At 45.5% G+C, this 141,744-nt stretch overlaps 9 protein-coding genes across 18 annotated transcripts in view; 4 read left to right on the forward strand and 5 right to left on the reverse strand.

Moving 5' to 3' along the window:
- tjap1 (tight junction associated protein 1 (peripheral)) overlaps nt 1–8,629 on the forward strand; it is a 25,022-nt gene extending 16,393 nt beyond the window's left edge. For both annotated transcript variants that reach the window (XM_062463807.1, XM_062463808.1), the window contains 3 exons: nt 472–579; nt 1,267–1,350; nt 6,236–8,629. In XM_062463807.1, the coding sequence (XP_062319791.1) occupies nt 472–579; nt 1,267–1,350; nt 6,236–7,747 (1,704 nt within the window). In that variant the 3' untranslated portion in view covers nt 7,748–8,629. The remainder of the gene's footprint in view (nt 1–471; nt 580–1,266; nt 1,351–6,235) is intronic.
- A 5,514-nt stretch (nt 8,630–14,143) lies between these two features.
- lrrc73 (leucine rich repeat containing 73) lies at nt 14,144–18,865 on the reverse strand. 2 transcript variants are annotated; one of them, XM_062463794.1, is made up of 6 exons: nt 17,787–18,865; nt 17,133–17,293; nt 16,838–16,960; nt 16,232–16,332; nt 15,184–15,295; nt 14,144–14,572 (listed from the first exon to the last, which is right to left on the reverse strand). In XM_062463794.1, exons 1-6 carry the CDS (start codon nt 18,056–18,058, stop codon nt 14,508–14,510), a joined length of 834 nt encoding a protein of 277 aa, XP_062319778.1. In that variant the 5' UTR covers nt 18,059–18,865; the 3' UTR covers nt 14,144–14,507. The 2 variants fall into 2 exon arrangements, with proteins under 2 accessions (XP_062319778.1, XP_062319777.1); XM_062463793.1 differs by having other exon boundaries at nt 15,091–15,295.
- A 324-nt stretch (nt 18,866–19,189) lies between these two features.
- On the reverse strand, nt 19,190–22,683 carry yipf3 (Yip1 domain family, member 3). The gene is made up of 9 exons (XM_062463820.1): nt 22,429–22,683; nt 21,703–21,912; nt 21,217–21,323; nt 21,078–21,123; nt 20,852–20,944; nt 20,618–20,749; nt 20,395–20,508; nt 20,099–20,222; nt 19,190–20,018 (listed from the first exon to the last, which is right to left on the reverse strand). The coding sequence occupies exons 1-9, from the start codon at nt 22,498–22,500 to the stop codon at nt 19,888–19,890; spliced, it is 1,029 nt and encodes a 342-aa protein (XP_062319804.1). The 5' UTR covers nt 22,501–22,683; the 3' UTR covers nt 19,190–19,887.
- Nucleotides 22,684–23,468: 785 nt separating this feature from the next.
- On the forward strand, nt 23,469–31,251 carry ncoa4 (nuclear receptor coactivator 4). 2 transcript variants are annotated; one of them, XM_062463823.1, is made up of 10 exons: nt 23,469–23,623; nt 25,633–25,765; nt 26,665–26,805; nt 27,028–27,119; nt 27,388–27,496; nt 27,971–28,066; nt 28,180–28,305; nt 28,465–29,535; nt 29,644–29,736; nt 29,837–31,251. In XM_062463823.1, exons 1-10 carry the CDS (start codon nt 23,586–23,588, stop codon nt 29,840–29,842), a joined length of 1,905 nt encoding a protein of 634 aa, XP_062319807.1. In that variant the 5' UTR covers nt 23,469–23,585; the 3' UTR covers nt 29,843–31,251. The 2 variants fall into 2 exon arrangements, with proteins under 2 accessions (XP_062319807.1, XP_062319808.1); XM_062463824.1 differs by lacking the exon at nt 23,469–23,623 and adding an exon at nt 24,239–24,454.
- A 1,455-nt stretch (nt 31,252–32,706) lies between these two features.
- timm23b (translocase of inner mitochondrial membrane 23 homolog b (yeast)) lies at nt 32,707–39,163 on the reverse strand. Its single transcript, XM_062463825.1, has 7 exons — nt 38,611–39,163; nt 38,350–38,408; nt 38,094–38,187; nt 37,907–37,991; nt 36,626–36,684; nt 36,369–36,479; nt 32,707–33,473 (listed from the first exon to the last, which is right to left on the reverse strand). Exons 1-7 carry the CDS (start codon nt 38,720–38,722, stop codon nt 33,361–33,363), a joined length of 633 nt encoding a protein of 210 aa, XP_062319809.1. The 5' UTR covers nt 38,723–39,163; the 3' UTR covers nt 32,707–33,360.
- A 219-nt stretch (nt 39,164–39,382) lies between these two features.
- On the forward strand, nt 39,383–44,620 carry LOC134022360 (zinc finger protein 429). 4 transcript variants are annotated; one of them, XM_062463828.1, is made up of 2 exons: nt 39,383–39,503; nt 40,824–44,620. In XM_062463828.1, the coding sequence occupies exon 2, from the start codon at nt 40,922–40,924 to the stop codon at nt 42,338–42,340; it is 1,419 nt and encodes a 472-aa protein (XP_062319812.1). In that variant the 5' UTR covers nt 39,383–39,503; nt 40,824–40,921; the 3' UTR covers nt 42,341–44,620. The 4 variants fall into 4 exon arrangements, with proteins under 4 accessions (XP_062319812.1, XP_062319810.1, XP_062319813.1 ...); XM_062463826.1 differs by having other exon boundaries at nt 39,394–39,514; XM_062463829.1 differs by lacking the exon at nt 39,383–39,503 and adding an exon at nt 40,362–40,421.
- Nucleotides 44,621–49,990: 5,370 nt separating this feature from the next.
- On the reverse strand, nt 49,991–103,496 carry LOC134022362 (KH domain-containing RNA-binding protein QKI). Of its 4 annotated transcripts, XR_009930638.1 has the most exons (8): nt 102,764–103,495; nt 88,409–88,551; nt 81,107–81,223; nt 73,289–73,432; nt 60,382–60,469; nt 59,170–59,466; nt 56,446–58,354; nt 49,991–52,578 (listed from the first exon to the last, which is right to left on the reverse strand). XR_009930638.1 is itself a non-coding variant. In XM_062463834.1 (7 exons), the coding sequence occupies exons 1-7, from the start codon at nt 102,903–102,905 to the stop codon at nt 56,441–56,443; spliced, it is 1,011 nt and encodes a 336-aa protein (XP_062319818.1). In that variant the 5' UTR covers nt 102,906–103,495; the 3' UTR covers nt 52,603–56,440. The 4 variants fall into 4 exon arrangements, 3 of the variants coding, with proteins under 3 accessions (XP_062319818.1, XP_062319817.1, XP_062319815.1); XM_062463834.1 differs by lacking the exon at nt 49,991–52,578 and having other exon boundaries at nt 52,603–56,520; XM_062463833.1 differs by lacking the exon at nt 49,991–52,578 and having other exon boundaries at nt 52,603–58,354.
- Nucleotides 103,497–130,088: 26,592 nt separating this feature from the next.
- Nucleotides 130,089–134,953, reverse strand: LOC134022363 (uncharacterized). The gene is made up of 5 exons (XM_062463835.1): nt 134,712–134,953; nt 132,637–132,778; nt 131,974–132,389; nt 131,603–131,831; nt 130,089–130,831 (listed from the first exon to the last, which is right to left on the reverse strand). Exons 1-5 carry the CDS (start codon nt 134,817–134,819, stop codon nt 130,716–130,718), a joined length of 1,011 nt encoding a protein of 336 aa, XP_062319819.1. The 5' UTR covers nt 134,820–134,953; the 3' UTR covers nt 130,089–130,715.
- Nucleotides 134,954–135,125: 172 nt separating this feature from the next.
- Nucleotides 135,126–141,744, forward strand: part of prkn (parkin RBR E3 ubiquitin protein ligase) — a 38,233-nt gene continuing 31,614 nt past the window's right edge. The window contains exon 1 of the mRNA XM_062463836.1: nt 135,126–135,263. Coding sequence (XP_062319820.1) covers nt 135,257–135,263 — 7 coding nt within the window. The 5' untranslated portion in view covers nt 135,126–135,256. The remainder of the gene's footprint in view (nt 135,264–141,744) is intronic.

Raw genomic sequence — 141,744 nt, forward strand, 5'->3', positions numbered from 1 at the left:
GAGATTTAGCAGACTGAGATCCAGCATCCACTTTTTCACTTCATAATGCGCTATCGATCGGTTCATGTAGGACATTTCCTGCGCTTGTACTGTTTTACTTTCTGTCTAACCACACTGCTGAGCGCAGCGGACAGCCGATAGCCAGCCGTAGCTTCAGCAGGCCTCCCAGCCCCTGTGCTGTGTCAGCTGGGAGAGAGGACGAGGGAAGAGATGGGCTTGAGCTCCAATCAATGAGGAAGTGACTCCCACTGCACTTACTTAAACATGGGAGAGCTTTAGCCTCCGCCAGCCAATGTACTATCACACTGGCTGGGGGTCAACCTACTCTGAACGTAGCCCCTGCTCCAGATTCAGCCGACTGGTTGTATAAATGTTTTAGCCTCGTTTCATTCAGTGTCACCCGGTTCAACAGCCAGGCGTGGTTGAACTCGACATGATCTCTAATGCTGTGTTTCCCGCCCTCCTCTTCAGCTACGGAAAGTGGAGAGGGACAAGAAGACCATGGACCAGGAAATAGTTGAGCTCACCAATAAGCTCCTGGATGCCAAGAACACCATAGACAAACTGGAGGAGCTCAATGTGGGTGTAATTTCAGGGTGTCTAAATTAAGACCCCTGAGTCAGGTCATTTACGTAGACTATTTCAATTCAATTTGTTTATTTGATCAAGAGGGACAGTGTACATTCATAAACATTAAAATGTAATGCACCCAATTATAGCCAAAAGGCTAATTTCCATTGGCAGTCCCTCTGCCAGAGGGAAAAAGGCTATACAACCTAAAAAAAAGGCATTAACGTATATCAAACATAACATTGACAATAAATACAAAAATAAAAATAAAATAATAAACAATAAAATTAAATACAATCCCAATATACAAGTTCTACTGCTTACCCACTAGTGATCACATTTTTGGTTATTTATCAACCATTTGAACAGCTGTGTGTAAGTATGTGTGTGGCCTGTGCCAGGTTTGAATCCAAGGTAACACTTATAAGAATTATGAGGCGTTACGACAATGTTATAGGAAAATGACAGATTACTCATTTCAAGTGCACTCATTGTGTGGATTTGCACGTAATAATCATGGTTATTAAATGTGAGTACAGTAATATGTTGGAGTACCTGCTTTGTTCTCCAAATGTTCGTTTTTTTTGGCTGATTGCACTTCTATTTAACACCTGTTTCCCCACCTCTCCTTCTTTCCCCCCCACCTTCCTTCCACTTCTCTCTCTCTCTCTCTCTCTCTCTCTCTCTCTCTCATAGGAACGCTACCGTCAAGATTGCAACTTGGCTGTACAGCTGCTAAAGTGCAATAAATCCCATTTCAGGAACCACAAGTTTGCGGACGTAAGTATAACTCTGCTCCTGCATGTTGCGGAAGAGGGGGGATGGATATCGAAGCTCCCATAAAAAGAAATCAGGCTCTCTTGTGAAGGCGGCACCTTTTGGAGCTTGAATGTATTTTGCAATCCACAGTGACACTCCTGGACGATGGGGAGAGAAAGAGAGAGAGACAGAGAGAGAGAGAGAGAGAGAGAGGGGGGCGGTCGTCCGGGTGACTTTTTGAAAGGCCATGGAGCGCTCCGCTTTGCTTTTCCGACTGGAGTCGGCGAGAGAGCTAGGCCAAAAGAGAAAAAAAGAGAATAGAAAGAGAGGATGAAAAGACCAGGTTGAATGGAAGGCTTTTAAAGGGTGGGAAGGCTCTACGTCTGTGCATGAGTGCATGCACTCTGTGGAAGATTTGGTACTATGTTCTATGGGACTCTCAGAAGGACTATTCTGGGCCTGGTATTGATAACTTGCCAGTCTTTATGCCCGTCTGGCCTTAAACCAGTGACGCCCCGGTAATCAACCAATTACCTCAGTTCGAAAGAGCTTGAAGCCAGTAAAATGATTGAATACAAAGTGCTTGTATGAATGCTGTCTCCATCAATTAAGGTTCCTAATCCACCCCCTTTAAGCTCAATTCAAACATTGAGCCATGTGCCATATGTTTGACTCTTAACAATGTCATCATGTTTGAGGAAGCATTGTGCTGGCAAGAAACAGATGTGTAAACACAGATTTTTCGAGTACTTAACTAGTGGTTGTAATGTCTGGATACAATGTACATACTTATGCTGTAGGGCCCTTTAGATTAGAAAAGGCCTGTAATAACAACACAGTTCATAAATGCAGTTTCATTCAATCTTTGTTCTTTTTTATTTGACCAAATTCTCTTATTGAGTGATGAATAAACAGATACTAATGTGAGTGTTTACCAAGGTTTATGTTGTTATTGGTGGAGGCCATGCATTGTTCTTAAGGTGTCTAAGGCTTGATCATCTGACCAAATCATCTTTTACACAAGTCTCAATGATACCGTGGCCATATTTTCTCTTAGTCTATCCATCCTTTACAGTAGGAGACCCATGGGGACTGAGAAACATGTTTTGGGTAACTTGTTGGAACACAACTGGGTCTTGATATGGAAAAATTCTAGTGGCACTGTGTAAATTTGAATAGTCAAGAGATGGCGGTTACAATAAATGTATTTTGCTTGTACAAATCAAGATTGAACAAAGTACTTTGTGATCAGTCTAACGAAGGAGGTGCTAGCCACAGGTCGTTCGCCAGAGTGATCCAGAACAACCCCAAAACCCTGCCTTATATAAACTTTAGATCAAATGGTTATTCTGAACTCTGTGATTGGTCAGCACTGCTCAGTGACAGTGACTTCATATCAAGTTCCCACGGTTCTTTATTGTGGCCTCTCTCCCCAAACCAGTAGATAGTAAAACCACAGGGGTTCACCAGTCAAATGGTCAACTGTCCTTTGTGTGGGCCACTTCAAACAAGTCTACAGGAAGGGTCAGAGCAGCAGATCACAATAACAATACAGTTGAATCCACATTTGTCTCCAGACCAACTGTCTCTTCCTCCCCAGGTGACAAGAACTCTCTCAGGTCACCCAGACTTCCCGTCTCCTAGTTATAAAACTGCAAATGGCATCTCTACCAAATGTAGTTGACTCTTAATCAACTTTAGACTTCCGTTAAAACACATTCCTCATATATGAAACACACACATTATAACTGTATTCCAAAATTTCCATGACAGTCTTGACAGTCCATTCATCCAAATGGCTACTGTGCTTGCTCTACTCCCCCTGTTTCCTTCTGTTTGTTTGTGTGTGAGATGACAAGGCTGTCTTACCCCCCTGTGCCCAGGTCCCTTGGGGACTATTACAGGCAGCAACGCTCGAGTTTGTCGCTGCCAAGGCCCTGAGTGACAGGAAGTTAGGCTATTTTTAGGGGTGGTGGTGGTGTATAATTCATCCGAGCTGAATAATCTCCCAGTCCTCCTGCCATCATTCTGGACTGTGTGTGCCTTTAGTGAAACACAGCATTCCTGCCTTCTCTGCTGTAATGGATCATCTACCACCAGCTTGTCCTCACTCGCCCTGTTGTTCCATGGTTCACCTGCTCATTGAGCTCTCAGGGAAGTGGTTAAGGCTTAGGTGTGCCATTAGCCGATGGGTTCAAGGGACATTTTGTTGCTGTAGGGAATTTAAACCTGGGTCACTCAGTGTAGTGCTTTTTCACATGTCAATGATTTTCGCACGTACTGTATTGACATCGATAGATTTGACAAATTTGGGCAGACCTAAAATGATGGCGACCGGTGTCTGGAGTTTGGTGGATACAACAATGTCTGTTGTGTGCTCAGAAACAAGAAGCCCAATTTGTAGCAGAGCCCCAATTTCAGACACAAAGTCGGGTTTGCATGTTCAATGCCAAACATTAGGAAAACAATTATGAAAATCAAAACACTGGGCGACATGGACCTTCCTTTTCCCCTCTTGAAAACGTCTGTGGAAGAGAGAAATAAGAAAAAGAGAGCAGAGAGAGAGCAGAGAAAGAGCAGGGAGAGAGCAGAGAGGGAGAGAGCAGAGAGAGGGAGAGGAAACGAAACATGCCTCCGACTCAGACCGAAGCTCAGACCAAAGAGATACAAGTATAACCATGGTTACGAGAACCCCTGGGAATAAATGGCTGGCAGAAGTATGGATAAGGGAGGTTGAGGCTGTGCATCAGGCACACACGCAGGAACACACACGCAGGAACACACACGCAGGAAAACACACGCAGGAGAGCGCACATAGAAGTACACAGCATATAGAAGTACACAGCATGGCAGGACAGGCAGGTAGACGACATCCTGTGTCCAGATGAGTCTGTGCCGGGAAGGAGGCCGGAGACGCGCTGGTGTATACAAATCATCTCCACGGTGATCTTGTGAGGCGGGAGCCATCTGTGGGAGATTTGATGGAGTCTGGAGATTGCCTCAGGAAACACAAGGCAATTATCCAGCATAGCAGGAGTCTTCCATCCCTGGAGCCAGTCCATAGGACGCTCTAATCACTGAAGTGTATTGGCACCGCCAGCACCAATTCACACTGCTGCACATGGGATTGTTCTATGACAAAGCTCAGTGCTTTTGTCTCCAGGACATTATACCAAGTACAGTATATATCCAGTTGAGCCTATCTGTCCCTTCATTGTTACATTTATGCTAATTGGGTGAAATTGCACAGAGGCTGCAGTTTCCACAAAAGCATGGAAATGACCATGACCATGGCTGTGAATGGATCGGGGTAGATTTGCATTCCTGTGATTGTCTGCGGGTCCAACAATTGAGTCAGCGTTGAACAGAGGAGGACAAAGCTTCAGATCAGGGAAGAATGAGAGACACTGGCTCAGTCTGGAGATGTTCAAGGGAGAGCCGTGTGGAGCAGTGCTGTCGGTGTGTGTGTGTGTGTCCCCACCGTATAGGTACTAACCCTCCCCTGCCGTGTGGGTACTAACCCCCCCTGTCGTGTGGGTACTAAGTCGTGGATGCAGAAGAGCTGAGTGCTTGTCGGCAGCATGTGACGAGTTTGGCGCTCTGCGTTGTGCCGTGACGGGCAATCGGAGGGCCGTTGTCGCTCGTATGCCGCGCCGCGCCTGACTACTGACCAGGAGGGCAGTGCGGGAGTCACCCTGGCAGCCCAGCCCATGGGTGCCGCCCTGGCATCGATCGTGCAGCGCTGCACCGAGCAGGGCTGTAGCGTCAGCGGCCAATTGTTCGGGAGATCGTTAGTTCATCGGGCAGCAAGGGATGTGGGATTGCTTCTTGTCCATTTTCCACAAATCAATACATTCTCCCATCAGCTTGGCCTCCGCCCGACCTCAACCAATGGGGATGTCGCGGCGACATGGGAGGGCCTCTTTTAGACGCCTGCCATTTTTCCTTTCCTCTCTCTTCCTTTCTCTTTCTTTCTCGCCATACTTCAGTTGTCATCTCATTGGAGGTGAGCCTTTTTTTTCTTCTTCTCTCTCAACATTGTGTGTTTCCTGCGAGCTGGATAAGGAGACATTCGGTGCCCCCAGACTGAAAGGTAGCAAGGTGACAAGTGTCCCCATCACACAGCTGATTGAGGTGGAGATAGTGTTCTCTCTGACTGGCCCTGGTAGATGGGGACCCTTCTCTCCTCGTCCATTCTCATCTCCTATCAGTGGGGTGTCTGACCTGGCAGCCTCTATCTGTTAGTGACACGGCTATTAGAGAAGAAGGTCTGTCCATGACGGGAACGTATTGGTCCTGGTTCCAGGGACACACTGATCTCTCCCGTTACATGGACATCATTAACAAATGTGCAGGCTCAACATCAGTTGAATCAGGCGTGTAGTGTGATTCGAGCAAAAAAGTCAGACTGACAGAAGCCCTAAATTTAGGACTAGGGAGACCAGACCCTGTGATGATTAGAAAAAGGTGTTAGAATAACCTGAAAAGGTGGGAGAACACCCGCTACCTTAAAGAGCAAGTTTGTTGTCCACTGAAGTGGAGCACAGTGCCCCAGCATAGAGGGGATAAAGAGAGATGATGGAAGTCTTTTCTGCTTGCTTATCAAGGGGAAGTTTGTTCTTATTGAGTCTGACATGATCATCTCAACACTCCCAGAGAGAGCTCTTTAATTGAATGTACGCGCCGTTAAAAAGCCTAGCGAGTCGAAGAAGATTTGTCATCACCAGGCGAGACGCTCTTGAAAGACGCTTTTTAAAGTCATCGCTCCTCACGGTGAGAATACGGAGATGCTGATGCTGATTACTCCTTACTAAGTAACGTGCTGTTCAAGTTCATCAGTGACTCGAGTGTCTTGGCCTGTGAAACCTGTCATGCTTTGTCTGTCTTTGTGTGTGTCTGTCTCCAGCTGCCCTACGAGCTGCAGGACATGGTGAACAAGCACATGAAGAGCAACCTGCCTGAGAGGAGCCCGGGCCCCCAGGGAGCCCAGGGCCAGGACCCCGACTCCCTGAGCCTGACCCCAGCCGACGTGGTGCCCACCTCGGTCATCGCTCGCGTCCTGGAGAAACCCGAGCCCCTGGTGCTGAACTCGGCCCAGTCCAGCAGCAGCGCCGGCCGACCGGTGGCGGAGGACGTGTTTGTGCACGTGGACATGACGGGCCCTCAGGCCGAGGGCGGGGGAGGAGGAGGGGGGCGGGAGAACGGCGGCCCCGCCCACAGCCGAGGCCCCTCCCAGAGCGGCAGTGCCGGCAGCCAGAGCCTCCTCCAGCAGAACGGCGTGTGCCGCAGCCAGAGCAGCCTGGATGGCCAATCGGGAGAGGAGGGCGCGGCGCCCTCCTTTGAAAAGCTCAACCCGTACCCCGCCCCTCCTCCGCCCCACCCGCTGTACCCGGGGCGCAAGGTCATCGAGTTCTCGTCCGACGACAAGGTGAAGATCCCCAAAAACAGCCCGCTGCCCAACTGCACGTACGCCACGCGGCAGGCCATCTCCCTCAGCCTGGTGCAGAACGACGAGGAGGCCGTGGAGCGCCTGCGCACCGGGCCCAACAGCCCCGCCGTGTCCGACAGCGGCTGGCGCTCCGGCGCCTCCTCCTCCTCCGGGGGCGGCGGAGGGCGGCGGGGAGAACGCGGGCCCGCCCCATCGCAGCCGGACGTGGCCGAGCCCCTCTCCAGTCAGTCCAGCCCCTTCAGCAGCCCCCCGCAGCCTCCCAGCGCCTTCGCCAGCTCGGGGAGCTCCGAGGAGGACCTGATGGCCAACTGGCAGCGGATGTTCGTGGAAAAGATGGCGCCCGCCTCCGAGGGCACGCTGGTCAACCGCACGTCCTTCAGCAGCGAGACGGTGAAGGACCTCCCGAGGAGCCGGACCGCCGCGTCCACCGGCGGAGGGTCCGACCGGGGGGTGATGCGGGGGGCCTACTCGGACGGCGAGGAGGGCTCGTCGACGCGGAGCTGGACGGCCAGCCGGGAGTCCAGCCTGGACACGGACACCAGCAGCATGGCCGAGCTGCGCACCAGGAGAGGGCAGTATGGAGCCGACTTCTCCCAGGAGGAGAGCGAGCAGCTGCTGATGACCCTGGACGCCCTGGACCCCCTGGACCACGAGGACGACGCCAGCGGCGACACGGCCATCACCATGGGCGGGGCCAGCCCGGCAGAGAGCAAGAGGAAAGAGTTTGCGGGGGAAACGCGCTCGGCGGGAAGCTCAGCCGAGGAGAGGGACGTCGTGCCGCAGGACTTTCCTGTGCTTGCCCCTCGGGTCGCAGCCAGCCTGGAGGACTACTCCGACACCCTGCCTCTCGCCGCCAACGCCCCCGCCTCCGGAAGACCCCAGAAGAGCCCCAAGAGGATGGGGGTGCACCACCTCCACCGCAAGGACAGCTTGACCAGAGCCCAGGAGCATGGCAACCTGCTTGACTGACACACAGCAAGGGAACTCCCTCCTGTCATCTCCAGTGTGGTGATGACCTCCGCTCCACCTTTCACTATGGATGTCTTAAGATGATTGGACCAGCCTAACTATATGCAGTCCTGGAGCCTCTTTGTGCTGCTGTATCTGACTGGCTGGGTCAGGAAAAAGAACCTCCGGACTTCTATAGTATCTGTATTGACACTGTCCAGGAACTTGCTCTATTACCTGGTCTGTCTGTGTGTAAGTCCTGGCTCCAAGTTTGACACTGTTCAAAGAGTTGTTTACCTCTCTTAGCCGTGTGAGCTGTGAAATGAAACAGTCTGTAGTAACAGATCAGAATTTCAAAGGCCCTCCGGAGCTATTAAGTCACTGAAGGAAAGGTAGTTTCTTTACACTCCCGCTCTACCCCGCTGCAGATGGTTTCACAACGGAGGTGGTGACTCCAGGATATAGCCATACCTTATTGTTTTCTTTGTGCGTGTGTTTAAACACCCAGCCAGTATCTCTTCTATGGAAATGACTGATAGAGCTGCATTGTTGAAGCTCAGTCCTTGGAGACGGCGGTTAGTGTGCCGAACTGGAAAAAAACGGAATAGATGGTGTTTCCTTCGTCGCTTTTTATGTTTATTCTTTGCCACCCCCCCACCCCATCACCTCCGACAAGTAATATGGAATGCAGGCATCTAAAATCAAATCTGAGAGTGGCAAGCACTCAAATCCCCACCTCCCTTCACACACACACACACACACACACACACACATACTCCCCCCCCCTCCCCCCAGTGCCTATTCCTCTCTGTATGAGAGAGGAGCACTAGCCCCCTTTTGTGATCTCCTAAACATACAGTATAGTTTAACCTTCCTCTGAAGGTTACCAGTTAGTCCAGCAGCCTTCAGGCTCTCTCCTGTGATTGTCATAAACACACTGAGAAGGTTGCGGTCAATCAATCCACAGAATTTCACCACTGATATCCTGTCTAGTTTTGTCTAAATTGTATAAAATAACCATTGTAATGATGTTGGATTATTGTTTTCTTTCCTTAATTATATGTTTTCAAGTTTACTGTTTTAAAATGTTTTTGTTGAGAAGATAATTCTTTGTCATGGTAAACACAAATCTAGTAATTTATTTTGGACTGTCTTTAAAATGATTACGGAAAGAAGGATAGCAATTCAGTTCAAGTAAAGCCCAGTATTCCGAGTATAATAATGTGTGCAATCTAATTTCCGTATCTGTTGAAATGGGCCAGGAAAGTCATGTTGGCCTCCGAATTATGGATAATTTCACTACTGGAGTGTTATTATGAATTTGGGTTTATGTATTTCCATTTGGCGAAAAAAACAACACTTTGTTCACCTGGCGACTGAATGCAAAATCCTAACCTGATGACAGTATTTTTGGAAGACACACTGCTTGCATAAAAAATAGTGTAATAATAGATGATTTGGACATGTTTTTGAAGTATTCACTCGGCTGAGCCCCAGAAAACTCCTGGAAGATGCCTTCCAACACATTTAACACAACTCCTCTATGTAATATGTCATTGCGAGCTAGCATGCTAACTGTAAATGTCATGTCTAAAACATCTGAGTATCTGAAAGTATGTATGATATGAGTGTGGTGGCAACCCCCCCATCACCATATAGCAAGCTATACTCTAAAATAGTATTTTGATAGGTGTAGACTATTACACCGTCAAATTGAACTCATCGTAATCCAAGCATTATGAAAGAGTCACAATTATGTGACTCTTTGTCTCTGTTCAACCAACTGTACAACAGTTTGAATGACATGTTCCCACATCTGTCATACTTTGAAGCCACATCTGTTCACAGACTTGCAAACTCTGTTTGAATGTAATCTGGAATGTAATCATGATTTATGCAACATTTTATTTAACTTTTGATTCCATTTCTTTCACATTGCTGTACTTAACAGATAGGGTGTATGTATCCGTTCATCAAGAGATTGTGTTCGTCTTACAGACTGATTTTATTTGCTTGTGTTGTTTTGTAAAGTTTCCTTTTTGTCCCGCATATTCAGTGGACCTAGCAGTCGTTTGTCATTGTTCCATTGTAATCTACCTAACATTGTTCATTCTGTCTGGAGTGTCAGTTATCCATTCAGTTCTTCACTGATTCACTACGTAGCATTACCACTAAGAGTCATGCTTTACAGATCTCTAACAGATCTACTCTCTGCTGCACATTTCAGTTTGCAGACATGGTCGTCGTGTGGCCTTCCTAACTTCGGGTTGGTTGTGTGGTGTTATTCAGATACAGTCCTGCTGTGCTATTGATGTCTCATTGGCTTCTGAGAGCAGGTGCCCTGCTGTGGTCTTCAGCATAGAGCTCTGCTAGCAGCTAGCTGTGTCACTCCAGCTCTCATGCAGACAGTGTTCTTCAACTATGGTGTGATATCATCGTTTCAAGTGTATTTACGTGCAGGAACATGGACACCATCTATGGTAGAATAATACCACTTAGTCTCTTTTACCTGTCTTCATATAGAGAGTTTCAGCCACCAATTATAAATGACACTTCTAAGAGTGAGGTACTTGACATATCAGGAAATTGGCAACATTAAGTAACGTAGCCACCCTCCTGTTACTGGGGCCATGTTTAAGGGGGCTACATTCCCTCCAGAGTACGATTCAGTCCCCAGAAAGACGCTGGTATGAAAGTCCCTATTTCCACACACTGTAGGCAACCAGTGGTAAGCTTTCTGTTGCACTTCTCCTATTTGAATAATTCATAATTTTTTTCCTCCAATGTGATGAAGGGACAGGTTGGTGAAACCAAGGCCTTTAGCCTCACAAATCTTCCAAATTAACCTCTGCCACCCTCTTGCTACTCTTAACTTCTCTCTCTTTTTTCCGCTTTCAGAATGTTTGTATTGTTTAGTAACTAAACAATACATACAATACATGACGAACTAAAGTTTAGTTCGTCATGTATAAATGTTCCGTCGAAATCTCCCATAATAGGAGCAGTGGTAACATGCCTTGACTAAATAATTCATGTTTTATTACCCTCAGAAATAGGTTTCTAATACTTCAGAAAGAGTGAGGAGAGAGAATAGTCTGTCATGGTCCGGAATGTGGTAATGTACATTTTTAATATTTTATGGGCTCATCAGATGTGCTGTAGACAAGGTTTCGTGCAAATACAAAAAGAAAATGGGAGGGGTGGGGTAAAGACAACGGGGGGAAAACTCAGGTCCCACTAATGTACTCTGCGTTTAAATATAGGCCCGTACATCTGGTCTCCTGCAACTTTAATGACTCCTCTTTCATGAAAATAATTGAACACATCACAGCCTGACATGTCCCTTCTTTGATCCAAGGTCACCTTGCTAGGATGCTTCACACCAGCAGAGAGGAATTTGGTCTTGTTTTTTATTTTTTATGTCAGTTCTTTCTGATGTGTAGGAATAAACACAAACACACTGTTTATGATCAAATCTCTGTGACCCTTTAGTCGGGGGCATAAGTGCTGTTTTCACAATACTGTGTATTCTGATAATGACGAAAGCACACATGATACATGTACTCTGAGGATTGGATTTATGTTAAGGATATTCTGCATCTAACAACTGTAGAATTGATTGAATAACTGTGTTGACACATTTAGAAAAAGCATCCTCATATACCAGATATGCACTTGTAATGTAATTCTGATGCCAACAGCTATAATAGTATGTCAGATATACTTTTAAAGGCCCATTCATGAGCTCTGACATACAAGAACAACCGTTCAAGGATTTCTCTTCAAATAACAAAGCTAGGTTCTGCCCTACAAGGAAATATATATTAAAGTGACTCTGTCTCTCATCATGGCATCCATTGCTTTAAATAATCCGGTCTTAAACACCATGTTGTTTTGTTGTGTTTGAAATGAATGCTCTCAGCAACATGTTTCTTTCAGCACTTTAATGTGTGTCCATGGTGCAGTTTCCTGTCAATGAAATCATGTTATTTTTTATTATGAATGGATGGGGGAAGTTGGTATTTAAATTGGACACTTGATTCTATGGAACACTACTATGGGATGTTTTTAGTTTTGAGGGCCCCAAGTCAAGTTCCCAGGAGCAGTGACTATTGACTCACTTTACCCTTAATTTGTCACAGGGCTCACAGTCTGTTTACCAGTCTTGCATGGAGTGACAGTTTGATTATTCTCTCATACTGAGATGTGTGAACACTGTTGTTTTCTTTGGTTGCATATTCATTTCACCCCTGATGCAGTATCACTTATTTCATGGCTTTGTAGATTTCCATTGATTTTGATGTAAGCGGGTAAGTTTCCATGGTCATGTAGCTGTACCATGTGATTTTATTTCTTTACTGTTATAAAAACAAAAAACATTCTAAAAGAAAAAATCTAGTAAAGACTGTTAAACCAGTACTAATTTTATTTTCTGAATTTGTAACTGATGTATATTTTAAAGCAAATAAAATATTTTAAACTTTGCAGTTTGGCTACATGGGGTCTTCTGAATGTTCCCAGTTGAGTTATTTATTTTGGGGGAACATTCAGCAATTGTTTATTTCAATTTTACATTCAGTAGAGCACTAGTCTTACCCAAGTCAGCCCCCTATAGGTGAGAGGACTGGCACTGAGGGCCTGTGTTAATTAAGGAGCCCTCATCTAATTGGAACTATAGATTTTTACAATAATGGTGACCTAAATTAGCTCTAATTAGTCAAGTATTTTTCTCTCGTCATTAATGTGTGAATAACATGCACACATTCATGTTCAAGTAAAAGCATTCTTTGAAAATTATAACTGGAAAATGCACGTCTCGCACGCTAAAATATATTCATAAAGCCTTGTCATAAGAAATGAATTCCCTTCGGTGATCAAGAACCATTAACGAATTGAGATCTTGTTGCATTTCAAATTTGATTCCACTTCCTGAAATTATGCCTGCATTGTCTTGGAGACTAAGGAGATGGCGATAAAGGTAGTTGTTATTGAATTAAGGGTCCATTTAAGAGATGAGAGATTTTCCACAGTCAAGAGTGGCATCAGATTGCGAAGCAGACATTCTGTCATCTGGCAGCTTTCTTCTGAGGCAGAACCAAGCAGTGAACCAGCATGCTTCCCGAGGCTCTCCTGGCCACTGAATATTATTAGCATTAATGGCATGTACAAATATGTCGTTTTAAGAATTTAAGAGGCTTATTAGTTGTCAGTTTGGTAAAGGTGTAATGACAGTCATGATCTAATAATTACCTGTTTATAAGGATATTATGTTGATGTAGTGACAAACCACGTGCGGTGTTTAATACTCTTCCCTTGATGACTTTCATAATGCCAGGTGCACAGTCAAAAGCACAGGCATCTGTCCAGCGAGGTAGGTTCAAGTGTAACAAGATCAGATCCTTTACAAAGGTTGGACATGTTACACGGAAAAACAGCCTGCTGTTTATCCAAGTCCCATAGCAACTTGGGAGATTGATCCTAGATGTCAATGAATTATAGATATTTCTTAACAGTCATTATCAAGATGAGCTGGCAGCTCCTCGTCCTGGGAGACAGATCACCTTCGGTTGGTGATGTTGATATATGCATATCATATATCCAGTGTGTTTATCATATTGCCCCCTAACCAACTGAAGGCTGTCTCATAGGATTACTCAGTAGTAGATCACTGATGTGCATGACCATGCCATGTGAAAGTGACTACCCAACAAACTGAATGTGACATGGAAAGAGATGGGAGAGATTAGAGCACTCTTGCTATACATAGGACATCTGTTGGTCTGTGTTAAGCATCGCACAGAATGACCTCAGACCTCTTTATCTGTGTCCTAGTTAGCTGTGTAGAGATTCCGTATCCTTGTCAGCCATGATAGAATGACCTTGGTTGTTTTGTACTCTATATCCACAGTATAACAATGGAGTGGAATGATTTGTTAGGGAACTTTGCACCAAGGTTACAGAGAATCCAGAGCTCAATGGTGTAATGTTGTGTAGATGATGACTGGAGTTAAATATGTATGGAACACATAGAATCTCAAACAATGGGATTCGGAGGAATAAAAGCTTTCTCCAATAGTAAGCAGGACAATCAGCTTTGGCATAGAGGCTACACTGACTGTTGTGTGTGCTAGACAGAGGAGAGTGAGTGAGTAGGGGGTGTATGGGATGAAAGGGGGGATGAGAGGGGGGGGGATGAGACAGTGAACCACTGCATTGTCGTCATGATGCTGCTGAATTGCTTAGTGCTCGGATGCTCGTTACGTTTCATTTATCTTCTTTCCTAAGGACTGCTTACGCTGACTCCAAGCAGATTGGACAGGATATTCACAGTCTACATTTCGACATTTTGTATCAAAATGGAGAGAGCCAGTTAGGTCTGAAAATGAATGACGACCAATTAAAGTGCAAATTAGTAAACAGTTTAAACAAACAATAATTTTTAAGAATATGTAAACAGATTTATTTTGATATCAGATCACAACAATCCTGTATAGTCTATCAGAGCATACAAACATTCATTGATTACATAATCTTTAAACGTGAACTATAAATAGACAGTACATGTTTAAAATAAATAATTCACTATTACCTATAAGTCACTTGGTGTGTATTAAGGTACTGTGCACGCTCCAAAAAAGCTATTTTATGTACAAGTGCTACAGGTCATGCAAATGTGATTGGTTGCAAGATATCTAATATTGTGAGTTGTCAACTGAATCAAGTGCAGAGGGAAAAAGGGTCAAAGGAATACAAATCAAACTGAAGTAGGAAGTGTGTGGATTCACATCTCAGTCTCAGCCAGTAGGCTCTCACCTAGACCTGAAGTCAGCAGGATCATCTGGGAGTCTGCAAGGGTCAGAAACAATGGGAGACCGGTTTAGGACTACAACTCTACAGCACTGCTGAAATAGGAACAAGCCCCCTAAAACAATTGGATCTCAAAGGAAAATGGTGTACAACAGCTTACACTAAATGCTCAAATTTTATCTGCAAGACTCCAGTCCTCCCAAGCAGAGGAGCCTGTGGACCTATTTTATAACAGATCAAAACATGGATCTACCCTTTATAGAATATCATCAATGATAGGAGAGGACAGGAACACAGAAGGATAGGATATATCCTATTCTACTGTTTGACTAATAGGCCACAGATCCACAAATCTAAAATGAGGGATAAACGGATCTGACACAGCTCGACTAGAACAAAGGACAGGCCACAGATCCCTCCTACTGCATCTACAGGAAGCCAAAGAAAGACGGGAGAGATCGATCTGCCGTGTCTAGACAGCGACATGACCAATCTGACCTAGGATGGAGAGGACAGGGGAAAGCATGTCGGTTTTAATCGGCCAGCTCAGCCCTTACTGCTGTGGGGGAGCCAGGTGCTTTTCTCCCTGGTGGGGAGCAGGTTCCTACTGTGCGGCGCTGCCTCAGCCTCCATGTCTTCCTCCTCCTCACCCTCGGAGAGCAAATCGGAGATCTGCTGCTGCAGCTCAGGGCTGATGGCGTTCTCGGCCAGGACCAGCACGCGCAGGCACGTGGGGTAGTTCTCCACCATGTCCAGGAAGACCTGGAGAATGGGGGAGCTCTGAAGTAAGTTCATGCCATTTGTTGTGTATGCCCATACCACTTGAATAGTATACGTTCCAAATAAATAGATCCTTTTACAATTAACAGAAAGGACAATCAGTTGACATGTGGTTTACTCGAATGTTAGAAAATAATCTGCTTTCATGTTGAAACCTTAAATAAATTGCTATGCCAAGGGCTCATTCACAAGCATACAATGACAACACGGTCTTTTCACATAGGCATACCAAGGCATACCAAGGACAGACCCTTTGTAAGTGTGGAAGGAAAACGGATGCAAAAGGAAACTGAAAGGCAGCAGTGATAGGCGAGTTAGCCCTGAAAACTGGAGCACATTTTCAATCGCGGTAGCTGTTGAGTTGACTACCAGACGGCTGAGGTACAGGTGGGGAGAGAGGAGTCTCCTCTAGCAGTTGGGAGGGGGGGGGAAGCACATCTTTAATGCAGATGAGATTCAAGGTGAGGGGTCAATACCAGTGAGACTAAGAGGGGTAGGGAACAGGGCCGGCGAGCTGTCGAGATGAAAAGCTCTCTGATCAAAGACCAGGAGGAGTCCTCCCAGTCACCAGACTAAGACTCTGCCACACTAGCCCTGGGCCCTGTTCAGCTCTCCCCTGCCTTGTCTTGCAGTGATCTGAATGGACATGAAAGGCCATATTTCATCTCCTGAGAAAGTGGATTGACTTCTTAATTAGAGTGTCTTGGAGGGCTGTGATGTGGTTTTCTATGTAATAGCACCACCTAGTGGACGTTTGCTAGGCCTCAAATTGCAGAGACTCCTGCATTGTAATTTTATAGAAAAGTGTTATTATGTGGAAAGCCTTGTAACCATAAGATACGACCACAATCAATAATCCAATCAAATTGGACTGTCCTGGCTATGTTTCAGTTGTATGATGGTGTGGCTGTTACAGACCTGTGCCGACTGGTTAGTGAGTCCGGTTCCCTCCAGGTCCAACACCTCTAGAGTTCTACTGGAAGCCACAGCCACTGCTAGCATGCCTGCTATCTGGTCCCCTGGAGACCCAACAGAACCCAGAACCATGCCATGAATATATGAACCCGAGACCCGAGACCACAACCATTGATGCTGCATGAAATTAAAGGACATTTTGGTGCCATGAAAACCGTCCAAGTGAGATTGTCATTCTTGTTATAGATGGATGATTTTTACTGTGCCATATTTCCCCCTAACTTTGAAATTTGAACTGGGAACAACCTGTTCCACAGAGGACCTCATTTTCTCTAGTGTGAGCAAGCAGAAGGTTGTCATGGAGACACGCCAGAATAACACTGATTGGACATTGCAGGAGGCAACCGGCGAATACGATGAATATCATTGGTATTTCAAGAGTGTTTGCTTCTTTAGTAAACCGTTATTCTGCCTATCAATAATTCAAACACGCTTTTTATGGAATTAAATAATAAGGTATATATTGAGTGATGGGGCTGATTGCTAGATGAAAACCAGAGGTTACAAATAGATCATATGTATGCATGGTAACAGGTGCTTAGTGCTTACCTAAGGGATTATAGTCCAGGTTGAGGACTCGTAGTTGGGAACTGTGGGCCACAGCAATGGCCAGTCGGGCCCAGCCCTTGGTCGTGATGCCTGGGTTAGCACTCAGAGTCAGCTCCCGTAGACCTTTAGACAAATGGATACCTACCATCAAATGACCTTCAGCATCTCAAAACCATGCAGTCACTGAATTACAGGCTGAGCGTGGATTCCACAGTAATGACGTGTGATTATGCATTTATTTTCATATTAAACAATAACACCTATTCAAGTAAAGCATGTGTGAACTAGGCTGTACCTGATTTGGCCCCATCTGGGGGCAGCATACCACAGATGAGCCTTAGTGCCTCATCCCCCAGTAGACAGTCACCAAGGTCCAATGACACCAGGGATGGATGAGTTGACACCGCTGTGTTCAGGGTGACTAGTCCTGCATCTAGCAAGGGGCTGCCATGGAGACTGCGAGAGAGAAATAGGGAGACATGCAAAAAGTGTGTGTGTGTGTATCATTGTAGCTGCACCTTGACTTTCACATGACACATCATCTAACAAGTTATTTGTAAATATTACTTAACCCTTGTGTTATCTTCGGGTCATTCTGACCCATCAGTCATTGTGACCCACCGTCGTATTGCGACAGATTTACCGCATACAAAGACAAAGTGAAGCATTTTCTTTTAACCGTTGGGCTGTCTCAGACCCCCCACATTGCAAAGGTTAAAAGAAAATTATTTTAATTTGTTTTTGTATTGGGTAAAATTGGGTAAACACAACGATGGTTCGTTATGAACCTTTGGGTCATGTGACCCGAAGGCAGCACAAGGGTTAATAATTTCATGGGGGGGGGGGGATAAATTTAGGGTTCAAGCGCCCCAAAAACATTTTAAACTTTACTGAGACAACTGATGTCTTCCACTAATGTATTCAATATAAAATAAAATGTCCTACTTACAATAAAGTCTGAATTGATCTGTTGGCCTTAAGAGCATCGGCAAGATGTTTTGTCCGGTTTATGCTCGAAACCACACCGAGGTTCAGGTTGAGTTGAGCCAAGGAGTGTGACTCGGCTACACCACGACATACCCGGCCGAAGTCGCGGTCTGAAAGCTGGCATCCTCTGACAGACAGAAGCCTAACGCTATTCTCTTTCAAGCTGTCGCATATGTCCTTTACTTCGGCCCCCGACAGTGTCTCTCCAGTTATCTGAATAGAACCTGGCAGCATTTTGGTCAAGTCGTGTACATTCAAGGTTTGAACCCAGCTGAGGTAGCCTGCATTTTAGGCGTAAAAGTCAAAGTCCAAATGTAACGATTATATAGCTATAATGCAAATGCCGGCTACATTAAGGTTATTGTCCAAAGTTGTTCAATAGCTGGCGAATGTGCTAGCTATATGGCATGGTAAAGCAAGTTATATCAACCAATACCTTATATCAACCTTACCTGCACATTAAAACTATTAATAGTGCAATAGTCATTAACAGGCCTACGTTCTTTCCCAAGGGATATGCGAGGTATCCAAGTTAATTTGCACAATCTTCTCAGCTGCTTCACGCGGTGACATCACCCACCTACAACGCTATAACGTGGCTAAATCTGCTACTCCTACTGCAGGCCATGCAGGCTATACATACGTTGGTAGATTGTTGTCACGCACAAATACACTCGGTTTTGTTCCCAGTTGAATGTCCTTTCAAGCGGCACAAATGTTTAATCCTCTAGTGAGGTTCGGTTTTTAAACACAAGGAAAGACTGTCGTTTGTTTGCCCCCGTCGCAGGTGTCGGTTACTATGGACACCCTCTTCTCGATGTCACCGTAACAGGATGAAGTCCTTACTGCCTGATTGTCACATGTTGCTCTCCAGCTAGAATTATTAATGCACGGACAATTCTCTCAGGAGTAGAGCAGTGTACCCCTTTCCCCGAGGCGCTTCCATTGCTGGTTCGTTAGTGCTGCACATCTAAGCATAATGGCTCCACTGTAAGGAAGAAATGAACGGAGCAATGGCCGTACGCTACTCTCTTGCATGAGACCGATATTGGTCACGTGCCACCAGTATGTAGGGCTTCGGTCAATCCTAATTTAGCACAGGGCATAAACTAATTATAGCTTCAAGCTATTTCATTCGCTTTCTTGCATCAGATATATAGGACTCATTTAGGTATCATTTGTTATCCAGTTCAAGGAAAAAACGAATTACCTTGTAAAATAGCTTGCACATATATCTGTCATTAATGTAAGCCTTATGTTTTGTTTTTTTAGGAATATAACATTCCAGATCAATACATTTTATTTTATTTGTATCTTTCTGTTCAATAATCCTAAAAATAACACCAGGAGTTGTTTTTCCCCCACCCAAAAACAATGGTAAGAAAAGCAATACAAAAAATAAAAGGGGATGGAAAGAAATATCCAAGTCACAATAAAGTATTTGGCATAAACTTCTCAAATCACATCAACTTCAATTGTGTGTTACAGTAATACTTCCAGATAAGGAGAAACTTTGTTTAAAAAGTGTTTTTCCCATTTAATATTCAGAATGCCCCCAATTATTAACCCCTCAGAACACATATATAGGCACGACTCATTGATTCAAGGTCCCTGTCCCCATTTACTATAATTTACAGTATGTAACAAAACCAACAAGAGGTGAGAATATGTCTACTGGAAAACATTGTCAACTACCTGCTTTTAAAATAAAACTATGATGCATTCAAACTTATTTTAGGTACATTAGAGCATATTACAAGGTAACTAATAAGTTGATATTTACACATATGTAAGGTGCCATTCCACTAAGCTGTATTTTAATGTGGCACAAGAACAACCAGGTAAACATGACATATCCCATAGAACCAAAAAGCATTGAATCAGTTGGAAATTCATCAACAACACGACAAGTATATGTTTCAACTATGCTCCTGTCTAAAGAGGACATTATGCCAACTTTTACCCATCATAGTCTTTGACCTTCAGTCCTGTCTCCATCGGCTATACACCACCAACACAAAGCAGACCAGGTCCGGTTATCAGCCATATGTTTGGGCTCACACTCAGTGTGACTTCAGGAAAACTCCAAGGGTCTTCACTGTGGCATTCACAGCAGCTGTGGCCACATCAGGCAAATCTCTAGCCACCCGTTGAATGGGGGGTATATTGGGTCCTTCCAAGGTGTCCAGGATACCTTCAGACAAAAGATAAATGCTCGAATACTTGTGACATTTCTCAAAATCAAATTGCAAAGTTTCTCAGATGGACACTTACCTTCAACAATCTTATGGTAAGCAAAGTGGAGGTAAAGCAAAAAGAGCATGTGCAGAGCTGCCAACGTCCCACAGAGGATGAGACGAGGTGTCTGGCCGACTGTCCGAGAGATGAGAGCAGCCACCTGAGACAGAGGGGTAACATCATGACTTTCAGCGAGAACTGAGAGAGAACAACTTGATTTAAAATGGAAACAACCTAAGGAACCTGTCACCACTGAGGTCAAAATACATTTTGCTCGAAATACTGAGATTGTTTCCCTAAAGCCCCATGGATAATCAGGGGTCTGTCATTACCATTCTCAGAGTGGAGAGCCCTCCAATCACCAGCCACAGGATATAGAACAAGGAATGGAAGTGAACATTGTAGGTAATAAAGAGCACCACACAGTGCCCAAAAAGGCCATAACCCTGTGGAGGCACACAGTAGGAACAAACAGTGAGATACAGTATCTTTCAGCATTCCTCATACTGTATATAGTTGTTGTTGTTGTGTAAGGAAGGTGACATGTTGACTCACCAGCAGGGACAGCATCTGAAGCATGGTAATCTGGGCATTGCATAGGTAAGCCAGAAAATAGATGAAGGATGACACTCCCAGCCAATAGCCAAAGCACGTACCTATGGCTGTCCCCATCAGAGTACCCTCTCTCTATCAAGAAAGTGCAATGAATTGGTAAGGAACAGATATACTCAGTACTATTAGTACAGCATACATGCATTTGCAATGTAATCACAGGAAGAGTTATCCTACAATAACAGTTCCTGATGTCTTCATCCCATGCAGGAGAATGGCCACCATAGTGAAAACCAGCATCATGGGCCCATACAGTTCTCCAGCTATTTTCTGTGTTCAAGGAGAAAGAATAGATGAAGATATTAGATCTGATTTGTTGACAATCGTTAAATTGGTTAAATTGGCATTATGTTGCTTCAAAACAGAGTGCTACGAAATTAACATAAATAAATGATGCCCTCACTTGTGGGAAGTTGATCATGCGGATGGGTATCATTGATTCTATCAACCTATATGGGAACAACATAGCCATCAGTCAAAATATCACATTTCTCAATATAAAGGCCTACAGATTAGGTGAACATAAATAAATGTATTCTCACCTGCTCCTAACTTGCATCGGTTCAACATCAAAGTATGGTCGGAGAATGTCTATATTGGCATATAGGTTAAAGGCCTTTGAAGCCTGCCTTTTGCCGGCTTCCCACACCTGTGAACATAGATGTTGGATTTTTAACCGATTATTTGTGTGTTTACATTTACATTTAGTCATTTAGCAGACGCTCTTATCCAGAGCGACTTACAGTAAGTACAGGGACATTCCCCCAGAGGCAAGTAGGGTGAAGTGCCTTGCCCAAGGACACAACGTCATTTGGCAGAGCCGGGAATCGAACCGGTAACCTTCAGATTACTAGCCCGACTCCCTAACCGTTCAGCCACCTGACTCCCATATGTTTAATGTTTAATGCCAAAATAAGTGAAAGGCCACAGGCAATTTAAAGTCAGAACCAACATTTCTTGAATCCTCATTATAAATCTAAGAAAACAGTGACACCCCAAGTGTTGTTGATGTCATACTCTAAGCTGACCTCATCTGCCACCTGTCTCCCCAGTTGGCCCTTGATGCCCTTCATGCCTAGGAACTCGCCATCCTCTCCAGTCTCCTCCTCTGTTGCTGCTGCTTCTGCTGACACCTCCTCTTCCTCCTTCATGCGCTGGTGCATCTCCCCCATGTCCTCAAAGCTGGAACCTGATGTGTCATCCATGTTCTCCATATCTATCACTGCAGACCCACTGCCCTGATAAGAGGAGGATGACAGGATATGAAGGTGAACACATTTTGTCTTCACATACACTCCACACAATATGACATGATGTTATTCAGAGAATATTTTACTTTACTTTTATATTTTTCGTAGAATTATCACATGTTGTGAAAAAATACCTTAAACATCTGATTATCTTACTGACAGGGCGGGGGGGGGGGTACTGGTGATTTTCGGATTAGAATTTAACTCTGTATAACTCAAGACAACTATCACCACTAGCCCTGGTGTAGCTTATGTCTTGTAGGAAAGCATTTCGTCTTTTAATCACTAGCTATATTACACTGATGCAAATTTGTAGTATTTTCCTAGCTTATAGTCACTGGCGTACGTTGGCACTTTTGTCACCTTGCGAAACTGTACATCAACTCGCTTTAACTATCAAATGATTAACGAAAAACCACCGGAAATAACTAATTATATAGAGAGTTGGAATATTTTATTTGTGCATCAACAGTCAGCTTGTTATCAATTGTAGCTTGTAGCTACCTGGATGAGGTTGTCATCAAAGCCGCCCCATGGTTCCGTGTTCGTGTTTTTGTTTCCGTCAGACTCAGACATCGCTTAAAGAGTGTCGACGTATTCTTACTGCCTCTTATAAAATACGTTGCAGTTAAATCACATATACAAATATGACAATCTATTTGTCACTTAAAAACTATTATTGTCTTACAAAATATAATTCCACTGTTTAGCCTACTGCGTCGTCTTCTTCTTCTTGTTTTACGGCTCTTATTAGCATACAATTTTGGGGGGCATTATCGCCCCCTTCTGCTCAGGAGTGTGGTGCAGCTAGATAAACACTTCACACACACGCACCCTAAACAAAATATCATCCTCCATGCTTAGCTACTATAAAGAAAGTAAAAAAAAACAAAAAACAGTAACTTGAACTGTGCTCTTCACCCATGATCAGTAATCATTTGAATGTGAATTCCTACACACACCTCATCTCTCTCCAGGCATAGCCATATACAACTCAAACCTACGTGCTCCACTGACTCCTCTGACATCCCCCACACAAGCCTGTCTGGTGTTTCTCTACAACTTTCAGTGTTTTGTTTAAGGCGCAGTGCCTCAACCTTAAACCTGTCGTCCACCACCTAACCTATAGACACTCTTTTGAATTTGATATAGATATCTCTTTCCCTCTCTGTCTCACTTTTCTTGCCACATTTAGTTGCCTTTTTTCCCTTAAATTATACATTTAACCTTTGCTTAACTGATACTAATTATAATTTCTATAGTTCCTTTTAATAAAGCAGTAGTTGCCAAAGCACATCCACACGTTTTACTTACCCAACGTGTTAAATGGTAAAAGCGAGATAGGGAGTGTTTGCTTTTTCTTTATTTAGGTAAATCTTGGGTAATTAAATTCATAGTTAGTGACAACATTTAAATTGTTTCTTTCCTTAACTCGACATTTCAAACCAGCATTTGGTTAACTATTATATTTCCACAAGATGGCAGCAATGCATTTTCCACAGTCTTACGCAAAGGCGTTTGACCAGCTGGAAAGAGTTCTCGCGAGATGTTATTGTAGGCATAGTGTAAGACGTTGTCGCATGCCTGGCGGAAATATTTTACCGGCTTAAACGACGAGGTTTTTATTGTCTTATTTGCCACAATAAGAGGATACACATTTAATGTCTTCGAAATCTAAGGTTCAAAACAAGGGGACAAGGCAAGTATGGTTGATTCCATATGCCTATGGAAAACGTGGTTATGAAACGAGTGAGAGCCATTTTCGAGGCTAGAGTCTAGCTAGTTTGCTAGCTAGTTAGCTCTATCTAGGCTAGCTTTATTGGCTGGATGATAGACAACACTACTAACGTTAGTAGTTGACTATGTCAACCTGTTTTTGTTTGCCAATACTAGGTAGTTAGGTAGTTGTCTGATTTGTAATCAGTGTACTGTTGTTGCTAGTCTACTGTACTCAAAACGGACCTTACTGTTCTTAGTCTAGTCAATTTAGAATGCATTCTTCGTTTTTGGCCATCTACCTCGATGACATAATGAATCTTGTTTATAGCTAGCATATCTGCCAACGTTATCTTTTTAGTTGGCATAATAAGTCGATTTACGGATGCAATTAGAAATTATTCTGATTCTGAAATGATTAATAGGCCTTATAACGTCAGGAAAAAAGTGTTCCTTTAGCAGCCAGAATCATTTAACTTAAATGATCGGCTGGTAAGTGTCAAATAGTTATTTCTTTTTGCAAGGACATTTTAGTCTATAGTGTGTTGCTTAACGGAGTGCATGGGTCCAGCCCCCAGCCCTTTCATAAGCTGTGGTGGTGTACGTGCGGATTGCTTAACTGATCGTGGTTGCTCGGCCTCTGACGGAAACCTTAAGCGATGACGTAGCAATCAGCCGGAGTCTTTGGCTCGATAAATCATGAAGGCAAACAATTAAACCGGAATCTTTTGTGTATGAGAGAAGGAATAACTGACATCTAAAGAAATCAAACACAGAGGATTAACTCATACCTGTCGACATACAGCAGCATGAGGTATGACCTTGGTTATAGATCGCTGGATACAGATTCTGAAAATTCATACGCCATTTTTGGTACTAGTACTTTCTACAGGGTAGAGAAAATACTCCTCTGCAATGTAGGGAACGCGACATCGAACACCATTTCACATTATTGAGAACGCCAAACGCATGTATTCGGTCCTGTGTCGAAATTATAATTACTATATATTGGTACTCTTGTAGACACTCTAGACTTAAGAAATGCATTTACTTTGTATATTGAAATCGAAGCTGTTCTTTGAGGAATTCAAAATAGTCTTCCAAATTTTTCTTGAGCTTTAAGCTGATCTTAATTGATCGTTGCATATATGGACATTGTTTAAGTATACAGAGTCAAATAATGTAAAAACTCGGCAACAAAGAGTACAATTAATAGCAAAATCCATGGGACCTCATTAACTTTTGAGTTTAATTGTTTAGTGTGGCAATGTTGTTGTTTGGCAAGTGTTACTATAACCATGACCCTAGCCTTTTATGGTGTATTGCTGTCAGCAGTCAGTGCTAGGCATTTCATCAGTACATTACATGTCTTTGATTAGAGGGAAGAGGGTTGGTTTTCTCAGGAAATATGTTATTTGGGGACAGGAAGATAAGGTAATTTGAGTCTAACTTGTCAACCACAAAACATAACCCTAATGGGAGTTAGCCGGTGGGTAATCAAGTCCACAAAAAGGTACATGCACAATTTATGAATTTGTAGGAATCTGCATATTTCTTAGTCCACAGTAATGACATTTGTTTTGTGGAAATTCGAAACATTGAGCATGCGTTTATATGGGAATTATTTTTAGGTCAGTATTTGTAGGTGTCTCTGTCTTTCAGGAAATGAATATTATTTGTTAATGTGTAAAGCAGAAATGAAAGAAAGAGAAAGTTGACTGAAGTGGTAAATTCTCTGCAACAAGGAACTGGAAGTGAGGTTAGCTTTCTATCATTAAAGAGTATCCTTGCAAAACATACAAATGATACCTAACAAGTATTTCTCCATTCCAGATCTATTTACCTGTTAAACAACAGTTTTTTCCTCCTAAGGTGCACAGTTAGCACCACACAATCATTAAGGCCTAATGATTAATGAAATAGGTTTATCTGAAATACCGATAACTAACATTTCTAACATGACCATGTACCAAATCATTTTTGTTTCTGCAGAATGTCCCCTGTGGAGGAGAGTGCTAAGGCCACGGCCACGCTGACACAGTGCACACTGGCCCGCTCTCAGCTTGAAGAGGCTATCGGAGGGGTGGTGAAGGCTGAGGCCCAGCTCAAAGACAACTCCAGAGAGGTAAAGGACCAGAGGCCCTGTGGTCAGGGTGTGTGTTCATAGCTGCCCCACACACAGAGAGATGGCCTCGTTCCAGTGGCTTCGGAGAACGCTGGGTTGGATGCGTGTGGGAGAGAAATGCTGGATCAGCATCACATGATGCCGCCAGACACAATTGCCCCTTCTGTCATAAACCCAGCGGTTATCATGTATTTAGTTTGGTTAGTCAGCGCAAACCTCATGGCCTGTGTGGGCTTTACCCGTGACTGTGTGTGCAGGTGTGTTTTATATATACCCACAAAGCCTAGCTCACTCGAAGGGCGAATCATTAGTTACTCACACACACAAAATCATTCCATTATTGTAAGCCGTGACCATGTTAGACGTTCTGAAGCCGAGGCTTATCATACCCGTGTTGTCCTGTGACCACAGTTAATCATTAGTATGACAACCGGTGTTGTGAGGAGGAGAAGGGACCGCAGGGTTTGATACTGAAACGTGACCACAGGGTCGGGTGTGAAGCCCAGCCTCTCATAAGGCAGCAGACAGAGCCGAGCGGGTCAGTCGAGCCTGAGACGCCACGGGCAGCCCTCCTCTGCAACTCTCCTCTCACCAAGTCACTCGACTGCAGCAGCCTGCCTCTCCCTGACTCCCCACCCCTGGAATAGGTAAAGGAAGGCAGGGCATCTATACTTGTAAGGGGCTGATTTCTGTTTTCTGTGACGGCGTCGATGCTTAGGGCTCGGTGTGTCCTTTCCCCCCCCCCCCCAGCGGAACGTTGAATAACTCGTCCGTTAGAAATGTCCTGGTTAAGACTTTGCGGTATTCGATACTCTTTTGAGTATTCTCCCGATCACCGTGACCGTTTCAGTGCCGTTGCCGTGTACCAACCCCGTCCTGCGTGCCGTGTGTCCTCCTAGGTGAAGTCTCAGTTGCACAGCTGCATCAGCCGCCACCTGGAGGTCCTGCGCTCGCGCGAGGTGTGGCTGCTGGGCCAGATCGACCTTGTGGAGCAACTGAAAGGCGAGGCACTGCAGTCCCAGCTCCAGCAGCTCCACTGGGTGAGTCAGCACGAGGCTCCGCTCACCGGGTCTCTCTGCTGAGAGTCCTGATCAAGTTACGGTAGGGCAGGAAGCTACGTCGGTGACCCTCTGCTCAAGTTGCATGTCGAAAATCTGACTGTTCTTTTTTCGGTCTCTTTCCCTCTCGCTCTCCTTCCGTCTCCTTGCCTCTATGTCTCTCTCCCTGTTTCTCCTTGTCTCTATGTCTGTGCCTGTCCACAGCTCCGAGGCCAGTTTGACCTCCTCATTCATCAGTTGGAGAACTCCAAAAACCGCAACGACTTGGCTAACCAGCTCACCAGTTGCATGGAAAAGTAAGAGCAGAAACCGAAGACTTTGAAGACTTAAGGAGATCGAGCAGTCAGCATTTGTAGTTGGGACATAAGTATTGTTTAGAGATGGCGATTGTTTGGGAGGTGTTGTCAATTGGCAACTGTCTCGGTTATCAAGATAGCTCTGTAATTCTCAGAAAGATAATCTTCACAGGTTGGAACCTGAAAGTTGCTTGGTGTGTTACAAACGGATGAAATGGAAAGTATGTGTAGGATGTGTTTTAATGTTTATTTTGGATTCCCTCTCCAGATTGTCTTCTCTGAGCCTGACTCCAGAAGAGACTCCAGACATGTCCTTTCAGGCAGACACACGTTCTCTCCGACAGGCCATAACCTCCTTTGGGACCATCGCCACTCAGGTACGCAACCTGAACGCACACACACAGTCAACCAGGCAGAACAATGGCCTCTGAGTCATGGATCACTTGTTAAAAAGGAGAATTTGGTCTGCAGTGCATTGGTGGCCTCTTTTCTGCCTCCTGACCAGCTGTACATCTGCTCTTATTGTGGATAAGTTGCTAATTCTTCTTAATGTGGCATTATGGCATTAGTCATGAGTTGTTACCACATATTTTAGTCAAATATAGTGCACTAAAGTGCATATTGTTTAAGATTGAGACTTGCGACAAACAACCTTTGAAATATATCCACAGTTTTCCAATATCTAACACCATATGGGAACAGTTGGTTCCCAGCTGGCAGGGACAGGACGCACTAGATGGATCCCTCGAGTTAGCCTCTGACGTCATGTATCGTGATCACACGTTGGACTTGGCACTGGCACTAAGGAGAGAATGTTTATGACACACCTGCTTTTTTTGTGCCCTGCACAGCACACAGAGGGAGGCCCCCTTCAGAGCGCCAACACCAGCAGTGACAAAGAGCGACCGTGGCTGCTCCAGAGCTGTCCAATCACAGCTAAGAAACAGGTTGGACTCATGTAACCCCCCCCCCCCATATATAAAGCTTGGCATGCACAGTACACACAAAGGGCATCCACTCAGGCACACTGTGGTGACATGCCTGTTTTAATCTGTTGCAGAGGGTGGAGTCATCTCCAGCAGTGGCCCAATGGCTCCTTGGAAGCCGTCCAGTGACACGTGCTCCGGTTGGTTATCAGTCAAGCACGAACCCAGAGGATTGGTTACTCGCTCGCAAGGAAACCCAGGTGAGGCCTGCTGGCTTTAAGTTAAATTACTGGTATTTTTTTTAAGTAGATTTTCCTGACAATTTACATTTAATTACAAGATAAAGCAAGCCTTTAGTGGTTTTGCACCAAAGGGACTAGTAACACCAATATGACCCTGTGTTGAATCCTCTCTCCCAGACCACCTACCCCCAGACTTCCTCTGACTTCCAAAAGGCCTGGGGCCAGCTGAAGGACCTGGAGGCATGGCTCCTCAAGGAGAGCGCCCCCCCCAGGCAGAGGGCCTATAGCAACATAAGCACCAACAGCTCCGCATTCTCCATTGAGAAGATCGACGAGTCAGAGTTCAACATGGCTCTGGAAGAGGAGGGGGAGGGAACTCAAGAGGACAATGTTGAGGACGAGGAGCAGGATGACTGGCTCATCACCCCGGCAACCGCCAGCAAGGAGACCTCAGAGCGTTTTCAGATGTCTGATGCTGATAGGCGGAAGCAGGTGTTCAAGCCCTTCCAGGAAGGCTTCTCCACAAGTGATTGGCTGCTCAAGTCGGACTGTGGTTCCTGTTGTGCCACCCGCACCGAGGCGGTGGAGATCGAGAACCTGGGCAAGCTGGAGTGCCTGAAGAGCCCCCCTGCCTCTGGGACCACCCGCTCCATCTGTGCCTCCCCTCTCCAAACCACCACTCCCCTGGCTACCAGCCCGGTGGAGGTCTGGCTACAGCAGGTCATTCCCATCCAGCAGTCCTGCAAAGCCAACGAGGCCTGCTCCAGCTACTCTCAGTGTGTCTGCGAGGAAAACTGTGGCAAGGAAGCCCTGAGCGCCTGGCTTCTCAAGAAGGAGGGCCGCGACAAGAACGGCATGCCCGTGGCCAAGACCACCAGCTGCAAGCCCGCCAGCCTGCACCAGCGAGAGCAGCAGCAGAAGGTGCAGGCCATCCTAGAGGCCTGGCTGCATCCAGGCAAGGCCACAAGCAGCCTCACCCCGCCGCCCCCAGCCCCGTCCTCCCTCTCTGCCTGGATGTCTCCAGAGGCAGGCCCCGGAGAGGAGAAAGCCAGCAGGGAGGAGCACAGCTCCCAGTTCCCCAAGGCAGAGAACCCCTTCAATGGCCCCCTGCAGCCAGAGTGCTGGGTGGTCTCTGGGAAGAGCAGCCTAAGTAGCACCACCACCACCAGGCAGGAGAGCACACAGGACCAGACCAGCACGGAGCCTGAGGAGGACAAGTGGCTCCTACGCAAGAGGGCCCAAGCTCAGGTAAGGGCCCCCCCCAGTCCATTCAATATTCAGTGCTTACTTGGGTTTGTTCTACTAAGACGGTCAGTGTATTGATTTGGTCACTGACGTGTTCTTGTTGTCCTTCAGGAGAGACTGGCCCTTCCTACAGTATGTGATCTGTTTTCTTGTATGAAACTCGGGGGAGACAAAGACAAATGGCTACACAGCGCTCCTATACAGGTGAGGCGTTTGTACCACCGAAAACCATCATCATAGATTCAAACAATTTCATTATTTTTCCCATTCTAATGGAATGTTCATCTCCCCATTTTTCTCCTAGATGTGAAGTCCAGTAGCTTTTTGAAAATGTACTATTTTGTGAAGTCACTTAAATGCTGATCATCGCACACAAAATTATGATCGCCTTCTCCTGGAAAGCTATTTTCTGGGACTGCTTTGTGTCTCTCTTTCTACATGGTATATCAGCTGATTTCAGAGGGTTGGTCAGCTGGCATGTGCTTCACCACCCCAGCCAGATCTAGTGACAGGGGTTGTCAGATCTGTCAATGTGACCCGTATCCGATTGAGCTGAGCTTTTAATTTGATAGATTCTATGAATTTGCCTTCTGTAAACATTCGTATAATTCCCTGTGTCCCATGTCAAGATAAGTCGTGTATAAACGCCAACTCACAACGTGATCTACGAATCACTAGACTCGAATGGACCAGATAGGCATGCAATTGTACATTTTCTTTTCTTTTAAGTTTGATGGGGGAGGGGTGGACGGATGGGAAAGCTAGAAACAGCAGTTAGTTATTTTAATCAACTTTATTTCAGAAACACAATTTTTCTGAGTGTGGTGACACATTTTTACCATCATCACCTGACTGGTAATTGCAGTGGTCCTCACAGAATTAGTCACAGAAAAATTGGTAGAATAGAAATTAGGGTTTATTTGTCCTACCTGATTGAAAGTATCAAGAAATGTAACCTACTCTATTCATATATTTTTGTTTGTTTCCTTCAATGTATGTCTTTTCTTTTGTTCTGTCATGTTCTTAGATTAACTTGAGCACCAGACTTGTTCCTCAGAAAAGGCTTCAAACAGACATGTTAAAGCCGAGTGCTCTTACAGTAGCTAACACTTCCATCTCTGCATCTGCTGTATGCACTACCAAACCCCTCACCAGGAGTTCTGGTGCCATGTGCCTGAGGTCAGCCTCTTTGTGTTAAGTGAAAAGCAGGACGACTGGCTCACCACACATGTAGACGACAGTTGGGCTTTCCGTTAACTAAGGTCATCTCCATTTTGCTCTCTGCTTTACAGAGGTGAATCGTTTTCAATTAACTTTTATGCAAACTCAAAATTTGAGTATGTACTTTTCCCTCACTTATTTGTCTGTTGCATAGCTAAACATGTAAATGTCCTCTATGTAACCCTAATTGTATGTATCAAATAGAATATATTGAATACCACTGCTAGTTATTTTTCTTTGCCTCCTTAATGGATGTCTTGTCATAGTGAGTAGACCAAAGATGCTTCTATATTTGTACACTGCCCTCTGGGCTTGGGAAGAGGAGGAATTGAGCACTGAATCGTCAGGGGTTCTTGAGCAGTTTGGAGGCATGATTGTCCTGTTCATCTAAAGAACTTGTGCAGGTGCTTCTGTCTATACTACCATTCTATTATCTAAGCTATTCTCTGCTGTCATACCTGTATCATATTTAACTCAATAAAATGATAACCTAAAGTGTTCATGTCCTCGAGTTCCTTCTTTCAGCGTTTCAGTGACTTGCTTCCTCTTTTGTATAAAACGATTTGCCAACTTGCACTTTTCTCTGGCATTGTGTTAATCTCTTTCCCAAGGTGTTTAACCCTTGTGCTGCCTTCGTGTCACATGACCCAAAGGTTCATAACGAACCATTGTTGTGTTTACCCAATTTTACCCAATACAAAAACAAATACAAATAATTTTCTTTTAACATTTGCAATGTGGGGGGGTCTGAGACAGCCCAACAGTTAAAAGAAAATGCTTCACTTTGTTTTTGTATGCGGTAAAGTTGTCGCAATACGACGGTGGGTCACAATGACCCGAAGATAACACATGGGTTAACCAATAATGTTACCAACTTTTGTGAATTAGACTACATGATGGGAGTCAGATGGCTGAGTGGTTAGGGAATCGGGCTAGTAATCAGAAGGTTGCTAGTTCAATTCCCGGCTATGCCAACCAAATGATATTGTGTCCTTGGGCAAGGCACTTCACCCAACTTGCCTCGGGGGGAATGTCCCTGTACTTACTGTAAGTCGCTCTGGATAAGAGCGTCTGCTAAATGACTAAATGTAAATGTACATGATGACAGCCCACTCAACTGTAGTTTAACAGGTTCTGATTCTCAGGTTACTGATAATGAATATTGACCACAAATGAAACCAGTTCTAGTCACTCAGGTCTTTTGACTCACCTTTGGTCCCTAAAACCAACAGAAGCACTAAGATGATCTTTGGATACTTTAATAGATTGGTCATGTTTAGGAGCTCCATTACCTGGGGTGAACTCAGTCCTGTGTTAGTTCCTGTTCATGTGACAGCCTGCACAAAAACAACCTCGTTGACATTGAACTTTGAAGCAATCGGATATGAAAATGCACTTGAATTGCTTCCGAGACAGCTGTTCACATCGATGTTGATAAGTGTTGTGTTGCACCATATCACATTACAATAGTTAAGATGTGGTTCAAACAGAGTTGTATACAGCGTGAGAAGGACAGATAGAGGAAGAAAATGTCTGATCTTATAGAACAAGCCAACATATTTGGACAGTTTGTTTACGAGATAGTCGATATGACTTTTAAAGTTAAGCGACTCGTCAATGAGGACCCCCAGGAATTTAGTGGAGTACACTCTTTTTATCGCCTACCCATTTATTTTAATCAGGCAAGGGTCAGTGTAAAAAAATTTACATGATTTGAATAAAATGAAATTTGTTTTGCTGACATTTAATGATAGCTTATTGCATTTAAACCATGAATCCACTTTGGTTAACTCTGAGTTTACTATATCTTGTAAAATAAGTGGGTCCTTGTGTGATGTAAACAAATTTGTATCGTCTGCAAAGATAATTTTATGAAATATTTTTGAAGAATTTATAAAATCATTTATGTATAGAATGAATAAGAGTGTATAGAATGAATAAGAGTGCATAAGCATACAACTGATAATGTCAGTGACTCTACTCCCTCAGTCTGTTGACATCATTGATACTGGGATGACATTTGAAGGATGAGAAAGTAAAAACTTTTATTTGAATCCAATTGTATTTGTTTCAAGTACAATCATTTATGAATGACATGTGGCTAGTATGCTTATATACATTAACAGCCAGGATCAAGAGTATCATCAGGGGGACTAGGTTACTTGGTACTAGAAGAACTCCTTGGCTCTGATGACACCATCTTTGAAACAATAAAGCATAGTAACATAAATCACAAAGCGAACCTATGGCTCAAAAGACACAAGACACAAACATGGAATGTGATCCTGATGACCATAAGAAGCTGTCAACCACGTCTCAAGTGATAACATACTGATATAAATGTGCCACTAACTCAGCTTACAGTATAAACAAACACTTAAGCAATACATATCGTTCCACCACTCTTCCTATGCTCTCTTTAGTGCAATCTTGGCGAGCCACTTATGCCCAAGAGAATATAATGAGAGAAGAGGTATTAAAATGGGAAGCGATGCCTTCTAAGTATCAGTATATTGACTATGCATACAAGCACAGAAATATCCAGGGGAATCCCCAGGTTTAGTATGTGGACTGGCTGGTCTGCCAGTGTGGGAGCAAAGCATCTGATTAGTAGCGGGTGGGAGAGTTGCCCTTCAGGTGGTCCCAGTTGGTGTAGAGGGCATAGAGTCCTGACAGGGCCAGGCCAGCCAGGCCTCCTCTCGCCGCTCCGCGGAGACCCCCTGGAACACACACACCAGGTGGCATTTCAGTTCCCTCTCAAACAACAATGCAGTCAACACACAGACCTCAAAACATTCTTCGACTTGACCAAAAAGGTACAAAAAAGTACACAGTATACTGACTGTGTGACACACGTTGTCAACATTGGGCTACAAACGAAAGAGATACAAGGAAAGGTAGCTTTAGGGAAATTCTCTGGTATCAAGCCGTCCCGCACCTGACCATCAAGTCACACGTTCCAGGGAAACAAAAATAGAACCTGTGTTTTCACATGCTGTACATTCAGTAGCCTATTGACACATGCAATGCAAAATATTAGCAATCCATCCATGCAAGTCTATCAGGATGTGTTTCCAACACTGAAAGGGGGAAATCCTAACCTTGACTTGGCCTTGGCTTGTTGGCACATCGGCTTAATGCTTGGTGTTTAAGTAAGTGACTCACAGAAGGTAAACACACAGAGAAGCCCTCAGTCTCACACTGGCTCACAGAGCTTGTCACACAGAGCTTCAGTGGGAGTAGCAGCTCCACACAGCTGTAGGGGATAAGGCTGATAAAGTTCCGTCCAACTGCAGCTCAAAGCGTCCACACCCGTTACCAGGAGCTTGCCGATAAGGGTGAACATGTTGGGGCACACTACGTCATCTTGGTATTGATTAGAGAGGCTCCCCATGCCTCAGAACCTGCTACCAAAGCTAACAGTTCCTTTGAGAGCAGCCCACTCATGTGAGCACCCAATGGGTGCCATCCATGTGATGTGTGTCAGGTTAAGAAGTGTAACAAGCTCTTATTGTTGTCACACACACGCACACACACCACTATCATTTCCAACAAAGGGACAAAAGCTTCTCAATGACAGAGACTGAGAAAACATTGATTTAAACTTTTGTGTGTCTGAATTACCATTACTGTGCTCGATATGACACTGGGTGAATCATTTCCAAAAACAGGTCATGAATTTGACCATGAGCCGGTCTGATCCGTTTTAAACCTGCAGCACAGGCACCAGCACAATAGGATATAGGAGACGGCCTGAAGTTAAATATCACGGTTAAAAACATGCAAGCTTCTCACATTGACCTCCTCAGACTACAGGACAGACTATGGGGAGGGGTCTGCAAGTCCATACGTGTTACTGGTGGTTTTGATGACATGTTAAGTGTACTAAAACCCACAGGCTTGCAAGGTCTACTTGTGTGGCAGCAAACATCTAAATCCTCAAAAAGGCTCATTCGTTTGAACTACACCTACGAATCACTTTGATGTAACTTTATTTCGATATCATCCACCAGTTTATTGAATCATAATTTACTTAAAACAAGTGAGGGTCAAGATCTGAGCCTTTAAACAAAAGAATTAAGGTTATTGAGGACGACAGAATTTTTTTCCACAGTAACCTCGACAGCACATTTCACATTAACATGAAATGAGGAAGGAAACCAGGACTGCAGCTTTAGTTTTGACGACTCGGCTGAAAGTTTTTGATGACACAAAAGAAGGCTCAAAAACATCATAACGCTTTACAGCTGCTCTTAGGAAGTGAGAGAGAACAGATAAACAGGTCAATTTACCCCATGAGGCCGACAAAAAAATCAGAGGACTTACTGAGTTTTATGTTTTGTGTGACTGGCCATGAAACAGTAGAGCAAAGGTAACTTTACCAGCACGTGGGGCCTATACATGAGGGAGGGGTGGGGGAGTATGTCTAACCAGGACAAGAATAGAAGGCATGTGGCCATCCTAATGAGAACACACAGACCGGGGTACAGCTTGTATGACAAGACCCCCTTGCATGTATAAATGTTCCTCTCTGGTGGTATATTAGGTTGGGTGTCGCTAACCTCCTTGGTCTATCAGCTTCCCCATCTCTTCACCCACTGATACAAGATACTTGATGCAACTTTCTAAGAACTCTGATTGGGCATTCATCCAGCAGTTGCGCAATGTAGGCACACAGTGTATATACAGCGTACTGCACGCGATTTGAGAAGCCGGCAAGACTTCCCTCGCTCCCCACCCTCCCGCTCAAACGTCCAGACTCATGTGTTCAGCCAGGAAATGTCTGGAACTACAGCTTTCTATCGCACGCAGATGTGTCAGCGGAATTTCTGGAGAAATCTATACAAGGACAGAAAAAAGGCTTCCTTTTTTCACCACATACACCTGTTGTAACCCGAAGGTTCACAACGACCCATCGTTGTGCTGCGACAACTTTACCTCATACAAAAATAAAGTGAAGCATTTTCTTTTAACCTTCGCGCTGTGGGCGGTGTGAGACAGCCCGACGGTTAAAAGAAAATGCTTCACTTTATTTTTGTATGAGGTAAAGTTGTCGCAACACGTGGGGGGGTCACAATGACTGACGGGTCACAATGACCAGAAGATAACAAGGTTTAAGTACTACAGCATGGAGTCACATTCAACCATATCGGATGGGTATCTCAATCCAAAACTCCCCAGAATCTAGGGATAAAATGACGAAAACTTTGTTATAATCTACAACCTTCATGCGCTCTCTCACAGGGACTTTTATTGACAGCGGAAAAGGTTTCATTATACTACAGTGCCGCACGTTTCCTGGGCAGACATGTTTATGTTTGGACCTACAGAACTGATAAGCGGCAGACAGCAGCAGTTGTTAATGTCAATCATTAACAACACTCTTCCTGCTTGTATCCTCTCATCTTTGAATGGATCTATCAGTAATCACTGGGGGAAAGCATCAACAACTTCATTTTCAGAGCAAGGCCTCTTTCTCCAAAATGACTAACACATTTTACATTGTTTTAAAATGTGTGCCACCACTGCCATTATCTGAACAATTTTGGGGGGATTTTCTGCTGCCAGCTTCACATGCTCTGGTTATTCACCAGTAGAACAGTCCCAGTTCTAACCTGGAGACTTGTACAGCATGCCCGTCATCGTCCCGGCAACCACCGTGTTGACATCATCCTCGGCTCCACGAGCCTTCTCCATGACCACTCCAAACACGCTGTACAAAAGAGCTGAAGGAAGAAAACACACACACAGTCACTTCGCCTAAACAGCTCGGACTGTATTTAGTCAGTGCTCGGCATGAAATGCAGTACGCCACAGTATGAGCGTCAGAAAGAGTGACCGTCCTGAGGAGAGAGAGAGAGCTGTCACTCACCCACTGAACCAAGTGTGTTGGCCCATGTTGCTCCCTGACGCGTCACCATGTTCAAGATCCTAAAATAGGAGCATTTAAACACATCATAACATATGGACGACGTTGCCACAGGTGTGTGACTACCTGTTTAAAATACACTGGGAAAAACTTCCGGAGTAACATTGATCATGTAAATGTATACAAGGACTATGAGTAAATAACTTCAGTGAATAAGTGATGGTCATTTGCTTACACTGATCACATCAAGTATGGTGCCATGGTGTGATTGGTTATAAACAAAAGGACTGTGGCCAGATTGCCCTTCAAACTGAACATGCAGGACTACAGTGCGCCTGTGGCCTTGAAGACTGTGTCCTTCTGCTGTGCAGGTTCAGCTGACTCTACAGGCCTTGACTGTGGACTTCAGCCCAGGTGTGTTACAGCATGTACGCTTGTCTGTCCACACAGGTGTGTTGACCTACAATATTATTCAATGTCAAGTGGTGAAATCTCCACAAGTGCAAACATTGGAGTAGTGGTTTATAACCGTATACCTCAGCTTACCCATTGGCAACTGTTAACATTTCAATATATTCTAATATGAAATGTGACATCACACATATTAGCCTATTCATTTACATACATCACAAAGATATGATACAGCCAACAAGTTTCTTTGACTCTAAAGTCTTACACTATCTACCCTCAGCTGCCACAGACAAAATACTTAAAGAACCTGAGGTGTTTGAGTTCTGAAGACCTAACTACTGCAGGAGTAGGCCAAGACTACTAAGCTTTGAAGTATCTACCCTGCTATTCATTTTGGGAGACTGTACTAAGTAGAATTGCACCAATATCAGTTTTAAAAGAAACCAAACCAAATATATGTTTAGGTTCTAACCTTGAAATGTACAACAAGGAGATCATGTATTATCTTTGCTGATGATAGGATACAAGAAAATAGATCAAGACTGCTCTCTGCTGGATGATATCAGAATTACTACATCTAAATTAATAAAAGGAATGAAATAAGGACTTATAAGATGATTTGTATTAAATCTCAAAAACTGACAAAAACAACTCATGAAGAAATCAAATTTCTTTCACCTGTTTATTCAGGGCAACCCCTGAATAAACCAACAGTCTGACACAACAGACCGTAGCGACAGTCTTGGAAAAGAAATTGAAGCTAAAAGAGCATAAAGTGTGGACTCAACCGGCTTTGGTTAAAATAGACTGGAAAAGCGGGGTCAATGAAGAGATTTCACCCTTATTTTAAACAGACTTAGAAACAGAACTTACTGCACATTCCGTGGCTTCGACCATGCCATCTGTCTGGTCTCTGACAGACCCATACGCAGGCCATTTAGAGATCCAAGAACAGCACCTGGCAAACAAAAGAAATATAAACACATTTGTGTTAATAAGGTGAGAAATAGTGGAGTATGGAAAGACTATCAAAAATGGCATGGCCCAAAGAGAACTTTACCTGTGATACAACAGCTTCCAATAGTGAAAAAGGCCAATTCAAACCGACCTCTGGTCTTGTTGGCCCCAGTGGGTAAAATGAACTCATCACTGTCCTATGGGAGCATTAGAAACATTAATTGCAAAGTGTGATGGGCCCAATATGCACGGTTCTCTCCAATTTTACTAGTTCTGCATAAATCCTATAGCTTAAAAAAACAAACTAAGATCAGATCACAGTGGTCAAGGTGCCCAATGGAGAATATTCTTGAACTCACTTGTATAAGATATCGAGGATCCACATTCAGATATGGAGAGATGGGGCTCATACCAGTCACTACAGAGTGAGAGAGATAAGGTTATGTGCTTTCTGTGATCGTGTTCCAACTCATACCTTACAATAACATGACATGTGAAATGTTGTATGCCAGCTTTCCAAGCTAATAAATGTAAGGCAACTTGGTCATTGCTACTGGTAATTTACATTTAATTACATAACATTTAATTTAATAGACCAGAAACAAAATAGCTCTACTTACATGGCACCCCAGCGAGTTCAGTGTTAGAATATTCCGTTGAAGTTCTGCCAAATAAACTGAAACCCCTATTGGATGCCCCTGAAGATGATTCTGGAGTTGGTGTTTTGTCCATGTTGTTTGTCTACCTAGCTCGTGTAAAGGCTGGTATCGATAGTTAGCTCAGCTGGCTAGCCAATCATGTGTGTAATCATCACAATGACGTGAGTTTCTTGTTTTACCTGACGTTAAGAGGTCAGCTAACTAACTATGTATGGTTATAACTCACCGATAAAATAGTCAATGATAAAGAAGTATAAAATTGCGACTGGGGCTAGAAGAACTGCGCACTGGCAGTACAGTGGACGTTTGAAAAAGAAAACATCACATGGTCAAATCCTCAATGTTACTACTCGGCTATTTCATTCAGAAGTCGTAAAGGTCGCAACTAATTTCCTAATTCTGGGAAGACCAGCATCCAGTACAGCATTTAAATATGTATATGATTACTGTTCGTATGTTTTGTTCTCAAAATGTTTGTTCTCAAATTAATCAATAATAATTTACATTGTCAATATCAACATTACGACAGTATTTGCGACGTCTAGCGCATGCTTCTTTGTTCTATTTGTTTCCACCCAATCATAGTGTGGCTCCTTGGATGATTGTCCAATGACATTCCAGATACAGAAAAGGCCTGCGCAGAATTGGTACGTTTAACAAATTTCAAAACGTATACACAGTTTTTCAATGGTTTGAGCCTGAGATGAGGAAATCCCCAATAGTTAAAGTCAGTGAGTATGTGCAGCCATTGCAAGGGTTGACGTCTGTGAAGACGCTGGTTATGATCTGACAGAGGTGCGGCAGAGAATCGAGTCATATTCAGATTGCGTCGAGGGACAGGAAACCGAATAAACGTAAATGCCTGGTAAATACGCATTCAAACCACAGTACAACGTTAACATCTTAATGAAAGCATTTGCATAACAAAAGGAGAAATCAAATTTACGTACAAAACAAACTGGTTTAGACTACCGATACAAAAACGTCTTGGTATGCCGAATATAGTCAGCTTGGCATTTCTATTGAAAATGATTGAGGCATGCCGGTAGGGATATTGTTATCGTCAAATTCGAGTCTGGATATGGAGATTTTTTTATTGTAAAGATTGATGACCCTGAGCGCAACGTGGGGTGTCCTAGATGACTGAATTTGTTCAAACGGAAAAGAAGCTCGCGCTGGCTGAGCAGGTTTTCCTTTCTTTTACACCCTCACGCTGCATGTGTCAGATAGACTTGACCCTGTCAACCCGCCAATTTGATCCCCTCGTACCAATGACTGCATATTCATTGTTGCATTCATCTTAACGTTAAATGTTGCAAGAGCTCGTTGGCCTTGAAACGTGATTTGTGTAAGAAATTGAGCGAGGGATGTAAAAGGATCATTTGTATATATTAGATAAATATGTTCATGGCGGGCGGGACGTTGGAATAATATTAATAGTGCTAACGTTACCGCTTTACACTCGTACATATGTTTGTTCTAAGCACAGGCAATGAGGAACATCTACAGCGAAGCAAGAATATTGCCCACATATTGCACTACTATAGACAAAACGATTAAATGTCGATATATATGGCAACTACTGATATTTCTAAATCGAGTGAATAGCAGAACGACTGAAGAATCTCCACCTAGACATCTCCAGTCATCGGGCGGCCTTTTTTTTCTTTTCTTTTTTTTTAACAGCCTATTTAATCCCTTCCCAGAATGCATTGTGTTCGTCATCCTAGTCCTTCCACTGTATTTCCTGTTTATTGTTGTCGCGTTCTCCGGTAATTTGCTGCCTTATACAAGAATGTGGTACTATTATCTTGGCCTAAAATAATCAATCCTATAGTTATATTAATGGATTATGAAAATGTGTTACGTGTTGGTCAAACGAATGTGAACTGTGCACACGTAGCACTCTCCCTATTATTCTCAATGTCGCTTTCATTTCCTTCCTCTACAGATTCAAAAACGTCGTTTGGTGTTTTCTAGGTTAGCTAGCCGACGAAAATCGATACAGTTATGAGCAAAACCTATACATTTATATAATTGTGTGTTAAGTTTGTAAATGTACGTCTAGAAAATTGATGTTTCCGACTCTTTTAGACAGCAGTTTGAACCTGCCTTCATATACTTCGACACTTGTGTCTGAGCCTACTTCATTCTCTCTTTCTCTTTTTTTTTAGGTGTCTTGAAATATTATAGTGCTTAATCTGTAATTTGAAAAGGACTTCCAGTTTCAAAGAATCAAGGATTTTGCCCAGTTGACTAAATATCTATCCAGATGGAGGACTCAGAGACCGAATTGACTTCATCTGAACCCGATGCACTTGGGGCTGATTTCATCACAGTGGAACTGGACACGCAGCCCATAGAATATGTGGTGAAATGGGCAGAGGTTGGATCAAAGTTCACAATATCCTGTGTGAAGAAGGAGGCAGATGAGGGTTCCGGCTTGATGTCTGAGGAGGTGAAGACTGAATCAGATGAAGCCTTCTTCTCCCAGTATGAGGAGGTGTACGCTGGCTGTGATGTGGCGGAGCAAAGTGTTGAGATAAAGACCGACTCTGATGAGGAGGACATCACTGAGCCTGGGAGTAGCCAGCTGGGGGATGAGGATGTGTCTGACTCTGGCACAGAGAAGGGGGACTATAACTCGGAAGACAGAAATTATCGCTGCAACTACTGCGGGAAGAGTTACAGCCATTCTTCCAGCCTGTCAAGACACCTGCAAAAGCACACAGGCAAGTCCATGATCCCTCCCGCCTCGAGGCCCAAGCAACCAGAGCCAGTTGAGACGTCCCAATTTCAGTGCGTTCAGTGTGGATTGAGATTCAAAGGCAGCCGATCACTCGGCGTGCATAAGAAAACGCATCTAGGAAAAAGACTCTTCCCATGCAATATATGCGGAAAGGATTTTAACCACAGCTCAAGCTTATCCAGGCACAGGCTCATCCACAAAAAAGGCAAGGGTATCCCCCGTGTCCTCCAAGACATGAGTCATGTCCGCCAACCCGCCAACACTGGCACCCGCACCAAGAAGGGCAAGAAGAAGAAGAAGCAGCTGCAGCAACAGCAGAAGCGGCAGAAGCTGCAGCGCCAGCCGCAACATCAAGGCGGGGAGAAGTTCTACGCCTGCACTCAGTGCGAGATGACCTTCAAGACGTCGACGGCGCTCTCCAAACATCAGGTCACTCACGTCAGGGAGCTCTTGACCAACTACACCCAAGGCACAGACGACCTAACCAAGTCCTCCGACCTGAAGATCCGCCTGAAGCTGTGTTCCAGGGACAAGCCCAACTTCTACACCCTCTGCAAGAAGAACAAGCGGTCCAGGGCCGCCAAGCGGGCGTCCACTTCCGAGGACGAGGAGGGCCTGTTTGCTTGCAAGCAGTGCGACAAGCGTTTCAGCCACGCCTCCAGTCTGGCCCGGCACCAGCAGATGCACAAGGGGGAGAACAAGTTCAACTGCTCCTACTGTCGAAAGACCTTTACCCGCCTGTCCAACCTCCACCACCATGAGAAATCTCATTCCTCGGAGAAGCACTACGAATGCACAGCCTGCAACAAAACATTTGTGCACTCGTCCAGCTTCTCCAGGCACAAGAAGGCCCATGCAGAGCAGGGGAGGGCGTCCAAGCTGCGCCAGAGGAAGAGGGGAGCCATCGATGAGACGGCACCGTTGGAATCAGACTCTGAGTGAGGGCAGAAGTGGTGGTTGGCTCTCCATTGTCCACGCACAGTGGATGAAACTCTTGGTAATACCATAAGGGGTGAATTATTAGTTCCTCTAGGACCTTTTTTGGACTAATATTGACATTATTCTTGAATATATGTGTGTGATAAACATTGGTTATATGCCTTCCTGCTTCATGGGATGGTCTTAGAAATAGTTTTGAGTGCAAGTTGTCTCCCCCCCACTCCTCCAACCCCCCCTCCTCTTCCCCCATACACATTATTGTAACAAACACACACACAAACATGCACACACACAATTTATTGCACTGCTGTTTGCTGCAGCCCTTGCAATGAAAATAAAAAATGTTACTTTTGTTTTTTTTTTACTATTATTTTGTTAATTCCCTTTTGGTCATGTTTTGCCACAGGGTTCATTTGATGTTAGGATTAAACAAAGTGTTGCTGGTATCTTCGCCAACTGTGAAGTATAGGCCTACACCACCATCTGTGAAGTAAATCAGTTGTACCTAAACCACATCAAAAAAAATGGCTAAACAGTGCCCGTATTCCATGTTCTGTATATAACCTTGCAGAATGATTTATTTTTAATGATAGTGATGTGACAAAGGGTATACGTTTAAACCTTGCCATGTGTCAAACTCAATGAAGATGTGATCTCTGGAGCTTAAGGTCTGTTTATGGTTCAGCTTCAGTAGGTTTGATCCTCCAGATTTTATATCTGTTCATGCAAGTGATCAATGTGACAAGATCAAAACATTGACACATGGCAAAGATGATTGATTGATTGAATCCAGGCATCTTCAGTAAATGTGCTTAGATACATTCTTCTACTAGAAAACAATGGCAAGTGTTAAAAGAAAGGAATCCATTTGATTTAATACATTTCCTTTATCATTTTTTGTCTCCAGAATATAGTTTTAGGTGAGAATTTAGTTTTGTTTAGGATGCTTTCATGGTTGGTTGATATTTGGATGGATTAAATTATGGAGCTACTTTTCTACTGCACAGTGTTTGGATAGGTTTACTGTGTTATACCTTTCTTTGTGAAAGTTCAGACTGTTGGTTTTAGTGTTAAAATATGAAATCCAATGGAATTGTGTATTTGATATTTGTCATTATAATCTGCATTGATTTAAAATATATATAAAGTTGTGACTCCATATATAGCCTATGTATGCATGATAAATTTAGCATAGTAGTTTACAATATATGTAGTTTGTAGATCTGCTGTGAGTGTGAGGAAAAATATCACATTTGTGAAAATACAAATAATTGAGGGATTTACCAATAAGTGCTTTTTATTTTGACAAATATCCCAAAATATTCTAGCAATTGCGGATTTCATATTTTAATAAGTATTGTATTAGTCTATTATTCATTGAGGTTGTGGGGGAAGCTGCACTACTTATTTATGAATTTGGAATAAGTGTAACATTATTAATGCTAATGAATGTGATTCACAAGAATGATCATAGTTGGAACCCCTTCCTTGGTGGCTAATCCTTCCTTTTTGTCTCAGACTTTTCAGATCTTCTCTTCACAATGTCGGTCACCAACCATTCACAAAAGTAGTAACAAGTGCCCGGAAATGCTCACTCTGTCACCAAAGCTTTCAACTAACGCTTGTATACATGCATAGCCAGATGGAGTTTTGTTCATCTTTTATTTTCTTTTTTCATCAAATTCTTTGAATTGTTGATTGCTCAGTTAATCTCGTTAAATGTTTATATTTGCTTTACCTACAGTAAGGAAAGTACTTTCTGATTCAACATTTGATCTTGTGAATACCATATACTGTTTTGAATTGGAATTTAATTGTGACCTTTAACCTCTCCGTCTGTGGACATGTGAGTATGACACCACACAGGAAGTGTCTAGTTGCACGTATCAAGCACAGACCTGGTCTGTTGTATTGACTATATTTGAAAAAGATACATCTTGGTACTTTCCCTGTATTTTTGTTTGTGTCGGTTTGTTTGAAGAGCTAGCTAGATCCATTGTTGCTGTCAGAGCAGACTGGAAATTGGCCCAGCTTTTTGGTTTTGGTTTCCCTGTTTTCTGGCCTTTCTTCAGTGGCAAATAACCTGTTGTTGGTTGTGCAGCAGTCAAAGAATTTGATTCTGAAGCAACATATAGTTTCCTTTTTTGCTGTCGTTATTTCCTTTGTGACGCGGCGGACCTACATCCTATAGAGAGGTGTATGTTATTGTCTTGTTTGCCATTAGGGTAACTACAGTTGACATGTTTTGTCTTGCATTTTGTAATAAACCTTTCATGAAAGATATGTGTTCCATTGCATACTGTAATTTCAAGGGTTGGTGCAGTTGATTTAATAACTTATTGCCTAAACTGAACAAATTGAATACCCCAGTGTCTGAGATTATACAGTGAATATATTGTCATACACAGGACTATCCTAACCATAATATTGCATGTTATATAGTATCAATTTATTGACTTCACTCAGCTTTGAGGATCACATTCAGGGGACATCAAGTATACAATAAAGTGAACGTCATTGATGTGAAAACCCAATACACTGAGCTTTATGATGCCGTTTTCAGTGTAGTTTATTTTGTACGTTAGGCTATACTTATCTTACTCAGTGCTTACATATGTTTTTATGGTGTGTTTGTGTGCATTTTACTGCCATAACATAGAATAACATTTGGTTTGTGGATCATGAATTTCCCTGCAAAGTAGACCTTGCTGTATAATAATGCCCTGAGGTAACAAAAAGACATACCTTCATTTGAATGTATAAAACAATGACATTACCAAAACATTGAACATGTTTTTTTAAACTTTCACAAACACAGATGCATTTTAATTCACATATTATATCAATTTAAACATGCCAAACAAGTAAAATAATCTTCAGCCAGTTGATCACACCATGTGCTTCCAATGTTGCTCTCCAGAAAGGGATGTCCTGCCTCCAAATGATGTGTGATGGACACTCCCATGTCACTGGACTGGTCTTGAACATGTTTACAAAAATGTTTATTATTGTTTAAAAAAAATTGATGAGGGTATGTATGGGTGTTTAAAACGGTTTGTGTTGGCTGAAGGCAGTGTTCACACCACTAGATGGCAGCATGACTCTGAATTACCACAGTAAGACCAGCCACGTAAAATATTTAACAAATTCATTTGGGGTTGTACAACAGAGAACGATGGGTTGAGGAAGTGCAACCACACTCTAATTCATAGAGCATAGAGGAGAGCTATCACTGCCTGGACTGGTCATGATAGTTTAGATTTAGGGTAATTAACAGGTAGATCAATCAAACAAAACTCAAAATGCAAGTCGCCTCCTTCAAACATGACTGACTGCCACTATCATTAGCTGCAATGGCCATGGAAGCTCATCAGTCACTGGTCATTTCTTAAAAGGACTGTGTTTACTAGAACTAATGTTCACTTCTTTTTGTCATAGGAAATTGACATCCAATCACCATAGATCCTTAAAAAAGCTAAGTAGGTATCAATCCTCAGTCCAGCCTCCTAAAGTCACCAAAGTTATTAGGACCAGCTTAGGGAGAACCAATCTTTGACAGGCAGTGAAACAACACATAAAAACCAAATAGTTCTTGCTCACCAAATCCTCTAGGGGGGGCTAAACCACCCAGAAATGTGCTCCTCTGTTAATCAGTGAGATCACAGGAGATGGAGGGATGAGAGAAATTGTAAGGCCAAAGAGAGAGAGAGAGAGAGAGAGAGAGAGAGAGAGAGAGAGAGAGAGAGAGAGAGAGAGAGAGAGAAAGAAAAAAATGTGAGTTTCTATTAGAATTCAGGCTTTGCAGCTGTGGAGTTTCTGGGCCCTCGAAGTGAGGCAATAACATTTGCCATTGTTGCCAGGCTAGGGAGCTCAGACTTCCTGGCAACCCCAAACTAAATTACCCAGGCTTTTCTGTGGGCCTAGAAACGAGCTCTGTGTTCTGCAACAAAAAGGGCATTGAGACGAGGGGAGCGATGGCCTCCCTGGGCTCCTGAAAAGCCAACCGGGAGCCAATGAATGAAGGGCGAGGGCTCCCTCTATGAGAACGGCTGTGGGAAATGGTAGTGATGTCATTATGAATGCATCTCTGAATGTTTTTCGTTGGTTCTCTCTGCCCAAGAACAACCTCCTGCCTCCCTCCCCCCCCCCCCCCCCGCTCCCCTCCACTGTTCCCTTCCTGTCTCATTTGGGCTCCACTATTGGGAGCCTACCAATGCTAAACAACTATGGAACAAAAAAGTTAAAGCCCAGGACCTCAGTGGGGCACGGTCACCGTGGTAACGTGAAAACCGTGCTTTGGGGCGTCAGTTCCTCATTGAAATCAGTTTGGAGGAGATGAGACAGAGAGGAGAGAGAAGAGGCAGAGCAGTAGGAATTTGGACACCTTGAAAACAAATTTGTGAACCCTCGTTTATGGGGTTTTTCTTTAAACAAAGGGAGTTTTTAGTCTGATTCAGCCTGCGCTCACTCACGGCTTGGTGTTGAGAGGCCTCGAGACCTATTCATTCACTTGCTTCATTGAATACGGAATGCTATTTGTTACCAAATGCTAGTAAAAGACAGACAATTACCATTTGTTTCATCTTCTTAATTGTATGAAGACGATTTATAATAATTATTTTTAAATAGATTTGTCTCCTTATGATAATACAGTGTACATCCTTATTTGGGTCTCCCGCTCTATTCAATTCACCTAACAGTCTATTCAATTTATGTCCCCCTCTCCTAGTTCATAGAATTTCAGAATACCCTTCTGGGCAGGAGGTTCAAACAAACAAAATACTGAATTCATTAAAACTTTCAGACAGTAGAAAAATACAAATGCATTGTGCCAACACCAGATAAGGGTGTTTTAATGAGGCAAAAACCAACAAATGCCAAAGGGCAAAACTTTTAGATAAGCACAAACTAATTAGTCTCACAATCAAATGGAGCTCATTCTCTCTTATTCAGGAGATATTCACAACACATGTATAATACGTAAGAGCTCGGCCTGAAGATATTTAATAAAAAGCTGGCCTACAACATATCGTAGAAAATGTTAAGATCACTTAATTTATGTTTATGTAACAGTGATTTATGTAATTATGGGTGAAATGTGTTTGAGCTATGGTCTTAAGGAGGTGGGTATGTTCAGACGCTTTATGACAAGTAAGTTATTAGCTGGACTCAATCATTTTTATTCCAGGAGACTGGGGAGACACTTCAACTGGTACCGGGGAGACACAGACAGAGACAGAACATTCGTTCTCCAAGACATGAAGGTAAAGACTGCTGTATCGACGTGACTGACGCCAGTCAGGTGCCGCAATGCATCACTCCCCCATCCTCTTATCTGCCCCCAGAGAGCTGACCAGGAACCCAGCCTGGAGACAGGAAGGTCACCAGTGTTGTGGCTCTGCTCAGGTGATTCCTGGGAGACAGTTCAACACCCTCTGAGGACTCCTTCCCCTGCTCCCTGCAAGCTCCTCTTTCACCCCCTCTGCCAGGCCTGGGCTCCCAGGCCCTCCCAGAAGGACGATTACCCACTCATTAGCCCTCCCTCCTCACTGCATTATGTTACATTACATGACTGAGAGGAGAGGTGAGGATGAGAGAGGGGGGGGATGTCCCACTCCTGCAGGCTGGGAGTTGGGAACTGTAGAACCAGGAGAATCTCTGTTTTGCTCTGTTTTTATATCCTTCTGTGTGTCACTTTCCCTGTCCGTCTCGTGAATGCTCTGTCTCTCTTCCCTTCTTATGCAAATTTGGGGCAGTGAGGAGAGTGCTCTTGTCCAACTGAGCCTCAATCTGGAGGGAGAATGTTGGACGGAGTATAAGTGGCCTTGGATTCCATATAAAACTCACACACAGCACAGCTCGAACCAAACATGACCCTGAGACAACAGGACACAACCCTGCTGTGATCACTGTATTGTTTCTGCAAAACACAGGAGGGTTTCTTCCACAGGGAGTGGCTGGAGCAATTTCCAGATCAATCTGCGCCAAGGGGGGACCAGAGCCCTGCCCTCCCTGCCTCGCATGTGTCTGTGGTGCGGCTCATTACTGCTGTTGATCTACCGTGGGGTGAACTCCCACATTTGACTTATCATTTCTCAGAGCGTCCACACTAAACATGCCAGACACCCGGGGAGCCTCGCAACCATTCGGAGGGCAGGCTCTCCATAATTGACGCCCCCTCCAACCCCACAGAGAGAGGAGAAAGAGAGAGAGCTAGGGAAAGAATCGAGATTTGAGTCCCTCAAGCCCGTTGGAGAGAAGATCCGGGTGCAAGGCTTTTTTTAACCCTCTTCCATACAAACAAATACTTTCATGGCTCAACACCCGGTGGCGACACAAGATGTGATTTCTTCCCTCAAACAGCCGCTGGGCCCCCAGCTAGTCTTATCAGCGAGAAGCAGAGGGCCACAGCGGCCCAGCCAATTTAAGCCCTCTGATAGACATGGCAATTTCTCAGCAAAGCACGGAACGGAGAACGAGTAGAGGGAAAAAGAGAATGAGGAGGGAAAACAAGGAGAGTGGAAAGAGTGAGGGGGTGGGGGCTGGGGAGGGGGAGGGGGGGGCAGTTGGTTAGCACATACTAAATGTATTTGACTTCTAGTATTCATGTTTGAAAACTGTTGTCGGGTTTGAACAGACTCGCTTTTACCTGTTCTGTCAATTCCATGAGCAGGCTACTAAAGGGGTAGTTTGCTGGGTTTTAAGGGTCACTCCTAGATTTGAAGGCTACAGCCCTATGGATTGATTGGATCTAGCCGCAATCCTGACTACCCACATGCTGCTCATCGAGGTGAGCGAGGACAGTAACCCCACAATTCCCTTTACACATCCTCTGTAAAGTCAACTAGGGGGAGATCTGGCCATCGATTGGCCTTCCATCCCTTCTCTCTACCATACTGTGTTGTAGGATTTGGATGATTTTGCCACCCATAGGTTGAGCAGCCCTTTACTTTATCAGCCCAGGTGCCATGTTCACGTGACTGTTCCTTTAACTTTGTCAACCCGCCAGGGTAATTTCCCACTGTTGTGAAGGATGGGCTTGGCTGAATACACACTAAATCAAGAGACAGTTCTTCAAGCTCTAAAGTTATTCTCCAGTGTGTTTGCTTTGGTCTGTGACCCTTGGGGTTTATGCATAACTTTTTTTATTGAACAATGCATATCACGTCTGGAGGCAAATTTCCATAAATTGTTATATTTAGTTTCCTAGACGATTCACAAACCCTCTGGCATGTTGTATTTTCTTGGATTTCACATGAACCTCCAACACAGTATCATTTCCAGATCAATCACTAAACACCTGTCCTTTTTATCTTTTAGCCTCGAGAGAGCATTGAGTGGCTATTGTTATAAAGTTCATAAACAGAGTCTCTACCACACGATGGATTACCGTTTATACTGGTGAAAGAACATCACAAGAAAAGTTATCTTTCTTGTTCCAACAAGATCAGCGGTTCATTCACAGGCATATTGGCATCATAAATAAGACAGAAATGCACTGTCCCCTTTGAGATCCAGGAAACCCTTTTCTAGGGTGGCAATACAACTGATCATTTTCTTTTTTTTATAGTCGTTATTGAATGTACATGTAACCATTTACTCACCACAGCCCATTCAACTTTAAACAGAACCAAGTCGACATAAGACATGGAGATATGGCTTAATTGAGGAGTTATTTTAATGAACTACAAAGACTCTCAAGTGAAACAAATCATGTAGCTGGTTTTGTTGTTTATGTTATTCATATCTGAAAACAAGTAATTTAATGGATTTTCTTACATGTATATATAAAATAAGATAGAAAAATACATTATAAACTTGTAACAATGGCTGCAAATACACATACACATCCTCATAGGCAATTATTTGGGCATGATTACACACAATCCATGGGTTCAATAATAAGTCAAGCTTTCACAGCTTTGAGTCCTAAAAACACACGTTTAATATTCACACTCAGATAAACACCAAAACATGAAAAATGCTGTCAAAATGACACAATTAAAACTGACACAGAAAACAGCATGACATGAAAGTAAATAAGTGATGTGATGTCATGCGTTATTGGTTATGATATGTCATTCACCCACACATAAATGAAGCCACTTGTTTGATACCATTCGTTGATCATCAAAAGTGTATGCAAATCAATTTGCCTTGAAAGTTTGTCCAAAAATGTAATAATACCAGTAATACCAATAATACTATTCATGATATTGATTTATATGCAACCATTGTAGCATTTTGCAACATAAACTACTGATACTGCAAATAATGGCACACAGTAAGACACAATGGGAGACACTGACTCCCCATACACCATCATCCTGTTGCATAGTAAATAAAGACAGGGGATGTGGAGCAATGTCTGGGTGCAGTCCAGGAAGTACACACATTTCAAACCAGCCAATTACCACAACCACACTGACCTACCACAACCACACTAACCCCTCACCTCAAATGATCACCGCAAATGTTAACTCTCCAGCTGTCTGGTTAGAGAGCTCATCTTGTTATCTGTTAAACCGGAATACAGTCAAGATGGAGTACAGGTAAGAAAACGGTTTCTGGAGGGAGAAGCAGGGGGTAGTACAGTCCTGCTACACTCAAGACAGTACAAACCTGCAATGTCTCATGTGTAAGGCAATTCAGACTGCCACTTGTAGCAGTGAGACAGTCGTTAGAAGGATCTTCAGACTCTGTCTACTCTCCAAGAAGACATGAGAGTACTGCAGGTCGAGACGTCCTTGTGGGTAATGCCTGTGTACATTCCTAATTGGTACTGTAATGGTGTAACTCTTCATCAAGATAATCAATGTCTCAGTAGTTTCAGACTCAACATTCTTTCATTACAAGGAGTCTAGGGACGGTATAAGGGCTAAAGAAATGTTCTCTTTTGGTTCTTGTAGGATGTCTGTCTGAAATCGTGCCATGATAATCTGCCTGATTCAGACTAGGAGTTGTCCGGTGGACAGTCTAGGGAGGAGGCCTACTTTGTCTAACTAATAATATATCTGTAACATTAGAAATCCACCTGCATGTCTGTGGCTTACAGGCTGTGTGTACTGGCCTGGTCTGCAGCTTGAAGGCTGATGACACATTCAAATATCAGAAACATGAGTAAAAGAAGGCACTTCGTATAGTATTTCCTCTTCAGTTAAATGCTCAACCCTAAAATGAAAAGAAAGGTTGTTTTGGTCTTTGACACCTCTTCGTCCACATAAAGATAATAGGACCGTTTTCATGACATAAAGGGTTTCATACTTCATTTTTCTTTTACGATACTTGAAAGTATAAAAAGTCTAGGTTTTGGAAAAATATAGTTTTTTTTCTCCACCAGCACCTTGTGTAATAAAACTGTCTTTTTTCACATTGGTGTCATCCCCTTTTTACACGTATCTACAATTTCAATACATTTTTACAGCAGATAGGCAAGCATGGCTTTTACATCCTCAAAGTAACATTTGACTGCAAAATCTCCCTCAATGATAGAAAAACAAATGGCAGGTAATGGGACAGTGAATATTGGTACTTTACCTTCTCCAAACCTTTGCTCTGTGTTTGCCCAGTGCCTTATTCAAGCCCTGTTCATAGAACCCACCCATCAGTTCATATCACACCAATACTGAGGAGGGACTGGGACTGAAAGTGGATGAGAAGGCTTGTCTTCTCTGCCCCAGTGGCTGGGATCAGGAGTCTCTGCACCGGCCAGGTTATACATTCAAACCCAGTTCTGTTACCTTGACTGTGGGGAGGGTCACCCGGGTGAGTGATGGGTCAGGAACGGAGCGGAGGGAGAGGGCATTCTTCTATATCTCCAGGAGTTGGGGATGGTGCGTTCCAAAGAGGATTTAGGTAAGTGTGGTGTGTTTGCCTGGCTAATACTGATGAAGTGGAGTGTGGTGTTTGGGAGGTGCGGAGTGTAGGGGGTTGGGCCGGTGGGCAGGTGTTCAGACCTTATTGCTTTATAATGATTCAGTGCAGATCTAGAGCCAGGATCCCCCCTCCCCCCCCTCAGAAAGCAGACAGAGCAGGCAGGAGGGGGCGCCAGGCCGTTTTAGGGGGTCCATTCGTCAGGTGGTGCCAAGCCGTGCCTCCACTGACAGTAACAAGCCGAGCCACGGAGGGCTTATTTGCTGTTTAGAGTACCAGAGAACTGATCAGCAGGCAGGCAATGGCCAGGTCATCATTGGGTGAGGAGTTCAGAGGTCAGAAGGTCAAGGGTTAGTTGCCGGTGGCGGCTGGGTGGGGTTAGGAAACAAACAAACGGAAAGGGAGGGGGAATAATAAAAAGGAGGGAAAACAAAAAGGAAAGGAAAGAAAAAAGATAGAGAGGAGATTAGTTTCAGCGAGTGACAGCAGGGTGACATCATGATTCTACTAATCACAAATAGGCCCTGGATCCATACCATTCACCATATGACCTGCCCATCAATGTGACCAATGAGAATCAATCATTCTCACCCAGCAACTTCAGCCACCTGGACTGAACATGTTGAGTGAGAAAAGAGAGAGTATCTCAGTACCTCCTCTGGTTCTGTAGTAAGGGCGGTTCATATGGTGGATTATTTGAATCCAAGGGTTTAGGAAGAACCAATCATCTAAATAGATACATGTGGTAAAATCATAAAAGCATGATTTTACATAAACTGCATGAAAAACAGCCCGCCTCTTATAGCTCACATGTTAAAAAGGAGGAAACAAAATAACGAATTGAAAAATGAAAATAAGACAATCACAGTAACATGTCTAATGGTTAGTAGCAGTCACATGAGTGGACAGGACATCTGAATAGGAGGAAAGTTCAATGATATGAAAAAGGAGTTACTTTGACAAGTCAGCGAAGCTATTGTTACCTGACTGCTATTAAGCATTAGGTCCCTACAGTGGTTCAAGAGTTAAGACGCCGGTAATGAAGGAAGTGAATATTAATGTCTCTTTGTTATAGCAGAGATGAATTTAGAGAGAGTACAATGAGAAATTCAAGAGGACCACATTGTTGTGGGAGAAAATAATCTAGGGCCAAAACAGTGTTTGTTGTTTTTTTACTCAATAGAATTTTTTATTGCCTTTTCAATGTTTTCTATTTACAACAAACAGGAAAATCTTTGCCATAATGATACAAAGCAACACTACATGGTATCTTTCTAAAGAGCATTCTAGCCATGGAAGGTTTAAGCTGTGAGCATGCTAAAGACGTCCCTTCAGCCGGTGCCCTCAGCTTAAGAGACAATAGACAGTTCACATGACACGTAATATAAAATGCACTTGCATATAAACACTGAAAAGGTCCTGTCTTTTGTATAAAGCCCTAAAATATATTCAAAAATATAGGAAATTTTCTAAAGTGGTGCTATAAAGCTGCTATGATGCATATTTGTCTTTCCTACAATAGCCCTCTAGAATATCTTCGCTATTTCTTTGCAAAATACAAGTAAAATCTGACATTTCATATACATTCCTGCTTTATAATTTTAATATATATATTTATATATATTTCAAGAAGCCACAAGTAAATACTATTTTCTTTGCAACAACAAAAAATAAAAAGAAGCTTACAGTAAAACATAAAAAAAATGTCTCAAGTGGAATTTTGTCGTAAATGCATTCATACTCTGGCAATTGTCTCATCCATAAAGTGGACCCTTGAACACTCAGTCCACTACACTGTGGTCTGGTTAAGACTCTATAGCTTAAATCATACATGTATTCATTTCATTTCATCATCTGAGGTTTGTCATAGCTTTCACTTTTTAAACATGTCTGCTCTTTCTGACTGGAGCAGAGGAGATGAAGAATGCTTTTGAAATGTCGTTCAGTGCAAAATAAGATTTGTGCCGTAGTCTCTCTTTTCAAATGAAGCAAAATTCAACAGATGTAAAGGAAAGGGTGTGGCTTCTTTACCAGATTGACAAGAGATTTAAAAAAACTCACCAATCTATACGTTTGGAAAGCAACATAGGTCAAGGATATCTCAAAACAAGAATCTACGGTAAACAACTTTTTGACCCAATTGAGGTGTAACTGATCCTCTATGGAGATGTTAACGTCCTTGCCAGTATGACCTGGAGAAGAGGCCCATATTTCGGAGGCCATCTTACACCTGCATCCTCCCCTGCCACCATGAGACAGACTTGTACGAACACACAGGGTTGATGGTTTGGAAGGCACTCAATCCACCCTCAGCAAGATTAACCCCCCCACACGTCATCTATTAAACAAATGTTTAAATATCAAGTCTATTATAACTTTAACCTCTTCATTGCTTAACTTTGTTAAGCTTTTTTTAATTAACTTTGTATTGTGTGAAACTGTTAATTATGGTGTCAGGGTAAATCTATGTGTGCATGGATTGAATACCAGCCTTTGTGCAATTTCATCTGGTTGTTTCTCATTAATTTTGTCAGTGTTACCTATTCGTTACTTAGTTGTCCTTCATTATGTATTAAGGTTTGACCTTTTAGTAATAAACCCCTCATGTTTATAAATGCACTTCTTAAGTTACTTAAGTAACATTAGAGTTGTTTCTTATTGACTTTTTTAGAGTCGTTTCGCAGGGAAATCACTTTCTGATCAACCATGCCCAAACTGCTATATCCTTAGACCCTTTAGGATCACACGAATCTGCGTGTTGTCAGAACAGATTATAACGCAATAACGCAAGTGGAGGTGAAATATGCGGATGATAACCCCCGTTAAGTATCATTTAATTTTCATACTCTGTGCTGCGGTGCAGGGCTTAAGCAATGTCAAATTATATATAAAGTGCAACATGATTACTGTGCATGGATACAGTAATACATGTTAATGGAATCACATCATCATCATAAAGCTGAAAAAGATGATGACTCACCTCTTATCAACTAATATGAGTAGATTTCACTAAAATACATTGTTCTAGATTTTCCATAAGTTGTTACAATAACAACTTCTCAAGCACATTGCAAACCTTCACGTGATACACACATGTACACATACATATGTGATGAAGTGCTGTCGATATGTGGAAACACATTATGTGGGAGGAATATACACTACACACCTGTGGAATCCATCAATGGGGTCTAAGGATGAAGAAGAACAGGCACTGACTGACAGAATTGACAAGTTTGACATTAATTCCATACTACGTTTATGAAAACAAAATCCTCAAAAAAACAAAAACGACTTAACGATATAATCTTTGCTAAGGCTTTGACTTAGTTCTGTGTGAAACTACATGGCCAGATCAACTCTTGTTCTGTGTGGGGGCGGTATATAATTTAGCGAGTAAAATCTCTGACCGTTGTGTTTATGATGGCCTGTGTTTGTTTCCCCATCTGCTGAGAACTTCAAAGTGAACTATGCACAATGCCCGAGCTCCAGTCTGCAGCCACATGGGTCCGTTACACCCGCTAAGGTTCTAAGGGACTTCAGTAGGGCGGAGGCTTTTAAAAAGAAATTTAGAATCAAAAAGACTAAAAATGAGAGGAAAATACAATCCGATTAGACAGTGAAAAAACAAATATGGCATGACAGTTTTACAACCACTTCAGTTTTGTCCCTTACAAAAAATGTGCCTGATGATCAGAACTTAATTTCTGCGTACAAATAAATACAAAAGGACTAACTTGACTGATCGGTGTTGTGTAATCATCTTTCAAAAGCTGAAGACTTAAGTGCATCAATAAATTGCAACCTTCTCATTAAACAGAGGGGGAAAGTGAAACACTGTTCTGTAAAGGGATTGTCCATTATTCTTCATAAACATCATGCCAGATCCATAAGGTCATCAAAATAATGGAGTTAAGTGAAGCTTGTTTATCTTAAATGCAAGTATGTCCGTTTGTGTCTCTACTTGAATAAACATGTTTGTTGTCCTTTGTTGTGTTTTGGTCGCTATTTATTGAAATTGAGTTTTATAGCCCTACAAACGCGGAGAAACTACTCCAAAACCAAAGTTCTGAACCTTATAGGTTGTTTATAGGAAGACTGGGATTCCGTATGCGGCAGGGAATCACAAACCTGGGACGACTAGCTTCAGAAAAGTGAACATGTTGCAAAACAGACCAGGACCGACATTGCGCAGGCGTGGCTGATAAACACAAAAGCACAGGAGCTAAACTAACCTCTGTCTGCGGTCACTACCCTCTGGTAAGGATGGACCCGCATATCGTGCCTTCGAACTTTAGTAGTCACTGCACCTGCTCGGATTGCAACAACATCACCACAACAGGGATTAGGTATGAGTCATCCTTCACCATTTTCCATTAAGTCAATTAATCAGGGTTTCATATTACTACATTATATATATATATATATATATGACCAAACACATCTAACAAATTAGGTAAATCATTAGAAAATACATGTTAAGGCACAAATTATACTCTTATTTTTTTTTTTATAACAAGGAGAAATCTTGGACTTAGTAGCGTTGAATATGGAGTAACCTTGACCATAAGGATACATTGTTTCTTTAGTCCTTGTTACAGATTCAGACATTAGGCATATTTGCACACACACACAAACACACACACAAAGAGGGAAGCTTTACTAGTCACATAATCTCAGGTCACGCATCAGGAAGTGCATCTCCAGTTATTTTTTTGTTTTTAAATATAATACTGATCACTTACTCCCTGGTCAAAGCCCAGAGATGGAAGCTTTATAGGCACATTTGCAGTAGTACAAAATTAACAACTCTTATCAAAGAACCACAAGTAGAAAAAGGCAATGAATTAAGTGATTAGTAAAGCGAGACAGTATTGTATTGTTTTTTTCTTCTCAAACCCAAACATAGCAGTCAATGAAACAGTCTGGGAGGTAAGAATATGCATATGTAAACATGTTTGCGTGTGTGTGTGTGTGCGTGTGCGTGTGTGTGAAGAGAACACACATGCACACAAACACAAATACATGCATGTCATAAAGAGCTGTGTCTCTTTGGGGGAAGATAGGCCAGTGTAAACGTCAGTAGTGAGAAAGAGACTTGAGTCTGTCTGTCTGTCTGTCTGTCTGTCTGTCTGACTGTCTGACTGTCTGACTGTCTGACTGTCTGACTGCTAGGCCTGGCCCAGGGTTCTTTATTCAAAGGCAGCTGTGAAACGAAAAGCGCATGTGTGTTAACACTCAGATCGGATGAGGGGCTCAGTAAGGATCCTTGAAACTCTTTTAGCCTCTCGTGGGGAAAGCCACACCTAAAGAATGAAGGAAGGGAACGGGGAATTAGTGCCAGGAGTGTCTGTCCTCTGAGAAGCAACACACAGCACCAGGCCCTACTCCAAAAGCTATTTTAGGACAGTCCATCGAAATGGTTACAAAACAGCTTTATTATTATTACTGACTGTTGTTTCTAGTGGCTACACTCAAAAAAGTTCCGCTTCAGCCTTTAGACAAGACAGTCAGTGAGGACAGAATGTCCTAAAATCCCTTTGCGAATAAGGCCTATAGCTTTTACAGGTGACCCCTCCAACCATCTCGTACCCTCCAGCCCCTGGCTTGATCCGTAACCCTAACATGACCCCCACTGACCCCTCTCCGTCCTCATGTTACCCCTCTGAAGGCCCCTGCCCCCGCCCACCCCACCCCACCCCCTCACCCCAACCCCCGTCGAGAGATCGTGAGAAAAATGGGGGCACCTCAAGGGGGGGTTTGCAGCAGTGTGGGGCTCAGTGCTTATTTGTCCCTCATCATCAGACACAGATATAGATATATGGAAGGGGGCATCAGTACACACACACAGGTCATTTGGAACCGAACATGGAGAGGAAGGACAGGCCTCCCCCTGTGTGGCTTGTGGTTGTTAGAAGGGGGGCCGATGGTCGACCAGTCCAACACTTGGGAGCGGAGGGGGGGGGGGGGGGGGGAGGCTGTATGTGTGTGTTTGTTGTGTAAAGGGGAAGAAGGGAGGAAAAGGTGTGTGTGCGTTTCTTTAAAATGGAGGCCGGTTGGCGGGCTCTCCGCGCTGCACAGTGATGGGAAAGTGACAGGTCTGAAAGCCCAGGTAGAGAGGCAGCTCTTCGGCCTTTGAGGACGCTGTATAGGTTACACAAGAGAAAGAGACAGGCTGTATAGGTTACACAAGAGAAAGAGACAGGCTGAAATCTTTGCCCGGGCCTTCCCTCCCCTCGATCTCCCCCCTCTCACAGTTACAACTCCCACCCACCCCCTCTAAACAACCAGCCCCAAACCCACCAACTCCCCCCCACCCACCTACCTCTCCCCCCTCCCCCCCCCCCCATCCACCCTTCCAATTTGGCTACTACCTGCTAGGCATGAGGAGAACACACTCGGGTGTCAGAAATGTGCCCGACCCAAATTGGACAAAAAGCTGCTGTTGGCATTTGGATGCGTTGGTAGCAGTTCAAGGTTTACATTGTGCCTCTGGGTGCTGTCCCTCTTAATGGAGCCACGTCGCGTTTGTAATACGATATTTCTAATCCGATTTTCTGAAGTGCCTTAACAAAGCCATACAGCAGGGCTGAGTATGGGGGGGGGGAGGGAGAGAGGGGGTATAGAGTTGGAGGCAGCAGGGAACTGTATCAGCCCTATTCATTGATGTAAAGATTTCTTTCCTTTTTTTTAAGGCTTTTTTTTATCACAGACATGTCTGAAAGTGAAAAGAAGGATGCTAACAAGGGCTAGAGAGGTTTGTACAATAGGTGGCTCTTCTCTCTGAACGCTATCTCCGGTAAGGGCTGGCCTCGCAGTCACGTGGGGGCTCCCCTAGGAGGCGTGGCGCAGGAGCAACGTGGGCGCGGGGTTCCACTGGCCGTGGTGGGGGTGGTGGTGTTGGTGGTGGTGGGGGGGTGCGGAGGGGGGGCAGTCGCAGGGGCACGGGGCATGCTTACCTAACACCCCACTGGAGTCGATGGGGTACTCCAGGATGGAGGTGGCAGGGGCCAGCGTGTAGGGGTAATCGTAGGGCGTGGCGTATATGAGGCCCGACTCGGGCCCCTGGGGCATCAGGGTGGCGCCCGGGTGAGGCGATCCGTTGGGCATGACAGTCTGGATCTGTCGAATCAGGGGCATGATGGTGGGGCCCGCTGGGGTGGGCGTGCGCAGGGCCCCCTGGGGAAGCACTTGGTTGGGGCCGGTGATGAGGCGGGGGGCCTGGGCAGTGGCTGCAAGAGAGAAGGCGAGGGCAGCTGGAGTGAGCGGAAAACACGTGGGCGGAGGAGGGAGGGAGGGAGGGAGGGAGGGAGGGAAAAGGATAGAGAGATAGAAGGATAGAGGGATGGAGGGTATAAAAAAGACAGGGGAAGATGTGGCAGTGGAGGGAAAAAAAGGAGGAGACAAACACAGGTTAGATCCCATCATGCATTGCATGTCACAACTCACACCAGGAACAAGCACATGTGCCATGAGTAGGAAAGCCTTATCTACATACGGTGAACCAATGTTTATGTAAGTTGAGTAGCATTTGACACCATAAAAAGAGTTATTCAGGAGTGATAGGCATTCACAGAAAGTATTAGGTTGGAATCTGGCACCAAAACTGCCTGGTTGGCGTTGCTTGGGACAAACATCATGTGATTAGACTGAAGCACAAATCTCACTTAGAGACACAAAATGGCCGCCCAGTTGGAGCCAGACAGCCTTTCTTAGCCTATGAAAGGAGTCAACTCAACCCACTGCCCACCACTCTTAGGACAGCTGGGGACACCAAAGCACAATGCACTGAAGTGAATGTAGCAAGCCAAGCACACAGTGTCCAGCTACTGTGTTCAGAACACAAACTCCCCACTTGTTGAGAATGGGGCAGTTTGAATTACACCCAGCAGCTCCCACACAGATGGACAGATACACTCACTTACACATATCCACACGCAAACTCACACAAGCACACACAAACAGGCGCACACACACGTACAAGCACCCACACACAAACTCACACCCACGTACACACAAACACCCGGGCTCACACACACACACGCACGCGCACGCACACGCACGCACACGCACGCACGCTCACACACGCACACAACAAAAGCTGGTTGAGAGTGTCATTGCCTCGGTTCAAGGACAGACGCACCCCAGGGGGGGATGTCACAGTAACTTACGTGACTTGATGTTGGCGTCCCTGTAGGTGCCGTTGAGGATGGCCAGCTCCATCAGCTGCATCTTCTTCAGGCTGTCCTCCCCCTCCGCCTGTGCAACACGCACACACACACACACACAAAGGCACCGTCACACACTGGAGCTTCACACCAACGCAGCACTTGAACACAAACTCACACACAGGCACCGTGGCTAACCGTGCTTTAGACACGCCTGAGATGTAATCACATTGGCGCACACGATCACTTGACTTGTCAACACACAAACACTGAATACAACTGCAACATATCCTATCAGTAGTAACTTTCTATTTGACAGCATTATCCAAAACATGTACCAACATGTATCCAGCTGCTATCAGCTTCCCAAAGCTTCCCCTTTGTTTCCACTGCATGTCTTTATAATCAAAGTAATATAGTTTGAACAGTACTGCCACAATTGTGGGACCTGCGGGGTATCGTATCTCACAAGAATCTTTGATATTTACATCAAATATAATCTGATGTCTGCGAGAATAACCAGTTTGAAGGAGAAACACTTGATTCCGTCTGAATCCAACTTTCTCACGTCACACAGTCTAATCTACTTGCCTGGAGCAGCAATTAACTTTTGGAGATGTAATGCAATCAGACTTGAGTCTTTATCGTAAACGTAGATTTTGGGGGGATATGGATCGAGAAGATGAAATGAGCGGGAAGAAGAGGGACATTGACCTGACGTAGCCGAGTGAGAGAACACCAGAGACGGTGAGAGAGAGAGAGAGAGAGAGAGAGAGAGAGAGAGAGAGAGAGAGAGAGAGAGAGAGAGAGAGAGAGAGAGAGAGAGAGAGAGAGAGAGAGAGGGAAGAGAGTGTGAAGAAGAGGAAGAGAATAGGGAGAGGAGGAGAACAAGGGTGTGTGTGTCAGAGAGAGAAGGATGAGAGATGGAGAAAGAGGATGAAAAAGAGAGACAAGAGAGACAGGAAGAAAGGGGGGGGGGGGTTTGGGGGTCAGGGGGATGGGCAGACTTCCGACAAAGACTTTGAGCCAAGTCTCAAATAGCCTTGGAGGGAAAAAAAAGTGCTCCTGTACATTCAGACGTCAATACTTTTAATAAGCTGAGTCTGAAGTGATTAATAGTCTATGGAGAAACAGCTCCAGTGAAATAAATCACCCCAAGTCTTTATTTAATCAACAAATGGCTCTCCGACCTTGAGTGATATTCGCTTCGAGTCTCTCCAGAAGAACTAGCTCCAGTATGTGTGTGTATGTGTGCGTGTCTTTGGGAATGTATAGGGTGTGAGATGCACATCTTTTATAACTGTCCCTCAGTGTTATGGCATACTACAGCAGATTATGAGGCTATTTCATCCTTTGTCCACCTTGGTGGATGATGGCCACACGACTCTACTCCACTGTAACCCTGTAGTAACCGCTCTGGGCCAGTGTGTGGTGCTGTGTTGACACACTGCGAGTCCGTCACACCTATGCGACGGACTCGGTTCTGGCCAGAGACGCACGTGTGAGAGACTGTCGGCCATGACAGTCTGGCCTCTCTCCCCTGGCTGTCAATGTTGATGGCAACAGTCAATGATTCACGTTCTCAGTCACGTCAGCCTGCCTGTGCCCTTCTGCTGATGCACAAGACCAAACCACATGTAGCACAGCTTAGAAGTCACCATTGCAGGTAGTTGCTCGTTTTCTTTTCCTTGCGCTCTCTTTCCTTTGCCAAACAACTTTCTATTGAATACATTAGTCTCTCTCAAAGTCTTGACAACCTTTTCTTTTTCCAACTTATGTTTCCCAATCCAAGGCCTTCTCCCTCTGTAGTCTCTCTATCTCTCCTCTGCACTCTCTTTCTCCCTCCTTCTGTGACAGTGTTGCCGTGGGCCCTTCCTGCTCCAATGGTGAAGCCCTGCCAAGCGCAGCCACAAAGAGACACTTTCTGTCTCTGCACTACTCACAGCGGCACAACGCAGCAGGAACAACACACACCTCTACTCTCTGAGTGTTTGTGTGTGTGTGTGAGACAGTATTTTCTGTCTTGTGTGTGCAATGTAGTGTGCTTGTTTGTTTTTTTTGTATGTGTGTGGGGGTTTGTGTATGTGTGTGCGAGTGAGTGAGGAGTGCTGTGTGTCCATGTTGTTTTGATCCTTGCTTGAAGCAAACATCAATACAAAATGGATTTCTGACCAATACAAATACTCGAGACAATACAACTATTTAATATGGTTCTCCATTTTGCTTTTGTCCTTCCTATCTCTCCCCGGGAGTGCAGCCAGTGTGTTATCCAATTGGAGGGAGAGATGAGAGGCTGCAACCTGTGAATCTAGCTGCAGCTAATCCTGCTATTAATGCCTTCCTGAGCAACAGTTAGCTGGTTTTCACTCTTAAAAAAACAAACCTTTTCAGCGTGTCTCCCATCATTGTGCACAGGCTTTTGAATGGTTGAAATTATTATGCTGAATAGAGATTCCTATTGGCACTGGTTCCATTCAGACATTTTGTGTGGTGAATGCAGGTTCATGAGGTATTTGCTGGCAAAGTCAAGTCATACTGTTGATCTGCATTCTAGATCCTAAAGGGATGATGCAAACATCCATACATCCATCCCTAATGAACCAAATCATGGGGCTTTATACGGACATCGGAAAAAAACATTATAGTCAACATTTCAGTTGGGACATATACTTGTTACAACAAAGGTTGGAGGTCCTGTAGTGTTAATCTTGCTTCATTATAAGGCAGTACCACTACTAAATGACTTTGGGACACTTCAGTTATGAGCACAAGGCTTTGTTGAGTTTGGTGGGGGGGTCAACTGAGTGAGTATGACGTGAAGTCAAAGCTGAAACTCTGTTGAAGTAAAGAATCGTCAGGAGACAGTCAAAATGACACCGCATATAACGTACACCTTTTAACAACTGTGTCCTGTGCCTAGAGATATAAATAGAGCACATGCCAGAGTGAACACACTTCAAAGTGATAGCTGTCTGTGCCAACTGTACATTCATGTGTGTGTGTGTGTGTGGTGTGTGTGTGTGTGGTGTGTGTGGATGGCTCCTGTGTGGCACTGTCACTTTTGGGAGTCTGGCAGTGTGGAATGCTTTTTATGTCAGCTTGCATAAAGAGAAATAATTCTGCTGCTATTCAGGCTGGGATCACTATGACCTTTGAAACACAATGACTGCCAGCCTACCACTTTCCATCACAGCTTGTCAGGCTGAATCTCGGCCTCGCACTCTCTTTCTTTCTTGCTTTCTCTTTCTCTCTTTCCATAACCGCCTCTCCTTCACCCCACCCTCTCATCGACTCCTCTAATTTAAATATTTGTATTTATTTTCTACTTTTCCTTTTTTGATTACTCCCCCCTTTCTGTTTCCGTCCAAGTTTCCAGTCTGTCTCAGTTTGAGACAAGCGCGCCAGGCGTCCTACACGCAACATTATTTTGGGATGTGTTCTGCGATTGCTTCTAGATAAAGTACCATTATCTACACCCCATCTAAGGCCTCATCACTGACTCAGTCTGCATTTCCTTGTCCTGGTTTCCACCAATATTGTGTGCAAATGAAAACGGTAAACAAAAAAAGATCTCATTCCCTACAATACACATTCCTATAAACTTTTTATGGTTGCGATTTTAATTCGATCGCATCCTCTGTATGTAGCCGATTAATGACATGAAACCAATGCAAAGTTGATTGATGGGGGTGATAAAAGCCATTAATGTGGTGGTAAAGGAGTTCTGGAGTGACCATTACAACATGAATGCCGTTTTTACCATCTGACTCCCCCTCTTTAAAGGGCAAGGGCGCCAGGCTGCGCCCGTCAAACCAGACGAGCGATCCTATTGGCTCTCACGGAGGAGGAAGGGCACAGCTGCCTTCTAATTGGCCAGATAAGGACACAGAAGAGGACGCGGGTGGAAACCGGACACCTCTCTGTCTCTCAACCCCCCCCCCTTCCATCCCGATCCCCGCCCACCCCACCCCAGCCCCTTCTCTCTTTCTCTCTCTCTCTACAGGCCTCCAGGAACCATTCCCACTCTTAGTGAGTACAGCTGCTCTCTCTGAACACCCCCCCCCTCCCTCCGTGCTGGCACGGAGCCACGCTGTCGCCTCATCCTCTCATGCCTTTCTTTCCTGTCCCTCCGAACCAGAACGGACGCCTTGGACCTGTTTCCGAGCGGAGGAAGCGCTCAATGTGGCTGGTCTCTGCAGAGCCGAGGGTGTGGGAGTCGCAGCAGCCAATAGGATGGGCTATAGGAGGAAGCACTGATGAGGGCCTCGTTTGGCCGGGACTCAGTCAACAGGGGCTGTTCCAGAGACACAGTCACACTGGGACTTGCATTAATTACACTGCAGCTGGAGACACGCATGGGTGTGTGTGTTTATGCGGTATGTGTGTGCCTGTATGTGTGTGTGTGTGTGCGTGTGTGTGTACTCCTCCCACCCGTCCAGCTGAGCCTTGGCAGACCGACGTTGTAGCTGATCCGAACTCTGGAAGGTCCTGTTTCCTGTTAGTTTTTACTTTTTACACACACACACAAATCCACACACACACACACACACACACACACATACACACACACACACACACACACACATACACATACAGTACATCCGCACATACACAATACACCGTGTTTACATCAAAGACAACAACGGTGTGCGTATGTGATCAAGAACTTGTCGCAACAGTGGCGACAGGATCGTCAACAAGTTACACAACTTTGCTCCTCTGACTCTTTTTGCATCGAGAAGAGACATTTTCATTTTGTCAGGGCTGCAACAACAAAGTTTGTCAGGTCAGCCCTTTGTCTGTGCACTCACACAATGAGGAGAGATGAGGAGGGTAAAATTAGCCTTCAGGTTATTCTCAGAACCGGTGTGGAGAAGTCTTTCCTGATGAGACAGGACATGGGTGAGGGTCAGTAGGAAAGAAAGGAGGGGCGATGAGTGTTTGTGTTTGTGTAAGAAGGGTGTGTGTTGCGGAGCTGTAGACAGAATGTTGTTGGTCTATATAAGCTATACCGCAATAACATTTCTGTACATTCACAACTAAGTGCTTGCATTCATAGCTGTGTGTGCTTGGAGTAATTCATCCCACTTAACGTTGTGCGTGTGAGTTGAGAGCGTACATCTGGGCACATCTGCCTACGGGTGTATCTGTGCTGTGTGTGTGTGAGGCAGAGAGTGAGAGAGAGTCTGTGAGTGCATCTGCATACATCGTTTGGGAACTGGGAGGGAATTCAAAGTCATCGTAGGTCAGGGGGTGGGGTAGGGGTTTAAAGAAGCGTTGGTTCGGCATCTCATAGGATAATCTCTCCCCCAGTTCCCTGCTCCACCCTGGCTCATGGAGCTTTCATCTTAATTGGCTTTGAGGGAAAAAAGAGTTGTGGTGGTGGTGGTGTTGTGGTTCGGAGGGGGGGGGGGGGGCAGGGGGCTGTCCCCCTGTGCACAGGGGTGGGATCACTGCATGCTAATAGGCTAATCTGACGGAATGCATAGACGCAAGCCAATCAGTTGAGAATGTAGGACATTTTGTCCGAGATGTAGAGATGATAAGATGGTGTACGATGAATACGACCAATAACAATAATGAATGAATAGTTTAACGTTAGTCTACACGTATTGAAAGGCAAGTGTCTGTGGACGTAGTAGAGAAACTTGCTGCATTCACTACAGCAGCAGGGGTCATTTCATTCTCCTTGTCATCGAGGCTGTAGACGTTTACACTTAGCAATGGTGATAGTTATGTTGTGAACTGTATGTTCAAGCTGAAAAACAATGTAAATGACTGAGGACAGAGGAGAGCTAAAATAACGCTACAAAATGTGGCTAAATAATCATTCAACTATAGGTATAAGTATGTCTGTAGACTTAACCTTGTGACTTAGCCTTACACAACCACAAAATTCACTGATACACACACACAAATGCCCACAGATAAACACAGACACACACAAACGCACATGCACGCAGCACACAGACACACGACCCGATACCCAAGAGGCAGACAGTGTTATTGCAGTACACACTGGGGTACCTTTTGCTCACCAGAGCAAAGATGAGTCATGAGGAGGGGATAAACTCATTAACTGAAGCATTTTGAAAATGATAGAATTCAAACATTCTCCCTTCAGCATCCGACCAGTGCTTCTGCAGCCGTCTGTCGACTACATTTACACAGACGCACACACAGACACGCGCTCACAGACACATACATATACAAACGTGTATGCAAGCACACGCATATATAAACACAAACACACACGTACACACACACTCACACACACACACACACACACAGGATGTGGGTCCCTAATCTTTAAACAAGGGCCCTCTAACTGTGTGCTGATGTCTGGCTTCGGCTGGGAAAAAAAAGATTTGAAGAGATTTCTGCCTTTAAATATGCATAGGCTTTTTCATTATTCATTTCCAAGCAGCATTCTAATTTTCCGTCTCATGGTGGTGAAATTGCTGCACATCGGCAGATAAGAATGTAAGCCACGATCTCCATATCTGAACAAAACACTCTTGATATTGATGTTGAAGTATATTGATACAGCTCAGATTACTGTGAAAGCGCACTAGAGAAATGACTTCCCGTGGTGCGATACCACTAGCCTATCTGCTCTGACGGAAGTATGGAAACTAGGAACTTTCTTCATTAGAGCGAGTGCGTGGAAGAGACTGAGGGTGTCAAAGAGTTAAGATCTAAATTAATCAAGTTGTTACTGACGTTCCTTTCATGTATTCGGGTCTAAAAGCCAGCAAAAAAACGACCCAACACATTGTTTGTATAACTGTATACGTAATACGAATCAACCCAATTTTTGGACACCGTCACAACTGTGAGTCCTCAGAATAATATGGAAAGTACTGTGAGACAGTCAATTGCTGTGTTTTCGAGCTGTATACTCACATTTAACACATTTTTGCGACACATAAAAAAGCCTTCATTCCTGACATTGAACAAAACACCACAATGGCATATGAGTCAAGCGTGCCATGACACAGTAATAGCCTTGCACAGAGGAACGAGGACTACGCCGCTTCTTGACAGAAGGTGAATGTTCTTGACGGAGCCTTTATTTCCGAGGTGACATTTTCGTTTCATGCGCTCGAGGCTGGCAGCTGCTGAAACGCCATATCTAAGCAAAACAGAAAATCTGCAGAGCTGGATTCATTCCTGAGAGCACCCCCCACCCCCCCCCCCCCCCACACACACACATACACACCCGTCAGCTCACTAAACACATTCTGGTTATTTTTTCTCAACAGATCTAATCCCAGGCTAACACAGTGGTGGAGGGGAGGGGTTGGGAGGTACATGGGGTAGGGTGAAGATGGAGATGGACAGCTTGTTTCCCAGAGTCTGGGGGGTCCTGTCTCTACCCTGGCGGCCCCCGCCTCAAACAGTCTGAAAACAGGGGACGTTTGGAGAGGAATTCAAGCCTCTCTCTTTACAGTCACATGACCCGGGCTCTTTTGAAGGCCTGGTCGACGAGGGCCACTCGACAGGTTGCCAAGGAGACACATTTTCTAGCCTCATTCACCCCCTTTTACTCCCCCCTGTTCTCTATGTGGATCCCCAAAAGTAAGGGAGGGAGGGGGGGGGGGGGAGAAGGGAGGGCGAGGAGGAGGGAGTTGGGCGAGTTCCCAAACGCTCAGGGTAGGGTGGGTCATCGTACTGGATTGATCCAGAGAAAGTTCTAGGGAACAGAAACATTTGTAAATGGTGGGAAGGAGACAGAGTCTCTGTGCATGACAGAGCTCAGGTGGTGTGTGAGCATGATTTCGAGTGTATGAGCGAGAGTGTGTGAGAGTGGAGGGAAACAAACGAACGGATGATTGATACAGACAGAGCGAGAAACAGAGACAGACAGCAAGAGGGACGGATAGAGTGAAAGAGAGAAAGAAGAAAAAAGAAGGAGAAAGCGATCGAGAGAGAGAGAGAGAGACGAAGAGAGAGAGAGACAAAGAGAGAAAGAGAGAGAGAGAGAAAGAGAGAGAGAGAGAGATGAACTCTGGGAGTGAGGGGAAGGGGCGAGAGCCCCACAGAGAGCATTATCCGGCCCTGCAGGAGAACACAGCCCAGCTCAGGATTTCCACCCTCCAGTTGTAAACAAAGCTTCTTTTGATGCTCTTTCAGCCTCAAAGACCTGGATGACTACTCAATCATGTGACCAGGGAATAGGTCCCCGCTGTTCACACATGCAAGAACTAGAGCCTGACACACACACACACACACACACACACAGACACACACAGACACGCATTTACTGATGTGTATCAGAACCCTTACAGTCATCCACACACATACGCATGTGTTCACTCGCACATCAACACACACACACACACTAACACACACACACACACACACACACAGACACGGTCACACAGGCCTAACCACCCACCACTACTCAAACACACATTCATACACCCAGCAGCACACACAGACACACACACAGACACACACACAGACACACACACAGACACACACACACACACAGACACACACACAGACACACAGATCTGAACTCTGTTGAGCCAGTGTCCCTCCCTCCTCTACGGTTCTCTCTCTCCACTCTCCTCGGCAGCGAGCAGTAGAAAAACATGTCATGCTAGAGAGAGCCTATTGTGCTGCTCAGGGAGCAGATGGGAACTCCCACCAACCAGTGGGCTTTTGTTCCCCCCTCTCTCCTCACTCTGGGTACAACAAGAGCACGAATACCCATACACTTCCCCTCTCTATCACTCCCTTTCTTTATTTCTTTCTTTCTTCTCTTTATCTCTCTCTCTCTCTCTCTTTCTCTCTCTCGCCTAAATAACGGGTGACTTGATTCTGCCTTGGCCCTGCTACACTAGAATTGATCAGAGTCAAGTTCCCAGACCCTGTGGAACGAGAAGGGAGGGCTACAGTCTTTCAGAACTCTGATTGGTGGGGAGGAAAGAATCCAGGCTGTGTCTTAACACTGTCTCTCCAGGGGCATGCTGGGAAATCCCTCCAGTGAAAACCTACAAACTGGAACACTGTGTGTTAGAGACAAAAATATAGAGCGGGGGGTACAGAGACAGATAGAGAGAGAAAGACATAGAGAAGGAGAGAGCAAGAGAAAGAGGGGTAGGTAGAGAGAGAGAGAGGGAGGCTTGGGGGAATTGACATGCTATGGATAGGCTGCGAGTAAAAGTGTGCGTGTGATTCGTAGAATACCTGTGAGAAAAGTTGGCAGGAAAGTGACAGTTTGCAGACAGGTTTGAGGGAATCCGTAAGGAAGTACACTAGAGCCAGAGTTAGCACCGAAAGGGTCTGAGTGAGAGAAATAAAAAGGTGACTAAAAGAGGAGCTGGAGCGAATTGGCCCGCTGTTACCCTCCAGACAGTCAAGTTTTTAATAAAAACTGTCCACTGAAGATATCTCACAGCAGAAGGGATAAGGAGGACTGACTGACGGCTTGGGTCAGCTCTAGAAGATTCTGGTCCCAGCAGTGTTTGTGTGTGTGCGCATGTGTGTGTTTGCTCAGGTTTGACTACATTCAAACATGAAACCGCCACAGCTGGGCAAGCCTAAAGGGTGGGTAGAGTAGACAAACACGCGCACACACACACACACACACACACACATACACACACCATTTGAATCCCACTTTATCTTAAGGCTGTGACAATTAGAGCAGGCTCTATCTGTCAAGCTGGTGGGGGCCAGGAGCCATGGCAGCCCCCGTTGATAGACAGGACTTTAATTAAAGTGGTCCCTTCAGTGCCAGAATGCTTAGCACCCAGCCTTGGTACTACCATTACTGCTGGGAAGACACTGGGAGGAAGAGGAGAGGTAAAGAGAGGAGACCACCTCGAGAGGGGTTTTCACTTATATCTCTAATCAATGTTAGAAGTAAAGCAACAACGGCGCGGACGTGTCCTCTCCAACCATCAATCTACTATAAACACTATCTAAATGGAGAATGGCACTATCAGTCTGTCTCTCTCTCTCTCTCTCTCTCTCTCTCTCTCTCTCTCTCTCTCTCTCTCTCTCTCTCTCTCTCTCTCTCTCTCTCTCTCTCTCTCTCTCTCTCTCTGTCTCTCCCTCTCTCTCTCCCTCGTACAAAACATGAGAGCCATGCAAAGTTCAGGAATTCTTTCATTTTCCTTGCTACGCTCTGCTATTGACGATCCCCTCTGATGCACACGCATACTGTTTGTATGGCTCAGTGCAGACGTTAGAGAGCTGGAGGAGTTCCGGCCGGCGCAGCAAGCACAATCAAACAGCCCAGTGCTCGGACACACTGCTGTTCTCTCGCTACAAGGCCTATGACGGTGATTACCTTAAGCCCCGTGGCTAGCCCTAGAGCCCTAGAGAACAAAGAGAGACTGATCATGATGATGAAGAGGAGGATGATGATGAATGTGGATGATTTCGGGGAGAACCTCAATAGGGTGGCGTGACCGCTCACGCGGCGCAAAGTTGCATCCATACTTCCCTTCTGGAAAACATGGCCGTCATGCACGGCTTGGGGCGCAGAGACTACATAACTGGGATGCACAATTCCTGAGAAAGTAAAAGCCCTTTCCTGACAGCTTCCCCGATTCACTCTGGTGGTAAGATCGAGCGAGGGCCTCGCTGTTTCCGGCCAGAGTCAGCATAGCGATACACCGCTATCTGTCTCCTACATGGCGGGAGATATCTCCACTGGCCTGATCGTTAGTCTCTCTGCTGGCCAACCGAGTCGGAATGTCACCCAATGTGTTCAATCTGTATGTAAATTTCGGCGCGGATTATGTCGCTCTTTAGGGGAGTTAGAGAGGGAAAGCTGCTGGCTGTTATCTTTACACAAACAGAGGGAAAAACACATCCCCTTCTCATTTCTTTGTCTGTGACAAGTCCCCCAGGGGTGAGAACGGCCCCGGTAATGGGTTTTACCACAGGGGTGGAGAGGAGTTCACTTCTGCATCCCACACACACACAGACACACACACACACACACACAGTGGAACAGCCCTATCAATGAGATTGTAGGCGATGCTCATAGGAGAATAGCTGTGTAGCATGTGTGTGTGGGTCTCTGTGTGTATGTGAGCTGGAGGCTGTTGATATGATAACCAGAGCACTGTTGCAGTGGGAGCCCGGGGAGAGTGACATCCCTATTCTAGGTGGCCGGAGGGCAGTTGCCATGGCAGCTCGGGGAGGCGGAGTCATACAGGCTTTCTTCCTCCTGCGGTGGCCCGTCTGAGAGAAGATGGCACATGGTCTCAACCCAGCCAGAATACACAATCAGCCCCAGCTGCAAGAGGTCCACACAAACTCCACTCTGTCACCACACAGAAACCTAATGACCAAAATCACAACGATGCCACAAGACGTTTGCGCCTTCAGAGTATCGGTGCTTTTCAAACCAACTCCTCAGTCTTGGACCTCTTCATTCCTTGAGAATGGACACCATGTCCTTTGATAATGATCACCTGACACACATTTCCCCCGTTTCTGTTCCTAATTAGACAGTGATTGGCTCGTTTCCTTGAAATCAGCCTGTGCTTCACTAACACAGTTGGTAACATCTCCCTCGTAATTACAGCAGAGACTTAAATACCACATCCTACCAGTGTTGGCCCCAACCAGCCCTGTATCAGGCTCCTTGACCTGGCCTGTCTTGTGTTCTTCATTCATTTATGAATAGTAATTTGATCAATGAGACCAGCTACACTGGCTGGTCTTTGTGTTAGAGGCCAGGCCAGGTCTGTGGATGACAGCTTTCACAAAAAACTAGACCGCTACCATGACTGGAGCTGAGTCACATGAGCTCACACACACACACATACACACACACACATGTACATGCAAACTAATATACACACATAGGTACACTCACACACACACAGATACACACAGCAGACAGACAGAGGACATCTTCCTCCAGGAGACATAACAGGTGTGTTTGGGGACGTTGGGTTGGCAGGATGTGGAAACATGCTAAGTATCATCTATTGGCTTGGTGACACTTTTACAGGGTGACACTTGTAGTATGATAAACAGATTCTGTCACAGGTGAATCATTTGGCTGATCCCTGTAGCCTCTGTGTTTCACTTCTCCATCTTCACTATTTACTTTCTATCTCTCGTGACTGAAGACATGTACATGAATACACACATGAAGATCTTCGTGAACTTCCACCTGAGACTGTATGACAATTGTTTGCGTCATCGGAGCCCACAAGACTACTCAAGTCAGTGAGTTGCCATACTTTGATAATGGGCCAAAATAACTCCCTCCTTGAGCTCTGTTGAGGATGAGGAAACCCGTCAACAACAGCAGACTGAGATTACGCCATCCTGTAGGCTTCTGAAGACACTTCCCTTTTCCAGTGTTTTCACTTCCTTTTCACCAAGTCGCATCAAGCAAATGAAAGGTGGAAAGTTTGGATCAGCATAAATACAAACTCTCACGTGGCTAAAACAGACAGCGCAAGGCCCTGCTGGTGTCCCTGCCGAAGGAAATAATCTGATGACAGATTGTGGATCACAGCTGTCTGTCTCAGGAAGATTGTGTCTCGTGATTCACAACTGACTACTCTAGAATAGCAATCAGTGGCAATTGGTTTTAAAGGGCAATAGCTTTGGTGTTGACAAGCAGGATAAAGTAATTTTTATGAGGTTCCTGTTAACATGGGGTGTGAGAGAAAGAATCGAGACAGATCAACTCAATAAAACAAATAAAAAACCTAACCTGTACTGACAGACAGACATCCATGATATAAAACACCCTGGATTTCTACATCATATCACTGGGATCAGCAGGGAACTGTTTTCCAACACTGCCTATGACATCATGCCAATCATTTCACCATCTCAACCATGTAGGGGGCCTAACAGGAAGTCTGCATCATGGGACACCAGTGACAGGAAGTGACCCGGAGAGGGGGGGTCGACTCACCGCAGGCACAAGTAGTTTGTTGACCTCCTCCACGGCCCGCTTCAGCTTGATCTCGGCCCGGTTCTGTGCGTCCTCCACCGTGATGAGAACGTGCAGGTCCTCGTTGAGGTGTTCCCAGTTGGGCTTGCCTCGGTTCTGCTCCTCCTGAGGGATAGAGAACGTTTGGTACGACACAGGTTACAGAGCGGCTAGTAAGTATGTGCTGTTAGTCAGTGTGTATCCAGCATGTATTTCTATATTGTACAGTGTTTTGTAATAGATCAATGGTAGATATGCCACTGACTGCGGTTTAACCTTGCTACCCCTGAATACAATGTATAGGAACAATTTCCCTCAACATTTGTTTTTTTTTTCTTCAAAAATTCCAACTAAGCCACGCATGCATCAAAGGTTTGGTTTCTGCTGGCATGGGAACGGGTGAGAATGGTACCCCCGGGAGACAATACCCCCCCCCCCCCCCCCCCACACACACACACACACCCCCAACACACATACTAAGCCCCTGCTGGATGAACCTGTTGAACTCACATTCCTTAGTGACCTCAGAGACACCGAGGGGAGAGGGAATGGAACTGGCTCTCTTCCTTTATTCGATAAAGCTTAGCTGTTCAAAATTAGTCCAGAATAGCCCTGGTTACTTAGTGGGAAGCTAGTGTCTGTCTGGGTCAAACAATGGAGGTCAATAGGAGACAGGAAGGAGGTTAAACAATGTCACTGGCCTTTCCATGTCTTTACTCCAAACAAAACAATACCTTCCCACTTGAGTTTCTAAAGTCATGGACATACATAAACATTCCATATTATAATCTCCATGGTGCCAACTTAATGTTACTGTCTCAACCAAGGAGCATCATTCATGATTGTTCTCTCCAGCTTGGCTAGCGCACTACAGTACAGGACAACTCAGCTCACCTCAGCACAGTTCAGCTTCCTAATGTGAAACCTTTTAAATGGGGAGATTACTACGACACTAAAAGTTCAAACATGACTCCAAACAAGACTAAAACAACACCAGCGAGTCGTGCATGTTCTCCCCTGCTTCCTTGTGAACATTGAAAAGAACTAACAAAAGCCCGCCCTTTACAAAGACGGCAAACAAACAAACAAACAACAGATAAAACAAACAGAAAGCAAGAGTATGGGAGTAGGCTGGGTTTTGATCTGCCTAAACCCATGACACCGTGAAGGAAGACGGGACGCCCAGCACATGACATCAAAGGTGAGGCTCCTTCACAAAGGGGAGCGTACCTAACCTACCTCACTTGAGCACAAAGAGAGAAAGAGAGAGAGGGAGAGAGTGTGGGGGGGAGTGAGAGAGAGGGAGAGTGGTAGAGAGGGAGAGAGAGGGAGAGTGGGAGAGAGAGGGAGAGAGTGTGGGGGGGGGGAGTGAGAGAGAGGGCGAGTGGTAGAGAGGGAGAGAGAGCGGGAGAGAGAGGGAGAGAGAGCGGGAGAGACAGAGAGAGAGGTAGAGAAAAAACAGCACCACCCCAACATCACATACACACACACACACATAGTACTTTGGGGAGAGATGAGGGAAGGGGGGGGGAACTAGGGTTCAAAGTTAGGGTGCAAAAATACTTTTATTTTTATTTTAGGAAAGGCTGGGTCACATGGGAAAGGGCATCGCTATGAGTACGACATCTTTCCTTTGATCTCCTACCTTTTAAACCGGAGAAAAACGCTTGTGATGAGAATAAGAAAAAAAGATAAAACAAACGAGTCTAATTAGTTTTGTCACAAGAATAAATTGAGGCCATGTACCATATTTAACCACCCCCGTCTCGCTCCCCTTCCTAGTCTTCTGTCTGTCACACACACACTGTGGACTCTTCTCATGGTGCAATGGTCTCGTGGTGCAATGGTCTCGAATGAAAGAAAAACGACATCCGAATCATACCACAATCAAATATGCAAAGACAAAGCCATTTTCCTCTTAAAGCTGCAAATGGGAAGGCCAGCAATCTGTGATTGTGCTTCTCCATCTGAAATTGATTTTCATCAAGTGTGTATCGTGCCCCTTGGGGGGCAAAGGAAAGATCAGTCAAGGGCTAAAAAAGGGTTGTCGCCACAAACATGACGTCTCCCCTCGCCATTCGAAGACTAGAATTGGACAATCGCTGTGGTGTGTTCTCCAATGGTCATTTGTGATCCCAATGAAGGACTCAGAGTGCTGTCGCAGGATAAACACATTATCACCTCAGCAAGCAGAGGTATAAATCACACATAAGTGCGATCATTCACATATCCATCTCAACAGAGAAATGACACGGCGCAAAAGCAAAACATTGTGATTACTTCATGCTCTTGTGCTCTCTCTCTCTCTCTCGCCCCCTCCACTCTCCCCTGGCTTGTATTACTTTCTCATGACAAGCACTAAAAATTGATCCCCAGCGTCCAGCTGTCACACACCAGCCAGCCCACCCACTGACACGCCATCAATAACAGCAAGAAAAAGTCAGCACCGGAGGGCCTTCATAGGAGGACGATGGAGTGTGTGCGTGCAGTTGTGTGTGTGTGTGCCTATACGCGTGTGTCATACGCCCTGTGTCTGGACAACAGTGTACGTTTTTCTCCGGTCCTGCCTCCTCGTCCTCCTTCCCTTCCTCTTACTTTTCCTGCGCCATCTCTTCATCAGGGTGGGGGACAAGGGGGGTGGGGGGGGGGGGGTGGGGGGGGGTTGGAATGGTGGTAGTCAAGGTGATGTCCACCCCAGCTGGGTGTCCCTTCCACGGAGCCTCTCTAAATTCGTCTTGCCCTCCCCTCTCTCTCTTTCTCTCTCCCCGTCTTTCACCCTGCTCCCTTTCTTCAGTTCTGTCACTCCGTTCCCCCACCTCAATCTCTCTCTCTCTTTCTGTCTCTCTCTCTAGCTCTCTCTCTCTCTCTCTCTCTCTCTCTCTCTCTCTCTGTCTCTTCTTCTCTTTCTCTGGTCACAGACCGCAGACTTTGGGCACTTAACCATTACCATAAATCCCTAAGTCTACTCTTTTGTAATCCCTAGCCAGGCAATAAGGCCCAGTGTGGAGGCCAGCCACCAGACCCCACAAAGACACAGTGAGGGACAGCACAGGAAGCCAGGCCAACATGACAGCGAGGAGGAAGACTAATTGGGTAGACTGGGGAGAGTGGGGCGGATGAAGTGTGGGCGGGGGGGAGTGGGGGGGGGGATACTATGGGACCTTAGCAAGGTTCCAAGAAAAGAAAAATCTGTAAAAAATCAGTGTAAATGTAAATGTCCGTGTGTGTGAGTGTGTGTGTGTGTGAGAGAGAGAAAGACAGTCAGAGAAAGAGAGGAAGCATATGTGTTCATTCTTACGTGGCTGTGTTCATGCCCCCGTCCAAACCCCCGTGTATGTGTGTGAACCAAAAAGAAAAACATTCCTTATCGCTTGGCAGCAGTCCTAATAACCACCTTCCCCCAGTGAGCCAGGGCTGTAATGAGATGTAAAGGAGGTCTTGGGTCGTACCACCTGTAGACTCAGGGAGGCGGAGGCGGGTGGATATCTTACCCAGAAAGGTTAATCAAGGTGAACACCTCCATTCACCTTCAAAGCTGGCAGATATTGGGGTGACTGACGGCAGTTGTAATAGCCAGAGAGAGGGGGGTTGTGAGGCAGGGGGGAAGGGGGGGGGAAGGCCATCAAAACTGAGCGTGCTCATCATGTCAGTGTCAAAGATCAGTCTTTATGTTTGAGTGAGAAAGAGGCCAAGTGAATACATGTGTGTCCACGTTTTGGTTCATGGAACTCAAGCTGGTTTGGGGAGGGGGGGGGGGGGGGGGGTTGGGATCTAAGTTTTTGAAACCAATTCTAGAGTTAAGCTTGAAATAAATAAAAAATTGGCTATAAAATATTTATTATTGTTCAGAATAGTTACAGTAGTATGGGGCTTCTTGTCTGTGTCTCTGTGGTACTCTGAGGTAGCTAGCTATCTGGGTCAACCTGCTACTGCTAACGTCCTGATTGAATGTAATCTCACCATCCTCGACACATGATACAGTACTGGCACTGGTGTGAATGAGGGTTGGAGACCACCCTGTTCCCCGACACACACACACACAAAACACACACCATTATTGTATACACATCCCCCCAACCACCCACACGCACACACGCACACACACACACACACACACACACACACACACACACACACACACACACACACACAGGGTAGTGATTTTAGGTCAGGGGAACATAGCTTGCAGAATAAGACTGGTGCTGTTCTCTGAAATCCAGACGACTTCTTGATTGTGTAAAAGCTTTGTGACATCAAAGCTCCTTGTTCCAGGATTTGAAGTGGGGAACAAAAACTAGAGTTAGGCTAGCTCTCCGCTACAGAACTCTCGGTTGCAACATTCCAGCGCCGGACTCCATCCACAACGAGGATTACAACCCCTTCCCCCACACCTCAACACCCCCCACATACATCCCACACAATGTGACAAAATGTGCGCAAACAGACACTTTTTTGGGGGGGGGACAGTCACAGTGAATGCTGTTACATAAGCACCGTATGTTAGTCGTTCTGTACACAACAACGCAGTAGTAGCTGGGCTTCTGCTGTTACTAAGCTGAAGCAAGCTCCAAGTGTGTCCCAAGGGTTGAGGCTGAACTGCTGAGATATTGCTGTTGACTAATGTGGGGATAGTAATTAGGAGGGCTTTTAGCATTCAGCTACTCGAGGTAACTCCACAGGTAATTCAAAGCACTGCACAATAAGGTATCTGTGAGTTTGAAGCTGCCACTGTTGATGTCGCATAATGTTACCGATGTTCATTTCCAGACCCATGGCACCACCTCTGCAAGACAATAACCCAAGAAGTATGCAGTGCGTTTCTTCCTCATAACAACAGAAGTACGTCAGACTCTTGCAATAAAAGGCATAAATAATCCCCTCTCCTCCCTCCACACACATCCGCAAACACGACCCTCCAGCTCCCCATCTCAGTCTCTAGGTGGTATGGTAGCTCTCAGTTCTGAAATAGAGGGCCCAGCCTGGCCTGTCTGAGGAGCGATGTGTGATGGGGCTTAAACAGTCCTAATGACAGTCCTAGCCAGCAGGCCTGTGTGAGAGCAGAGCCCAACACAGCCTTCGCTTGCAGCTACCGTCAGGACAACGGTGATGTCAACCACAGGAAGGCTGAGACTATGAGCCTCCCTGGCTCTCTCTCTCTCTCTCTCTCTCTCTCTCTCTCTCTCTCTCTCTCTCTCTCTCTCTCTCTCTCCCCTGGGCTCTCGACATGGAGGCCACAGAGGGAGGGATAGTGTGTGGGTTCTGTTTACGGTAGAAGCCCGTGGTGGACGCCACTGTTGCGCCAGCGTTGGACTATGCTGTCGGCCCCCAGGGTCGGCCCCTACCGAGCACCTGACTGTCGGCACCAGCACCCCCCGGCTGAGTCATCCAGTGGCTTGGTTTTCAGAACAACACAAAAGGTAGAATGCCAAATAAATACTGACATTTTTGGAGCGACAAGCCTGTCTTGCAGTTTGAATGTTTCTCATTCAGCTGTTGGGCGCATGTCTTTGTTGGTCGTATGACAACAGTCTCTCAACGCACAAAAATGGAATACGAACCATCTTTGGTTCGGTGATACAATGTGGGAACGAAAATAGTTGGGAAGAAAAGCTAGCTCTCCCTGTGGTTCCAGTGTTGACCCGCTCAGCTGTAACCTGCCGACCTGCCGACCTGCGTTCAGGAGTCACTGAGGCTTATTCTGCCATTCCTCTCAGTGTTTCATAAGCTTATAGCAACAAACCGGGCCTGTGTACTACAGCATTTCCTGACAAAGACACACAAGAATGTCTCGCACGAAACCAACCGTCGAAGTTGCTTTCTCGTTTGCTCTCTTTGCCCTCGAGGTGGGATGTAACTCAAAACGTGGCACTCCCACGTTTCAGACCACAGACACAGTGCCTGCTTCTGCACCTGCCTTCTGTCTCTTCAGTAGCTCGACTTATCTAGAATGTCTGTTGGTCCGGGTGGGTGATTATCAGTCCTGGTGCGAGTGTGGGAGAGCTGCTACTTCTTCCTGGTTATCTCTGCTGGCTGTTGGTCCCGGGCCTTGTGTTTCCTTCTGCATTCCAGCGCACACTATCTGTGTCAGCCCCTATTTGTTTCACCTAAAGAGTGTGCATGTTGCATGAGATGTTAGGCAGAGGGCCAGGACATACAGCGTGTCCTGGCCCCCCGGAGGAAGAAGTTGAGGAGGAGTGGGGGCCGTGGAGGTCATCTAATGTACTGCCTGCTGGTAGCAGGGGGGCACAAGCAGCTCTGACGATTCAGTCACAAAGAGGGCGCGATACGAGTAGAGGGAGAAGGTGGGAGAGAGGCGGATAACAGAGGCAGAGAGGGAATGTCAGACAGAGATAGAAAGAGAGTCAGACAAAAGAATGAGAGAAAGAGAAAGGTAAAAAAAAAAACAGAAAAGAGAAATAGGGAATGATATACAGTACAGGAAAAACTAAAGAGCGAGAGAGGGGGCGAGAGGACAGATAACAAAGGGATGGGGCAGGGGAGCGACGGCCATGGGCAGCAATAGACGGGAGAAACAGACAGATAAGGAGAGGAGTTGGGGGGGGAAGCACATTGACTGTGCTTTATTACGTGAGAAAGACCAGGAGTTCGGCTCAAACCCATAAATTTCCTCCCTAACGACCTATAGCTGAGAGCCGCGGCTGGCCCGCTCCTGAGGTGAGAGACGTGATCCAGATAGCACAGCTGCTTCCAGCGGGGCGCGGGGCCGGAGCAGATGTGGAGGAGGACCCGGAGACCACAACACTGATATCAGAGACACTTGTTTTATTTTCTCGGAGTGGCAACCCCGCCGAGACGCTGGGGAAGATCTTGGATAACCATCTCCACCAACACCACTTGTCCAAACACGGGCCGGTTTCTGCTTGTGCAGTGGAAACACAAACGAATCCTTTCTCTGCGCGAGGGGAATGGGGAAATAAATAAGCAGAGAGTGCGTGCGTGCGTTTGTGTATGAGTGCGTTTCGAAACTCTTGCAAGTGCCTTGGCGTGGGTGATAGGGTGTACACATGTGTGTGTGTGTGTGTCTGTGTATGGATGAACCCTTTGGTTCTAGACCCCTGCTCCTCTCCAGGGCCTGCACTCCTCATGTCCTCCTCTCCAGCCAGGCTCAGGGCAGGAGAGCACATATCCCAGCAGGGTCACATGTCCCAGTCTGGAGGCCAGGGGCTAGAGGTTAGAGGCTGAGGACAGGGGGGCAAGGGGGCTTGGGGTCATGTATCCCAGTCTGGGGTGGGGTTGGGGGGGGGGTCTTGAGGCAGTCGAGAGCCTCTAGTGGCTGGGTGGTTTGAGGCCTGGGCGTAGGAGATAGAGGGCAGGGGGTGAAGGGGTTGGGGTTGGGGTTAGAGGCTAGAGGCTGCCGTCTGGGCCCCATAGATCTGAGGCCAAAGACAATGTTTGAACACCTGCCTCTCTCTGGGCCCCGCTGGTTCCAGGGGGACCGATTGTTGTTTCCCAACAGGGGGTTATATCTGAGTCTTCAGAGGGGCCTACCTTTAGACACTCCCTCCTATTACACATACGGGGGTGGTGGTGGTAAGGGGGGGTGGGGTTGGGAGGGGGGGGGGGGCTGGGGGGGGTGTAGTTCTGTCCACAGCTACTCAGTAAACCACAGGGCTTAAGCAATGAGCAACAACCGCCTCTCAATAGGATCTGAGAAAGGGCGATGAGATAACGGCCGCTCAATGGCTAGCATGATCGATGGCGACAAAAAAGCAAAGTGTAGATTGTAATCCGTGTGCGCGTGTGTCTGTGTGTGTCTGCGTGTGTGTGTGTGCATCCTACCTTCTTCTTGTCCCTCATGGAGCCTTTCCCGCGGACCATGATTTTACATCCCGTCTCTGCCTCCAGCTGCTTGGCCGTGAGCCCCCGCGGGCCCAGGATACGGCCCACGAAGTTGAACTGCCGGAGAAAGACACGCGTCAAACATGGAACCACAGAAAAGACTCCACCGTATAGCACACAAAACCATCACGTAATCAAGCTTAGTTACTGGCTTAGATATTCTGCTACACAGATGTCGACCAAGTATAGGCCGGGGGGGAAATAATGAATGATGATTGAGGGAGAGAAAGAGAAAGAAAGAAAGTAAGGGAGGAGAGAGAAAGAGAAAGGATAAATGAGAGTGCGTCCCTCTGGAGAACCCTTTGTTTGACCCAGGCACCTCTGCCTTATCTCCTGCCCCTATCTCCCAGAATGCCACTCTGACAATGGTGCTCGATAGCGACTGAAATGGTGCCGATATCCGGCCGGGCCTGGCGAACAGCCCTGGGCCGGTGGTGACAAGATAAGACACGCTGATCGTTGGTCCTTCGATCAGGAGACACAGCTCCTTTCCTCACTGGCCCACAGCATCTGTCAATCACAAGGGCTTGCTATCGATTGGCTGGCAAAGAGAGTGACAGACCAACAGGCTGACAGACATGATAGACAAGGGGAGATGTTGGGACACAAGCCAGGACTGACTGATCTCTGGTTTCTTCCAATAGTCTAAAAAGATTTGTTACTTTGCCAGAAAAACACATTTGGATGGTGTGCAGCACAAACAGTTGACAGGATATACCAAGATCAACTGCCTTACTACAATATGTACAGAGCCTGACTTGGTGTATGTACACATTCAATCACTAACAGCAGCAATATACAGTACCCCCTAATTTGACCCACTGACTAACTGACAAACTCTTTACAAAGATAATTTACTCTGTGGGAAACATATTGACTACTTCCTCTGAGAGCAAAGGACTGCTGTACAACACAAATAGTTGAGTGGAGTGTATCGAGAATCCATTCAAATGATGTTTGTAGCTTGAAGATGTATTTTCTTCCTGTCTGGCCACACCGCTCCCGTGTCCGAAGTTGTGGACTGGCCGAGCAACAATCAATGTTTATCTTGTGCCCGGCCCCATAATTTGAATCACGTCTTTTCATTTTGCTCTCGTTCCTCCCCTCTCCTTCTTCCTTTTTCAGACAGGGAAGAGTTCTGCTCAAAGTCCATGAGTTTGAAGGAAAACAATTCGGAGGGTACACAGAAACTTCTGGAAGCCTTACCAGCATGAAAACCCCTGGGGTGGGTGATAAGAGCCCTTTCTACCCTGCTTCCTTATATAACCTGGCTGTGAGAACTCTCACCTACGACCACATACATGAAAACATCTTCAACACAGCTACACCTACACTGAGGACGCACTGTGCAATTGTACTCTTAATGGCCACCGTTTACAATCACTCTTAAAACCTGACTCCCTACAGATGTCCAATGATGAGGCAATCATGCAGCCTACTAGTGCTGGACCTTCTAGGCCCAAGAGAGGCTCAATGAGCCCACTAGATATGCAATCACAGAAACCCCAGGAAGTCCACATGGTGAGTGTGTGGATGGGTGGGTTTTGACTGTCTGAGTTTACCGTGCAATCATATTTTCATATCTGGTTCAGCATAGTGGTTCAAACAGGACGATCAAACCCCCTTCCCTGTGAGCACAGCTCTGTCCGTTCTAAACTGTTTCTAACAGAGTGTAATGATAATGATCATGAGGATGATAGTGATAATGACTACCACACAAACAGATTACGTTTGCTCATGCTCTTGATTGGTTTTATCGAACCTCTTCCAGAGTCCTCCATATTTGTTGTGTTCAAAAGCATTCTTGCAACATGGCAAGAAAAAGCTAAGAAAAGATAATTCACTTGGTCAGAACGTGTAAAGACCGCATGCATATCTGCTCGGAGAGGAGAGCACAGTGTGTGTCCGCGGTGTGTGTCTTGACAGGAGAGGAAGGTAAAAGGGGAATAGAAGCCTATCCCCGCCCCCCTTGCCAGGGTACATCTGAGTGAGAGGCTGGCAATGTGAGATGAGGAATTAGACTGGAGGTTATTGGGTGTGACAGGTGAGTGGGATTGAGACAGGAATACACACATTGTGCGTCGCACGGGCCCGTTCCGCCCCCCGCTCCCCCTGTCCCTGTTGAAGTGTTTAACCTTATCTGTCAGGGCTCTGAGGGATCCAGGCAGCTGCAGCAAACGAAGGGTCACGATGTGCATTCTCTCCCTTTTAGTAAAGTACCGTGGCAGAGGGTGCACCGCCGGGGTGCACAAACACATGCATGCACATACGCACACATTCGCACACATGCTCCCTATACACACACCTGTACAAACACACTCAATTTCCAGGACTGACTTGAATCCTTTTGAACTAAAACATATTTTCTGGAGAATCATTACATTACAGCAGCCCAGCTGAAGCCAATCTACAGAGTATTGATCTGAGGATCCCCTTACTGTAAGTGGACCAGGAGGGGAGGAGAGACTGAGGCAGAGAGGCAGAGGCGAAGATGGAGGCAGAGGGTGACTGAAGCTGATGTTAAGACAGAAGTAGAGAAAGACTGAGGCAGAGACAAGCTACAGTATAACAGCTTGAGAAAGAAACACAACGAGAGAGAGAGAGAGAGAGAGAGAGAGAGAGAGAGAGAGAGAGAGAGAGAGAGAGAGAGAGAGAGAGAGAGAGAGAGAGAGAGAGAGAGAGAGAGAGAGAGAGAGAGAGAGAGAGAGAGAGAGAGAGAGAGAGAAAATCCGTTGAATCTAATGGAACGCCTAATATCTGCTTTTAGAGGGGTCTATTTACCCAATCTGGACAGGCTAGATTAAGTGTGTTTTCCATCTGCTACAGTGAAAAGGAGAGGCGAGTGTAATTACGGCCGTTTACGTAAGGCTAGGAGCACAGCACAGCCCCAGACACTCACACTGATCTTATTATCTCATGAAGATAAACGAGCTGGTGGCTGAAAAAGGCAAATTAATTATTTCATGGCTTCTAATAGCACTCCGCTCTAATTCCTCCTGCTGGATGTCTTTTGTTTTCATTATTATGGAGGACAAGAGGCTGGGAGAGATAGCTGCTTTAAGAGAGGAATGTGTGTGTGTATGTGTGCGTGTAGTTAAGTGTGTGTACTTGTGTGTGTGCATGCTACTTTAAATATTAAAAGACCCAAGTGTTTAACAATTGACCTTTGGATTAAACTTGAGGACATACTGCACCTTTCAAACACATGTGAACAGAAAACCTAAGGGACCAAGCCAAGATCAATGATGGTGTTTTTCACAGACGATACAATGTCACATGTATTTAGAATCAACCCATTATTTATCCTATTTTCTACTTCAAACTTTTGAGATGAATCGTTGTCCCCACATCCTTTGTTTGGGCATGGTGAAAGTTCTCATCCCAATTAAACAACTACGGGATGATGATGATGAGGATGGTGATGTGCATTTTTCGTCCTAATGAACCTTAATTAACCTTCATTAGCTAGGCGGTGATCCTGAACGCTTGTGTTGCTGCCACAGACCTCTCCCCAGGGGCTGACGCCAGTTAATAGGAAGACAAGATCGAGGGGGAGAATTCTTACTCTGTAGTTCACCTAATCACACACTCCTCTCTTCTCCTCCTTGTCTCTCCTCTCCTCTTCTCTACTCTCCTAACACACACACACACACACCTGAGCTGACACTCCTCTTCGTCTCTTCTCTGTCACACACACACACACACACACGCACACACAAACCTCAGAGAAGCTGTATGCAAGAAAGCCACAAGCTCTTCCTACAGCCGTTCACCACGACATGTTTAGTAGTAGTAGAATTACAAATGTAACCCTCTCGGAGTCTCTCAATGGAAACAATGGCTTCTGGAATGCTGGATAATTACATTGACTAATGCTGTCTGTCCCCTGGCTTCAGATACCCACAGAGGTACACACAGATTTAATGAGCATTTACTTGCAGTCACAGATATATGCGCGCACACACACAAAAACAACCGCACACACGCACAGTCAAAATAAAGACACGCACTCCCATGCACACACACACACACAAATACACACGCACACTCACATTCACACACTTAATAAAGCTACTTCCATTTCATCCTTCTTTCCTCTTTTATTCAACACCAATCCCTCCCTCCTTCACCCACTTCCTCACCCACCCACCCACTCCCTCCCTCTCACTCTCTACCTCGCTCCCTCTCTACCCCTCCCCCCCCCCCCCCACACACACACACTCTGCTCCCTCAGTGTCTGTGAAGGATGACCAAGGCCAAATGAGAGGACTGAGGGAGAATCAATCCAGGCCTCACATGCTTCTAATGATTAATAATCACTGCCGGTCTCTCATCTCCTCCCTGGACGAGCATGACCCAGAAAAGGACAGTCGGGGCAGCCAGTCAGCCAGTCAGGCAGCAAGGCAGGTAGCGAAGCAGGTAGGGCTTGGTGATAGATGACAACAACTCCCCCCCCCCCCCCTTCACCTCCACACGGCAACATCCAGCACAATTAAAAGCTCTGTCACCGCAAAGCATCAACTGTATTTATAGTCCATTAGAGCGCCAGACATTAACCACTGTCTACCTCTCCTCTGTGTTCCTCTCACATGGCCCTTAGCTACTGAAACTTTCAAAAAACCACTTAGGTACAGGGAACACACTCGGATGCCACCCCCAAATAAGTGACAATCAAAACTGTGTTCGGAAATGCTCCTCTGGATCCTGGTTCTTTCATTGCCTTAATAACATTGTTGAGCTAATTGGAGCGGGAATGTGGGGCTGCCAGGGTTGGGAGAGCCTGAAGGGCCAAATCAATTTTCGTGTCGCTGCACTGCCGTCCCAGAGAGGAAGGGTGACATATCAGAGAGCGTCTGCTCCCTTTATCTGGACGGCCAGGCCGTTCCTCCTGTGCCCCGAGTCCCCGACCTCATCCTACACGCTCATTCATCACCATGCACTCGCATCCACACACACACACACATGTCTATGTCTTCCACCACCTCTGTCCAAGAGTCTCCCACCTTCTTGCGTTAGTAACATCCATTGTTCATACTCCACTGTCATGCACGCCACCCCAACGCCCCCGCCCCGAAGCCCTTCCTACTCTTCCTGTGGTACCCCCCCACACCTATCCATTGTGGTTCTTCCTATTCTATATTCAGCTGCCGCACGCGTACAAATCTAGGGACAAACACAGCAGCCACACACACGGGGGTTCAGAAGAGCCAGCAGCATGGTGTCAAATCTGACTGTACTGGGTATTGGGGGTTTGGTGTGTGTGTGTGTGTCGTGGTGTGTGTGTGTGTGTGTGTGTGGGGGGGGGTGTGGGGGGGTGTTACAGTTTTACAATTTACACCTGCCTCCCCGGGAAAGAGGACAGAGGTGACGAGGTGGCGTCTCACCCTCAGTTAGGTGGGACATCATGTGGCATGCCCAAGAATTCAGACATCATATTGGACGTTGTGCAATAACACCTGAGATAATGATTCTAGATATAAATACACACGTGCGTGCACACACACACACACACACACACTCTCACACACCCTGGCAGTAAGGGCTGCTCTATCAGCTGGAGGCTATTCCAAGCTCTCTCATTTCATCCCTCCCTCCTTCTAATGAAGCCATCCTTAGTAATAATGATCTCCTCTCTGTCCTTCAGAGCAACAAGGACAGCCAGCTTCCAAACTTAGGTACCATCCTGCCCTTGACTGGAAATGACACACACACTGCCCTTTACCACACACACACACACTCATTATTTTTTATAAATGTGGACGACAGCAGCCTTCAGTCACTTGAGCCAATGTCTTCCAGGGCCTATTGATCAGCCAGAGGTTCTTACGCTCCATGAAATAACTTCCACTGGGAAACCTGCCCCCAATCCATCACCATCCTGGGAAGTGCTCACAATACACCACAACACATTCATGACTCGGTCGTCGAGGAATACGGTCGCCGGGTAGAAAATCCAATACTGTGAGATAATGGCAGTGGTGAGGCGGTGGCGAGGAAGTGGTCGGTCGCGGAGCTGAGTGTGTGTTCACAGGCTCGACGACCAGTGTTTCCTCCCGGGGGAAATATAGTGGCATAAACACTGTTGTGAAAAACCTTCAAACTTCAGCAGAAAGGCAGCGAGTGCCTAATCCCTCCAATGGAACAGCTCCATTAATGCTGGCCACGCAATAAAACCGCCGCATGCTCAACAAGTTAATTGGGATCAATCAGCTCGGAGCTCCGCTGCTTCCCCCTGGGCCAGGAGGCTTAGCCGAGCAGATTCTAAGGGCGGATTGCTTAAAAGATTTGTTAACTATCTGTAAGTTATGTTTCTGGAAGTTTGAAATACCACACACACAAGCACGCACTGTGCAATTTCATTGTGTAATAGTGTGTAATCTTTTCCCCCCTAGCTCAACCATGTGTTTAATAGTTCCTTCTGTTTTAAATGTCATTTCTGAGAATGATAGGGATGTACAGGAACATTATAGGGACGTGGCAGCAAAGCACATAAATAGCAGTGTAGTTATGGTAACTGTGAATATGCAGTTTCAATCGTATGTCTGCCTTACTGACATTGCTTGCAAAAAACACACAGGAACAACAGCACATGACAACACACTGTCCAACAATGCTGGCTTCCCCACGGGTTTACAAACACACACACACAAAAACAAACACACAAACAGTCACACACGTACAAACACACATCCATGCACACGCACATGTGCTACCTAAACATCGCTCAACGGCTACGTGTCCTAACCTGATCAATGACTGGGACAGTGGTCTAAGTCCTCGCTGATGTCGACATAACTGGATTACCTGGTAATCTAATCGGAATAACTCTGTATGCAGCTGTGCGCGGTTAGCAAAGATTCTATTATTCCTATCAATCTAGCAGAGAGCCTTTGGGCTAACGGCCCTTTTCTATAACCAGTTTATGGGGGTCTTTCAAGTGGTCACGTCTTAGCCAAGTTACAAAGCACAAATGCAAAGAAGACACAATAAATCACAAGCACACACACTCAGTCTCTCTCTCTCTCTCTCTCTCTCTCTCTCTCTCTCTCTCTCTCTCTCTCTCTCTCTCTCTCTCTCCCTCTCTCTCCCTCTCTCTCCCTCTCTCTCTCCCTCTCTCTCTCTCTCTCTCTCCCTCTCTCTCACACACACACACTGTCTCTCTCACTCACACTCACACACACACACACACACACACACTCCTACGCGCACACCCACAAACAAGCGGTGGTGATAGGTACTCACGTCAGGGTACTCTTTGACCGGCACGTAGAGCTTCTCCTGCAGCTGCACGATGGGGCCCACGGCGTCCGGCAGCTCGCTGCTCCTCTTCTCCGTGCTGCCGTTCAGCGTGTCGTTGTACATGTCCTTGCGTACCCGGCTGATCTCTGCGGAGGAACAAGCACGTCCTGATCACTCACCAGTTCTGATCAAGAGGTAGTGAGTTGGCGAGTTGCACCCGGCAGGGTCAGTGACTTCCATGTTTAAAGACCTTCTCCCCTTTGCTCAGGTGAAACAGCCCACAGAGCTTGATTTCACTGTTTTCCTCCTCGTCTGTCTGTCTTCCTGTCCTCCCCCCCCCCCCCCCCCATCCGTCTCTGGGTCTAGCAAGCCAAAGATACACTGTACTGTGGTTTGACAGATAAGTCTGTATCCAGCTAAATCGAAGGGCCTCATTCAAGGCCACAGCTCAATAGAAAAACACAGAGAGGAAAGCTCAGACTGGATAGCAATGCAACCTCCAGTGTAACCTCAATAAAGGGGTCTAAGTGCCTCGCCTGTGGGCCTCCTCCGCAACTCTCTCTGTAGCTGGGAAAGGCACACACACACTCACACACACACTCACAAACTGCTAGAAAGTCAATACTATAGCATTGCTGACTAGGAGAGACAGGGCAAGCAAGAGGGAGGGAGCAAGATAGAGCTACTGTAGAGAGAGACAAAGTAAAAGAGAAAGAATGAGGGAAAGGTAGAGTGAGCGAAAGCAAAGCAAGAAAGGAAAAAAGAGGGGAGAGAAGAGAAGGAAAGCATGAGAACATGAGAAAGAATGAGCCAGAGTTTGAGAGGATAGAGGATAACCAGGGACACAGACAAGTAGAGGATAACCAGGGTCACAGACAGGGAGAGGATAACCAGGGATACAAACAGGGAGAGGATAACCAGGGTCACAGACAGGTAGAGGATAACCAGGGACACAGACATGTAGAGGATAACCAGGGACACAAACAGGTAGAGGATAACCAGGGTCACAGACAGGTAGAGGATAACCAGGGACACAGACATGTAGAGGATAACCAGGGACACAGACATGTAGAGGATAACCAGGGACACAGACATGTAGAGGATAACCAGGGACACAAACAGGTAGAGGATAACCAGGGTCACAGACATGTAGAGGATAACCAGGGACACAGACAGGGAGGATAACCAGGGATACAAACAGGGAGAGGATAACCAGGGACACAGACAGGGAGGATAACCAGGGATACAAACAGGGAGAGGATAACCAGGAAAACAGACAGTAGTATGGATGATATCCAGTGAAGCAGGCAGAAGACAGATAATACCAGTAATTACTCTGGATCCATCCTGTCATTTAATGAAAGAGGTAATAACTCTCCATTGCTTAAACCGATGGATATCATCCCTTAGGGGCAAAGGAAGAGAAGGATAGAGGAAGGGGGAAAGAGAGAGAGAAAGAAAGATGGATAGATAAAGAGAGAGAGAGACAGAGTGTTCTAATAAGGTGGGAAGGATAATTAAAACCGCCAACTCTGTTAATATTTCATAAAAATACATTAAATCTCCCAGGTCCTAGACCACGTTGGCTGCACACATTGTGTAATTCTATTACAGCAGGATGGATCCTGTGATGCGAATCCTCAGGGGCACAGGGCCTGCCACTGCGGTGTATACCCGTCACACACACACTGCTACATTCCCTTACGCGCCACACCCACTGCTACACACTCACACCACACACTGCTATATACACTTACACACACTGCTACATACACACACACACACACACACACCACACACACTGTTACATACACTTTAACACCCTGGACTGTCCCCAAGGAATGCTCCTGACTGTCACCCTCACAGACCAAGCCCTAATGTCAAACTCACCCTGGCACGCATGACCTATTCTTTAAAACACAGTAGGACTTTCTTGACATAAGCATACTCACACACACCTCTATGTACACACAGTCACACACACACACACACACACACACACACACACACAGCATTGGGCGGCGTGGCTGTATCGTCATTATAAATGGGCCACCACCCTTATCACAGGATCCCATCCAGCAGACAGGCCCAGGGAGAGGAGGTACGGAGGGGCAGCTAGGGGCAGCTAGGGGCCACTGGGCGGCTTTACGGCGGGGCGATTGTTATGGAACGTGATTTACAGACCCTCCCATATCAAGGATAGCCCTGAGGGAGAGTGCTCTACTCGGATAAAAACTTTCTCAGAGAATGTCTGTCTGTGTGTGTGTGTGTGTGTGTGGGGGGGGGTGTCAGTGTGTGAGAAAGAGACAGAGAGAAAGTGAGAGGGAAGGAAATAGGAGCGCAACACTCAGACACTTCCCTTCTTCCTGCCGCTTCACTGAGATCACAGGCCGGCCTCCAACAATGGCTAGCTCGGATACACAGGTCCTGCCAAGTGATGAAATCATCTGTTTTTCTGCTACATGAATGCTCATGGAAGAGGTCCAGGCAGTATTGTCACAATTTCTGCAGCGAACAGTAGCTCTGCCACTTTATTTTGGTGAGCTTGTCGCACACAACAACTCACTCTTGCGTGGGCGTAAACACCACAATATGAGAGCGCATTCAGCCGGCGGGCTTCGGTCTGCTGGGTTTCGTGGTGACATGGAACACACAATGGGAAAGATATGGTCTTAAGGCTTTGCTGGGAACATTCCAGCCGTGTGTGTGTGTGTGGGTTGGGGGTTCTGGTTGTGATGGTGCCTCAAAGGAATCTAACCTGAATGTCCCAGGCAAATAACCGAAGCCCTTCTATACAAGCCTTGTTTAACGTGCTACACATTCAGTTTCCAAATACGTGTGTCTTATTTACTACCTTCATACTTCCTCTACAGGCCGTTGGCATCGCTCCCGCACAGAGCGGCTGAGCGGAGGAAGTGTTACAGTGACACATGCAGAGAGGCGATACATTCAGGCTCTTTGTGGGGTGTGACGACTGCCAATTCGGGTCTCATTCTCCCCCCTCCCCAGGACACAACACTGCTGTGTTCTGTAGTCTTCATCTGCGTGCTGGGTTCAGAGCCTCTCTTTTCTTTTCCAACTCTGGAGGATGACATACAGCTGAGGGCTGGAGGGGGGGGGGGGGTGCAGGGAATAAAATACTGAGTTCTTTTAATGAGTGATTGCATGGAACTGTGTGATCTTATAAAAAGCATGCTGGGTAATTTAATTAAACTGTCAGATTAATGTTTGACCATGAGCAGATGTTTATTGATGCACGTGTCGTAGGAAAGATCTTGCGTGTGAGTGTGTGTATGTATATGTGTGTAGGAGATGATCAGACCTGCGTGAACTACAAATGTCATGTGAACTTTTTTCTCCTCTTGGCCGCTTACTGAGTTTTGTCCAGTGGTCAGAATCAGCCCCAGTCCAAAGGATGATTAAACTGTCACTGGTGATTTATGGACAACATTATTGCAGCATTTTAAACGCGTTCTCCATCCCTTGTCATCTATTTTAACCCTCAGAATTCAATCAATTTCCTGCTCAGGCTTGAAGGCCTGCTCTTGCTGCACTACTGAGCACACGCCACAGCTACCTGTGTCACCACACACACACACACACACATACACACACACATGTTCATGGAAAAAGCTTATCCCAGAACTACTCGCAGGTAAAGAGCAGCTCCAAAGTGACAGTGAGGTGACATTTGCTGGGTGTGAATCCTGTAATCCTTGAAGAAAGAGAGGATCGGACGGTCCCTCATGCTGCAGATCTCAGATCGATACCCATGGGCAGCGTTTAACCCCAACGCTCTCCTCACTGTTAGCCCTGATTCAGTACATATGACTCCCCCGCACACACACAGACCAAATACACACACCACCCCATACACCACACACACACCAGAACACCACACCCAATACATCACCCACACACAAGCATGCAGCCCTTCATACAATACTCTGTTAACCCATAACACCATTATTAGTGACACAAAACTTTTAGTGGTAGCACGCGAACAACAGGCCTGAGGTCATGAAGGAGATCAGAGCTAGCATCGACAGCTGCTAGCTGTCAGTTGGACGGATGAGGGCGATGGTGACAGCGTCTGCCTGGAGAGGGGGCCCGGCATCGGACAGCCGCCGCTGCGTCTCCCCCTGGTTCACCACAGATGAGACTGGAGACTTTTGCTCAGCTGATCCCAGCGTGTGAGAGATCAGCGAATCGGGTGACGCCAGTGTGTTGTGTGAGGAGGAGGGAGAGGATGAGGAGAGGAAAGGAGGCGGGGGGGTGGGGGGGGGGTGAGAGGAGCTGGCGCCCCGAGTGAGGCGAGGCTACGGCCTTAGCCAGATGGATATGATATGATATCACCCACCCTTTATGGGAAGGGCAACATGCACACACGCATGTAGACACACACACACACACATTTGTAGCTACAGAGAGATGACTAGACAGATGAGGGGGTGGGGGGGGGACGAGAGAGGGTGAGCATGAAGAGAGAGGGAGTGGGTGAAAGATGATCACAGAGAGAGGAAGTGAGACAGCCTGTCAGACAGACTGGAAGGAAGGACAGAGAGGGGGGGGGGAGTGGGAGTACGAGAGGGAGAGAGAGAGCGAGGGAAGGAAGGAGGGAGGGAGTATCTTCCGGACACCCTTCTGTGTTTGTAATTACATGGCTCTGCATGCAGCCACCACATTCAGCGCGAGGGGTTCGGTCTGAAGAAGGGGGAGGAGCCAGGAGGAGGTGGTGGGGGGCGGGGGGGGGGGGGGTACAAGGGCGAAGGCTCAAACAGAGACACCATCTGGGCCTGGGTTTTCTCCTCAGAATAATAATTCCTCAAACTCCTCATCCCTCCATCCCTCCCACCATCCCTCCCTCCCATCTCTCGTCCCATCTCTCAACAGTGTGCCTGTTTCATGTCCACGTTGACCGGGGCAGAGATTTGATCTTTCCAGTGTTGACCAGTCTCTGACTGGAGATTGTGTTCTATCTGGGTGAAACTGTGGGAGCAGCATTTCTATGTGAGTGCTCCACTCGTTTCATGTCTCTCTCTTCATCTCTCTCGTTCCCTCCATCCCTCCCTCCCTCTCTATCTCTCTCTGAAAACAGACACTTCACTGGAGTGGAAGCAGAGAGTGCCAAAGGTTAGGGATGTTGCTTCATATTGCTAGCTCTGACCTCATCTTTAAATGTGGTTTCCTACCACATTTACCAGAGTCCAGATCAGAGTGTCGTATTGAGCAAAAAGCAACAGTATATCTATCGGTCAAATCAGGAAGTAGCTGGGTTTCCACAGTCTCCCAATTGTTCAATCTTTCATTACTGGCCTCTGAACACACTGTATCAATGGGATGACAGAGAAACAATGAAGACTGGCATCTAAAGACCAGTCCGATTATTCCATGTGACAGAAGGCAAGCCTAGGCAACTATTTTCCCGATAGCACAGAATAGCACAGCAGACGATCACAGAATAGCAAACAGACAAAATCGATTGCTCCTCTATCTGGCTAATCAGGGGTAACCAGCCACGCTCATTTGAGGGGGTCTGGATTAGGTGTGGGTGGGTAGGTTGTGGTCATGACGGAACCACAGTACACTCCACGATGACCATGGTCTAGACGTAGGATTTGCCACGTCAGGAGCCTGGCAATATGTGTGTGTGTGTGTGACGGCAGAGGGACAAGCTAGGTATCAGAGAAGCCAGCGGCTCAGAAGTTCATATCCACTGGCAGTGTTGACTTAGAAGCTGGAGGCAGCAGCGGGCTGGGCCATAAAGAAAACCCCTAGACGATCCCCTTCTGTGGCTAACCCTGAAATGAGCAGGGACACTGGAGCAGCAAAAAGCCCTGTCACGTAGAAGACAGAACGACCGACTGGAGGGCTGGGGCGGGGAGAGCGGGGAAAATGTATGTGTGTGTGCAGGCGTGTGTTAGCGCGCGTGAGCACACGTGTGTGTACCCTGCTTTGGCACCGACCCACTTGAATTAGCTCAGTGTGGCGGAGTGGAGAGCTGGTGGACTTAGCAAGGGGAGTGGCTGGTGTATTTATGAAAACACACACATACACACACAGATCTGGGAGACAAGTCTGACAGGCCTTAGCATCCCCCTTGCTGTCTTATCACTGGCTTCATGGACAGTACTCAGACACACTCACAGTGAGGGACACACACACTCCGTAACACGCATAAAGAGGGACCCACACTCCACAACACACACAGAGAGGTGACACACACTCAGCAACACACCCAGGCGACACACATTTTTGTCCGTAGTCCAAACAAAGACAGACAAACAACTATTCAGGACACACACAACCACCCATAACATACACGTATTCACGGAGGCCCCCCCCAAAAAAAGATGTCAATGAAACAACCAATCTGAGCTGAAATTCCTAGACGTATTTAAGTCGAGTCTGAGCACACACCGGCATGCCGTGTGACAGAGATCGGTCTGAGACGTCTGTCTCTCCTTAAGCCATGCAATGATTTTTGCCCTATTTAAAAAAAAAAGTGCAAGACAGCATCTTCCATCGTGGTCTGTCTTGTGCCTGTGCTGCAATATGTTCAGTCTAGGAGCTGGAAACCAGGCCAAGGCTCCTGGTGAGCTTGTAATACAACATAGAGTGTATAGATGATTAGGTGCCTGTGTATGTGTGATGTGGGAAGTGCCATGTGTGATGTGTGTGTATGCACGCAAACAAGAGAGGGGATGAGGGGCTTGTATGTGCCACTTGTGTGAGAGAGACGAGAGTGTGTGTTGGCGTCTACATGCGCGTGCGCATGCGTGTGTGTGTGCGTCCTCGCACAGTGCGAGCTTTTGAACAGTTGCTGCCTCAAGAGGTGCTGACAAAAAGGAAGGGATGAAACTGGCTAGTGTCTGCTGGGCGTGGCTGGGGGGTGGGAGGGGGCAGGGGGGACTCTGCTGGTCCTGGGTGGAGGGGGTGGAGGGGCACTGGGCTGGGCTGGACTGGGGGGTGAAGGGGGCCGAGAGGAGGACTTTCTTGGGTGGGGTGGAGAGGGTTGAGGGGGGAGAGAGGAGAACAGGTCCAGGGGCGGAGGGGGTGGAGGTGGAGGGATCAGAGAGTTGCTTTGACGCACATCGAAAATAGACTTCCAATTAGAATGACACACCGGCAGTCACTGAATTCAAATAAGAGATAGACACCCTCTCTAACTAAGCTGAAGAGAGACAGAGACTGACATAACTACTGCCAGACACAGAGATACGCTGAAAATGCACCACTAAGGACTAATCGAATTCTATACACTGTTTATTCCAAGGTAAATTATATGACTGCAAGCAACTATATGAACGCACGGTCACATTTGAAACACAACAGGACCGATGCTGTGAAACTAAGATACACTGAAACACTTTGTGTGTTTTGCAAAAATGATACCCCGAGTACAGAGACACAAACATACAGAGACACAGCCTGTCCATCAGTGATACAGCCAGTCGGTGATTGCATTTCTGGATGAACACACAGCTACATAGTGATGTGAAATTCCTGCAGTGCTTTGCATGCTCTGGCTTAGCCTGACATAATTGGGTTCTGGCGTCATGAGACACGCCGTTAAGGAGTTAATGGTTTAATGCCACTGAATGAAGGGCTGCAGATATCACATGTCTTTAGTGGAAGAGAGGTCGGATGTCGACTTCTGCGGTGATAGTAAAAAAACTATCCAGGTCCTTGCTTTATCTTTGCTTTTGGGAAAAACTGACAGATACAAATAAATGACTACAGGACAGCTTAATCTTTAATATTTTGACTGTATTTCATGTTTTCCTGAAGATTGCCATCGTTTTTGCCATTATGGGTGCAAACACAAATGAAGTGAATAATACCACAATAATGAGGGGGAAAACCTCATTCACACATCTTTGCTTCAATTTTCCACCTAATCTCTTTGTTAATAAGAACTTTTTAGAACCATTCCTACCCGTACTTAACCACCTTCAAAAGAGCAGTATAAGTTTAATTTGAGCCCTTAGAGCGAGAAGATAATTGAGGTCAAGGATCGTCCATTTTTCACCCACAATGTGCAGTGCTCTTTATCAGCATTAAACAGAGGAGTGCAGAAGGTGTCCCATTGGACTGCACCTCTGGCTGTCCTCTAGATTGAGTTTGGGCACTGCGCCAAAACATTTGAAAATCACAGAGGAAGAAGTGAGATTAAATTATGGGAGGGATCTTCACCACACCTTGAACTTTGGTGCTGCTGACAAAGGAAAAACACATCAATCTTCTGGGTTCCCCCAGCAAACAACAATGCCAGGATCTGATCAAGCGTTAACTTTGTATCAAGAAGGAGCAGGAGAAAACAGCCCTTGGTCAGACAGACTGACATTGTAAGCCCACCAACCAGGAGCATGAGGCACACGCTCAAATCCGGACACGCCCCAACACACACACACCCCCCACACACACACACTCACCCACCCCACCACACACACCCACACATAAACACCCCCCACCACACGCACACACACACCCCACCCCACCACACGCACACACCCCACCACATGCACACACACACACCCAACCACACACACACACACCCCACCGCACACACACACACCCCACCACACGCACACACACACACAAAAACAGGCGTATAAAAAGAGAGCAGCCTTCACCATCTATCTATAGCTGACAGAGAGTGTGAACTAAATCACAGAAGAGTCTCCGTACAGGTGGTCCGACTAAACATAAGTGCCGTGATTTATGGTAGGTGTGGGCCTTAGAACTCACACAACACACACGCAGACGCACTTGCGTGGATAAACGCGTACAGAAACACACACAGACGGATCTCAGCAGCTCCAGATGAGTAATGCCACGTTCTGTTCCCGTTCATCTGAGAGGAGACTGAAGAGGACCTACTGATGAACATTAGGTCATGCACTGCTGAGGGCCTTTCTTTGTTTTCACAGTTCAATCAATAGTTGTGTCTAACATTTTTCTCATGCTCTTTCCTTCTCAGTACTACATTGTCATGCACACACACACACGTGCATGGGCACACACGCACGGCTGCACACACACACATCTTGGGGGTAATACTGTAGCCCCAGTGGATGACTTACTCAGCGTTCTATAAGAAGGGGCTTCAATTACACAGAGTGCTTTAAAATGAGAAATGTGAATGCATTATAGAAGTCGACACTGATGTATTCGCTAATAATGGTGGCATCGAGGGGAACATTAAATAATGACACATAATAGTGTTGAGCTCCTCTAATAGAGACAAAGTCTTCTGGAAAAGAGAATGAAACACTGTGCGTGTGTGTGTGTGTGAGTGTGTGTGCGCATACACTTGTGTGAGATTGATTCCCTTCTCAGATGAACTGTTTGCTCTCATAAGAACGATGACTAGCTTAATGACATGACCCCCCCCCCCCCCCCCCCGTGACCTTTTCCAGTGGATAGGTCAGAGCGGTGTGATCCCCAGACAGAAGGATCATCTCAAGAAGGGGGGGGGGTGGGGGAGGGGGGTGGGGGGGTTGAGAGCTTCACATGACTGACCTGTAATGACCTGTAGGACACAGACATGGCTACATGAGTGGACCTTTGTGGGGGAGAATGCAGACATTTTGGGGCAGTTTCAAAAGACCCTGGGTGGGCAAATCAACTTATAATACCCAACCATGCATCCCTAAAGATAACGGACAACACAGCAAACCACATGATCCCAGATAAGACAAGATGCTAACCGCTAATTCAGTTTCATTAACCCAAGAGTCCTCTCCTCCTGCATCCAGCCTGACGCTGCATGTCATAGAATAAGGGAATTAGTCCACAACACAGGGAGGGACAGGAGCCAAGTTTCTTCTGGAAAAATGCAATTCTGACCCCCCTCCACCCAACCCACTTCACTTCCAAATTAATTAATTACTCCAATTTTGTGATGAATAGGGCCACTTAGTGTAATTGTGAGAAGAGCTGGAAGGATTCTCCAGTCTCTCTGGGACGTCTTGATACTTTAGAGAGTAAGGGTGAGAGAGAGAGAGAGAGAGAGAGAGAGAGAGAGAGAGAGAGAGAGAGAGAGAGAGAGAGAACCACAGGGATTCAAATAGAGATACAAGGTAAATAACGAGAGACAAAAGATAAACTGGCCCTTGGATTCCAACCTTGGTGAGGTCTTGCGACCATCCCGCCACGTGAGATTTCTCCGTCAACTTCTAAGCCTCCTCCTAAGTCCTCCTGCTACTGGTTGAGAAGCCGTGTGTATTTAATGACTCCTCTTAAGGCCTCTCTTCCTGTCTGGCCAGTGACACACTAACTGTGGTGTGGAAATCAACTCCTCTAGTTAACAGGCTCTCTAGTAAAAACATTGTCACTCAAGTGTAATTTCCCAGGGCTGCTTTAGTGCTAGCTACTGGAGTCTGGGTCCTTTATCTGTAGAGCAGAGAGGATACAAAATGACACCTACTGTAGCTAATAACTCAACAAGGATAAATGAGTTGTCACACACTTTGGATACAGTTAATGTGGGCAATTAATTCTGGTTAAACAACAAATACAGAAATGGGACACTGTGGAGAATCCACATGCATTCCGACACTCACACTGCCGCAGACACACGCGAGCACACACTTCCGCAGACACACGCAAGCGCACACGCGGCGAAAAAAAAAAACGGGTTCTTCATTATTTGCTCCTTGACCTTACGATGCTCTCGTAGATTTGCGATGCCCTTCCCATCACACACACCCCCCCACCCGCCCGCCCGCACCCGCCGCTCTCCCCCATCCCTTCGAGTGTGCATCTGAGCCTACAAGGAGCTGCGGCACCGACTGGAGCACCTCCTCTGGTGATTAAATTCATCACCTTTATTACAGAGAGGGAGCATGTCTGCATGGCTGGCTGCCCTCGCGGCCCCATAGAGAGCATTCATCTGCACTAACAGCAGGCCGGGTTTACGCCTCAGTCCGCGCATCAGCACGCAGGCACGGCCCGCCGGCCACGGCCCGGCGCGCAGACGTATTGCTCACCGGTGACAGCCCAGGGCCGGGCTCGTCAGGGCTCACGCACTCACTCTGAAACTGTACTGACTGGAGCTACTTCCATCCGACAGATACCACTGGAAGGTGGCTTGCCACTGGAGAATTCCCCCTCTTCTGTAGCACCGCTGGGACATGCTAGGGGGAATACGAGGCTGTTTTTACAGGTGGACGCTGAGTCTGAGAGGAGAGCTATGGAGAGACTGTCTGTTTGTTGGAATCACGACTGAACAAACAGATCATTGAAGTGACTGTATCGCATACTAACATTCAGCTATGGGGCCAAACCTCTTTTTCATGGCCCCAGATTCGGGCACACATACACACACGTACACACACACACACTACCAATATAACCTAGTGAGGGACAACGTAGATATAACACAGACACACTGCACTGCTTGAACACACCCAGGTGAAAGGGGATGATCCAACTGAGTCATCTCCATTAGCCTGGGCCCCCTGGCCTGGATGGAGATCTAGGCCTCGACGTCGCAATCCACAATGGCGCCAAGTCTCGTCTCCTTCTTCATTTATCTATTTTCTATTCTCCGCTGCGCCGTACAGACGCTCGCAACAGAGGGACGGGAAGGAAACAACAACTTGGAACTTCGCGTATGATCAATGTTGCGGCCAAGCGCAAGCTGTAGACGATATTTTATCCGCCGGTCCTCTATACCCCCCTCTTCGAAAGCGGGAGAACGCTGAGGTCTGCAGAAGGCGATGATTTAGCATCGCTCTGGTGATGCCAGCGATGGAAAAGCACAGCTACAGAAATGCAATAATGAGACTTTATGTAGCTGTGTGGACTACCCATGCCCCAATCACATACACACACACAGTCAGGAAAGCAGTTTTAGGAGCTTCTAGGGCTGGACTAAATGACTTCCAAAGCCTCAGATCTCAGAGGTCCAGCTCACACACAGACCCACGCATGTGAATCCTACCTGACTGGAATAACTCCAACCCTAATCCTGTCCACACAGACACACTGGTTGCAGGGCCACTCATGCGGAAGTAATGCTGACCGTAATCATTCATGTGAAATGAATGCAAGATACACCCCCCCCAAAAAAAAGAACGAAATATGAAGTGTGAAAATACATGTTGAAAGGAAAGACACACACCAGTACATCCATGTGTGGGTGTGCTGTTCTGCTGTGACGTTTCGTTCTGCTGTAGGTCAGAGCTTAGTGTGATTGTGGAAGTGAAACTGCTATTTTCCTGCTCGTCAGCCTCTGTGGCTACGGGGCACAAAGTCAGAGCACACATCATCCCAGCGTACCTCATCACTTCCACTCAGACACACGCTACGACGCCGAAATCACACTTTCCGTTCATGTCGAGAAACATGCGTCGTTTACGTTCACGAGTGTGCACGAGGGCACCGTGCGATACAAAGACACCTCGACGGGTGAGATGTGAGAAGAGGACGCGTCGAGAGCACACGCAGACATGTTGGATTAGTGTTCTACTACATTAGTAGTAGATTAGTGTGCTCATGCACCGCTCAGACTACATCTAGTCTCTCAATTCTACACTGCAGTCAACAGTGATGAGGAAACAACAACCAAGGAAAGAGGAAGTATGATGAGTGATGCTTCTTCTGAATAACCTCACAGGTTTCTCTTGCTGGCTACGGTCTAAGTGCATATGAACATGACTTGGACCCTGGTGTAGGTGCTGATCCAAATACCTTCTACTTCTACCTGCCCACACACAATATCAGGTTTCTCTAAGCAGTTCTCCATATACACTTCAGTGTGTGCATATGCGAGTGTGTTGTTATGCTTGTCATTTTTGGGGAATGGGGCTTGGGCTGTTGGAATGTCTCCTGCTGACCCCCCCCCCCCCCGACCCCCCCTTCACATACACACACTTACATACACTCCCTATACGCCCCCTCCCTTTCTCCCGCTGTCCATCGTGTGTGTCTCCATGTGGAATAAGCATGCAAGGTTTTCCAGATGAGTGGTGTGCGCCAGATATCGTCTTGCTTAACACACAGCTGTGTTCTTCTCGGGTCCTCCCCCTCCTCCCCACCTCTCACCAGTACTCCTGATCTCCATCAAGCCCAGATGTTTCAGCCCTAAAGCCGAGACTCGTGAGCTCGTACCCTAATGTCCACGATTAGCGGGCGTGCCCAGGACAGGCCTTTGACCTCGTGAGTAGGCTACTCTGACGGCAGAGGCCAGTAGAGCGAACAATTCGAGGGCGGCAGAAACTGGGTGCCTAATGAATTAATGATGTGATATTTAGGGGTGCGGTAATCAAATGATGCACGCCGTTTTTTTTTTTTTTTTTTAATACTTATTTGGGTGTGGCCCTGTCTAAATTACGAAATCATCACAGCTGCACAGTATTACAGCGTGCTAATGTGACATTTATCAGCTTCAGATATGACTTAAAAGTAAGGGAAAGTAGCCTATCGTTAAAACTGGACTACGTGTGGTGATTAAAGTGATGTGGGTTTCGTTGTAGTTCCATATAAACGATAAAAAAACTAGATTTCGTCTCCCAAATAAACCTGAACGCAGTCGCACTCATATTGGCTGAAAACGATAAGAGCCCCCTGGCGCCATATCCAGATTGTTTCACATCTATTCTGAGTTTTCACTAATGTGTGACACAAACATATAACCAACAAGCAAAACAACATTTAATGAGATTAAGGTTGAGTTAAAATCGGGTTGTAACGTTATTGTCAAATATTGTCATGAGAAATTGGCTATAATGACAATGACTGAGGGTGCAAGCGGACGTCCATGATGTAGGAAGAGCGTGCGTCTACACAATTTCACAGATGAACTATCAAACTTGTGGTCTCATTTTTATTGCTATGTAACACTGAGATGCATCTTTAATACTTGATAACTGATTGCACAAATATGAACACATGGTCAAATTATATTGAGTTTCAATATAAGATATTCTATCCAGAAGCTCCAAATTAATATCGATCCGTTTTAATTGGCTAGAACAGGCCACGGAAATCAATTTCAAGGGCCCAATCAAAGTTATGAGACTTATTTCCTTAGACGCGTAATTGAACTACAAGTTAGGGCACCGGTTTGTTTGAAAGTGAAATAAAACGGTCCTTGCGCAAATATACCATGTCGTTTCAACTTTAGGATACCTAACGCCACAATGTCCTATTGTGTGTCTGCAATTATTTATTTCATTTCCGGAAGATGTAATGTAGGCAACACTCCTCCAAAAATTATTATGGGGCCAAGGCACTATCCACAGAAAGCAACAAATGATCCCAGCGTGTCCATGAGCAGATTGAGTAGCTCGTGGCCAATGCTGCATATCCAAGGCACATTTTTGTACACACTGTGGCAGTTTACTGTACCTTCGTCAAGCAGTCGTTCCAGGTGGTTGAAAATCCCACAGAAGTTGGGCAGACTGCTCATCAATTTCTTATCATTCATAAGCTGCATGAGATAGTCTGGGGTTGGCTTCGGCTTCTCCTTCGTTTCCATTTCCCCAACCATATTCCAAAAAAATAACAAATTCGGCTCCAGACAGAACCACAGATGAAAACAAATAAATATGTTCACTTACACTGTGAATTAATAAATAAATTATAAAAATAGAGTAAAAAAAAAACTGCCTCTTGCTGGTTAAATGCAATCAAGTGTTATGTCCTGGTGCGGCGTTCAGCCTCTTTACGCACTGCACTGCAATTCAACTCCTTCGTTTATCAGTTCTGCTGAGGACAGACAATGAACCAAAATAAGAAAGAAAAGAAAGAAAAAAAGGAAATGAAAATATGAAACGACGAAGAGGTAGTTTTTCTTCTGTGTGTTGCCCTTATAATTCCACAAGTTACTAGGAATGGATAATAAAGTCCCGCGTATACCCACTGCCCTTGATTTTTCTTTTCAAACGATTTGTCTTCTGCTTTCTCTCATTGAGCGTCTTCAGAAGGTTAAAATGTCCCTTTCCCCGAGTTCCCCAGAGCTTTCTGCGTGTTGTTATGTGTAAGTCTGTACACTGGAAACGTTCGTCCCTCCTGTCTCTACTCTCGATAACGGAGCTTTTTCAATGAAGCTGGCATTCAGTCTCAGTAACCGTCTGGCTGTGCTGCGCTTGGGCTCGCGAGCCCGTCACATGACCATAATTCACAGCCGAGTCTCGCAGCCGAGAGCATGAGCGCGCGCTCCGCAGGGGCCGAGAGTGGGAGGACAAATGCGCGCACACCACTCTCTCTCTCTCTCTCTCTCTCTCTCTCTCTCTCTCTCTCTCTCTCTCTCTCTCTCTCTCTCTCTCTCTCTCTCTCTCTCTCTCTCAAACACACACACGCACGCACGCACACACGTGCAGCTGGACTCAGACACTAGACATATAGATAGTTATGCACCTGTCCTGTATTAAGAGAAAATGAGCGGTATAAATATACTTAGGCGTGACTATGGTTACAATTTGGCGTGAACATTTTACTAATAAAGATGAACAGTGAACATAAATCATAGACCAGGATGACTTATGCCAGGGTGCGTCAGTGTAAATCACAACATGGACTGATAGGAAAACCAGGTATTTACCGTCATAGCAGGCTACTTTCTTGAGTGAAACAGGGAGTATGGTGATTGCACTTTTCATGATGCCTACAGTAAAAACACATGGATATACTTTGTAGTCGTATTCTTTTATATTTTAAATTATACATTTATGTACCTAAGAAATCCTTGTTGTCTGGAGAAAAAAAAACTAAACTATAAGTGGGAAGCTCGTTTTTAAGTAATCAAAAACGTCATAGTCAGTGACGTTGATATAACATCAAATAATTCACATAACTATGTTAATTTCAATTAAAGCTGACTTTTTCCCACACAACAAGAATGAATTATAACTGCCTAAATTTAGACATTAAAATGTTTACAGATATAGTTTAATTGGCTTAATGGTTTTGCCTCTTTTTGTAATGCAAAGCAGTTTTCATGCCAAGAGCTGGCTGGCTTTTATATGTATTTGGAGAGTAACAATTGCCTCCGTTCTGTTTGATGTCACTTTGCCCGCCATCCCTTTTCACGTGAATGAAAAAAACAGGGGGTAATGTTTTAAAAACACCCGGAAAACAAAGCTGGGAAGAATGTGTGAAACGGGCAGAGGGTCTGGGGGGCCGAGGGGGCCGGAGGGCCGCGGGCCCAGTGCTGACAGGACCGAAACAAACGACCCACCAGAACAGGAAGGGATTGTCCTGGGTCCTTCCACTATACCTTTTCATCCCTTTGTTCTGCCTCAGGCATTCTCATGGAGATCGACTTGGACACTGAGACCTGGATGGAAAAAAGAGAGAGCCCAGCTTCGTTCTCTTACGCCACTGTTTAGAGAGTGGGTTTGGAAAGGTTGGGGGGTGGAGAGCGTGTATTTATGCCCCCCACCCCCCAAACCCCTTCAAAAACCCACTTCCCTGCCAGTTCCAATCCCCCCCCCCCCCCCCCCAATACTCCACTCACTCACCCAGTGACGGCACCCTTGTTTGAGGGCAGAGGAATTACGTTAATGAATGCATTCCTGCACACATAGACTGTGAAACCAGGCAAAGAGAGCAGCCCGGCCTCTGTGCATCCCAACTTGGCCAGGAAAACACTGGCACCCTCAATCTCACTCCCAACTTTTCCAGCTCTGCCTTTTTCAATGTCAACCCGTCTCTCTCACTCAGCCCGCCTCCCCTTCAACACTCTCTCTCTCTCTCTCTCTCTCTCTCTCTCTCTCTCTCTCTCTCTCTCTCTCTCTCTCTCTCTCTCTTTCTGTCTTTCTTTCTTTTCCTCACCCTCAACCAATATCTCTCTCCCCCTACAGTCCTCTCTCTCTGCCCCCCCCCCCATAGCCTCTTCCTAAACTGCTCCTCATTGATGGCATGTGAGCCAGCAGGGTAGAGCCCAAAATAAAAGCAGCCTATAAACTGATGAAACCGGATCTAGACTCCGAGGCAAAAGCACCGGGGTCGAGCCCTAACCACGGCAACGCTGCCCCAATGAGACCCCAATGGGAGGTTTGGTGAATCAACTGAGAAATCAGCCTGATGATATTGTGTGTCTGTCTACTGTACCTTCCAAACTGAATACCAACTCTGTTGGCCTGAATGTAAATCAGCCTTGCATCGTTTAAAGGGGAAAGAAAGGGGATTTTCTTTATACAGCTACTAACTATGATGTCACTGAATGGAACTGAATGAGACATCAGTGAACAAGTTTAATTGTGAAATGTGTACATTCAATTCCTTATTAAACTAAACAAAAAGTATATTCAGAATCAAAAAAAAATTGTGTTACCCATACTAGCCATTCATGTTTACCATCTTAAAACTATGAATTACAGTAAGAAGTTAGAGATTAGATCTCATCTAATTAAATTCAGCCATTTCCCATGTCACCCCAATTGCTTTGATGTTCACACCACACCAACCACTAGTGGTAGTGGTTGGTTGGTTTGTTTAGCAGATTCAAGACTGAACGCTCTTACTTATGACAGGGAATGGAGAGATTTCTCAGTGTGCCAGGCTCACTACCGCTGATTGCGGTAGTGAGCCTGAGTCTCCAGGTTTTTTCGGTTAACGGGTTCTTTGTATTAGGAATCTGCCGGGTGCTAATTTGACGCGCTGTTGAGATAAAAGGGGGGACTCATGTTAGTTTCAGCATCAGAGGATCGGAATGCAGGCTATTTAACGCAGGAGTCAGACAATCCCCGCGCCTGGGGACGGCAGCTAGCCCCCGCCCGCGCACATCGGCTAAATAAATAGAGAAGTAATTAACAGAGCAGCGAGAGGACAGCCATTACTGGCTGGACGTTTCATTACAGCTCACGCAGAAGGGAGATGGAGGGTGAGAGGAGACAGAAATACAAGCAAAGACATGGGAAGGGAGGTAATGGTTAGTATAGGAAAAAAGAGAGGCAACGAGACTGAGATAAAGAGACAGAGTTTGAAGAGAAAAAAGGGACAAGACCAGGAGCAAAGAGATAGAGATTAAGGGGTAAAGGACTTGTTAAAAAGTATGTCAGGGCTTCAGGGCAAGAGTAATTCGATTCCTGTCTGGTCTGTAACACGGACTTCAAGTAAATTACAAACATGAGAATTCAGAAAGAATTCAGTCCCTTCAGTAGGCTAGTCGTGGGTGTCATAGAACACAATAGCAAAGACCATAAATACAGTACTCATTTTGTAGGTCTGAGAACAAAGTTAGCAGACACCCAAAATAAATGACCAAATGATTCATTTCATGGTAATCTCAGCTACATCAGCCTTAATACACTTCTCAACACTCTTTTCAGCATGTTTAGTCTAAGAGAATAACAGCAACACTATTGCCTGACTATACACATACCGCTCTCACTTCAGATAGGCCTTTATAGTAACACAACAAACAACATTTTTCAGATCAGCAAGACGTTGACAAAGGCAGACAACAATAATCCTTCCTCTTTCACTTCCCCAACCCGATAGATATGTCGTATGCTGACATAGGAGGTGAGACAAGGACAGGAGAGGAGGTGAGGAAAGTAGAGAACAGAAGGGAAGAGGAGAGGAAACATGGGGAGAGGAGAGGAGGTGAGACTAGACAAGTAAAGAAGAAGAGAGAGGAGAAGCTACTTGACTACTTGTTCAATCCCCAACCCTGTGATCAGAACTCAGCGCATGTTTTCAATCTCTCCCTTTGCTTCATAGATCCATCATCAAGGGTTATTCATTTGATCTTTAGAATGAAGAGAACCATATCTTCTCAAAGTTGCGCGGATGCTATGTAGGTCTCAGTGTATGAAGGCAGAGTTCATTAGATGGGCGAGTGGAAGTTGTGTGATGTCTGTGTCTATTTTCTGAGAAAGCCCAGGTCAGAATAGAAAATGTAAAGGCTGAAGATCCTGGACAGTGTGATTTGTGAAGGGAGAAGATTGATAGAGTTTCATATACTTTACATTTTGGAAGATGTTAGTGAAGACTGTCTGCTGTACTATACAGTTTCGCCCATGCTTGACGTGGGTAGGAGGATTTATGTAAAATTGTATATTATGCAAAGCCAAAACTTGGGTAAGTTGATGTGTGTATGCAACAATGTGTAACCAGGGATCAATGTGTAAGTGTGTGTATGTGTGTGTGCTAGGGTGTGAGTGTGTAGGCTTAGTATGTGTGCGTGTTCGGACGTGAGTGTGTAAGCATGTGTGCCTGTTCTGGCTGTGAGTGTGAAAACGTGTAAGTGTGTGTCTGTGTGCGCGTTTGGGTGTTAGTGTGTGTACAGTCACAGTGGACAGTGACTCCACGGCCTGAGGGAACAGAGAGTGCGATTGTTTCGCTCCGAGGGGAACACAGTGCCGCCATTGTGACCTATAGGAGAAGGGAGCGGAGGAGCGGGACACAAAGACAATTAGCGTCCCTCCACAATGGAGACATCGCCACAACGGGCACTTTCAAGTCCAAACACAAAGCCAAACGCAGTGCCTGTGTACCACGGAAAGAGGACAGAGACAATCACTGTGTCGTGTCATGGAGCCCACGGCCATTCACCTCTGTCTATTGTGTGTGTGTGTGTGTCCTCCATCACCCCCCCCCCCCCCCCTCATCCCCCACACCCCACCCACCCAACCCACTCTGGCTGCTTAGCACAGAGATTGTTGGTTGAAGTCTGGTTGTCAGTTTTCCATTTGGGCCATTTAAGACATTGTGTGAAGAGCGTTAACCAAACCTGAGTTGACCTGAGAAATTTGCAGAGCTGACAAATAGAGTGCTGCCAATAAGTGTGGACTGAAAGCGGAAAAGCTCAATGGCTTTGGCACCAAATACTCTTTACAGATAAAAAAAAGTCTTGGTTGTTTATTGTTCTGAAGTTCCGACAACATAAAAAGGGGGTCACAGAGCCCACCTTGTCTGCTCTGTGACCCCCTGTAACTGGTCCTGTCCAGCTGGCTGTGATGTGCCAGATAAGGGTCCCAGGGAAGTCCAAACGCCTCTGTTGTTTTGGTTGCGGTAGTCTCTCTATTCATCCCTTTCTGAGCCCACGTCCGCTGTGGCAGTGGAGCAGAAGAGCAGCAATGGAGTCTGTGGGCCAGTGACCGCAGGGCCTGGCCGCAAGGCCTGGCCGCAGGGCCTGGCCGCAAGGCCTGGCCGCAGGGCCTGGTCGCAAGGCCTGGCCGCAGGGCCTGGCCGCAAGGCCTGGCCGCAGGGCCTGGCCGCAAGGCCTGGCCGCAGGGCCTGGTCGGGTGGAACAGCAGCACCGGGGACTGTCGGAACAGAAACTGAACATGACCAGACTGTTTGATGACTGACACTGACTGTGAAGAACTAGATCGTTTTGGACGAAGAACTTTTCTGAAACTAAACAGTTATCAAAGAGCTAATTACAAGTGAACCCCAAAGCTGTGTTCTACTGAACTTGTCAGGTGTGATGGAATCAATGAAACCATATATTCTGCCCCTCTGACTGGTAAACCAAACTCTCAATGCCTATTCATAAAACATTCAAGCTAACCCTAATTGTTATCCTTCGTAGAGTTTAACACAGCATGATTATACGGGCAATTTTTGTGTCTTTCACTACATAGACGCATTTGAAAACTTGTAAACTTTGATGAGATGGGGAATAATTGCAAACCCAGGTGGTCTGGATGGACTGAGAGGTCCAAAAATGATGGGTGAGGATGGGGTTGGATGCATCTGACCCTTGGGACTGTTCTCGGGGGGGGGAGAGGGGTGGAGGGGGGTTGGTGGTCTTTCTCCTCCATGTTCCCCATGATCCCTCCCTCCCTCCCACTGCCCTGTTCTGTAGTTCTAAGCCATGTCCAGGCAGGCCAATGGTTTGAGGAGCACCACAGGTGCAGTGAAGCATAGAGAAACACACTCTTTTTCTGCTCGGCACACATTCCCCACCCCTCCCAATCCAGCCCTTGCGGCTTTCCCTCCGACACATGCACCCCCCCCCACACACACACACTTTCCCCATCAACACACACACACACACACACACAACCACGCACGCACTTGCTGCTATCCACAGTGAGGGGGCACACCCTCATGTTTCACCAGGGCATTGCATCGGATGTCTCACATACTTTACAGTGTGTCTGTCTGTGCTCTGGCTGATGACACCGTGCATCCTCTGCACTTTTAGACACTCACAGCTTTCAAAAAGAGACAATGCACAGTTAAACCTCCGAGAAGGACGGAGACCTTGAGGGAGGTATCGAGACACGAGGAATGTTTCCACCTCCAACTGTTTGGGGAGGATCGATGGAGGACAAATCCCAAGTCTCGGAATGAATTTGTTAACTGTCTGTTGTGTTTGTGTGTCGATTGTTACCTTCTCTCTGACCACATCAGGTGGGATTAGAATGGGTCAATGGCGGACGGAGGGCCACTTCCCTCCGCGTGTCAGACCCCGCCCCACCCTGGGACACCCCCTGAGTCGTTGACCCGGCTGCACGCGGCACCTCTCTGTGAGGTCTGTCTCAGCACTGCGTTTGAATCGATATCCCTCGCGCTCGCTCTCTCTCTGTCACTGCAGGAGAGACCATTTTTATCGTTCAGCCAGTACCAGGATCCTAACCCTGGAAGGCCCTCATTAAGCTCCAGTCTGTCAAACCCGGTTGAGAGAGGAGCTGCCGCTGCATGTTGTCTATATTTCCACCTCTTTCCCTTAGCCATCTGTACAGAATGTTCCACAGCAAGGATCAGGGAGGGGAGAGCGTGGCCTGGACTGGCAGCTGTTCTGTGAGCTCAGGGCTGGGGCCCAGCCCCACAGACCCTGATTGCTCCCACAGGCATCCTCAGCCTGGACTCTCCGAATGACGGGGGCTGGAGCAAAGGATGGAAGGTTGGAGGGAGTGAAGATGGAGGCAATGGGGTAGAGGGGTAAAGAGGCTGCAGAGGCACCGGTAACTTTAATTGGGATTGGTCTAATTAGGCAGTTGTCATACCCCAGAGTGGTCCTGGGGAGCTGTAGAGAGTAAAGTAAGACAGGTGGGCTAGCACCCTACTCCAGAGACAAGGTCCAGCTGCCCTGTCAGAGGGGGAAAGATGATGTTGTGGAACTGTTAGTACTAAAAAACAATAGACATAACTGTATCTAATCCAGAATATCCTCTGCTCCATTGGTTACAAGGTATAGCTACAAGTATGTGTTTAACCTTGGCCATGATTCATAAAAGTTGTTGGTCATGACGTTCACTGCAGAGCTAATTGTGGTCACTGTGTTCATGAACTTTAAGTATCAGTATGACCAGGACTGACTGCTACTGCAAGGCCAATTTGTAGCTTTTACTGTGGTAGACTGGTGTTAGTGAGGTGAGGTGTTTTCTGCATTAGAAAACAGGTTGCTATAAGCCTAACAGGCATGGTTGAAATATAGTGTACATATCCTATATATTCATATTTTTTGTTGTTGAAAGTTTTCAACTTTGTCAATTCTTTGGTCAGTTCTAATCATGATAAAAATAAAATGCATGGGAAGAAAACAACCATTTTGACATTCCCTACAAATATAGCAGTTTAATTAGACAATACAGACAGCACAATAACTGGGTCTGCATGGTAATTATGCATCCTTATATATGTCAACGTGTGACGAAGTGCATGCCATGACTGCCTGACACTATACAAAACATGCCATGTGCCTTGGCTAATGAGCATGATGAAAGCTAAAGCTTCCTAGCCCAGCAACCTCACTATGGAGATGATGTTGAAATGCAGCAGAGAGAGAGAGAGAGAGAGAGTGAGAGAGAGAGAGAGAGAGAGAGAGAGAGAGAGAGAGAGAGAGAGAGAGAGAGAGAGAGAGAGAGAATGAGAGAGAACATTAACAGAGGCATAAGACAACCTGAGAAAGATTCATTAGAAAGTGAGATTATGTAGGGTTTTTTCTGCTAGACAATAACAAATGCATTAGTCAGGGCCAGGGCACAAAAAGGGAGGGGACCACAGCAGCTACTGTGCTGTAACTCCTCATAGTTGATAACTGCCTCTAAATCCCCAAACTTGTCTAAAAGATTTAAGTATTTTAGTTTGTATTTTGTTGTTATTATTATTTTTTTCTGTTCTGTGTGTGAAAATGTGATCTAAAACCTTGGATCCTATAGGAATGCTTAAACATACAAGACATAAAAAGCTCACACAGACAGACACGTGTCCTTAAACAAGAAGATACAAATCAGCTATCAATCTGGAGGGAACAGACAGGACAAATAACCCATCATCAGATCTTTCCTGCATAGCAGTCTGCCTGCCAGGAATAGAACCAGTCCTCTACTGTTTCCTGGACACTGGTAAACACATCACCTGTCACCTGTCACCCTCTGCTCACCACCCTCTGGTTCTACCAGCCCCAAAGACCCCAGGGGGCTTCTGGCATGTGGGGACACCCCTTCAACTGTGCTTTGTGCTTTACTCCTGTTATGTGTCGTGACTGAGATGTTGTCGATTCAAAGAAACCTTTTCAAATGGTATGCAGGCCTTTCACATAAGATGTTCTCCAGCTACATAATAAACCCATGTTTCTGTAATCGTCCCCTGTCATTAGCCTGACTTCAGAGGGGTTATTTCATACCTCAAGGTTCTCCTCACATCACAATGTGGGGACCTGAGAATTGTCTGGCATGCAGCCATTTGTCACCTGCTTTGTAGGAGAAGATATAATTATTTTTTTAGTTGCTTCTGTGACTTTTTTTCATACCACTGATTGTGGGTGAGGTTAACTCCAGATTTTGTCTTCTTTTCAAAAGAAGGACATGAAGAAGAGCTATTTACCAAGGCCAATCTGTCCTAAACTGCCCTTTCTGATGAATAGAATATTGTATAGATTGGTTCAATGGCATACACACACACACACACACAGACACACACACCACCTTCTAAAGGGTCCTCAAAGTATTTATTTTAGTCATCTTCCAATGAGAAAAGTGATGGAGATAACAAGGTCCCTGTCATGGCAAGTACAATCCATCCATTATGTATTCTATTCAGAACATACAAGATATATAACTGGAGGTTCTCTGGTTGACCTGTGAATGGAGAATGGATGAATGGTTGAACTAAGCTGTGGTAGAAAGCATTGACAGCATGGAGCAAATGACAACCATAGTCCATACATGGTCAGAAAAAAATGCTCAATTGTTTCCTCTGTTAGATCACTGTTTGAACAAGGATTATTACAATTGTTTTGGTAGTTGTAGACATGTCTAGGTCTCCGTTGCCCTTGTCCCAACCTCCAGTGAGACACAGAGGGTAGTTAATCAGCAGGGCTGAGGCAGGAGGACCATCAACAGTGCAGAAGGTCCACCATTTATCAAAAGCCACATCAGTTCATACTTCTGAATCGCCCATCACAATCCTGCTTGTGATGGGCGATTCGTTTTGCTCAAAGGTTTATTGTTTCAGTATTCTGCGTTCGTAGATTTGGTACAGTAGGATGCTCAGAGAAGCTGTGAACCTATGATGAGACAAACATTGAACCCTGCACATTAGGAGTGGATGAGCCCTCATTTCCTCATGAAGAAATGCATGTGGGTTTGTGTGTCAAGTATTGCTGCTGTTTATCTGACCAATCAAACAGTCACTTAGTCTCTAATTAGTCTGTAATTTAGGATTGTTTAACTCATTGAGACCAACAACTCACTGAACAAATCAATGTCTATTATAAAACGTAAGTAAGATCAGCCAGCTTGTTAAAAATTTAAATATAGATATTTCATGAAGATGCAGGTTGGAAGCATTTTATAAATAGTATTTTCCTGAGTATCATGTGGTAGAAGTCCTTAAGAATAATTTGTCCATTTCATGTAGGCCTATTATCCTTTACCGTCCTTCTAAAAAACAAAAAACAAAACAATCCCAGCCTCCATTTGCCAGTTTTGTTTAAGGTTGTATCATGCCACATTACTTTACAGACTTGTCGAGCTCTCTGACGGTCGTTAGCGACATTAGCCGCTAATGAAGAGCCTCTTCACCCAAGTAGTGCTTAATGAAGGGCCTTCTTCAAGCCTCCATCTCTCTCACTGATTCACCATAGAAGAAAGTTTCTCACTGACTGCTTGACCTAGCCTTGGATCATAAGAGTTGAAGGTTAAAACACTTGAACGGAATTATCACAGTCCCGGAAGACTTAATTTCTCTTTTTTGGGGGCGCTGTAATTGGAAAGTGTGGACAGGGTCTTTGGAGAAGTGTTTAATTAATGTTAATGACTTTGTTTTCACTTGATGGTTATGGTTAGAGTGGCTGTCTCTGTATGCGTGCTAATGTGGATCTGAAAACAAAGTCACATCTCGGCAGGGCGGTTTTCTCTGCAAATGTGACTTGATGCTAGATGTACCATCAGTGTGCAATTCAACCTCACCAATACTGGAACCTGCACGAGCATACGTTTGGATGTAAACATGTGTAAATCCTCTGACCTGTGCAGCAGAGGATGTTGTTCTGTCTCCCGAAATAGCTCTTCTGTCTGTGTATGTTGTTTTAGCTGGGGTTTCTGCATCTCTTTCAACTTTGCTGGCTCAGGCTGGCGGAGGTTTTAATTAGCCCCCCACAGGGCAGATGAATGGTACGTCCGAGCCGCGCTGTCCGTGATGTGGCGGCAGCAGCAGTGGGCCACACACACTCTTTCTGTGGATTTCAGAAAAGGGGAAGGATTACACACAAAATAGACCCCCCCCCCCACTATTCCCTCCATCTGTTCCCTGTGTAGGTGGCCAGAGGTGGAGTATTGGTCTGGTTCTGACCCTGTAACCCTTCAGATCTCACCAGAGGACATGGGGTCACGATGGACCCTGCTGAGTCCACACAGCACACACCAGAACACACATTCCAGGGAACGGGTTGTGTGTTATACTTTAAGAGTTGAATCAGGGTCAGAACTGGTTTCTGGGTCCCTAAAGAGCCTCAGAAGCAGATAACTCTGCTGGACCAGCAAGGGCCAAAGCTCACCACCAACATCCACAGAATGAAACCTACTTAGATATCATGATCACCATGGGTGAAGATCCAGTAAAGTAGGACTGGGGGAACACTTTCAGACCTTCTGACTGACCTTATCTTTGTTGATGTTTTGGGCTTTCAACACCATCACCTCCAGCTGTTTGCGAGGACAATAATTGTTATTCCCAAAGTGCCTTTCTGCCGTTAACTATTTTGTTATTAGATTTCTTAAGTCTGTCCTAAAGATCCTGTGTGACACATGAATATATTTAGATGCGCTTGACAGGTCAGAAAATGATGGCTAATGATTGAAACAAGGAGCTGATTTGAGTGGCTGTTCTGAGGGCGAGAGGTGTTGTGATAGCATTACTAATGAGACCCAGGTCCTCTGTGTGTCAGGTGGCTCAGAGCGTTGAGGGGTCTAATTGAAACTGAGAGGCCTGTTCCTTTTGACAGCGAGCCCTCATTCACTGAAGAGGGCTGTTATCGCTAGGACTTCCATAACTATAGCAGCACAACTCGTTATGCTGAAGAGCGGACCGACACTGAGGAGGGAGTTGGTGGACGGACTGTAATTCAGTAGGAAGACATATGCTAAAATGTACATCCGATAATTCAACAGCTGAAGAATTGGCCGGCTTACAAGTTCCAGCATGAGTTGAAATTGTTTGGACCAGTCTCCAGGACTGTAGTGGGGAGCAGAGCGGACACTTGGAGCCAAGGTGAGAGGAGGTTTCACATCTCGTCATGACTCCCAGAATACCGTGCTGGTGTCAACTGGCGTCAGGGTGCTAGTATTCCATTGAGTTGGTTGATTATCACATTGTACATCCCCGCCTCGGTCCACTACTGCATACCCTGACCACAGAAAGCTACAGCAAGATTTGAGATGGAGTATGTGAGTGACAATGGAAATACACTGAGGTATTAATGTTCCAAGGAATGATGGGAGTTGTAGGCGCATGGGACCTCAAAAACTGGTTCTGACCGCTGCTTCAAACAACACAGTAGTGTATTTAGTTTTTATAGAAGGTAGGCTCTCTGGGTGACTGACTATGGAAATCCATAACATTTAGGCCACACTGCTTGTCTCCCAGCTAAGAAATCTCACAGGCATCCTCCAACTCAATTACAGTGAATTGCTGGAATGTCTCGAAAGCCTTCGTAATGGATGTGTGCGGAGGGTGACACACGAGCGATCCTTTAGAATGGAACGTCGTCCTGAAATGTGTCCGTCATGGAGGAGGCAAAGGCCAAGGGTGTTTTCCCCCTCCTTATCATAACTGACCCCCCTCTGACCTCCATCTGGAACGTTCTCTCGTTGGACTGGGAGGGGAAGGATCGAATCGAGTGTCCTGTAGAAAGGCAGTTCCAAGGGAAAACGATTGTGTCTTTCTTTTTCCCCTTCTGTCACTCCCTATTAATAGAGGTGGAATTCTGATCCCTGCGCGAGTGGCTGTCAGAAAGAGCCGAGCGGGCCGTTTCTGAAGTCTGCCGATCGATCAACACCAATCTGGGGAGAAATTGGAGAGGGGAGCCAACATGCATAAAGTCTTCCTTTCTGGCTGGCTTGACACCAGCCAAGTCGGGAGGGTCTTTGGATGTGTGTGTGTCTGTGTGTCTCTGTGTGTGTGTGTGTGTGTGTCTGTGTGTCTGTGTGTGTGGGGGAGATGTGATATGATGTGGCCCGACAGGGGAAATAGGGATGAATGATCAGACCGGGTTCTTCTGGGCTCAGTGGACCCAAAAGTGACACATGTCACAGACAATGGGATTATGAAGAGGAATAAGTGGACAGAAGTGATTCATTTGGGTCAGGCGTTTACTAGTGTCGTTTAGAAGTGTGTCTATACAGGATGGGGAATTGATGATGTTTGTTTTCACGTGTTTGTGTGTGTAAGAGATCAAAGAGGCTAAAATAATACAGTATTTGGCACGATTCTCACTAAAAGCTCTAAAAATACAGAATCCAATTTCCTTTTCCATTGCGATATGCTTGTATTCTCATTTGTGTCACCAACCCAGCCCGCAGCCACAGACAGAGGATGGAGCAGACAAATTGTATTTTCTGGCTTGTGCCTCAGAGGGCATCTTTGTTACACCACAACACGAACATACTGTATCTCTCTCTCTCTCTCTCTCTCTCTCTCTCTCTCTCTCTCTCTCTCTCTCTCTCTCTTTCTCCATTTTCCCTCTCTCCATCTCTGCCACGGCTTCACGATTCTAATTGAAGTGGTTAATTAAGTGAAAAAACACATTAACACCTTTCCAGCCCATTAGGAGATGTGGAGAAGGGTGTGTGAAAGCTTGCGTCGAAGCGTTTGAAGTGCGTCATGTGTCCGTTCCCCTCATTGCCCAGGAGACAGACTGGAGGAGGACTGGACACAGGTATGCAGGTGCAGGCACAAGCTCAGCCAATTGGACAGTTTTAATTTGTTTTTCTGCCGCGTTGTTGCGTCAAGGCCAGGAAAGGACACCAGAGCTACTATGTAGCATTCGACACAAACGCCACCAGAGAGATGTTTTATCCCGCATTTTATGGCACTGCTGTCAAGGTTTGAGCAACAACGAAAAGAAACACACACGTTTATGTGAACGCTTGTTAAAACAGAAGCCCTATTACTCTTTTTATTTCTTTGTCTTACATAGGCACTAACACAGATGCACAGACACACACAACACACACACAAGTAATCCCATCTACAGACGCTACCGATGCAGTTGGAGACAGCGTGCTGGAAGGGCCAGGAACAGGGAGTGTTGGCAGTAAACCGACAGAACAAGGTGGGAGACACACAGGAGGTGAGGGACAGAGACAGGGAACTGAGATACTGGTGCAGATCCTCATCAATCCAGCAGGCGGTACACACACACACACACACACACACATACACCGTCGTCCACAGAAGGTCCCTTTGGAGAAGCAGAGTGTGGAGGGACAGAGGGAGGGGACAGAATGAGCAGCCTTGTCAGAGCTCTGATTGTGGCCAGGGCTCAGTACCAGCTCACCAGTGGAACCGGGGGGGACAGAGTCTCCCTGGTACCCCCCCCCCCCCCCCCCCCACACACACACACACACAATCCCTCGCTTCTGTCTGCCATGCTCCCTGCTGTCTGCTTCCTCTCAGATTCAGCCTGCAACAACCCTGCCTTTCTCACTGCTGCAGCACAATGGCACAAATGTCTTCAGCTCAATGGAGGGAGGGACCATGCATGTGAGTGGATGTGATTGTGAGAGGGGGTGTGTGTGTGTTTGCACGCTCATGGGAATGTCCACGATAAGTGTCAATATGCATTTTAGATGTGGGTGGGAATTTCGACGGTTTTGATCTATTGGCATCAGAAGGAGTATATCCTTTCCTTTGAAATGTCGATACATTATGTATGTTGTTTTGGACATTTTACCTCTTTGTCAAAGTATCTCACGAAAACCATGACCCTCATTGTACTGTAGCAGTTTAGGCAGAAAATTTGCACTCGGGAGCAAATATTCATTGCACACGCTACAACTCCAGAGCCATTCCTCCCACAGCATTCTCCTGAGTGGGAACAAGCTGTACGTGTATTCACAGAACAGTACAGCCATGAGACAACGCTGTTTTATCCCTCTAAAAGAGGGGGGAGGGCACAGGGGTGAAGGAGGGGACCATTATCATCTGCCTCAAGGAGCGCCTGACCGAACCGAGTGCGTGGGTATCAGTAGGCGTGGCGGGCATTGTCCTCTCATGCCACCCTAACAATGGCATTTTTTTTTTCAGTGGCCATACATTCCATAAGAACAAGTGTCACTCTGTCCGGTTGGATAGAATGATGCGTAGGCAAGGTCAGGAGACAAAATAACGTTTCACTGGCCAGTCAAAGATGGAGTCAGCAGGGGATACTGTTCACCATCTACATATCTTTGTTTCTTTCTGTGTTTAGTTTTTCTCTGTCTCTTTCCCCTAATCTTTTGTCTCTCCATTGCTGCATTCTTCTTACTTTAGGCTGTTTATCATCAGTTTGTTATGTATCCATGCCTTTTGTACATGGTTTGTTTTCTTAAACAGCCTGGCTGCAATTTGTGGAGAAAAAAAAACCTTACGAAATACTAAGTCTTTGTTCTTCTCTAGTTTTCTCATCTCTTGTATCTTGTCCCCCCCCCATTCTCCACTTTAGCTCTCTCTCTCTCTATCTATCTATATATCTATCTATCTATCTATCTTATTACCCTCTCTTTCCAACTTTGACACAGTAGCATGATAACCCCCCAATTCTTCTCCACCTCCCTTTCTCCTCCGTCACCTTCCAGTTTTGGGAGACTAATCCCTCCGCCTCCCAGCATGTGTAGCATCCAGATCGTTACACAAACCTCTAAAGTGTTACGGCATGTTTCTCACAGCCAGTGGTTCGGGCCCATTTAAAGAAAACAGGGAAATCAATATTTCTTATTAGGAATCCCTGCTGAGGTGCCTGAGGCAGAGCTTTTTCTCTGCTATTTCTCCTTTCTGCTGTTGGAAGAAACACAACTCAGAAAGACAGGCTCTCGACTACAGTTCGAGCAACTGTAGTTTTATTTTAATTTTATTTTTTACTCCTAACCTTAACCACTCTTAACCTTTAAATGGCAGGTCATTATACTGGACACATAACGAATTAGGTTTATATCAACAGTGCTAGATGGTTCCATTTGTGTAAGGTAATAATTTATCACGTGTCGTGACCCTTAAAACAGATTGAATAATTGGTCAGAAGGCCAGTATAAAATATTTGTTGGATGTTTACAGGTGGACAAAAATATTTTTGGGTTAAATATTGAATCAGTTTACCACAGCATGACCCTAGAAAAAAATATCTGTAATATTTGATAGCATTTCCACATCTGAGGCTATTTGCAGCTTTACGTTTGACATGCTTCCATTTTAAAGGTCACTATCTTCCGAAGGCATCTGGGTTAAGTGGATTTTTCACAGATGCCCAGTTAAATCAGACCATCATGATAGTGTAACAGTTGGCTACACTTGAGCCCCTTGTACATCCTGGTGTCTTTGAAACAGTGCTGGCTCAAAGTCCCAGATGAAAGACAGATTAAGAGACACCCTAGGAGTCTTCTCGGAATGTGGTGTTTTTTTGTGAGGAATCAGAGACAGAAGTGATGGCCTTTCTTAAGAGTGAGTGATAGATACACTTAAAATATCAGAGAAGAGAAAGAGGAGGGAAACACTAGACAGAGAGAGGTGCTGTCCTTGAGGGGGATAATTGGACAGTTTTCTTTTGTTTCCTCCTGGGTCCTTCCTTCTCCTCCACTCCTCCCTCGCTCTCTCCCTCTATTTACTTAGCAAAAGAAAATTGTTTACTGGGGACAGTGGCAGGGGCATTGAAAGAGGGAAAGAAGGGTAAGGAGGGAGAGGGGTTGGGGGCTTTCATTGTGATTGATTGAGAGGGCCATGGGAAAGGGCCATTGGGATAATGCACAAGTTTCACGGCTGCCCATTTTAGTGCCTGCTTGCAAGTCTGCGCAGGTTTTCTGAGGGGGGGTGTTGTAAAACCAGCATGGCACTGTCATCAACATACGTTACATGGGTAAAGACATAGGCCGTGCTGTTCAGACAAATACCAATAAAGTTAGTCGGTAAAGATAAATGCAGCTGCGTCTAATTCGGTTAACTGTGGGCATGGCCTGAAGGATAAGGTATTTATTTATTTATTTATTATTTGTCTTATATATTAGACAGGATGTACCATTATTGCAGTTCTTATTTATTATGGCCAGCTCTAATCTGGTAATCAATAGAATTTTTGGTGTCACATATTATTATCTATAACACCTCTTCCAGACCGGATCTATATGTTGTGATCCATAATCTATGAGATATGTGGACTGCATGTCACCATTTTAATTTGTTTTCATAAATCAACAAATACACAGTCTTTCTGAAAATAATGCTAATTTGCCAGTAATTGCATTGACAGATTTTCGTCAACCAAACTTTTACTCAAAACTCATGAACGTTACACATGGACTTCGATCGAGCTGTAACATCTGTGATGGATTGAGAACCATCTTGATGGATAGATTAACGACCACTGATGATCTTAACATGGTCGACCAATTAGGAAGCTGGGGAAAATTAGGCCAGGCAACTGCACAAGGACAATCATTGCTATTGATTACTGGGTATTGATTAGAAAGGAACCCGGTCAATACTTTGATGCATCAAGGTTAGGTCAGCTTCCTTGAAGATGCCAAGATGAGAACTGGATCCACCTGAGATCTCTCAAGTTAGGCTTGATCAAGCTTGATGGATTGCTCTCTGGAATTTTTTTGTTCCAGCAATCCATTCATATCCGCTCCTCTCTGTCTCATTCTATTCTGGGTTCTGAACATCATCCTAGCCCTTCATTCAATCAGGTGTAGCAGGTGGTACTGTAAATGACTGAGGTATGTGTCCCCTCCCTCTCCTCCGTGGTTTGATGTCATTACTGGAACACCCAGGTGTACATCTGTGCACACCTGCTGTCCAAGCATCATGTAAGCTCTGAGCATATTACCTTATAGCCCAGACTGTAATAACACTATGTCTAGAGTCAGCAGAGAAGTGTAGCACGAACCTGATATCTATAAACGCAACCACACAGCAGACTTTGTGTCTCGTCAGTGATCGTTGATTTGATCTACAAAACCCGACAATATCTGCAGTCAGTCAACAAAGTCACAAACACAGAGCACAACATACAAAGCACCAACTTGGCTGCAAACAGGCTCTGTAAGTTTTGTTTGTATCGCTTCCGTTGGAAAGTATTAGAAAAAGTATGCTTCCATTCTGGGAGCTGTCAGAATCTTCCCAGAGTTCTTCACAGCCGGCGCTGGCAGAGGAGCGACCTGCCTCAGGCAGAGGGGTTGTTCAGGTACAGGAAGAAAACAGAGGCCCTGGGAGAGCTCAGGGGACTACTGTGACACACTGTCTTTCGCACACACTCACACTCACACACACACACACACACACACACATGCACACCGCACTCAACAGACACCGCACGCACACATACTGCACAAACACAGACCCCACAGACACAAACGCACACACTCAGCAGACATCACACGTACACGCACACACACACACCCAGGAAGCACACAAACAGACCCCACAGATACACACCCGCACAGACATACACACACACACAAATGACACTGTTCACAGAGAAGATCCAAGACATGCTGCTTGTTCGCTCAAATAAAAACTCCCTGCCTGGACGTATGTGTGTCTGTTCATACAGTACAACATGTGTGATGGGTGAGGGGGAGAACCATGTCATTAATGTTTGTGTGCAAGCGTTAGTTGCAACTTCTGTGTCAAACCCACAAGACACTTGCTGAGAGAAAAGGCTGCTAGCAGGCTAAATGGAGAACGTCAGCACAGCTAGATCCTGTCATTTAAATGACCAGCAACAACTATCAAAGGCAGGAAAATAAAAACAAATCATAATTTCATTTCACCTCCTTTTGTGACGGATAAGAAGAATTTGGTCAGCTCTCTGGGGGAGATCAGAAGGATTGGGAGTGCATGTTCCTGTTTGTGAGGATCCTCTGATGAAGCTCTCAGCTAACAGGTGCTGACAGCTCAATGGATGGTGAACACAGGAGTTAGGTCCACAATCTGCTAACAGATAGGAGATCCAGGCTGGAGGCGAACCGACACAACATATCTGAATCTGCACAATGAGGGGAGGGTTGTAACTTGTATTGGCCTTAGCTGTGACATCCACTGTCAGGAGGCACCTGGACACGTTTACACCTCATGGGAACATCGGACAGTAACATGGAGCCTGCCTGGTGAGCTCATTTCCTTCTGGGTACAGAGCATGTAGTAGACTATCTGTGGAATAACAGTAGAAAACAAGCAGAGGTTACAGAATCAGCAGAACAGTGCATCCTCAAGACCTTGGGGACAATATGGATGATGTATTCAGCGTAACTCTAATGGCCGTCCGCAACATCCTCCACACTAATGCATCCAGTGGCTCTTAACACATAAATGACAGGAGATAGATGTACCAGGACTCCCCCACCCCCCACCCAGTGTTCTATTAGCATTAGTCCCCCTGTCACGTAGAATGAGAGCAGTACACATCGCTGGCCAAACAGCCCTGCCACCGAAGCTGTTTGGAGCCAAGTCCCCAGCCGCCCTCTCTCACTTGCTCTCTATCCCTCTCTACCATCATCTCTCTCTCTCTCCTACTCTTTCGCCCTCACCTTCTGTCTCAGTCCCCACAACAACCTCTCTCTCTCCCTCTCTTAGTCATTCTTTCTCGTTTTCTTTCCCATCTCGGCCCCCCACCACCCCACTCCCCCCTCCATCTCTCTAAAGCTCTTCCTCAGGCTCTAGTCCAGTCTTCTGGGACCCTTTTCTCTTTGGTCTTTCACAACACCCAGCACGTCCAGCTCGTTTGGCTTCCTCCCCTGGCCACTCTCACAGCACCAGGGCTCTTCTCTCACCCGAGAAAGCTCCATCAGCCCATCTGAGGTGACGGAAAAGATCGCCCTGATTTTGTGCCTGAATGGAATTCCTATGCAGTGAGAGTTATGGACAGTCCTTGTGGCCGTGGGTGAACGCACGCAGACTACGTGGGTCACGGTCGGGGTGGACAGGGCTTCAGACGACGGTGTTGTGTCGTGGAGGAGACTCTGAGGTCTTTTGGACATTTGGTAGCATAGTAGGAAATATTGCTCTTTCCTGCAGCTGAGATACGGGGTAATGGAGGAAAGAAAGGTAGAGGAACGTATGGGCATAAAAGTGGTGGATTGAAGGAAAAGAAGGGAGAGAGAGGGAGTAAGAGAGAGAGAGGGGTGTTTTCAGTATCTCCTACATTCCATCACTGTGCCAAAACCTCCCCCATCTCCAATCTGCATGGCCTAAAGCTCCACTGTTGACCACAAATTATTATTGACAGAAATATTGGAGTCCGTATTTGTGTCTCCTCCTCTCCATCTTTCAACTGAGACGCTGGGGCGGTGCTACCATCGCCCCCTAGAGGGTAGTGAGTTTACAACTCAGGGAAAATATCTCTGTAATGATAACACGACAATTATCAATCTCTCTCTCTCTCTCTCTCTCTCTCTCTCTCTCTCTCTCTCTCTCTCTCTCTCTCTCTCTCTCTCTCTCTCGCTCACCCCCACCCCCACCCCAGACACACAGACACACAGACACACAAACATTCCTCTCCTTCCTCACTCGCTTCCCTCTTCCCTAGCTGATGCTAGGCTGTCTGCTGATAGCATCTCCGGCTCGTGTTTAGACTGTCTCCTGACTGTTTCTGTCTCTGCTCTCTTATCTCGGCGAGCTTTAAGGTGTGTGTTTCTGTTCATGTGTGTAGCCACGCGTGCATGTCTGTGTGTGTGTGTGTTCAGAGCCTTAAGCGACAATGACTTGCCTGCCTCATGTCGTTTTCAATGAGCACCATTCACCATTATTTCAGGCTTGATATAACAATGGACACAGAGACAAAACTACCCTTTTATAATGAAAACCAGCAACTCTAAGTTAGGATGAAGAGAAAGTATGGGCTGACACAATTTATCCATCATCCAAATAAATCAAATGTAGTAGCAACTCGCTTTTTGCTTTGCTTAGATGGATCTGTTTGATGTGTCTGAGAACAAGGACACATTCTGAGACCGTCAGAGGACTATCATCAGGGAAATTGAATGTTGGAGATGAAATCTGAACATTTTCCATCTCCCCCCTCCATGCTTATCAAACCTCAAGCTTGGCTTCTTCTGACATGAAGAAAATCCTACGTTGTATCAAAGTCTCACCTCACAGTTGCAGTGGCTGTCAACATCTGAATTAAAAATAGACCATCATGTACAGTACCCAGAATGGAACAAACAAACCACAGATGAAATTTGTTTTTTTCTTCCACCAGTAGCCTACACAAAACATGTGAAGTCTGCTTTTCGATTAAGGTATAATGTATGGGATGTACGTTGTAGGCTGATGTGATGTTCCGTATGTAAATGAGACGTTGGAGAACAGTTATCTGCATCATTTGGATGTTTGATGTCCGTGAAAGAAATGCACACCTCTCTGTGACCAGGTTTATATGTTTTGCATAGGTTAAAGTACATACATAGTGAAAAAGATGTGTGTATGATTGCCTGCAAATTATATTTTGAATTATGAGTGTACCTTCTTGGATGTGAATACCCATTCTTTGAATGGCCACACTGAAACACAGTCCTGTCTACAGTGGAAATGATGAATGCAGGGTGCCAGCTTCCATGAATGTAAACGTCAAACACCTATATCAGTATGATTGATGGGATCAAATCACAATCGTCTTTCTGGATCTAACCAAAGGTTACGTGGATCTAACATGTCCAGGCCCTGCACTGGGGAATGTGCAATCTGATTGTGTGTGACGGAAAGATAACATCTTCCATCCAGTGAGAAGCGAAAACAGACAAAGCCCATGCACAGCCCGTTTCCCCAGGAATGAGAGCACTTTGATTACAAAACATGTTTCACCATTCTATCTCAGCCTATGTGATGCTGTGACTATTGTAGACACTTTCAACTGATTGCTTTTCTTCCCCCCCAGTCTAGGTACACTGACTGGAGATGGAGCCTCCATTTGGACGGCTGAATGCCATGACAGACGTCGACAGACTCAGATTCCCATCAGCCATCTGTGAGCTGGCCAGGCGCTTTCGACCACTGAGGTCCATAAGGAGGGAGAAGCAGCTTGAACGTCTCTACAGCAACTTTATTGCGGGAGAGTCTTTCTTTTCTCCTCCTGTGATGGAGCCCCCCATGATTCAAAGAGCCCCCCTCCCTCAGGCAGCCAGGCTGGCTAAGCACAAAGACTGGCTGAAGTAAAGGACTGTAGGCTCTCTTGGTGCTATTAACAGTTTATCACCCGTCCCCCCCCGTCCCCCAGTCTCCACCACTTGCAACCACCCCACCCTGGGTCTGTGTGATCACCACAGTAATGCCTTGCTTTAAAAGAACGTCTGAGTAATGGACTGCAGTCCTTGTAAACAGCAGGGTACCTCTTCCTCCCCTACAAAGGTAGTAACAATGCAGGCCAGCAGCAATGTTGACTCCATGATTGGTTGCTTCAAATGCTATCGTTTCATTCCAGCCTCCAATAGACACTTGAGGAGTTCACCCCAGCATCCCCAGTGAGTTGTTAGTGTCATCGTATGAAAAGCTTAAGATGTGTCCTCGGTGTGGGATGATTTGAGAGCAGCATTTGATATTACACGTTTCCTTTGAGAGGGAACATATCTCTCCAAAAACCTTTTCGCTGTCCCCATGTCTTGTTCAAACTGTTCAGCAGCGTATCAAAGCACGGTTGCTGACTCAAGCTGTTTCTCCCAAAAAACGTCTTGTGTCAGAAACGAGCAGTGCATAAATGACTCGTCCCAAGGGCCAGCTGGTGACCTCATTCAAGGTACCTTTAACTGTCACTTTCTCCCTCACACACACACAAACAAACACACACATGTCCAGAGAAGCTGATTTCAAGAACATGTTACATGTTGTTTACGTAAGTGAGTAGTGGGGTGTGATGGTGATCTCCAAGGACCAGGACTGATTCGTGACTGAAGACAGACCTGACCCTCAGGTCCCCCTTTCAGAGAATGGACATGTGGACCTGCTGGCCTGCTGTCTAGCACCACTCTGAAGCCCAGAGGGAGTTCCTCAGGGCTGTATCGACTCTGTCAGAACAGTGAGCATGGATGGTGTGTGTGCGTGTGTGTAATGTGGACTTCCAAAGGATCCTATGTAATCTGATGCCTTGTCAGGTGCCACTATGACAACGTTAGAGAGAAGTGTGGCCACCAAGAATGAAGGGAATGGTGTGACTGGTGTGACAAAGTGCAGCAAGGCTACAGCTCCCACCTTATGTCCTTTGGTGTCGTAATCTGCTCGTATGTCGTTGACATTTTTTTGCAATGATGTATGGCCATTCCTTCAATGTCACCTTCAAACCCTCGTATGACTGGGGATGGGGGGAGTACATGTAGCCCTTCACTGTAGGCTGTAGTGACGCATAACCACTGGAGTTCTGTCAGGTCTACACACTCGTCCATGGCTTGGATTCTGTCAACCCGTCGTGGTCATTGGCAATGAACGGATTTGCACTGCTTGTGAACTAACCAGGGATATTTAGTGTTTCTTTGTTGGGGTGTTTTGGTGAGAGCTACAGCCAGCCACCTCACTCCTCAAGACAGTGGTACCCCCTAATAAGCCCCCTGCTCCTCTCCCCCTAACCCAATCCCCTCACCGCCCCACAACAGCTTCACACAGTCTCCTGCCAAAAAGCTGCAAAGGAACTTCACGCTTGAGTCGAGATTTGATTGAGACTACATTCTCTTAGCGTTGCATTCGTCATTGTAATTAGCTCTAATCATGGGGGGTGCGTCCGGGTGTGTGTGTATGTGTGTGTGTGTGTGTGTGTGTGTGTGTGTGTGTGTGCGTGTGTGTGTGTGAGGCCACAAGTAAATGTGTGAACTGGCAGTACACAGCCCCGGCCCATTTGAATATGAATCTCCACAGTTACCAAGCGTAAAACAGAGGGACACAAAGAGAGCCTCACATCAAGATTCTGCTCATGCACACCCCATACATACACCCCCCCCCCCCCTCCATCCCTCTAGTTTCTCTGGCCCTCCCCAAACTCAAGGCCCAAGCTTCCTAAAACAAGGACTCCTTAATGAAGACAATATCTTATTATTTATTCTTGAACGACACAGAGAGGCCTGGAACTCTTTGCAGGACTGCCAAGGACAGCAAACAAAGAGGATGGCCGGGAAAGAGAGAGAGAGCAAGAGAAATAACAGGAGAGGGGTGGGAGAAGGTGTGGACCACCCCCAAAAGACAAGTGCCTGGGATTGCTTGTAGAGATCGAGGGCCAAAGCTTTTTCATCTTCCACAGCTTCTACAATCATATCTTCATCCCTCACCAACATCACCAGATGGAGACATATGGTTCAGTCTCCTCGCATAGCAAGACACTTCCTCCAACATTTTGCCAGTGCAGTTCTGACTGAAACTTGGCAGAAAATATCCCAGGGACTATCTGTACTCGAAAAAAAGACATGCCAAAGATACTCTCTCTCTCTCTCTTCAGCATCTACTGTATATTTCAGGGCAAGATGACATGACATATTCTTCAATCGACATCAGTCTTCAGAAAGCTGTTTCTCCAAAGGAAGGATGTGAGCAATGACAAACACTTCTCTGACGCGAATGAAAATCAGCTCCTCACATCCGAACAAGACAGATAACAGGCACAAGGCACAGAAAACACGTTTCTAATTTGTAGTGGAACAATTATTTATTTTTACTGATGCAGTCTCTATAGTTTGCAATTAATTGTTCATAGACAAGTCCCCCACCATCCTCTTAGCAATGGTATCCTACAGAGCTCTGTTGGAGCCTTTGACCAGTAAATTGTTCCAGCATGATACCAGTTGGGCATTTCCAACATAAAAAGGAGTCCCAATCTTTAATTATTTGCTCCAGAAACGATTAAGGTGCCTTGACGAACACAACTCCAATCCAACAGTTATTAATGGTGAACCCCAGGATCCTTTTTTCAATAGTTAATGACATAAAGCAGTGATTGCTGAGAATACCTTAATGCTATTACACTTGCAAATTAGATTTTTCTTTGCACAGAGAGAGCAGTGGAAGAACACGTTGACCAAAAATTATTTTTAAAAGTAAATTATGGTGGATTGTCTTAAATGGTTACTGCATAATTCATGGCGTTATGAAAGGGCCCACTGGGAAAGCTAAGATGATGTATGAGGGGAGGATTTGGCGTTGTGCATACTAAACTGAGGTGAAGCATGTCTCTGAAGCTAGATCATATCACTGCTGTAATAGAGCAGTCTACAGGGTGGCTGTGAGGAAATTATCATTGAACAATTTAAGAAGTCATTACTTAATAAAGATGCTGCTACCAAACACCGTAATCGCATAATCATTCATTGCCATTTCCTGGCCTTTATCCAAAATAATCTTATTAGAAAAGTGGGAAAGAGACACAAAGGAAAGTGCCACAAAATGTGAGACTCAAACGCACACTAGTATTTTCCCTACCAATCAACCCAACCCCAACTATTTTGTGCTTCCTTTCCCTTGCTGTGTCTCTCTCTCACTCTCTCTCTCTCCACCCCCTCAACCTCCCTCCTCTCTCCTCAGTCTCTCTCTGGACCCTGGAGCCCTGGAGCTTCACACTTATTGCTCCACCTGGTGGTGAAAAGGTCCCTGACCTCACACTTAGTAGGACACAAGGGTTAAGGAGGCTAAAATGAGAATGACACTAACGAGGACATGAAAACGAAATTGTTACATACAAGAGGATTTGGAAAATTCTAATAACTCTTTATCTTACACAACCGACAATGTTTGTGAAATGTGGGAATAATAGGATTCAATTTGAGAACAAACCTGAACAATTACAGATAATTACAGCTAATTGTAATCATGTACATCTGATATCACCCTGCTCTCCACTTTGATTAGGCCGATTCACCGAGACCTTCATCTCTTCAGACTGACCCACCACTGGCTAATTTATGATAATTCACACAATGTGTGAATGGACACACATAACAGTAGCAATGCTAATTCTAGTCTTCAGGTTTCTGTAAGTCTAGTTTCAAGTTCAATCTATTTACCAAAGGGAAGATAAGGTACTCTGCTGTGGGCCCACACCCCAGACTTCTTTGCTAAACCCAGTCTGAGGCTACTGCAGTGTGGCCTATGAAACAGCGGAGTGGAGTCGGTTTTCTTTATCTCTGGATCCTCCCTACGTCCTCTGCTGTTTGTTATTTCACCTTTTTACCTGACATTCAGTGATTATTGACAATGTCTCCCGGCTCGTGGTGTGGTCAGCCTCGCACACGGCAGACATGACTTGTTTTGACACAGATAAATGAAAACATCAGAAAGACCATATTGATTTCATAGCCAGGGTCCAGACTAGACATGCCGTCAGGAACGCTCTGATTGTTTTCCCCCTTTCTTTCTTTGGTTCAGAGAAACAATGACACTGTGAAACCCAGGGGGCCAGTAGGGTGAAAGAGACAGGGAGTTAAGAACAATAGGAGGGAGAGATATAAAAGCAAGAGAGAGAGAGAGAGAGAGAGAGAGAGAGAGAGAGAGAGAGAGAAAAGGGGGGAGAGAGATAAGTCATTAAATTATTAATTTGCCAGAGGAGAGAATGCTGCCTTGGGGGTCCGAAAAAGTAGATAGCAGGTATAATAGCTGTGGATCCGTGGCATTTTGTTTTTCTCAAACACATGAATGATTCCTGCGATGAGCTTAGCTTTCCTCCACTTTCTGTAGTTCACTGTGATGCCTTTAACAGGAGCAATACAGCTTTATTGAATTTGCTTTGAGACCAAACAAAGCTTACCACAATGACCTGCACTATGGGGATATTAGTCTCTCAATAGGTGGGATGAGGATCACAATCTTAACCAATGAGCGTCTGTTTAGCCCTATCTGTGTGGGTGTTTGTGAACAAAGATAAATGAGAAGCTTAGCAGGTAATCTCTGATAAAGGATGACTGACACTAAGGGTGTGTTTCACTTACTATGGGGGCCATCCCCTTGCCATACTACTCCACTTACTTGCACAGGAGAAACTAGGACTAAATGAGTGTACATCAAAATGTAATATAGAATACTTTTTTATATATATGTTCAAGAGGGTAGCTTGGTCAGATGAAAATATAAAGATAACTATCATTTTTGGTGTGGTATAAAAAAACTATCAAGCAACAATTAAACTTAATTTTTATTACAACCACAAAATCCAACAACTTGACATGGCACATTGCAAGACATATTACACATTACCTGTAGGTAAAACCACAATCTCTCTCCCACTTCAAAGCTGAACTGAATCCACCCCCAAAGAGACCCCGGTGGGCAAGGTGAACTCTAAAACATGATGACACCCGAGACCAAGTCCTTAAAGATGAATTAATTTCTGCTGTCTCCTTCCTGGAGGCTGAGAGTACCTGGGGGTCCATTAGGGAAAGGGGTGTGTGTGTGTGGGAGGGGGGGTGTGTGTGTGGGGGGGGGTTACAGTGACATCTCCAGGGGACTGATGCTCCTCTCGGAGGGAGGTGATAGAGAGGGGACGGGACACAAAATGAAATCGAGGGGAGGTAATGGTTCTCTCAGAGGGTGTCTAATACTGAGGATCAGAGAAATCAATGGATAAATATCATGAGACTAATGTGCAGAAGTCACTGGCACCGAAACACTGTGCTCTAGTGATAAGTTATTGAGGCATACGACAAAAAAATACAAAAAAGAAACACACACAGTCCATGTAAAAACGACTCCAAAATGGTGATGGAATTACACTGTCTTTGGTGGTGATAGGTGGTACAGTCTCTCAGAGATTTTCCCGTTTGACTTTCCTGGATCGGAAGCGGATCTCGGATAGCTTGGAGTTGATCCCGGTGCCAATCTGTCCCTTCCTAGCCAATGGGAAGCGGGCCAGGGTGGCATCTGCGGAGGGAGAGAGCGACAGACAGCACAACAACAGTTGGACGGAGGGACACAGGGAAGGAGGAGGGAGGAGGGGCGGGGAGGAACACAGCCGTTTTTCAGCCATGCCAGACCTGTCAGCCCATTAAAACCAAAATGATGATGAATGAAGGGGGACTATTGGATCGGAAAAGGGCCAAGCCGTCTCTGCCACATGCACCCCTCTCAATCCTCATCGTCTCCAAAACACCAAGCACACCTTTAATATATATATATATATATTTTTTTTTTTTTTTTTTCTCTATACCAAGATTGAATTATGGTGACATCTCCACACTCAAGCACAGCCTAATAACATGCACATGAGGGGCTTACTTGGATGCTAGATACGATGTTGAGGAGAAGTCGCTTCCCAATGACTCGTGAATATAACAATAACAAAACGTGGGACGCTAATGTAGAATGAAACTCGATGACTGAATGCTGGCCCAGAAGCCGTGTGTTCTTGAAAGTGGAGGGCACACTTACATGGCATTACGTGCATTGTATGTGCACTTGACAGATCTCATTGCACCCTGATACTGCACAAGAATCCCTCAATGGCTGAAGGTTAATGACTGAACCTCAGCAGATAAAGATGAATGAATGGAATAACTATGCACGGGGCCAGGGACGTGTCGATAAATAAAACGAAGTAAAGGAAATGGAATTTAACGAACAAAGGCTGTTGAATCAAAGGAAATTAGATAACACGATATCACAGAGGAAATGAGTTTGTAATAGCACACGTACTGTAGATGGCGTTGATCTTATGGGGGTCCAGGGCATTGCGCTGCTCGGGATAGGTTGGCCTACGGCTCCGGCCCCCCCTCAGGTTGCTGTTCATCAGCGTGTCCATGTCAAATACGCCTAGCAACAGGGTCCGTGCCATCGCTGTTGGAGACTGCGTCTGATTGGCTGCATGCCAGGACCGTATTTCACAGAACACACCGGAGCCTGGGTACACCTCTATGTGGTTGACCTGGGTAGATAAGGTGGTGGAAAGGACAACGTGAAACCTCGGAGAAGAAACAAGTCGACCAATACCATGACGACTGCTACACTAGCGGGAGACTCTATCGACATCGCAATCCCGTAGTAAAAGACCGGACACGTTTTCTCACATGTAGGTTCGAGTCTCCATTGCCGCAGTGTGTCTCTGAGCAAAGCCTCATCTCAGGAATCTCTACCGGGCTGCAAAGGGAGGTGGCACATCCATGGGGGTCATCACCCTCCATATTACTCAGGTCCAAGTCATCCCCATTCACATCGTCATCACTGGCAGCCATTTCGGCTCCATAGTTGGGTATATCCCCATTAAGGCCGTCCTGGCCCATGGTGGAGTGGTTGGACATGGGCTCGTGCAGGGAGCGACTGTAGTCTCTGTCCTGTGTAGAGTGTCCTGACATGGAATGCTGATGCATGTATAAGAAGCTGTCCCTTCCTGTTGCCGCAGAAACGGTCTGCGGGGAGGCAGGGTGAGGGTTCTGACTGGCTGAGCCCATGGTCTGCCACATGGTGGACAGCAACCCAGGTATCTCTGAAAAACAGCAATTGAAGAAACAGCATAAAGTGATCTGTGATGGCCTAATGAACCAATGGTAAATCAATGGTAAACCAACGACTAGTTCAACTCCTTTCGTCATGACTGTGTTTCTGACCAGATGTCTTCTGTTTCTTTCATCCTCAACCTCTACCCTCCTTCTTTCCCTTCTTCTTCTTCTCCTGCATGTGGCTACAACTTCCCTAACACTCCCGACATTTCCCAATGCCTTCCTCAGTCTCACCCTTTACTAGCATGTTCTTCAAGCGCTGGTTTTCTGAAGCCATTGCCGCCTTCTCTCTCTCTAGCTCTCGGACCCGTGATCTGAGAAACTGGAGTTCTGCAGCATGGGAGTGGGTTAGGATCCCTGTCTCAATCTTCATGGCCTGGGAGAGACAGGAACACACAGGTGGTTTGCTGTGTTTAGTGTACACATTGGCAAAAATTCTGGGACCATGCTCAGTATATTTCTTGTGGGGCTATACTTTTTCTTTTTGGTTTGTAGGTTGACAAACATTTGTATTACTATCATACACACTCTCTGTATAAGTGTTTTGAATAAACACGATTTGATATTTTTTCACTGTACTGGAAAGAGCATTTACCGGTAAGTCTCTAAAAAGACTGTATTTATGATTATCAATGAATGACAAACATTTTTCAATTTGAACCATTATCATTTCAAAAGAAAAGACTGACATTTCAAAAGAATAAATTTAGAAAATTACTCGAGCTAATTTGTAGCTTCAAATATGTCACCTTTTGACAGACAAAGTAGACAGACATTCAGAATTATAAAGCAGTGTGAATCACACTACAAATGGAGATTTTAAAAACAAAAGTAAAGAACAAAGCTATTATTGGGGAAAACAAATGTCTAAACATAACTGGAAAGGTTTATTGTAGGACACAAGGTCTACTGATCCTTTCACTTTGAAATACAATTTTACATTTTTTTTTTAAGAACCCTTTATTAAATTAAATGTCAGTGTTCTTATTTTTATTTATTTTTACAAAGCTATTTACTATTTCAGAAAAGTAAAATGTCTGAAACTACAGTTGCTCCCTGAAAGGAAAGGGAAAAAGGCCACATTTTATAATCTGTCATCTCACTCATTAATATGCAAATTGAATCATGTTTAGTCAATCATTTTACCGTGCAAGTTGGGTTGTTATACGCCACATCATATTTGAAGAGATGCAGAAAACATTACGTTGATGCTTTTTCAATTTGAATATTAATGAAGTTTGCATCATTTACTGGTAGCTGAGATTTAGCTGGCCCATGTGCAGTCAACAAACACAGGCAAAGCTTCAAACAAGACAATTCATTGGAAGAATCCCCAAACCCACAGATTTGAGTCTTCAAGTTTCTTCAAGCTCTTAATAGCTTTTATTGGACAAATCTTGTGTCAAGTACATTGAAAGAAAATGTTTCATGTATGCTTATTTCTGATATGCTTATTCTTTTGAATAGTTTATTTATCTAATGACATATTCAAGTCCTAAACTTGTTGTGAAGAGCCTTTACTGTATGCATATCATACAGTTGTTGTGTTTGTTGTCTATGTTACTAATGCTGATTTCAGTATGGAGGTGGGGACTAGATAAAGCTGAAAGAATAACTGTTTAACTTTGTTTTTTATATATATATATATATATATATATATATATATATATATATATATATATATATATATATATATATATATATATAAATACAGCCTATTTGTGAAAATCCGGTATAGTGGAGAGGGTTGCAGAAATGTGGTAAATGGTCGCAATTTACATCCCATCAAGCAAGAGCGTGTACAGTTCTCTATGAGTAAGTTACCTATTTTAACTAAGCGCCACTTAAATGATGATGGCTGGAAAAAATATATTCCAGACATACTATAAAGTATTTTTCTTCGAGTAATCAATTGGTGTCAAGGTTTAGACAGCTGGGTAGGGGGACACTTATGTGGCATGCACATGGATGGTGCACCTGTCAATCTGGAGGAGGTACGATCAACGCACGCGCACCACCACACCCCTTCACTATAATTGTCCTTATGACAGCAGCATATTTACTATTGGTAAAGATGAATACAGTCCATGCATGTGTGTTTCTCTTTTTCGCATCCTTTTTGGCGTTTATATGACGATTACATTTCACTCTAGGTGTAGGCTATTGACACTCTTAACACATTAGCCAACGTTAACTAGCTTTAAATATATCATTTACAATACATTCTCATTCGGGCAGTGTTGAAAATTCTAAATGTCATAATTACCTGTGGCCCACATAAAATTATCATATAAACAAAATAATCTTACTCTATTGGCAATTCCAATACTAGCCGCCTCTGTTCTTTGTTGAAGGATGCATTCGTTATTCCGCCCGCCTTCACATTCGGAAGGTTGCGATAGCGGCATTTCCCCCATTATTACAGTTACAGGGGCTGGCTTGCGGAAGTCCTAAAATTTTCTGAGGTTTGTAATTTCAGCGTTTGCCATTTTTACTGTAGCTTATCAACTGTACAAATGCACGTTCAATTTCCATTGATAACACTAGTTCCGGTTTGTCACGTTTCCGGTGTGATGTCATTTTAAAGAACAGTATTTATCTTTTTGGCACCTGACATATATTTATATGACGATAACATTTCATTACAGGTGTTTTGGCACATTTTTAAGTGTAAAATGCAACAGTCTCATCAATATCTAATGCTTTGCGAGTAGCTACGAGGATAGTGTATAAACAAGGACTACATTTCCCACCCTCCCTGGCACACCAGTACAGTCTATGACAATACGTATGGAGGTCTCCAGTCGCCTGCATCTGCGTTCTGCACTTTACACGTAGAGGACATGTCCTCAGCATGATTGGTATGTGATAAAGATCGTTTGACATTGTCCATCCACTGTCTAAGGAAAGGATTTAGGTGCTTTTGGAGGTTTACTACTACAGTAGCCGTCTTTGAGACATTAGATAGCTCGACGTTAGATAGCTACAGTAACGTTAGCTAGTTGGGAGTGGGAGTTTTTATTAGATCGGGGTACTTTAAGTAAAGTAAAGTAACGTCGACGTTCTGCCAGACCTGAAAAGTCTAAACGTCAACATTACCTGTGGCCCCACACAGTGTATGTTTGCATTTGGGATCTGCGTCTACTAAACTGCATTTATGTGAACACACTATCAAACATGGTGACTGCCAACAAGTGACACGTCGACTTTGTCGTTAACTCATCTCTAGCAAGTAGGTGATTGATTAGGAGATAGAATACAAAATTACCAGTAAATCAGAAACGATTGACTACTGCCTATAAGGTTAACGTCAAGTCAGCTGCCGGACAGAAATGTTTGTAGCATATTTGGGTAATGTTGATATTGTGTCACACCAACACTTTCTTTAGGGTGCCAAGGGGAGATTATTTTCCTTTCTTTCTGAGGTTTAGTGTGATTGATGGGACTTCTTTTGGATTGTAAAGTTAAGAAAGGCTGTTGTCAGTCATGGAGAAGGATGATGCCCTCTCCAAATGTTTACAATAAAGTTCTCCAAACTCAGTATTTGTTTCTAGGCTGCACCTCAAGACAAAAATGCAAGATGAATCTGAGCTAGATCGCCACTGAGTGAAATAGCCTTAATGGCTCACTGTTGAAGGTTTAGAAAAACATATTGATTGTGTCTCTGGAGAGTGTTTGGATCCCCACTTGTAAAGTATCTTAATTCTAGTTCAGAAATTCTCTGGAGGCAGTTTTTTAGGTTTAAGAGATGCTTGGTTCCATGTGTCTGTTTCAAAACTTTTTGGATAGAGGCTAAACAAAATGGTTCAGTTCTGGGGGAATGTAATTCATGCTGCGAATGTTTGACAGGATAGATATTTTCATAGTTTTATTCACAGGCTAACCATTTTCACGTCAGCCTTTTCTCATGATTCAGCCAAAGAACTCTCTTTCATGTTGATTGTATGCCTTTTTCATTTATGTTGCTCCTCTAAGTAGCAGCCTGCTGGGTAGCCCATAAAATGAAAGTAAAGTGTCAGCAAAAGGCCTTGTATACCTCAGGGAGCGGTGGGAGTGCTTTGATCAAATTGATCAAAAAGGATTGTCTCTAGAAGGGACTTAGGAAGGCTGAGAAATGAAATCAATTTCTATTAGGGAAGCCAACTCTATTGAACTTGTCACCCCTGTCGGTCCTGTATTGACCATCAGACATACTGTCCATGTAAGACAGGGTCCCTCTCAGAGCACATTCCCTTGAGGCTATCCTGTCGAAATAGAGCGGACAGATCAGATACCTGTAAACAGCCTTTATCAGGAATGTGCAGCGACTAAGTGAGTGACAGGGCAGTGTGACCGTGACCATGGATACGTTTTACTCTATAATAAGAACTGAGTGCTACTTTGTAAAATCTGATTGGAGGAAAATGTGTGCATTTGAAACGGGCGAGGGACAATTTCAGACAGACTCTACACTCGAGTCTTCTCGGCCTCATGTCAGGCGTTTGGTGGAGCAGCTTACTTCTTTTGAGTCTTGTGTCCCAGTGGAAAGACTTCCAGAGTGAGCCAGGGAGGAGACACTCTCGGAGGTAAGAGAGGTCTACAATGAAGAGAGGGAGCGAGGAAGAGAGAGACGCCAGTGCACTCTCGGGACAAAAAGTGGTGCAACCGGAAGAGAGATAGTGACGGGATTATTTACTATGTTTGGAGTCCAAGGAGAGAATAAATTGCTATAGATTTTTCGTTCGTTGCAGCTAAGTGTCTTTCCTGCCTTTTTTAAAGAGACTCTGGGCTAAGAATAATTTTTTCGTGAATATGTGTCCACATTAGTCTTCAGTCATTCATTAGCGAGGGCAGGAGTATCAGTGCTGAGGTATTTAAATTGAGATTAGCACAAATGTGAACCTACAAAATAGGCCGTAGCCAAAGCGTTGGACTGTAAGACGTAAACCTACACTGAATGGCCAATAGGATGTGGACACTGCTCAGTACACGGACACTTCTTTGTGCCCCTCTCATTACAAAACCATGGGCATTTATGGGGAGTTGGTTCCCAAATTAGTTTCTATAACTGTCTTCCCTTTTCTGGGAAGGCTTTCAAATAGGTTAGATGTTGGAACATTGCTGAAGGGTTTGCTTCTATTCAGTCACAAGAGCATTAGTAAGGTTGGCCACTGATGTTGGGCGATTAGACCTGGCTTGCAGATCGCATCAGATGTAATTTAGCCTATCCTAAATGTGTTTGATGGTGTTTAGGTCAGGGATCGGTGCTGGCCAGTCAAGTTTTTCCACACAAAACTCCACAAAGTATGTCTGTATGGACCATTCTTAGTGCATGGGGTTTTTGGAATCCCCAACAAGGTTGTATACTAGTTGTGATGGTCAGTGTCCCACATACGGCCATAAAGTGGATGTGTGTCTGTGAATTGGATTTTATTGAATCATATGGGTTTTTAATTCATTCTTGTGGCTAGTTAATTTAGTTTTGACAAGCCAGTGCTAAATATGTTATTGTTTTATTTATTTTAGGAGTTGGCTAGACATCCCCCATCCTAACCAAACCTTGTCATTTTATACAGCCCTGAATCTGTGTGTCCTTTGGGTTTGAGACTTGGCCCCTGTTCTTTAATACTCCACATTATCATCTTTCAACACTACACCAACACTAGTGATGCTGAACTTTAACAGTGTATGCTAAGGAGTGAGATTTTGAATACTATCAAACGATGCAGTTTTTTTTCATTCAGTGTTAGGTTCACTTTGTTCTATAGGTCACTTTGTTCTATAGTCCTAAGTGTATTCATTTCTTTGACCCCCATTCAGAGTAGTCAAACAAGTCGGCTAATGTGACACAAAGGCTGAGGCTTACTGTTGGGTGGAGAAAAGATTAGGCATTTGAAACGGCTCCAGTTATAATCACACATTTACACATTCAATAGGTCTTATTGCTTTATCCGAATTCTGATGCCTTTTTATTCCCATTTCCGTTTATTGGTTCCGTGGGAGACGAAGGGGAAGAGAGGACCTTGAGAAATCAAGGCTTTGGTGCGTGTGGTGGCAGAAAGGAAATTGGTGTGTCAATCACAAGTTTTCATATCTCCCAGCTCACTGTCATGAAAGAGGGGGTAAGAAAGGGGGAGAAATGATCGAAGGAAATGGATAGAGGGAGAGCGAGAGACAACAGGAAGGAGAGAAACGGCAAGCAGAAGGGGGAGAAATGAGCAGGAATGGGTGAAAAGGACAGATATTGGCGGTTTGAGCTGACGTTGTGCTAGTACCTAATTGCCTCCGGAGAAGATAAGAGACTCTCGGAAGTCCAAGAGGATAATGACTGTATTACTGTCAATCAATAATTGAATGTGAGGTAAATATGAAGGTGTGTTACCAGGTACAGGGCCGGATAGATCAACAACACAAAGTATCCCTCAAATCCCTATCCAGTCATATTGATTTGGATGAAAGGACAGACTCGATTGTTCCCTTGTATGCTCCTGCTTACCCCAAACACATGAACCCAAGGTCACCTTGGAGTCGTGGATGAGAAGAGGGAGCTGGGGTGGACTCTTAACAAAGATCTATATCTTCAAGCTCCAGGTTAATGTTGATTTTCTTGGTTTGTGTGTTTTCTTCCCACCACTGTGTAGCCTACATCCCAGATACCCCAATTCCTCTCACTTAATATCTCTCTTTGAGTCATTTTGCCAGAATTAATGTTTTATTGTTTAGTCAATGATTACACCACCGAATAATTTCATGCTTGAGCTCCCCCGCCGCAATGAACAGCCACCTCAAACGCAACCGGTGCTTCTCTCCGAACGGTGCGGTTTCTAATTAAAACTCAGCTGATGGGGTCTGGGAAAACAAATTCTGTCTGAAATTGGAATTGGTTACAGTGGCTCTCATGCAAATATGCGCCGTGAGCGACGGTGACGTTAATATGAGGGAAGTGGGAGAGAGGGCACAGGTGAGATGGCTTCCGAGGAGGACTAAGATGAGCAGAGGAACGGTAGGAGGGAGGTGAGCAGAGTGGATCTAAAAGATCTGAGGAAAGGGGATAAAGCATCTGGCCTTTTCACTGATGCCCCTGGACTTCTATCCTACCCAATAAAGTCCACCTGGACTCACTCCACACTGCACTTCAGCTGACTGGTTTACAGGGACGAGTGGAATGTCTGAGTGTCTGTGTGGGGAGTTTATTGTAAAGTGGACGCACAGGCAACACCAGAGGGCTTTGACTGACGAAGGGGTTGACTTAAGCTCTGAATGCATATGAACTGCATGCATTATGTACTGTTGCCAATGTCTCCTCTTCTGAGCAAGGTGAAAGGTTGACAAGCCTGCTGTTATTATTATTATTATCAAACAAGTTGGATAGAGGATGTCATTGCCATTCTATTTACACTTGTTTGTTTTTCTTATCTCCTTGACTGACTATGCTCTCGGTTTCCATTTGCCTCAATCTCCCCCTCCTCTCTCCCTCTCATCCGTCTTCCATCTGTTTCTTGCCTATTCCGTTCCTCTCCCTCCCTCCTTCCCTCCCACCCTCCCCCTCCCTCTCTCAGGCGAGGCCAGCCGTGCGTGTCTCTGCCCGTGTCGCTGTGCCACTCCTGAGGTGCTGCAGGTGGCAGATGCAGGCTAATGGTTAATTACCATTGTTAATGACCTCCCTCTGTCTCCCCACCCTCAGATGGAGCTGTGACAGGCAGGCTGGCAGTGCCAACCAAGCATGCTACCCAGCGCCCCTCTGCCACGCACACCACACCAGCCCGCGTGTCCTGTTCGCTCTCTCAACAGAAACAGGCCATCCTATGCTATACCATGCATAACATAATAGCTTTTTTCCTCCCGGTGCTAAATAATGACTATCTTTTGTCAGCATACACCAAAAAAAAGCCCCCACTGAATGAATTGCCACCACAGGTGACTGTGAGCTCAGAACAATCTGCAGATAACAATAAATTCTGCTTTATGGCTGGGCCATTTCTGCTTGTGTTGCTTTTGACCCAGAAGGCACAACACTGTTTACAACAGCAATCTAAGCTTCTTTCTATCTTTAACTCTTACATTGGCAGACAGAGACTGTTTGCCTGTGAGGTGTGTTCCAATAACAACGCAGCGTGTGGGCAGCATCACTCCGCAGGTGTGTCGGTCCCCCCCCTGTGCACCCAGACGTAGCATACAGTAGTCTTATCTTAGGAGAGACTCGTTTTTATCATCATCTCTTTGTATGAGAATGTTGTCTATCTGGTCACCTGTTGGAAATGTTTGTGTGTGTGTGTATTTATGTTGATGTGTGTGTTTTGAACCTATGTGTGTGTTGCGTTATCCCAGTGTCAGATTAACAGGAGCGTACAGATAGGGTGAGCAACGCTATATTTCCTGATGTCTCAACTGAGGCAGGCTTTTGGTGGCTAAATGTTCGGCTACTGAAACGGTTCCGTTCCCAATCCCTCTATTGATCTGAGAGATGATCCTCCAGTGGACAGCAGGCTGGTGGGCCCTGGCGTCTGCCCCAACGCCAATGCCACCCTTGCGAAGGATAGCCAGGCCCCACACACATACACACACACACAGACGCCCTAGTACGCTCCAGGCTCCATCCCTCACACTAGAACTCCACCTCTATCACTCTGGGCAAGAGAACAGGATGGTGGAAGGGGATAAGCTCCTAGTACCGGCCGCATGGGAATTGGTTCTCTTAATTGATCAAAGTGAGTTCTGGAATTGAGGACATCCATCTTCTTTATTGTTATATGTGGGGGGAAATTAGACGCTATGGATTTGACCATATTTTATGTTTTTTTGGGGGCAGCCAGGGCTGGTGCTTTATCGCTAATCAATGTGAAGCAGAAAGGAGTTAGGGGGGCTCCGAGATTGGAGGTATTTGTCTCCTCCGAGCCTCTCATACCACCGCCTTTACAGCCTGTAGAGTCTGTCATCATCCTATAGGAAACGCAGACACCGCCTCTGGATTTTCGGAGGATTTAGATAGGCTTGCCAGCTGTCAATCACATCCGTCATTATGATGAAGGGAGATAGTAATGCCTCCTCACATTCTCCCTTCCTACCTTCTGCTTGACTCCTCTGTCCTCTTGTCATTTTCTCTCCCTCAGCCCCGTCCCTTTCCATACTGCCTCTCCCTCCCACCAATCACCCATTTCCTTTTATCTTCTTTCATCCTCTCCTTGCTCTCTCACTCCCTTTCGCCCTCTTTCTCCTCCTCCCCTCCTCTCTCGGGCTGTCTGGCTCCTATGCTAAAGACTCCCCTGGCTCCTTTTCTGCGATACAGCAGTTAAGTATTCAGCCAATCTGTCTTCATATTACTGCCTGCATGCGGCCTGTATTGATCTGGCTGCCTGCCACTCC

This window comes from Osmerus eperlanus, chromosome 6 (genome assembly GCF_963692335.1).
Source record: "Osmerus eperlanus chromosome 6, fOsmEpe2.1, whole genome shotgun sequence".
In the NCBI taxonomy this organism is placed as follows: Eukaryota; Metazoa; Chordata; class Actinopteri; order Osmeriformes; family Osmeridae; genus Osmerus; species Osmerus eperlanus.

What these genes read in the sequence shown, in the direction of transcription:
- yipf3 (XM_062463820.1), bottom strand. Translation starts at nt 22,500, where the DNA reads ATGTCTGAGTCTGACGGAAACAAAAACACGAACACGGAACCATGGGGC. An exon ending in GGAGACAGGTGGCAGATGAG is followed by an intron (nt 21,324 to 21,702) that starts GTCAGCTTAGAG and finishes CTATGTTCACAG; the next exon opens with GTGTGGGAAGCCGGCAAAAG. An exon ending in TTCAGATGCTGTCCCTGCTG is followed by an intron (nt 20,509 to 20,617) that starts GTGAGTCAACAT and finishes GTGCCTCCACAG; the next exon opens with GGTTATGGCCTTTTTGGGCA.
- LOC134022360 (XM_062463828.1), top strand. Translation starts at nt 40,922, where the DNA reads ATGGAGGACTCAGAGACCGAATTGACTTCATCTGAACCCGATGCACTT.
- lrrc73 (XM_062463793.1), bottom strand. Translation starts at nt 18,058, where the DNA reads ATGCTGCCAGGTTCTATTCAGATAACTGGAGAGACACTGTCGGGGGCC. An exon ending in CCCAGATGGGGCCAAATCAG is followed by an intron (nt 16,961 to 17,132) that starts GTACAGCCTAGT and finishes ATTTGTCTAAAG; the next exon opens with GTCTACGGGAGCTGACTCTG. An exon ending in CACCTGGCTCCCCCACAGCA is followed by an intron (nt 14,573 to 15,090) that starts GTAAGGGCTGAG and finishes TGACCCTTGCAG; the next exon opens with ACTCCCAGATGATCCTGCTG.
- LOC134022362 (XM_062463831.1), bottom strand. Translation starts at nt 102,905, where the DNA reads ATGGTTGGGGAAATGGAAACGAAGGAGAAGCCGAAGCCAACCCCAGAC. An exon ending in GGAACGACTGCTTGACGAAG is followed by an intron (nt 88,552 to 102,763) that starts GTACAGTAAACT and finishes GTTCCTCCGCAG; the next exon opens with AGATCAGCCGGGTACGCAAG. An exon ending in GGACGCCAACATCAAGTCAC is followed by an intron (nt 59,467 to 60,381) that starts GTAAGTTACTGT and finishes CGCTCACTCCAG; the next exon opens with CTGCCCTCGCCTTCTCTCTT.
- ncoa4 (XM_062463823.1), top strand. Translation starts at nt 23,586, where the DNA reads ATGTCTTCGAAATCTAAGGTTCAAAACAAGGGGACAAG. An exon ending in TCAAAGACAACTCCAGAGAG is followed by an intron (nt 25,766 to 26,664) that starts GTAAAGGACCAG and finishes GTGTCCTCCTAG; the next exon opens with GTGAAGTCTCAGTTGCACAG. An exon ending in GCAAGAGGGCCCAAGCTCAG is followed by an intron (nt 29,536 to 29,643) that starts GTAAGGGCCCCC and finishes GTTGTCCTTCAG; the next exon opens with GAGAGACTGGCCCTTCCTAC.
- LOC134022363 (XM_062463835.1), bottom strand. Translation starts at nt 134,819, where the DNA reads ATGGGGGAAATGCCGCTATCGCAACCTTCCGAATGTGAAGGCGGGCGG. An exon ending in GAAGAACATGCTAGTAAAGG is followed by an intron (nt 132,390 to 132,636) that starts GTGAGACTGAGG and finishes GCTGTTTTTCAG; the next exon opens with AGATACCTGGGTTGCTGTCC. An exon ending in ATGGAGACTCGAACCTACAT is followed by an intron (nt 131,832 to 131,973) that starts GTGAGAAAACGT and finishes TTATCTACCCAG; the next exon opens with GTCAACCACATAGAGGTGTA.
- timm23b (XM_062463825.1), bottom strand. Translation starts at nt 38,722, where the DNA reads ATGGACAAAACACCAACTCCAGAATCATCTTCAGGGGCATCCAATAGG. An exon ending in ATCCTCGATATCTTATACAA is followed by an intron (nt 38,188 to 38,349) that starts GTGAGTTCAAGA and finishes ATGCTCCCATAG; the next exon opens with GACAGTGATGAGTTCATTTT. An exon ending in CATGCTGTACAAGTCTCCAG is followed by an intron (nt 33,474 to 36,368) that starts GTTAGAACTGGG and finishes TGTGTGTTCCAG; the next exon opens with GGGGTCTCCGCGGAGCGGCG.